General features: G+C 34.5%; 1 pseudogene; it reads left to right on the top strand.

The window, feature by feature from the left end:
• Positions 1 to 57,058: 57,058 nt before the first annotated feature.
• LOC129077644 (nucleolar and spindle-associated protein 1-like) lies at positions 57,059 to 132,364 on the top strand (annotated as a pseudogene).
• The last annotated feature ends 11,815 nt before the right edge of the window (positions 132,365 to 144,179 follow it).

Here is a 144,179-nt window from a genome sequence, read left to right as displayed (position 1 = left end):
GAATTTAACAATAATAAGGATTATGGAATTTATATAGGAAAAAAGCATTTTTTCAAAGGTGTAAATGAACACTTGTTAGAGAAATAAAACATACTGGATGGAAATGTAGAATACTATTAAGGTTTCAAATTATCTTGAATTAATTTATAAATAAAATAACTTTCCAGTCGCAAGCCACATGTGATTTTGTGGTGACTTAATAGAGTCATATTAAAGTCAACCTGAAAGTATAAATAGTTTCAGTAGTTGAAGGACAGTTATGTTACAATAAGTTAAAGAGTAAAGAGTAATAATTAATAAAATTAATATGTCAGACACATTTACACATATACACACATACACAAACTTTATACATATAGCCAAACATATATTTTCATTGAGTATATGATGAAAGGTGGCCAACAAATTAGTGAAAATAAAAGGATTAGTTGTTAATTAATAATTGAAGCCATGATAATTTTTTAAAAATCAAGTCATATTATACTTTACATAAGCTGGAAAAGGGTTAACATTTAATGTAAAATTTGGAGACATAAGTTCTAACTTAAAATGTTGATGACTCTTGTCATTTGGAACATGAAAGATTTTCCAGGTACAAAAACAATGAAAAAACCCCACAAATAACAAGAAAAATCACACAACAAAAGAGGTAGGTCTGACTTAAAACTAAAAATAAATTATCAATACACATAATATATAAGATAGAATGTCAAACACCAAAGCCAGGGAAAATATCTGCTTAAATAAAGTATATTAAGACTCCTGAGTGGTAGAGCCAAGACTCAAGTCTTATTCTTAGTTTGGTGTTTGATTCTTTAGACAATTTTAAGTAAAGGCTTTTAGGTAATAATCTTTTCACTCAATGCCAGCCTTGATAGCAAGAAACTTAGCAGGCCTGAACATTATAGAATTTCAAATGGGTTCAATTTTTCTCTCATTTCTTGAATGTGCTAACATACTAATGACAACATTGTCATTGTCAGTATTGTCAACAGCACTCAGCAGCCTTTATACAGACATTTATTTCTACATTTTTTCATAACTAAGATGTTCTTACAGTTCTATAAGAAAAACAAAATCTCCAGTAGAAAAATTGCCAAAAAACACAGAATATGCATAAAAAGAATAATGCTAATTTTTGTTTACTAAAAAATAAGATATGTACAACTTTTAAATATAAATTTCTGTATATTCTTCAATATCTATGAAAAAATCAAAATTATCATACAAATATGAAATATAAAATGAATGTTAATTTTCAATTATTCCAATTTGATTTGTCAAAATATATTGCTTTATTTTCCCTAATATAAGATAGTCACATTATTTTCTTTCAAAGCTAATAAACCAATAAAATACAATCAACATGCTTTTTCAGTAAGCAGTATGTTTCACTTCAGAAAACAAGTGCATTTTTGTAGCAGTAGAAACTTTAAATATTTGTAAAATGGCACTAGTAAGATCTTTGACAGAAACTTCTTTCTCAATCAGCCCCAGATTACTTTAACATTAATTGACTTGATTAAGGCAGTGTATCTGAATCATGTTTGTGTATTTATTTATTATGCTGGGAAACTTTAAATATATGTAAAATTTATACTGCTATTTAGTGATAAACACTTGTTGGAGAAGCAGGTATTAACTTGGATCTGGCTTCCTTGTAGGACACCACATTAACATTCTTAACTACTTTTCAGGATGAAAACGAGAGTATGAATTTACAAGAAGCAGAAATATAAAAACATTTTTATATTTTTATATACATATTTACACTGAGTGCAACATATATGTCTGTGTGTACCTTTGAAACTACAAGTAAGTCAGAAGTACATATAATTTCATTGTAGTTTTATATTCATTAGACATCAAGCCAGTCATGATAATAATTCTTGACCTTTGTACAATATTTAGCATGATTGACCTAAACAGTGCTTGATCTCAAGAAAAACAGGTTTTGGGGAAGATTTCTCCAATTTGCTGATGAAAATCTTAAGGTCAGCAGAAGTTATGTGATTAAGACTCCTGAGTGGTAGAGCCAAGACTCAAGTCTTATTCTTAGTTTGGTGTTTGATTCTTTAGACAATTTTAAGTAAAGGCCTTTAGGTAATAATCTTTTCACTCAATGCCAGCTTTGATAGCAAGAAACTTAGCAGGCCTGAACATTATAGAATTTCAAATGGGTTCAATTTTTCTCTCATTATATCTTGAATGTGCTAACATGCTAATGACAACATTGTCATTGTCAATATTGTCAACAGCACTCAGCAGCCTTTCTACAGACATTTATTTCTACATGAAAGTAAATATTTCTGACATCATTTTTTTTCTCTTGAGGAGTTTTTTTGCATACCTACTAATTTGCTTGGCACAATTTAGATACAGAAGATAGTGATAAATCTGTATACTCACAGAAATTAAATGTCACTGAAGTCACAGTTTAAACAAAGAGTTACATACAAAACATTAACCAAAATTATTGCAAGTGGTATGAAGAAATAAAGGATGCTATTAGAATGTGTAATAAAAGGACAAAATTAATTTTATGTAAAAACCTCAATTTTGATAAGATATTAGCCAGGTGAATGGAGTTTGGAACTAGGGTTGGTGGATGAGAGAAGGGAAGAATATTCTAGGCTAAGGAAACACATGTGCTGGCCCAGATGTAGGAAGGAGAACAGTGATTTCAAGAAACTGAGAGACCAGCATGGCTTAAGTATAATGACCACAGGGAATTTATGACAAAATAGTGTGAGACACATAATCAAGGACAATGTCATATCACTAAATTTGCCCTTGTACATGAGCAGGACAAAAAAAGTTTTGAATAAAATGTAAACGCTAATTCAATATAAGGTTTGGACTGAGTTATTCCATGTCTGGCAGGGCACAAGCTTGACAGCTACCACAGAAGGATTCCATGTGCGTGTCAGATTCTTTGGGGCCATCTGCTACTGGATCAGCCAGTGGTCAGGAGGCCTTTAAGAAACAAGGAATACATTGGATGTTTCATTCTTGCTTTAGCATAGAAGAAAATAATCTTGCTCTTTGACAGTATCCAAATACTTTATATACCACCAGTTTCAATCTCACGTTACCTGCATGTTTTAAAAATGTGTCTGCTTTACTTATTTCAGGTACTAGCCCCGCCTTCCAATACATCTCTCGACAGACTGGCTGCTACCTCGCTGGTTAGGGTATGAATTTTTCCCCCCACACTCCAAGTTAAGATTTAAAAAAAAAAAAATCAGAATCCTACCGCAGCTCTTAATTTGAAGGGTTCTGTTCAATACTTCTGAATTAATTGGGAATGTACTAAAATGTCACCCTGTCATATAGATGTTTTCTTCTGGACATCTAATTCCCCAAATACTCATCATGGTTCACAAGGTGAACATTCACTATTTGAAAGGAGAATGGCAGTGAGAAGTGTTTGTCAGCTCTTTTAAAGCTGTGAGAAAGAACAGCTACTATTTCCTCCACTAGGCTCTTTTTGTCGCAAGGGGAGGGTGAGGTTACAAACCTTAAAGAGATGCTATCTTGTGGCTTTTTGTCTTCACTTCCTTACTCTGCTCCCTTGGCTCTTCCTCTTGTAACATACAAAACCAATGGTTTCCAAGTCATTTAATATTTTAAAGGACTTAATATTTTAGGTAGTAAGGATCCAGCTCCTAAACTGAATCTTGGCTTGTAGGCTGATGAATTGAATTCAGTCCAGATGAACAGTGGCCAGACTTGTTGTTCTCCTGAAAAGAAAAAAAAAAAAGAGTGGATAAAAGTTACAATTGCACCCTCGGTAAAGTACATAGTCAGCATTTTACTGGCACTTTCTAACAATAGTTTTTAATTTTAAAAGGACCACTTACAAAATTTCTTTCCTAATCATGTTTAAAGAGGAACATGTATATGACTGTGTTATTTCTGTTCCTAAGATGAATGTTATTTGTGGACACATATTCTCAACATATCTTATATTTAGTTACTTCTTCATTTCCATGTACTTTAGGCTGCAAGAGTCTGTAAAGCTAGAGTGAATAACAATAAAAAAATTAATAATACCTCTCTGTTGTCTGTGTCTATGGGTCATGCATTTATGAGTTCCGTCCAGAAGGTAACCAGCCATGTAATATGAAAAATAGAGACATTTATTGAAGAAGGTACAAGATACAAGAAACATTATACACAGGACAATGACACCTCAGTCCCCTTCAAAGTAGGTACCTTGGGACCTCACACAGTTCTCCCAGTTGCCATCAGCTGGCCTGCCATAATTTCCTGAATCTCATGGGTGGTCTGAAATCTCTCCCCTTTCAAAGGTGATTTTAGTTTTGAGATAAGCCAGAAGTCACAGGGCATCAAATCTGGGCTGTAAGGGGGCAGAGTCATCAGGGTCATTTGGTGCTTTACGAAAAACCCTGCATGAGAGGTGATGTGTGAACAGGCATGTTGTCTTAATGAAACTGCCAGTCACCAGTTGCCCATAGCTGTGGCCTTCTGAATCATCCAAAGAGTTTCTGTGGAGGACTGTTTAAGCTTAACACAAAATTTGATGCAGATTTGTTGCTCCGCTTGCTCAGACATTTTGAATGCGACAGCCACACATACACATGCTCACTCAACAGTGTCTACAGCCCCCAGTGACTACCACAGTGAGGTCATCATTGTTCACACATGTGCATCCCAGTCCGCTCTCCTTGGCTGCCAGGTTCCACTGATGTCACAAAAACTGTTCTTATGTTAATGATGGCTGCAATTTTTCCAGACAGATCTTGTTCTTTGGCTAATCCTGTCACCTTCTTTCATTCAGCTAGAAAGAGGGCAGGGGCTGGCAAAGAGGAGGGGAAAATGGGGATATTTGTAATAGTGTCAACATTAAAAATAGAGTTAAAAAATCCCAGGATTTAGACTGTTATAATGACTTGCAGAGAAATGCCTGATTCTGTGCTAAATGGGCTTATGGGTACTGGTTTTTCATTACAGTTGTTATTTTCAATGATTTAATAACACATTCTTAAGTTTTCAATAGTCTCATATCTAGAATTGGATATTTTGCTAATTTTGATCATCTGAGACAAAAGAATTTGAAAGATAAATTGGGGAAAGCTAAAATAGCAGTGCTGGATGAGAATTTAAAAATCATCAAATACATCCTTTATTTATAAAAAAGTGAGAATCTTGATCTCTCTCCTGTTTTATATAATAAAAAATAACCTGAATATTTTGGTATTAGAATACTAATAATAATAATTAGGGTTCATATTAATTGTTTTTCAGAAAATCAATTCTGGGCATATTCCCATTTGTTTCCTCAATAACTAAATGAAATTGCTTTTTAAAAAGGAGTCAATTCCAATGGCTTCATTTAATCATGAATTTGTCCTTTTTATGGATTTGCATAACTGCGTTTACCTGTTGCCATTTTTTGTTTTTTTTCTCCCTTTTGTTCCACAACCATGCTCTTTTTTATTTCCTGTCACTTTGTTTTTAGACTAGTCACTGATGATTTTTATGTTTAAATTTATAGAGGTACTCTTAATCTTTAATTATCCTAATTCTGATGATTTCCAAAAATCTCTGTTTGTTCCACTCAATATGTTCCACTGTATTCACAACTGCTTTCTAGATAGGGAGAATATGTGTATCCATTTGCCTGGAATCAGGCCTGATTTTAACTGTTTCACTCAAAAAGCACCCTACATTGGATGATTAGGAATTTCACTGAATATTTGAAAGGGCTACGATATTCAGATTTGGCTATTGGGACTAGAGTCTATAAAGTGTATTATCAACTGTGACAATGTGGTGAAGAGTCCACTGCCTCCATTGCTGGGAAAATCCACCATTCCTGGTTTACCGACATGAGAATTAGATGGTTATTCTGGAACCGCTCTTGCCATTGAAAGTTAGATCTTGTTAAGCTCACTTTCCGTAATGGATTCCCTGCAACAACCTTTTCATCACGCTTCCAAAACCAAGATTCATGTGCTTGCTTCTGAATGATAAATGGGGCAAGTGAGTTTTAAGTTCTAACTGTGGACAAGTAATGAATATATGACATGAAGATATAAGAAACATGTGAAAAGTGTTCAAAAGCTAGGGATTCAACAATCACAGCAGTTTACCATTAGAATTATTCCATATTGATGTTTGTGTATATAAATAGGAAGGAAGAAATCACAAAAGAATTCCTCACCTGGCAGTAAAAGTTAATATTATAAAAAATTTTCTGAACACAACATAAAAACAAAAAGCCACGAGAAAACAATAAATAAATAAATAAAATGAAGGCAATAGAGGATCTGAATATAAATAAAGCCCTACTTCCTAACAAAGAATCCAGATTTAGTTTAAAGATATGATTAAAATTTTTATTTTAATGTCTTAATGATAAAACGTTACCCTTTTTATAAAAATTCAGAGAAAACCGCCATCTATTTCAGAGTTCCTTTAAGAAATTGATTTGTCATGTACATAGGATTCTAAAACTGCTCTTACAAGTTTTTTGGATCCTGGAAAAGAAGCAGCCCTTAGGGACTGCTGCTCTGAGAATCTTAAGGTAGACTCACTCTCTCTTATGTCTTGCTGATAAGTCTCTTTAGCTTTTCAAGAATTTTTCCAAGTTGAAGGATAGGTGACATTTTTTTTTTTTCCTGTGGAACTTTTGTTGGGAAACAAGATAACATCAAATATGAATAATGTTAGATAAGGATCATTGAGACCGACTCTGTTAGATGCCCTACTCAATATTCATTTGCTCTTTTTACTGACAAATATGTGCACAGCTTAAAAAAACAAAACTATTTTCGTATCTTCCTCCCCATTAGGGCTGGTCACATGACTTTCCTCACCCGATGAGAAATGAGTAGAAGAGGGCTTTTATTCTTCATGCCCTCCAGGTGGTAAAGTGGAGGAGGTATAACAGAAAAACTGGCTTTCTGTTTCATAGTTAAATCACTTTTGAACTGTAAGACTTGGAAATTTGAAAGAAATTGATGGGTAAGTGAAGCAGCAAATTGACAGCAAACTCTGTACAGTCCTGTACTATCTATGTGGATAGGAACTAATGTTAATGAGTAACATTTCAGAATCATAAGAGTTTGCTATATTCTTTTTGATTAATTAAATCTTAGCTAAATCTCAAGCTCTAGGCTAATGTACTCTTCTCAGTTAAGAACAATTAATCCCATTTTCTAAACATTTGTTCAATGAACAGACATCAAAAAATGAAGCTAACACTACACTATATATCTTTGCATCTCCCTTACAACAAATATTGGCAACAACCCTTCAAGATGTGCAAACAGTAATGGCTTGGGGAATTTGCCAGCAGTTCTCAATATCAATCATTGCTTTAATCTGGCTTAAACCATGAATTATTTTCAGGTTACAGCATCCTCTAAATTATTGCTCCATTAAGGTTGTGAAGTTAATCCCATGAACATACTTTTACTACCAATAAATATGCTGTTCTGTGCATCAGTTAGGGCAATACTAGAAGCATTTTCTATTGATACAGTCGCAAAAATATTTCATTAATATACAGGAGTATCTCCGTAACATTTTTGAAAACTGTTTAAAAACAAATGAAGCATAATGTCTCTTGCTGGAATGCATGGCCTTACAATGCTTTATAAATTGTTTTCTATCCAAACATACTCAATATTACTATAGAATAAATTTGTGCCTTCCTTAACTAAATTGGAATAACTCTAGTGCTATGGTATATACTCTGTTCCAACTTTGGTTTTACATGCTGCTGTTGAGCGCCATTAAAGTTTTATTTGATTTCTAGGAACATATATTTTGATGATAACAACTTCATCAAAATCTAGATGAACTGTGAAGTTTTAATATCTGGGTACTTTTTCTCTACATCAATGTTCCATTTATACTTATAAATATGCTGTTAAATTTACATACAGTTCTTAGCAGTGGTGTTTTTATTGCTTCATAAGAAGTAGAAAACATAAAATAGTAACTGCTGATAAGCTACATATTATGATGAAGGTACAGTAGAACTACATTTCATAATTTCAGGATCTGAATATAAAAGTAAGTCTTTGGAGAATATATATAAATTATGCTGAAACTCATTTTCTGTTATATTTTTGGGAACAGGTTTTCTATATATTTCTTAGGTTAAGCTTATTAACTTTGTTGTTCACATTCTTTCTACTTGTTTATTTAATTGATGGATCAGCTTCAGAAAGAAACGTGCCAAAAATCTACAATGATAAATGTGTTAATTTCTCCTTGCAGTTCTTAGAATATTTGCTTTATATATTTTGATGTTTTATTAGTTTCATAAACTTTTTCAATTGTTATATTTTCCTAGTGAATTAAACCTCTTGAGCTCTATTCATATTTTCTTCTTTTATTCTTTCTTACCATTTAATACTAACAGTCATACCAGGTTTTTTAAAAAAATATTTTGCCTGAAATACTGTTTTAAATTACATTAATTTCAATGTTTCTGTGAGTGTACTTTTTTCTGAGATTTTTTGGTAGCAGTATCCATCTATATTAAAGCTGATTCAAGAGAAATAGAAAATATGAATATGTAATATCTCTATCTAAAAGTCTATATCTAATTGAAATGGTTAGAACATTTTTTTTTCTTACAAATAAAAACCCCTAGGCCAAGATGATTCCACAGATGAATGATATCAAAAGTTTACAAAATGAGTATTATAAAAAGTTTTTTTGAAAACTTAGGAAAATAAACTTTTTCTAATTTATTTTCTAAAATCCATATGCTACCTAAACCTGACATTACAAAACTAGATATTTCTTGAAATTACAAGAAAATTACAAATCAGTATTCTTCAAATCATATAGATCATATAGATGCAAAATACTCAATAAAATATATAAAGTAATAAATATTTCATGAGCAAAGTGGATTTATCCCAGAAATGTAAACATTTCAATACTCATAAATCAAGCACATGAGTTATGATCTCTATATAATTTGTATATCAATAAATGCATAAAAATATTTGACAAAATTCAACATCCTTTCATGACCAAATATCCCAGCTAAACAGACCTTGATGGGTACTTTCTAAAAACATTAAAGGGGCACTTGTTACGGGCTTAATTGTGCCCTCCCAATGCATATGTTGAAGCCTCAAACCCCAGTAGGACTATATTTGGAGATAGACCATTAGGAGGTAATTAAGGTTAAACAAGGTCGTAAGAATGAAGCCCTCATCAGTCAGGACTGGTGTCCTTATAAGAAGAGAAAGGGACACCTGCTAAGAAGAGAAAGAGATCCCTGTCTGCACATGCATAGACAAAATGCCATGTGAAGACAGCGTGAGAAGGTGACCTTCTACAACAAAAGAAAGAGGCTTTATCAGGAGCCAACCCTACAAGCACCATGATCTTGGACCTCCAGCCTATGGAAGCCAAAGTTAACTAATGTCAGACAACCCAAGTGAACCGAAGTAGCATCTGTAAAAATCTGCAGAACCTCATACTAAATGGTGATGTATTGAATATGTCCTCTCTAAAATCAGAAAAAAGAGACTGAGACAGTAGTTCTTAACATTTTTGTTTAACATCAGATTAGAGGGCCCAGCCAGTACAATAAGAAAAGAAATGCTTATTAAAAATCAACTTAGTAATCAACAAAATTACTATGGTAATTAAAGATGATAGTATAGACTCTTCAACAAACAGTGCTACAAAGACCGCATATACACATGACATAAGATTAACTTCATGCATAGCTCACACAAAACACAAAATTAATTTTCAGTGGGTCATAGACCTACATATAAAAGCTAAAAACCTGTAAAACTTATGGATTAAACATTAGAGAAAAATTTTTTCTAACAGTGATAAACTAACATTTCTTAGTACAAAAAGAAAAATAGCATTAACCTAACCATTAAAATAAAAGTGTATAGATAGGCTTCCAGTTCGTAGAAACCTAGTCCGTGTCAACTACTCTTCTATAATAAGCACAGTTGAAATGTTTATCTCCTAAATGGAGTAATTTGGGGGAAACAAATTCCTGTCTGCCTCCACTTGATTCTGGGTTCAGATCAGCAGTTCTACACCTTCATTCCAGCTCACATCTCTCTCTGTGCTCCTCTTTATATCCCTGGAGATGCTATTTTGTTTTTGTTTATTGCTACTTCTTTCTTTTTTAGGTTGCTGGGTTGTTTGAAGACAGCCAGGTCAAGGGGGATATAAGGAGGAAGCAAAACACATTTATAGTTTCATAATTTGGTCCAAGGCTGTCTTTGCTCTTTTGGTCATTCAAGGCACTTTGTATACAAGTCAGCGGGTTGAACCACATTTCCATCAGCTGCCATGACTTTGAATTCAGAATGCCAGCAATGATGATAAAATTAGAGAAAACAACCACCAAAATCTAGCACTTTATACAAAACCTTTTCTGTCACTCACAAATTAATACTCTTAAATGTATAATGTTTCATTTCAAAACCAAAGGTAGAATCATTCAAAGGTTGAATGATTATTGAGAAAAACATATACAAAATATACACTTTCTTTCACTTCAACAAGTTGGCATGCTGTCTTTGCATGCTGGCAGCTCAAAGCCAGTGGGAAGAAAAAATCTCTAAGCTTTCCATGATGATAGGCTTTGGAGAAAAAATGCTTCTAAACAACCACATTGCTGAAGTAGACTAAAACTATTTCCAATTACTTACAATTTAATTTACATATTTTGGTGGAGACAAATGTTACTGAATCACAAACTTACCTGCTTTGTGTCTTTAAAAAAGCAAGTAATGAATCCCATTTAATACTTGGCAAGTCTGGGAGTAAATCACACTCATTCATTTCCCTTATCATTTTATTCAAACTTAAAATAATGATCATAATGAGCTAGTAAGGCAACTTTGAAGGGGAAGGTTTGGAACAACTTTGCTGATGTGATGAATGCTGTTCTGGAGTGTTGATATATGTTGGAATATTGTAAGATTTTGTTTTTTGCAATTGGAGTCTTTCAATACTTTTTCCAGAATATCTTTGTGTAAATCTCTGACTGTTGGAACCAGGAGAAATAGACTCACAAATTTTTGTTTGAACATCAAAGATGTTTTAATACTCTTTATGCATCTCTATGAAAATTGTTATAGTGCTAAACATCCTCATATTTTGGTTTAATTTTTATATGGCAGAACATACTAGTTTTTTTATTGCTGCACTAACAAATTATCACAAATTTAATGGCTTAAAAAAACACAAGTGCATTATCTTACAGTTCTGAAGATCAGAAGTCTAAAATGGGTAAATCTCTGTGTTCCTTCTGGAAGCTATAGGAGAGATTCCATTTCCCTGCCATTTCCAGCTTCTGGGAATTTCCTATATCCTTTGGCTTGTGGCCCAGCCTCTGTCCAATCTCTCCTCTTGTCATCACATCTCTTGGTTCTGACCCTCCTGCCTCCCTCTGATAAGGACCCTTGTTATTACATTGTGCCGACCCAGATAATCCAGAATAATCTCTCATCTCAGGATCTGTAGCCTCCTCACATCAGCAATGTCCTTTTCCCCATGTTCAAAAATCCAGGGGATTAGGCCAGGGACATAGCAGGGTGGAGGGGGATTATTCTGTTCACACCCAGAGGATGAAATATGAGAATTTTTATGACTAGATTAAAAAAAAAACATATAAAACATTTTACTTTTTAGAAAACCAGTGAAGAACATCTATATGTCAATAATATGAAAAAAATAAAACATAATCTCTAATTCTTTTGAAATGAGATGCTACCTCACAACCGTCAGAATGTCTACCTTCAATGAATCAACAAACAACAAGTGCTGGTGAGGATGTGGAGAAAGGGGAACCCTTTTGCACTGTTGGTGGGCATGTAGACTAGGGCAGCTGCTATGGAAAGCAGTGTGGAGATACTTCAAGGAATTAAAATTGAATCTGCCTTTTGACCCAGGGATCCCACTTCTGTGAATATATCCAAAGGAACCAAAAACACTAATTCTAAAGAACATAACCACCCCTATGTTCATTGCAGCATTATTTATAGTCACAAAGATGTGGAGGCAGCCCAAGTGTTCATCAGTAGATGAGTGGATAAAACAACTATGGGACATTTATACAATGGAATACTACTCAGCCATAAAAAAAAGAAAATTTTACCTTTTGACACAGGACCTGGAAAACATTATGCTAAGTGAAATAAGCCATTCAGAGAGAGAAAAATGCTATGTGAGTTCACTTATATGTGGAATCTAATGAATAAACTGAACTAATAAGCAAAATATAGACAGACTCACAGAGAGCAGGATGACAACAATGGGGTGATGGAGGGATCGAGCAAAAAGGAAAAAGGACTCATGGACATGGACAACAGTGTGGTGATTTCAGGGTGTAGGAAGTATAAGGGACTTAAATGGTAATGAAAAATACAATAACTTTTTTTTTAATTCAAAAAATAAAATGAAAAAATTCAAAAATAACCTCTAATTCTTCAATTTGGAGATACCACCATTAATGTACTTTATAAATTTTTTCAGATTATTTGTTGGGTGTACATATACCCACAGTGTATATTTAATAAAAATTGAAAGAAATATTACATACTTTATTATATATAATATTTTGGCTTACCAATATTAGGAATACTTACTTTTCATCTTGATAAGTTTTTTTTTTTTTTTTAGTTTTACCAGCCAAACATTGTCCCTTTATTTCAATACTCACTAGTCCAGAAGTTTAGTGTTGAACTTTTGCATTTAACATAAGCTTAAATCACTTTTTTTAGGCAAAATATCTATTCATTGAATTGCTGAGTCAAAGGAAGGACATTTTATTTAAATCCAAAGTAGTATTCACTTACTTGCTTAAAGTACTTATTTTCTTAAACCTTCCTCCATATCGGTAGTGTTCTTTCATCTCATCTTTTCCAATTCTTGGGAGAAAATTATATCTGACTGCTGTAACCTGGTCAAATCGTGACATAAGCTTTTTGAAAGTAAAGAATATCAAAAAGTCCTTAGCAGTGACTGGGATGTAAATTGTGTAATTTCCTCTAGTAGAAGATAAGAGATGGATAAGTTCCATCCACTGATTCTTTCATTTATGTCTTTATCCATTCATTTAGTTTTTCAGTCTTTACAGAGTCCTTGTTACTGTTAAAAGGCCATAGATACAGCAATGAAGATGACTGTCAAGATCACCATTCTCATGCATCTAGTCTTGTCTTGTGCGTGTGTGTTGGAGGGTCACAGATAATAAACAAGCAAACATGACATGAATGAGATAATGTCATATAGTGAAATATAGTAGGAAGACAAAAAAGCAGATGGTGTGGAGAGCATTATTTTTTTAAAATATAAGATGCAAGGAAAATAAGACCAGCAACACTGAAAGGAAAAGAAATCAACAGAGACAAGAGGGAAGGGGGGGGGGCGGGGAAAAGGAAGGGAAGGGGAAAGTCAAGGAACATATAGCAAGAACTCATGGACAAAACCAAAGGGGAAGAGCTGAGGGAGGGAAGAAGGGAGGGGGCAAGGGAAAGTGGTGGGGGGGAGGCAGAGAAAAATGTATTTGAAAAAATAAATTAAAATAAAATTAAAAAAATATATATATTTTTAAATTTAAAAAGAGAAGAAAGGAGAGAGAGAGAGAGAAAGAGAAACATCAATTGTTGCTTCTCTTAAGTGCCCTGTAAGATAAGTGGAGGCAGTCTGGCATCCTCACTCAGATGCGTGGGTAATTGGAGGGAGCAGCTCCTCACCACTTTGAAAGAGTCTGACAAAGCCGTGTTCCCACAGCCGTGAGCCTGGGTCTCACGGCCTTGAGCCCAGGTGCGTTAAACTGCCCCTTAGCCTTGATGAGGCTCGAATGTGCAGCTCATGCTAGGTTACTTCACTTTCTGACCTGCAACCTGCTTTGTTTGGGCTAGTAGTTAAGGGGTAGGAACTTTGGATGAAGGAGGGAATCGGGCACCAGCATAGACATGGGCTCGTAGCCTGTGTGACTCTCGTGAATAAAGGCATGTCAAGCATCCTCACGGCTCCATGCATCTTCTTCCATCTACCTGAGTGGACCTTCCCAGCCTAGGGAGGCTGCAACACATGCCCTAACCAGGGACAGACCATGAAACCTTCTGGTGCAGGGGACAATGCTCTGACCAACTGAGCCACCCGGTCAGGCTGAGTACATTCCAATAAAATGAGAATAGATTGACTATGATGAAGCCAGGTGTATGGAGAACTGAGGGTTGAACGTTGGGCAGGAAATTGCTCTGAAACAAGAATTAGGGGAATGAAATGAGGTCAGTATGGCTGGAATGTATTGCCTTGAACTGGTTAGCAGTGGAGGTCAGTAGCGCTTGGTATGAAAGCTTGCAGACTACTGTTTTCAAATTGATATTTTTTTCTAACTGCAGTAAGAAGCCACTGGGATTTTAAGCAGGGAAGTGTGTGATTGATGATTAGAACAGCTTACCTTGTCTAATATGTAGAAAATACCATGCTATTTTTCAAAAGAGGAAATAAAAAGACGAGTTAGGAGGCTGTTTCAAAGCAAGTGCTAAGTTAATTTAGAGTGGGTTAGACTAGGAGAACAATACTGAGGAACTGAAATAAGATTCCATTGTTTCTTATGCACTCTCCATACCGTTCATTCCCAAGATGACATTGTCTTCAGTTTAGTTTGGGGTTCTTTCTGTTTATTTCTGATGGTGTCATGGGGGACAGAAGGACACACACATCCACTCATTCCATCTTCAGTGCTTCAGTACTCATAGACTATGCACTGGAAGCCTCTGGGCAATTAAAGTCAGTGTAATGATAATAACAACTCTGAAATACAGAGTTCGGGAAGGATTAGAAATTGCTCAATTATATATTGGTGCCCAACTTTTAACATATATTTACCACTGTCCCTTTTTCAATGCCTAATTGGTAAAGATTGGAATGTGCTCTAAACTCTGCCTTGTAACCCTTTCCCACACCAACAACAGAAAAACAAAACAAAACAAAAACTAAGAAAAGTTGGATTTATTCAGATACTCCTGTACCCCTACTAAGTGAATTAATATTTTTTGAACACATAATTTCATTATGCACTATGGTAGGTAATTTGCTAATTCAATGGAAATTTTAATCCTAGAGTAATCTTAGGCAAGAGATAACATATTGTGCAAAACGACCTCATTTGAATGTTAGGAAAGGTGAGTGCTAGCTTTGTCTCTGAGCTAATCAATTGTAGTGCAAAGTATGTTAAGAGGTGATATAATGTTCAGAAAGCTTAAAGTCACAATACTCATGTTTTCTAATTGGTAAGTAATGGCTCTTTGTTAAAAGGTATAACATTATTTCACTGGATCTGAGAATTCATGTTTATTTTTATAAATCTGCTTATTATGTTACCCCAGCCTAGCAAAACACAGAATTCATGATGGTATATAGTGCATGGCACATAGGATTAACCTTAACAAATATTTGTTGTGTAATGGAAAGAATGACCTTGTACAAGGGTGTCTGCAGATGCAACATAAAATATCTCTGCACATAAATATGATATAAATGTAAATTTTAATGAAAATTTACAATGTGATAGGCATCGTGAAAAATATTGGCAGTCTAATTGTGAAAGAGATAAATCATGTCATTAGTTTAAATAAATGCAGACAAATTTCAAATAGTAACTGTGGCAATTGCTAAGAAGGGATCCATCTCCCAATTAATACTTTCTCAATACTATGTATTTGTCTATTTGTTTATTATTTTTCCCTATTGTCTCACCCAATTATGCAGAAAGAGGCTTGGTCTATTTTATTTATTGCTACATATATTCCAACATGTAGACCAGTTTCCAGCACATAGTAGGTTCTCAGTGATATTTGTTCAATGAATAAGTGAGAGTAAGTTAAAGATGGATTTGAGGTATCCAAGGCAATTAATAAAGGCAACTCTGAAATATGGCAATGCTGTCCAAGCCAATGGAACCAGTTTCCGCGCTGTTGCGTGGACACTTACAACTACGCAGACTCGAATGGAATGGAGCCTGGCCCCTGTTAACCGAGTCACCCCAGCACTGCCAGATGATGAGTAAGCATCACAGTTGCTGTAATACAGAATGGTTTCAAAATCTCTTGCATTGAAGCGTTCTGCTGCTCATTTAAAGACAGAATAAAAAAATTAAAAAAACATTTGAAAGGAAAGAAAAAGAAAAGGAGGGAGGGAGGAAGGAAGGAAGGAAGGCAGGAAGGAAGGCAGGAAGGAAGGCAGGCAGGCAGGCGGCTCTGAGCTGATTGCCGAGTTCTGACCCCACCTGTTAGAGCAGCAACTACGGCGACTGGGAAGAGTAAAGGGGCAGTGCAGACTCGGAGGAAGCGAGTGGGCAGGCGCGGAGCTGGACACACAGTTAAGTGAGAAGAGTTCTCCTTCAAGCCCTTTGTAGGTAAGGTTAATAAAAGAGTCTTTCTTCCCAGGTTATTGAAATAAAAGCAGTGGAGTGAAGTAATCAGATTTGTAGTTTAAAACGATATCTTTGTTGCTAATTATTTATAATGAAAGTGGCAGGCACACTCATAGAAAAAGTACAGTTAAAGAAGTGAGGATCTAGGAAGGAGTTTAATTTCATCATTTAGTGTCTGTAGATAAGAGTATGAGATATGGAAGGAGTCAGAAAGAAGAGGCAGCAAGGTAGGAGAAAAACAGGAGTATGGTGGTATAGTGGAAGGCAAGAGAGAAAAACCTGGTAAGAAAAGGAACCCACAGTGTTCAATGCAACTGAAAGGTAAGTGGAATTGTAGAAGAATTAATCAGATATCCACCAGGTATGAAAACGTGAGGATTATTGTTGATTTTAGCCAGAGAAAATTAAATAACTATGTATTAACAACACACGCACACACTAAAATAAATTCTTAAGCTATTGGATAAAGAACAACAATATGTAACCGAGTCCAGAAGAAAGTAAGACTGTCACTGGAAAGCTTTCCTGAATGTTAAACCTGAGCTAATTATGGCAGTTTGTGAGAAAATTTGTTTTCTTTGAACTTAAACTTTGGGTTTTGAGTATAGGAGATAAAGCTTTGGGTCTAAGCAAACTGGGGAGTTGGAACTGAGATCTTTCAATAAAGGCTCCACCCTCAAGTGACTATAACTGCAGAGAAAGAATAAACAGAAACAAAAATTCAGCTCTCCAGAAAAAAAAGACTATAAGGTATATTGCCTTTGTCACACTCTGATCTTGCTAGGGAACAGAAACTCAAGGCTGAGACGCAATGACCAGAGTTCTCTCATTCCTATAAGGAGTTTGAATATTCTCTTCTTTGGAGCTTAGAAAACACACAACCAGGAAGTCTTGTTTAATACAATCACAAGCACCCTGGGAAAACAGACAGATTCAATGCATATTCTTTTTTGAGAAAAGTACACTCAAACAAGACTCTCAGAGTTCTCACAAATTATGCTTACTCAAATATTAGCTCATAATTTCAAATTACACCACACATGAACAATGAAGCCACCATGAAATAGAACAAAAAGAACAAATGGTGATACCAAACCTAAGGGCAAAAGACTGGAATGATTAGATACAGACTCTGAAATAATTATGTAAGATGTTTAACATATTAAGAGAGGAAATTAAAAATATGAGAAAGTAACAGTAGAAAACAAAATTAAACAGCAACTTTAGAAAAGAACCAAATAAAACTTTTAGAAATTCAAAGTAGAAATATTTCAACTAAAAATTCAATGAATGTGTTAAAAATTATATTATAAAATAGCCTAGAAGAGAATGGCCTAATAGTGTATATGTATACATATGTACATATGTATAATGAAATTTGCAAAGAAAAATGAAAGGAGGGTAGTTATTGTTATGGTAGATAAAGCAGGAAAGCCCGATTCATTTAATTGAAATTCAAGAATGAGAAATCCAGATAGTTTTGAATACACAATATTGAAAGAGATAATTTATTAGAAATTTCTAAGTTAAATAAAAGAGTGCTCAGATTTAGGAAGTACAATAAAATACAAACACAATCCACATTAGGTGAATTTTGGTAAAGTTCTACCATTTCAAAGATAAAGAGATATTAAAAGCATTTAAAGTAAAACAAAATGACCTGTAAAGAAAAAGTAATGATGCCTTCCACAGACTTATATGAGCACTGAATGTGGGAAATGGTACTAAAAGTAAGAAAGGAGATAGTCTGAAAAACAAGCTGCGTATGATTTTTTTAATGTGAGAAAATCATCATTCAAGAACAAGGAAGAATCATTTTTTAGAGAAATTGCAGTATGTTTACCAGAAATGCATTCATACTAGCATAATTTATCAATGTTGCATTTCAGGAACAAATAAAATGAATAAAGGGAAAAGCCTTCAATTTAGAAATAAATGGTAAGAAAATAAAACAGTAAACATGCAAAAACATAAAAAACAAAACAAAAATATTGAAATATAAAACAATAGCCTCATACGATTATTTTGGGTATTAGAAATATAATAGTTTTTAAGTGATTAAAATAGTATTTTGTACATGCTCAACATTTTATAATGTTTGTTAAGTAAAACAAATAAGTTAAAAGACTAACATAGAATTGAAATATTTGATAAAACATGAATGTTTACCAGTCCTGTGTTCTTTGTGTTAATAGTTAAAATACACTATTTTTTTTTTTGTTTGGAGGAGGTATACAAATATTGTATTATTTTAGAATTTAAAAGCATGTTTAAATGTAAACCATTAAAATATACAAATAAATCACTAGCTATAAAATAGATAGAGAGGCATGGATGCACGGAGCAGACTGACAGCTGTCAGAAGGGAGAGGAGGGGGCACTGGATGAAAGAACGGGAAGGGATGAAACAAAGGACCTCTGTGAGTAGCCCATAGATACTGGCAACAGTTTAGCCAGAGGGAAGGTGGGGTGGGGCGGGAGGTGGGCAAAAGAGGGTGGGAAATGGGGACATCTGAAATAATGTAAACAATAAAAATAAAAGAAAGAAAGAATATGAGGTAAGTGGAAAAATATCAATCAATTTAAAAAGAGACATTTTTTACAAATGGGAAAACCCCCCAGAAATCAATAGTAACAGAAAGCACAGAATTAGTTGAAAGAAACAGTTGTGATAATTATCAGATTGTATTTTAAAAATCCCTGTACTGTATATATAATTCACAAGAGATTGATACAAAGCATGAGAACCTAAAGAAATTGAGAGAAAATGCATAGAATTACCGGCTAAAATAAAGTTGTTGAAAGTTATTTCAGCCTTGGCAGGGAAGGTCAATTGGTTGGAGGGTCGTCAAATAGGCCAAGGTTGCAGTTTCATCCCCAGTCAGGCTACGTACAGGAAGCAACCAATGAATGCATAAATGGGTGGAACGACAAATTGATGTTCTGTCTCTCTCTCTCTGTCTCTGCCTCTGTCTCTGTCTGTCTCCCTTCTTCCCTCTCTCTAAAATCAATTTAAAAAAAAAGTTATTTTAATATCAGACAAAGTAGGCCTTAGGGCAAAAAAAACCCCACTTTTTTTCTAATAGAATCTTTCGATTCATATTAGGAATATAAGGCAATTTACTTTTTTGGCATATACTAACATAGCCAAAGATAGATAAAGAAAAACATTAACAGATGGTAGGCAGAATGTAATAAATTACCATCATACAGGGAGATGTCATTCAACTCACTGTTATGAGATCCAAAACTCAAACTTTGTAAAGATACGGAAGATTTGAACAACACAGTTAATAAGCTTGCTCTAATGAACATGCATTGAACCTTCAATCTCCAAAATAAAAAGCGTATTATTTTTTCAAACACACATAAGGTATGTGTGTGTGTGTGTATTTGACTTAAAATAAACTGTAGCACAAATCTAATCAAACTTCAAATAATTGATAAATCAGTAAATTATACAAAATTACTACAATGTCATTGAGTTAGAATGTCATATGGTATTTTAAAATGTCTAATTTTAAAATACCATATATTTTCAGAAATTACATGTTACACTTCCAGATAACTAATAGGTCAAAGAAGAAAATATAAAAATTTAAATAGGAACAAAACAATTAATAGGCTTTGGCTGGGTGCTCAGTTGGTTGGAGCATCCTTCTCTGCACCTGAAGGTTGTGAATTCTGTCCCTGGGCAGGGCACATGACTACATTACAAGTTCAATCCCCAGTCAGAGTGCATACTGGAGGTGACCGATTGATGTTTCTCTAACACATTGCTATTACTCTCTTTCTCAAAAAAAAAAAGAAAAAAAAGAAAAAGAAAAGAAAATACTTCATATTAAAACTGAGTCAAAAGCTTAGAAAATGCTAAAAATTAATGAGATAAGCATTCATCTTAAAAACTTAGAAAATGAACTCAAAGAGAACAAAGGGTACAAAAAATAAAAGTATATAGCTTATCAAAACTCATTCAAGAAGAGAGAAAAAAATTAATAGTCCAATAAGCAGTTTAAAGTTTTTAGTCTTCTTAGTAAATAACACCAAGTCCATATGATTTTAGGAGAAAGTTATACAAAGTATATAAAACATAGATAATTCTAATTCTATATGAAGTGTTTATGGAAAAATGAATATAGAAAAAAATTTAGCAAGATTATAATTTAAATGACAGCCAAGAAGCCATCCATCCACCCATCCATCCATCCATCCATCCAATGTATCATCTCCTGCTGGAATTTATAATTCCAAGAAATATTATATTTCACGTATCTTTATTTTCCCAGTATCTTGTAGATTAGGAAACACAAATATTTGACTTAAATATTTGTCAATGCCTGATAATCCCACAAAGTCAGCAGAATAACAATTTATGGGATCCCAACTTCTTTTACCCTGAAAGAAATCAACTTCAGTCCCTGATCTGATGGAAACCTCCACAGTGGCCGTGGAACCTCAGCTTGGTTTACATATTTTAAGTTCCTTGTTCCTTGGGCTAATTAGCCCTGTGCAGCATAATGCCTTCCTGACAGCTAGGAATCAATTCACACTCCTACTACATTTTTTCACCCCATCCAGGTGTATGACAGCACAGTAAACGCTGGAAACCAAGGTGCTACCCGACTTCAAATTCTTTACTTCTTGATGCCAACTTCCTTTATACTGCAAGCCTTGTTTTATTTAATGTCTTCAGGTCTATTTTGTGGCACAAACATAATCTTGCTTCAAGGGTCTTGGGATTGTACATGCTATTCTCCTCTTCAATACTTGTTTTAAAGGATGATCTACTTTCAATAACTCCCATATAGTCTGTGAGATATACTATGTTCAATCCAATCTGCTATGATCAAGTCTTTCTCAGAATTGCCTTTGTTCACTTACACTTCCATTTAAAAAATTATATTATTTATCATACTATGCTAACTTTATTAACTTATATCATTAGTTAATTTTTACTTATAATGGTGCCCTGTGTTTCCAACATTATGAGAATTTGCCTTAAGGCATAATAATTAGCATAATATCTTGAATAAACTAATCAGTTTTGCTTGACAGAATTTAGTAGGTGTTGAGAATAAGGTACTTCTTATATTAATAATTTATCATTTTTATTCAAAATATATTTTCTAATGGAAAATATCAGTGATAAGATTACATCAACGTGTGTTAATTTTATTTAAAATTAAAGGAATCATTTCTCTTCTGTATATAGTTATACGCTGCACTTAACAAAGTTTGCAATTTCATTAAATTGTTACCTTCCCAAGGAAATATACAATCATTTTGTGTCTAATCAAACACTTAGGGAAAAGGTTGTGAAAAATTTTAATGGTGATAATGAAATTGTAATGAACTACTAAACATGTATAGTTAGCTCTGTGAATGATAGTATCAACTGAATAATAAATGGTCTGCATGTATTATGTCTTTTATATGGATTTCTTATATATGACTATTACAAACCCAAATGTGCACGGCAAGGGTGTTCTGCCTTGAATGATTCAACAATAAGCCAACTAACCTCAGACTCAACAACCTGTGATAGGGAGAGTATATATCTTTGGCTGGGAGAAAGAGAATTCTTAGTCATTATGCTTTTTCTTTAGTATGAAATGTGCACTAATAGGATGCATTGAGCTACTGACTGTTTCTGTGAAGTCTGTATCCTTTCAAATGCAAATACTTCAGAATCAGTCAGGTTTCCAGCACATGGATTTTAAAACCAAGGCATTCTTCACTGTGGGCTCACATAATTGCACACTTGGGACATTATATATTTATACAGATAATGGGTACAATTCAAGCAGCTGCCTGCTGAAGTTAATAGAAGTTCTGTCTATTGAGAAGGGAATATGAAAAAATCCAATCCCTGAATAGCCTTATCCTATGGTTTTCACTGTAGCTTGAATTCACTGAGTGTGAACTTTACACTGTCACTATTTTGAGTTACACTTTTTACATTGTTATTTTTAGGGGGTTTGGGAGAGATGGGCAATTATACGCATGTATCTGAAATTGTAAATCCTACTTTTTGAACTAGGGTGAAACCTTTTTAGTTATAAAAGTTGTATATGCACCATTACAGAGAACAGATTTTGGAATCAAAATGTTTATGTTTTAATCCTTATTTCACTGGTTATTCGATATTCATCTTAGCACAGGTTATTCAACTGTTTGTTTTTTTTTTGGGGGGGGGGCTCAGTTTCTTTATCTCTCAAATGACACCTTTCTTGCTAAGGACTTTTCACATACTTGGTACTCAGAAAATCCGATTCCTTTCATTTCGTTTTCTTGTGGCATGTTGTCTGAGAGCATGAAAGTTCATTGCCTGTTAAAAATGGATGATGAGTTTTCCTCCTGGTTCGCTGTGGCATTATCCACAGCGCATCAACTGCTAGCCCAGCTTCTCTTACAAGTGGACAAAGATACCTTCAGTCTTTTTGAAAGACGCAGCTTTGACTCTAAGGATTCTAAACTCTACCCCCCAGGTCAGAGTAGATTTGGTTAAGGCGATTGAATCTTCAAGCAAACCACAAACCCTTTCAGCCCTCTCTTGAAGTGATAGGCTCCTGAGCTCTACCCGCCTCCACCCCTACCCAATAAATGACATCCTTCTTCTCTACCACAGTTCTGAGCAATGTAAGAAATAAAAGGAAAGTCATAGAGTCCTAAGCACCACCTTTACTACTTGTACAGCGGAGGTAAGAGGATACAGCTTAGCACAAGAGATAGATGGGCCTACTCCCTGAGTCCCAGATTTGGGGAGATGTGCTTATTTAAGTCTTGGTGATGCTGAGCTGGGACCTTACTGTGGGGGTAGTGGGAGTGGAGGTGGGGCATGTGGGTTCCCTGCAGCAAGCAAGAGGGAGAAAGGCAGAGAGGTATTAAGTAGCTGGAGAAAGACTTAGGAAACAATTGTCTCCTTACAGAAAGCAGAAATCCAATAAAAGTCATTGTTGTCTAACAGTAAGTTGATTATTTTAATCCAGTCTAAAGTCCTGATTCATACCTGGAGAGTTCAAGTTGTCTTAAGGTGTGGAAAAGGCAAGCGATATGAATAATTTAACTTTGCAAAACTTTAGATTCTGTACCGCAATGTATATTGTAAAATAAATTTTCAGAATTCAGTTTAGGGTGAATTCCTTGAGATTATTCTAATGATTGAAGGGTCACATGCAAAGAAAAATAATCAAAAGGAGTTGAATATCACTATTTGGTTAACATTATTGAACCTTGTTTACCAAAGTCTCTGTTACTTGCTAATCCAACATTAATTCCATCCCTTTGTCAAATCTGCAGGCTAAGTGTATAAATTCAATTTTATTAATAAGGAGAATAGAGTACAGAGAAATAAGTAATTTGATATTACCATAGGTAGAAAACAAGGGAAGAAAATCATCATGTCTGCCTGACTTTAATGTTGATCTTGTTCCACTGTACTCTGATATCTAATTAATACGCTATTGTTTAGAAATTGTGATTGTAAACAACAGAAACTGACTACTGTTAAATAGAATGCAGGGTCCAGCACAAATAATGCCCCTTTTAAGTACAAAATATTTTATTACTAAGTCATAAACATGTAATTCTGTAAAGTAACAATATCACACTCAAGCACGCCATATGACATTTCAGGTGAAATGTTCAAATTAAAACTATAAATTATTACACCCATATTATTACCCTACCAGCCACACTCAAGCAGGTGTCCCTTCTGCCATACCCTGCAGAGTGTAAGAGAATCAGGGGGCTATCACTGCCTGGAGACTGGGACTTGGGAATCAGAAGAAACAAAGCAGGTCTGTAGGACCAAGCGCAAGAAATATAATGAGCATCTTTTAGCACAAGTAGTATGGCCAGGTGGAATAAGTCACCGCTGCTAGACACCACTGGATGTCACTGTAGTTGTCACTAGCTGTCCTATCATTTCACCAAGACAGCAGTCTGAGTACGGCTAAGTCTTGGGAGAAACTGCCTTTTCCAGACTGAAAAAGATTCTTTCACCTGGGTGAGAGGGTAGCTACTTCATGCAATTTTTCTTTACACCTATTTAATTACTGTCATTTAATTTCTTTACACACATCTAATTTACTAAGCCCAGTGAAGCAGTTCCCCCATTTTACAGTAAATGAAACTGAGGCATAAGGTGGTTAAGTAACTTGCTCACATTTGTATCACTTGGATGCAGACAGTCTGTTCCACAGTCCATGCTCTTTAGTCCCACCCTGAGTTCTCTCTCAGGGGTGGGGAGGGCAGGGTGCTCACCATGTCATAAATTTATAAGCAATGGATACATGACAGATAATAGGTAGATTCACTGAGACTATATTTATTAGATATTTTAAGAACGTATAATTGTCACCATGGATAGTATCTTATTGGATGAAGCAAACTTAGGAGATGGATTGGCAAAATTATGACTGTGTAAAATAAAGAAAAAGTCTATACACTTGTTTCAGCTCATTCTGTTATTAATGGTCTGAACTGTAGTAGAAGTCACATGATTTAAGCTTGGAGCTTTGTGCCTGGTGCCTACGAGAAGCCACCTCTTTCTGTTATGTGCATTCACGTGACATTTCATGTGATTAAAACGTATTTTTAACTCCTGTTGTTTTAGCTAAGTATGTAAAGATGTAAGAAATATTTTGGGAAGTTAAAAGATTATAGAGCATACAAAAAGTCTTAGCTGTACATAATCAGGATTGATATCAAGGACTAATTGTTTGCTGGTGTCACAGAAAGAGAGGTCTTATGAAAGTGTGTCTAGGAAGTCTCCAAATAATGTTTACCTTCACTTTGAACAATTTCTTATTAAGCAAAAGGACTTCTATCTTGTAATTCCATCACTTTCTGTTTGATTTTGGCCCTCCTAATTTCATCTGGGTGAAATTTCCCTCTTCATCTGACCTGGTTTAGAGGGCTAAAAAGAAGAAAAAGAGCTCTACTGAGGATGGTGGTTGTTATTCTAACCTTCCCTTTCTCCTGATGAAATATCAGGGAGTGATCTGCATTGTGGTTTGTAACAGGGATGGCAGGTCCAGATGGAACCTGAGAGAAGAGCCACCGTCTTTGAAAAGGATGAATAAAGCCGCTGGCTGCTAGTTGTTTTTATATCTTCAAAGCTGTGGGCGACCTCTCTTTGGACATTTTTCCGTGACTGGGGCAAGTTTAAACTGAGAGTTCTGAAGCTCGGCATTAACAGGACTTTTATTAGCTGTATGTCCTTGGGAAAGAGCATGCTGAGAAAATATCTCCCTTGAGAACTTATAGAAATCAGATGCAATGTAAGCCAATCACCTTGCACATAATAGACATTCAGCAAACGGAGTCAGTATTTACTAGACACTGTGTTCCACTTCCCAGAACCTCCTCAGTGACAGAAGGGTTCCTTTCCCAGCCTGGGCGTGCTGCCAAATGACAGGGTTGAGTTGTCAGCCCCCTTCAGAAACTGCCCCTGGCTGAAGAGAATCACCGTATCTAAGGTCATACTCCTACCTAGGGGCACACTGCACCGCAGGGCTGAGCCCTGGGAGGCTTGCCCTGGCTCAGCCCCTGCTCCCCAGCAAGGGGCCCTCTCGGCCTCTCCTGCGCGGAGAGAGCCGAGGCCTTGCTGTGCCCGCACTGCAGCTGATTGCTCGGGGCTGCTTCCTTCTCCTCTCCCCAGTTACTGGCCTGACAGCAGCTCTGTATAATACTAACCCTGTATAATGCAGCAGCCCTGCTAGTACTAATTATTCTCTTTCAGAATCTGTGAATGATGCAACCCATAAGCTTCGGTTAATGTTGAGTATGCTTACCTGTATTGATTGTTTTCAAAATTAAAATCTTCCCCTACCTTGTTTTTAAATCAACTATGTATGAGTATTTTGAATGAAATTTATGAAACAGTGGTCTAAAATTTTAAAATATTGATTCTTCTAAATTTTTATTTATTTGACAGAGAGAGGAAGAGAGAGACAGACAGACAGACATCAATTTGTTGTTCCACTTAATGCATACCTTGATTGCTCCTTGTTTATGCCCTTACTGAGGATTAAACCCACAACCTTGGCATATGGGAACAATGCTCTACCCAAGTGAGCTATCCATCCAGCACAGAAAATGTGGGTTACGATAAAATGCCATTTGTCAAACTAAGAATAAAGATATAATTCGGTCTCCTTGGTACCCTTGGGTGCTTCCCAGTGGCCACCAAGGCACGTGTGCAACATCGTTCCTTCAAACCTGTGGAATCGGGTACTCTTCTCTGCCTGTATGACTTTGCTAGTTGCCTGATTGCACAAATACCAGTCTTATTTCTTGTTGATTATTGGCTAATTTGAGTTTTAAGGACTTTTTCTTTTATTTTTACACTTTTGGTTTGTTATTATTCTCTGGATTTGGATATGCACAAAGATGTTAGTGGTAAAGTAAGAGAGACCTAAAACTGGAAGTCAGAACTTATAAAATGAAATGTTTCAGTTACTAGTTATTTGGTTTGAGAGAACCACAATGCTGAAGGCTGTTAATATGACAGAAAATTATGTAAAATGTGTGGCTATGGGAAATAAGATGTGCAGATTTTCATTAAGCAGTAGTGTAGAAATATAGAAGTTATGGTGAGAAGAAGGATGAAGGAATATTATTAGTCTCTGAATTTTTAGGTCCTTTTTTGAAGTTTTTTAAAACAGGTTTATTGAGGTATAATTGATATCCAAAGAACTGCACATATTAAATGCACAGACTTTGGTGAGTTTAGACATATGCAAACACCTGTGGTATCATCAACAGAATCAAACTAAGAGACATAGCCAGCAATCCTCAAAGTTTCCTTGTGTCTCTTTGTTTTTTGTGTGTTGCTGTGGTTTTTCTGTGTGTGAGTGTATGTAAGACTGCTTAACAGGAAATTCTGAATACGTTTTCAAGTGCACAAAACTGTATTGTTAATTGTAAGTACTATGTAGTATAGCAGCTCTTTCTAACTTACTCCTTTTGTGTAACTGAAACTTTATGCCTATTGCACCACCCCCACCATTTCCTCACTCCTCAGCCCCTGGCAATTACTTTGGATTCTGTGCTTCTTTGAATTGGATTATTTTAGATTTATCATGTAAGTTGAATCAGGCATTTTTTTCCCTTTTGTCACTGACTTGACTTAACATATTGCGCTCCACGTTTATCCGTGTTGTAAATGGCATGATTTCCTTTTTCAAGACCAAGTAGGATTCCATTGTTTGTGTATACTGCATTTCTTTACCCATTTATCTGCGGATGAATACTTGGGAGGTTTCCATATCTTGGCTATTGTGAATAAATACTGCGATGAACATGGGAGTGAAGATATCTCTTCAGGATCCTGATTTTAATTCTTTGGAGTATATACCCATAAATGGGATTGCTGGAATATATGATAGTTTTAAACTTTGAAAAGCCTCTGTACTAGTTTCCATAGTGGCTGAATCAATTTACATTCCCACCAACAGTGCACAAGGGTTCCCTTGTCTCCCCACCCTTGACAGCACTTACCTTTTTTCTTTTTTTGTAATAGACTTCCTAACAGGTGTGATGTAAAGTCTCAGTGTAGTTCTGACTTGTATTTTCCAAATACTCAGTGATATCGAACACACTTTCTTCTGCCCATTAGCCATTTATGTGTCCTCTTTGGAGAAATGTCAAAGTCCTTTGCATGTTTTTTAAATTAAAAAAAATTACTATTGAGTTGTAGGAGTTCCTTGTTTATTTTGGAAATCAAGTCCTCCTCAGGTACGTGGGTTGCAAATAGCAAGAATGTTAAGTAATGATAATATCTATGAAGAAAGAATGGGTCAATTCAATGTCAGCCACTTACACAGCCAAGAAACCCAGTGCTACAGGGAGCCATGGTCAAAACAATGGACAGGGGCAAACAATGTCAGGTAGCACGACATGTAGAAGAGACATCTCTGGTGGGTGAGAGGTAAGCTGCTCTTACTGGTGTGCAATTCTACTAGGAAAACTTGGGGGACTAACTTATACAGATATATTCATTTTGCAACAAATGTTTACTGAGATTCTACTGTGTGCAGGTGGTCTACTAGGTGGAGGTTAAACAGTGATGAGCAGAAACACACATGAACTTGCTTCATGAGATTTTCCCCATGTGGAATTCTGCTGTTCTTCCCTTCCTTGTATTGGATGAAGCAATGTATCCTGAAGGTAATGATGGGCATATGGGTGTGGGGAGAGATTCTTGCAGAGATCTGCAGCAGGGACTTTTTTTTTTTAATGACAACCTTTACTTTTGTCATCCTTAAACTGCTCTTTCTCCAGAGCTAACAGTGTTAAGGGCAAAATGATCCTATGTAGTAAATACGAACTGCAACTCTCATTCAAATTAGCTTCATCTCATAGAGATTCTAACTTGTACCATTTTTTTTGTTTTTTCTTTCATATCTTTCTAAGGGTCAGTTTAACTTACATAGAACATCAATTTATGCATGTTTTAATCAGCTTATTTGGGAAATAACACAGCAATCAACATATCTTTATGATCCTGGATTTGATTCATCTGCTTTCTCTCCAGAACTATAATTTTTGGGTTAGATATTCTTGAAAAGAGAGGAGAGAATCATTTCACCTCATTCTGCAACTCTCACTTGTCTTTGCTACTTTCTTTCTAATTATTTGAATTTTTTTCTCTTTAATTTTTGCCATCTGGAAAATGAGGGATATCTTGTCTGTGCAATTACCTGTCTAGTTTACTCTTGACCCAAGAACACATTCCCCTAAAATTCTTTTAGTAGCAGTTTAGGAAGAGACTATTAATATTATTATTATTCTTTTGTGCTAGCTAAGAGTCCTGTTTCTTTTCTTTTCCTTTTTCATTATCTTACCTTCTGAGGAAAATAAATTTAATTTAAAAAATAGATTTAAAAACCTTCCACTGCCCACTGGGTATTCTAGAAACCTTTAAAAGAGAGGATTTAGTTTCTGTATTATATCACTCTATTACAGGATTCACATTTATGCTGAAAGCTCAATTGCTATAAACAGCTCCAGGGAGAAGTTATTTAAAAATGTTCCTAAAAAACAAAATAAATGAGAAAACAAAATAGAAACATACAGATACAGAGAACAAATTGATGGTTCCAGATGGGAAGTGGGTTAGGGGAATGAATGAAAAAGATGAAGGGATTAAGAAGTACAAAATACCCATTGTAAAAACAGCCATAGGCATGCAAAGTATAGAATAAGCAGTATAGTAAATAATATTGTAATAATTATGCATGGTGTTAAATTAGGTTGTAAGGTATAGTTCTATGTATATATTTGTCTAACTATATGATAATTAAAAAATGTTTAACTACATATGTAAATATAACTATATCAGTAGAATTCTATATAATAAATAACTATGTAAACATACATCATATAGCTACACACACACACACTAAATGTTCATGCCCTCCACAATTCATATGCTGAAGTTCTAAACTCTGGTGTGGCTGTATTTGGAGATGAGGCTCCTAAAGAGTAATTAAAATAAAATAAGATCATAAGAATGAGGGCCTGATCTGACAGGATCAGTGTCCTTACAAGAGGAGACATCAGAAAGCTTGCTCTGTTTCTCTCTTTCTCTCTTCCCACTTACACTCAAAGGAAAGGGCAGGTAAGCACACAGCATGACGGCAACTGCCTGGAAGGCAAAGAAGGGGCTTCAAAATGAAACCTACCTTGCTGAGTCCTTGATCTTGGACTGCCCTGACTCCAGAAATGTAAAAAATAAACGCCTGTTGTTTATGCCATGCCATCTATCAGTCTGTGGTATTTTGCTATGCTAGCCAGGGTGAACTAATAGAGAGTAAACACACACGCACAGTTTTCAAATACTCAAAATGTTATTTATCAAGAAGTATCATCATTCGTTCCCCACACCCTCACTCTGTCTCCTTACCGAGAGGTGATAACAAACTATATAAGCCTTTCATATTTTTTTAGTTATTTCTGAGGTGCAGTGTTGTACAATGTTTTTGTCTTCACTACAAAATTAAGTGACATGAATCAGTATTTCCAGGGCAATACCAGTTTCCAAGGGAAGAGATTCAATAGACTCAGATAACAATGATAATAGTGGTAAATTTATTCTCACAGTGAAATAAAGGTTACAGAAGTCATTGGGTTATACTCACAGAGGAATTGTAAATCCATTATTCAATTCAGTTCAATATGATATATATGTGAAATCAGGTTGGAAGAAATGACAGTGAAGTTAATCAATGCCAATTAATTTGTAGTGAATCTCCTGAATGCCTTTTCTCAAATCCAAAGGAAGAAAAATCAACTCTTGATTATCTCTAAGGGATGAGTGGAATGTATATTATATCATCAGAAACAAAACAAAACAATAAAATCATCTATGTTTAGTTTTAGCATGTAATCAGTGACCAAAGCAGAATGGTCAAGTTTTTATACACTAAGTATTCCATCGTACTCTGGTCTAGATATCTATTTTTATCAGAAAACATATGGCCAGGCTAACATAGTTAGTTGAGAAATAACCTATGTTTCTCTGAATAAACCTCTAATAGCATAGTTTAATTAAACTACCCCATTTATAAACCCTCTACCATGAAACATAAACCATGTTAGTTAGGGTTGGAAAGAGGTAAAATGAAAGAGCATAAGAACAGAAAGTGGTGATTTAAGGAAATTCTGGTCATCTTCAGCTAATATATTCAGTTTATTTAATGCCAAGTATTGTGCCAGTTGCATACTTAGCTCCTGTCAGGCCATTATTAGTAGAGGGTGCGGATTTTAAACAAATTCCAGCATAGTAATTATAATTACAAGGGCCGAGGTAGAGCAGGAAGAGGAACAGGGGGCAGTGGTACATTTTGAACTGTAATTGACCTAGGTTCTCAGCCAGGATTAGGAAGATGCCCCTGTCTGGCTCTGAAACACTCTACTCACCTGGAAGTTGGTAGGAGGCAGGAAGAGGAAGGCAGGAACTCCAAGACTAGTGATATGGTCAGAGCAATGGAATAGAGATTTATGTATAAATGGGAAAATCATTCTTATTTTTACCTAAATAGATAAATTTACCTGATAGCATAAATTTAGTTTCTTATAACTACAAAGATGAATATAGGTAGAGTTCTTGGTTTTTATAAAACTTGGATTTTAATTTGAAATTGCACGTGAGTATGGTATAGTGTAGATAGCACCCTACTAATAAGAAACCAAAAATATGAATATAAAGCACCTAAATAAAAAGCAGTGAACAAACCCTGGGATTAGATCCCATTCACATTGGGTTCCAGTCATGGCTGCAGTAACGTGAACAGCTGTGGATTCCTAAACAAGTTCTTTAATCCTTCTGGGTCTGAATTTTTCCATCTGTGAGAGTGACGTACTCACACCTGTCTGTATCTAATTTGGTAATCTTAAGTGGCTCCTGCAGTCTGATGGAATCAATTTACTCGCCCTAGGATGTGGTGCATAGTCATTTGGTCTGGTATTTTAAGGTTTAACAGTTTGAATATTTTAACACTTTAATTATAAGTTTTAAAAATAGATCATTCTTGTTTTTACTTTTTTATAGAGTATTAAAAATTCAGTCAATCACTAAATTCATCAATCTGAGACGATCTATTTTTCATTTGTACTCACCCTCTCACCTTTTAGAGCAAGATATATAAACTCATTATGTATTTTTAGAGATAACTGGATACTTCAAGAAGCCAAACTATTGACAAAAAAGACAATTATGTTTAAAAAAATTAAACATCAATTATATTGAAGAATGTCTATGCATGTATTTTATTTTTGATAAATATGTCTATATGTATATTTGTATAAATTTATACATGTATTCCTTTTGATGAATACTTATATGCATATGTGTATATATATATATGCAAAGATAACCACATATTTTCAATTACATAAAATTTTATACATAAAGAATACTTCCAGATTAATTTAAGATATATTTGCATTCTCATATCTGTTGTCTAGCTGCTTGCTAAAACAAACAAAAAAATCCCATCTTACCCTTACCTCCAAATCAAAGACCTGCCATACTTAAGAGATAAATAACTATGTGGTGACTGTTGTCTAGAAAATATATGAAAATGATGCTTGTGCAACAGATGTTAATGAATTAGAATTTTCTTTTATACTAAACATACAAATGCCACATTTTTGGATATTTATAATTTTCAAGAGATACAAAGTCTTAAAAGTAATGTATGGATTATTTTTTCTTACAATAAGGACAGAACAAAGAAGTAAAGTTAGGTCATGAATTGCTTTGATTTTCATGATTTATTGGTAAAAATTTTAGAATCTAAGATCATCATTATTAGGTTTGATGTTGTAGACATTAAGGGTTTTGCCCTTAGGAAAGTTTTTTTTTTTACAAAAATATATATAGCTCTCTCTCCATATAGTCTTCATATATATTTTCTATCCTTGGTAATTCTTACATATTTATCAATGACAGATTTTGAATTGTTGACTAAATTTTTCCTTAACCTAACATTTGCATACTAGATGAAAAATCTTTTGAAAAGTTATGCAAAGTTGTTATTTGTCCTAAGAAAAGCACATTTAAATGTGTTAATATTTGTAGAAGAGATGGAGTCATTTATCTTTGCTACACTAAAAAAAAAAAAAAAAAGAGTAAAGAAGAGGATTCCCAAATAGTACATTATGGACTCTGCTCAGTGATCTTAAAAATGAAAAAAATATATGGCAGATAAAAGTAAAATCACTGATTCTATTTCTTTAGGGATGAGAGAAAACAATTGATTTAAACAAAAATTTTCAAGATCATGATATACATATATTTTTTCTTGTAATGAAATTTTAGGTAAGTTCTTCAAAGACTTTTCCATTTATTCAACATATATGCTAGGATCTGGGAATAATATGTTTATCAAAAAAATGAAGTGCCTCCTAAATTCTCCTTGGAATTTTAGAATTGTCTGCCTACTAATATATAAAGACCAAATGGTGAAGATAAAAAGAGGACAGATCTCTAAGAATGGCTAGAATCCAAAGCCCTGGCAACACTGGCCAGTGATAGGAACTCTCACTCACTGCTCTGGGAATGTGAGCTGTTCCAGCCAGTTTGGAAGACAGTTGGGTGATTTCTTACAAAACCAAACATACTCTCACTTTATGACCCAGCATTTGTACACCATGGTATTTAACCAGAATCAACTAAAATCTTAGTTCACATAAAAACCTGCATACGAATGTTTATAGCAGCTATATCTGTAATTGCCAGAAGTTGGATGCAACCAAGGTGTCCTTCAATACATAAATGGCTAAACAAACTGTAGCACAGCCATATAATGAAATATTATTCAGTCACAAATATGAGTTATAAAGTTTCCCCCCAAGCAACAAACAGACACGGAGGTGCTATAGATGCATATTGCTAAGGAAAGGAAGCCAATCTGAGAGGCTACCTTCTGTGTGATTCCAAATATATGACCTTCTGAAAAAAGCAAAATCATGAGGACAGAAGAAAGATCAGTGATTGCTAGAGTTTGGAAGGGAAGAGGAATGAATAGGTAGAAAGTAGAGGATCTTTAAAGTAGTGAAACCATTCTGTATTATTCACGTGTGTGTGTGTGTGTGTGTGTGTGTGTATTTGACAAAACCCATAGAATGTGCAAAACAAAGGGTAAACCCTAACATAAAACCATACATTTTAGTTAAAATGTATTAAAATTTGCTAATTAATTTTAGCAAATGTACCACAGTAATGCATGATAATATGAATAGGAGAAAGGTATGTTTTGCGGGGAGAGGTCATGTGTGGGAACTCTATTTTCTGCTGATTTTTTTCCATTAATTTAATTAAAAATATAACGATCTTATAGCATTATCTCCATTTTCATGTATGGCTGAATATTTCCACAATGAAAAGTTTTAAACATGCTATAAATGAGAAAACAATAACTGCTGGGAGACGAGGTTTGTTTTTCTCCCCTGAGCTGCTTGGGATAAATACACTAAAGTGGGACAACCCAGTCCCTGAAGGAGTGAGGACTCACTCTGGAGTCTTGCTTTCCTTGTGGCCTCTGCCGAAGCAGGTTGCCATGAATCCTATGACTACAGGCACATGGATTCAGCCAGCAGCCTGAGCTAGCTTAGCGGTGAACCTTTCCCTGTGGAGGCCCTGGAGGCATCCTGGCTGGCATTGACTGACACTCAGCCGAGGACCCAACTAAACCATGAGGGAACTCCTGATACATGAACACTATGAAATAATAAATGTACCTTGTTTTAAGTTGCTTAAAAAATGGTCATGTGGAATAACAGGGGATGAACAATCAAGGAATCCATTGGTGAAATTTATGCATCTTAAGATCTTGATGCAATTTTACCAAAGCCAGGAGTTCTAAACGTATCATTCTTAGATCTTCATATGTGGGTTTTCACTTGTGATTTTAGTTAGAACAGATTCATTTGGTTGCACTGTGGCTACATATCAATTTGTGAGTCAGTCCCTGAATCAATTTAACAATTTCTTTCATTCCAACCGCCCTCATAAGGATCCAACATTGCTGATACCTTGATCTCAGATTTCTAGTCTCCAGAACCGGGAGACAATAAACGTTTATTGTTTAGGCCACTCAGTTTGTGGTACTTTGTTGCAGCAATCCTAGGAAACTGAAACACTAAATTGTAAGACATTTTATCCTTCAATAACAACGGACATTCATCAAATATTTAACACACTCCAGAATCTGTGTGTGTGTGTGTGCGGGGGATAGCAGGGAGTAAGGGATGGATTTGGATAATGTCTTATTAATTATCTTTGCCCATAAAAAGAAGGCATAATTTTTCTCCTCATTTTAGAGAGAGGAGTCTGAGCAACTGCGGTTTCATGCCCAGGGCCTCACAGCTAGTATGTGTTCGTTTGGGTTCCAGAAGGTGCACCATTTTTTCAAAGCTTTACTGAGATATAATTCACATACAGTACAATATATCCTTTTAAAATGCACAATTTAATTCTTTTTACGATATCCACAGACTTATGCAACCATCTGTACATCAATCAAATTTAGAACATTTTTGTCTCTACAAAAGAAACTGTATATTTTAACAGTCACTTCCCATCACCCCCCCTCAACACCCCCCCCCACCCTCGCCAATCACCAACCCTTCTCTGGCCACCACTAGTTTGTTTTCTGTCTCTGTATATTTAAATGTTCTGAAAATTTCAAGTAAGTGGAATCTTATAGTATGTGTCATTTTACGTCTGGCTTCATTCACTTAACATAATGTTTTCAAGACTCATCCATGTTGTAGCATTAATCAGTACTTGATCCCTCTTTACTGATAATATTTCATGGTATAGATCTATACAGTTTTACTTATCCATCAGTTGATGTAAATTTAGGTTGTTTCACTTTTTAGTTATTATGGATAATTAGTGTATATTTACATTCTAGTGTCTGTGTGAATACGTTTCTGTATTTGTTATGAGTATATACCCAGGAATAGAATTGCTGGGTCATATGATAAATCTATGTCTAACTTTCTGAAGAACTGCCAAACTGGTTTCCAAACTATACTATGGTTTCTCAACACAGAACCACAGTTTCCAACTAGCCATGTATAAGGTTCCAGTTTCTCTACATCCTTACAAGTATTTGTTATTGTCTTTTAAAAAAATACTAGTTATCTAGCACCCTGGTTAAGATGGAGGCATCGGTAGATATGCTTTGCTTCCTCTCACAACCAAAGGAAGGATAACAACCAATTTAAAAACAAAAAACAATCAGAACTGCTAGAAAATTGAACTGTGTGGAAGTCTGACAACCAAGGAGTTAAAGAAGAAACATTCACCCAGACTGGTAGGAGGCCAGATACAGGCAGCCTGGGCTGCAAAGACCAGGCAAGAGGGGCGGAGGCTGGCAGACCAGGATATCCCACATTTGTGTGTGGATAAGCCTGGAGGAATAACTGAGGAGTAAACCAGACCATGAAAACCAGGGTTCCAGTGCAGGGAAATAAAGTTTCAAAACCTCTGGCTATAAAAATCTGTGGGGGTTGTGGTGGTGGGAGAAACTATCAGTTTCACAGGAGAGTTTGTTGGAGAGGCCCGTGGGATGCTAGAATGTACAAACCCACCCATCCAGGAATCAGCACCAGGACAGCACCTCAAAGATCTCAATTCGCTTGTGGGAAGTGGGAGAAGTGACTGAATGCAGGGCAAGAACTTAGCAAGTGGCATTGTTCCCTCTCTAACCCTTCCCCCACATGCAGAGCCACAATGCAGTGAAGTGGGTTTCCCCCGCTAACAAATACCTAAGGCTCTGCCCTTTCCAAAGTAAGAGGTGCGCTGAGACAAAGAAATATGGCCCGAATGAAAGAATAGAACAAAACTCCAGAAAAATAACTAAGCAACATGGAGATAGCCAACCTATCAGATGCAGAGTTCAAAACACTGGTAATCAGGAGGCTCAGAGAAATGATTGCATATGGCTGCAAAATAGAGGAAGAAGTAAAGGCTGTGCAAAGTGAAATAAAGAAAAATACACAGGGAACCAACAATGAAAGGAAGGAAACTGCACTCAAATCAATGATTTGGAACAGAAGGAAGAAGTAAACATTTAACAAGAACAGAATGAGGAAATAAGAATTCAAAAACACGAGGAGAGGCTTAGGAACCTCTGGGGTAACTTTAAATGTTCCAACACCCAAAGCACGGGGGTGCCAGAAGAAGAGGAAGAGCAAGACGTTGAAAACTTATTTGAAAAACTAATGATGGAAAACTTCCCCAATTTGCTGAAGGAAACAGACATAGAAGTCCAGGAATATCAGAGTCCCAAAGAAGTTGGACCCAAGGAGGAACACACCAAGACTCATCATAATTAAATCACCCAAGATTAAAGATAAGGAGAGAATCTTAAAAGTATCAAAAGAAAAGGAGAAATTTACTTACAAAGGAGTTCCCGTAAGACTATGAACTGATTTCTCAAAAGAAACATTACAGGCAAGAAGCAGCTGGAAAAAAGTATTTGAAGTCAAGAAAGGCAAGGACCTACATCCAAGATTACCCTATCCAGCAAAGCTCTCATTTAGAATGGAAGGGCATATAAAGGGCTTCCCAGATAAGGTCGCATTAAAGGGGTTCATCATCACCAAGCCCTTATTATACGAAATGTTAAAGGGACTTATCTAAGAAAAAGATCAAAACTATGAACAGTAAAATGAAACAAACTCACAACTATCAACAACTGAACCTAAAGAAGAAAACAAAAAAAAAACTAAGCAAACAAGTAGGACAGGAACAGAATCACAGAAATGGAGATTGAATGGAAGGTTATCACAGGGGAGGGGAACAGGGAAAAATGTGGGAAAACATATAGGGAACAAGAAGAATAATTGATAGGTACGAAATAGGCAGGGGAGGTTGAGAATAGTATAGGAAATGGAGAAGCCAAAAAACTTATATGTACAACCCATGGACATAAACTAAGGAGGGAGAATGCTGGGGGGAGAGGGGTGCAAGGGGGGGGAGCATAAAGGAGAGAAAAAAAGTGGAGCAACTGTAATAGCATAATCAACAAAATGTACTTAAAATATAAAATAAAATGCTAGTTATCCAGTTAAATGTAAAGTAGTATTTCATTGTAATGTAAATTTTTATTTTTTAATGACTAATGATGTTGAGAAACTTTTCATAGCTAATTGGCCATTTTTCTTTGCATTAATGTATATTTACATACTTTTCCCATTAAAAATTACTTATTATTTTATTAGTGAGTTATAAGAGTCCTCAATATTTTTTAGATATATGGTTTTCAAAAGTTTGGTCTCACTTACCTGTATTTTTTATATCATTGGCAGTAATTTTTTTTTTAATTTTAATGGATTCTAATACAATATATTTCTTTTTCTTTTTTTGTTGCATGTGCTTTTGGTGCTATATCTGGAAAAGCTTTCTTTAACACAAGGCCATAAAGATTTACTCTTATGTTTTCTATTAAGATTTTTATATATTTAGCTCTCAGTTTTAGGTCAGTCATTTATTTTGAGTTAATTTTTGTATATGATGCAAGGAAGGAATCCAACTCTAGCCTCTCAAAGATACCATGTTATGAGACAATCCCCTTTGATTACAAAATAAAGTTAATAAATTCCCAAGTCAAAAAGAAAACAAAATTAGTTAAGCACAATCAATTTATTCATTCTGATCAGGCCATGCTGTAGTGTAAAAAGTTTTATAGTCCCACAGGTAATTATATAAAGTCCTTAATTATCTTTGAATGGCCCAGCTTTCCTTTCTTTAATGTTATGACAAATTGTTGAGCAAAAAACCTAAGTATATAATCTCATTCAGTAATAAATTAACCTGTCCTGTCTGCGTAACTCAGTTGGTTGGAGCATTGTCCCATACACCAAAAGTCTGCGGGTTCAATTCCCAGTCAGGGCAGATGCCTAGATTGCAGGTTTGATCTCCAGTTGGGACACATGTGGGGGGCAACCAATCAATGTTTCTCTGTCACCTCAATGTCTCTCTTGCTGTCTCTCTAAAAATTAATTACTATATCTTTGAGTGAGGATTAAAAAATCAATTAACTAATAATTATATTCACTTTCCAGCACAGGGGGCTAAGTAGCTAATAATATAGTTTTAAATATAAAACATATATGTCATCTTCACAATCATCAAATACTTACTGAATGTTCACTGTTTGTAGGGTCCTCTGCAAGGAGCTTCGTATTTGAGGAGGCTTAATTTTTTTGTAGAGATGAATTTTATAAGCCATTGATAACAATTCAAAATAAGAAATAAATAGTACCTTTTATAAGTTTTTTTATTAATATGGGCTTTATTTTATTAGCATTATCTTCCACTAAATGCAAAGATTTTACTGATTTTACCTTTAGTACCATTGTGCTTTATGTGTGTTTGATTCATAATTCTTCAATAAATAAATGTTTATTATAGTTACTGGTGTTCTGTTATGTCCCTCCTCTTTGGCCGGTTGCAGTTGTGTTTATAAACAGTCTTTGCAGTAGTGAGCAATTACAGCAAACCCAGGGGAGTGTTTATGGGGCCTTGATCAGAGAGAGCTACTCATCTCTATTGATTTTTCAGGCTCACAAACATATATGGAATGTGACCACTTTTTAAAAAGTAATTATAGCCAGCATTCTTTCAGAAATTTTGGTACTAAGTGCTCCGATATGTACGATATTGTATTTTAAAGGATTTATATTTTCTTTCTTCAAAAAAAATAGCATGAAAGCACTATGTCCCATTGTGGGAAGATGAAGTTATCTTTGGACAATATTTGCTTATGTAGGATTCCAACCTGTCCTGGAATCCATCCCATGCTGCCCCCACTTGTATTGATCTAAGGAGACTTTTTAAGGCACAGTGGTAGTTTAATATGGTCTTTTTTCCTAATTGTAGCTTGTATTGTATCCTTAAAAATAACTGCTGGTGTGATGAGCCCAGCAATGAAGTTTTTGACACACAAAACTCAGTGCTCTCATACCCCTTTCAAAGTCCTAGAGAGAGTCGGTACAATGTACTCAGAGAGTCATATATTTTTGTACAATTTGGAATTAATAATAATTTGGAAAATTTCAACTTGCAACTCATTGCTAATGCAAGGAATTTTCAGGAAAAGTCTCTTAACTCTTACGTAACAGCTATAATGTTTGATAAAAGGAATTATGTTTTTCTCCTGAGTATTTGCATTGTTTGTGGGAGTTTTCAGCTCTTAATAACTTATTTATTTTTTAGTTTAAATTAATATTATTTTAGATAATTGAAAGTTACATTATTTTTCTTAAAGAGGAAATCCAAATCAAAAAAAACTTCAGAGCTCACAAAACCAGGATTTGTCTCTGGTAAGCCTATTGTCATTTTGGAACAGGAGAGTAATTTTTTTGTAAAAAGGAAAAAAATAACATAGATTAAAATACATTGTTTCTGTAACATATGTTCTAGAGAAATTGTTTGACATATCATTGAAATCTGTTTTGTTTATGGGGTAAAGATAGCCTGGCCTCTAGTACCAAAGACTGTATCAATCAACTGTCTGGCTCCACTGTTTTTGTCCCTCTATAATCTTGACTTCAAAGTTTTGATCACCTCTTGACACGACAACATTCCATTTTCTGCTGAGATAAATGAAAGGCATTCAGTTTTCCTTTTACATGGTTGGTGGAAACATTTTGGTTATTATTAATAATAGTTTATATAGTTTCAACTAACAACTCAGGCAGAGCGAGAGAGATCCCATTTGAGTGTTCTGGTCTTTTTCCCTTTACTTTTAATGACCCTATCTCAGTAACACATGCCATTCTATGGCATCATCTAAGCCTATGTATCCCTCAGACCCCTACTTCCAAACACCTTAGCATCAAAGGTTAAGGCGTCACCATGAGACTTTTTGGGGGACACAAACATTCAGAGCACAATATCTCATAACTACGCTCTCTTCACTCACTCTTTTTCCCTTCAGTCCATTCTCTACACAATGGCCAAGTCATTTTAATACAGGTTGATTTTATCTTGTTACTCTTTTGCTTAATATTGAAGATAAAGATGAAATTCTTAACATAGTTTGCAAGACACTGCAAGATATGGCCTTTGAATGACTGCAGCTTTATCAACTGCTTTCTCCCAACCTCTCTCTTCTTATTAGTTTATTAAACTGCTCTCAAAAATAATTTAAAATACATAAAACACATATATGATGAAAACATACAGGGTAGGAGAAGAAAAGATTTATAATTGTGGTACATGAAACACAGTTTATTCTTAAATTATTATTTAACAATTATTGTATTATTTTCCATATGAACATCTATAAATCTACTTTTGCCCCACCCTGTATATGAGAACTTACTCTGCACTAGAGTGGGCAAAGAAATAAATCAGATTCATATAATATGGTAAATCCTATAACAAATGTATTCATATACAATAACAGACTAAAGGGAGCATAACATAATTTGAGATGGAGAGAAATTATCTAATTTTAATTACAACAAACTTGGCTATGTTAGCTTTGAAAAGGAAATTCTTATAGTGAGGAACACAGGGAAAATATTGGTGGGTTGAATACTGTAGCTCTTTAGAATTTTATTAATACAGTGAGACCCTGATTTAAATTTATTCACTTTATAAAAATGTTGTTTTTATGGGGGTAAAAGTAACACTTTTGAGTCTAAAAGGAGAAAAAAAGTTTAAAAAACTCAAGCAACCACTTGAAAGTAGGAATTGAATGTTTTATTCTTAATTTGTTCTTATCTCCAGTATTTCTGTCCTTTTTTTGTTGCTCTTTTAATAAGCATTGAATGATATAGTGTTATTTTGTGAAAATAATCTCAAAATACCACATAGTTTAATGCTTGAAAGTCAAAGTGATGAATTTGAACAAGTGGTAGAATTTACTAATAACATTGACTGTTCACTTTGCAAACAAAACAAAATTTGTGCACAGAAATTAGTGCAAAACTGTTGATTGTTTGATGCCTACGTAGGTAAAACTGTTGACTGATTATAAAAACTGTTGATTGTTACCTTGTGAACAATCCCTGAGGTTAGAAATGTCTGAGGTTTGATCAATTTGAAGTGTGAAATGAAAATTTTCAGGAGCTTTAATAGTGCTTGTAGATCTTTTCTCACTTAGAAAAGCCTATTTAATATCCTGTTTTGGTGGCATGTCTCAGAAATTTACGTTCTATTCATTAATGATTGTACTGTATTATTAAAATATATTATTGCCTTTCTAAAATCTAAAATTTCTGTAATAAAAATCCCCATGAATTTGGAATAAGTAAATACATATATGGCCCCTAGGAGTTTGGAATAAATTATTATAGACTGCAATAATGAAATTAATGATCCTACATTAATATGATGAAAAGGCTGAAAGATACTAACTCCAACATTCACAAAGCACTTACTCTAGGGCAGGCCCTTCTGATGGCAATCTAGCCCGTGGGGTCACAGCTGCCACGCATACTCTGAACTGATACGAGGGGAAAGGCTCAGGGAGTGTCTCTTCAGATGACACAGGGAGAGAAGAATCCAACATTATTTCCACCTAAATTGGAAAGCTTTTTAAACAAGATATCATTAAGGGAACATGGAATCTTACATTTTTAGGAATTCAAATGTATAAAGCTTTGCACTGGTGAAATGAAAACACTCAGAAAAATGTGATATATTTCATTTTAATTTTAATTTGAAAATGTATGAATACTTGTTTATCCTCTTTCCCCATCCCCTTGCACCCTAAATGCATTATTTCTTTGGCTCAAATATAATGGTGAGTATTGTATAGAAAAATCTCTTTCCCTCAAAACAATTCTACTAATCATCACTAGCCTCCAGGAACAGAAAGGGAGTGCACTAAAAATTTGGAGATATTTATTAATATTTTCAAGAAGCTAAAGTATGTCACTGTCTCTATTAGCCTTATTTAGCTGCAGCTGTAAATTGTAACACCCCTCTGAGTAACTCCTTGCTGTAATAAGCAGATGCACAACAATTACCTCAATGATTTCATGATTAGCTTAAGCCACCATTGTCTTTAGTACACTTGTCATTTCACATTATGGTATTTTGTAGAAGTGGATAAAGGAGAGATAAGTGGTGATGGAAAGAGACTTAACTTGGGTGGTGAACACACAGTACAATATAGAGATGGTGGTATACTATAGAATTGTACACTTAAAACCTACATAATTTTATTAACAAATAGCACCTCAGTTAATTCAATAAAATTTTAAAAAATATTATATCTTGAAATTTAAATATCATTTAAGTAAAGAGGAATTGAAATACATTTTTATGATTTGGACCAAACTTGGTGGAATGTGGAAGACACAGAAGTGTACTTTACCAAGATACTGTATTTGTAAATATTTCAAGCTACATGACAGATGCTTTAGTTGTAACTAATAGCTTATCCCTTTGGTGGAGCCTATTCCTTCTGCAGAGAAAGTTGCCTTTCTGGTAGGTGGTAAAAATTAGTTATCTTTCACTGAAGGATACAGATTTTAAGCTGTTTGTAGGTGACGCATTAATTTTTCACTCCTGCTGATGAGCACATTGACTGCTGTGTAATTCTTTAAATTGACTCAATCAAACTCACACTGCTTATGTTTTTAATTGATTGAATTAAAGCAGCTTTTAAAACTCTTAATCATTCCATTGGACAGGAGCCCCTTTACTTGTTCACATTTAAGCCAATCTATATGTGCTGTAGCTTTTTAATTTTTGAAGTCCCACCAAAGTGCCAGGTAGTATTTTAATGTATTTGGCAGCAGGGATAGCCAGTAAGATCATCACAAATGAAAAGAACATTTCTGTTTTCAGGTATGTATTACCATTTTCCAGGTGGAGGTCAACGGGAATTTCTACTTTCCCTGCCTCTTCCTAACTGTGCAGATCACCTGATGTCACATTTCCCTGAAGCAGGGAGATTCTGCCAACTGGAGTCACAGGTAGAAATTATTGCTGATCATAAACTTCCACAATAGACCCGCAGTGATACTTGGGGATCATACAAGATGCATAAGATGCTGTGGCCTGGAACTGGAGCCTCAGATTCTGAACACAAAGCACTGCTGTGCCAAGGCAAAGCAGGCAGGAAGTATCGTCCCCAAGTGCTGACAACTCATGGGTACTTTGTCTGCAAAGAATTCAGAAACTATAATCAAACTTTCTAAGCATTGTCCTCCTTTATTTTATCACCTCGTATCAATGACCACAAAAATACATTAGTGGTCCAAAGTCTCCTAAAAAACATTTTCTTAGGCTGGGTTCTAAACAATTGCTGTAGTTATTTTGAATTTTAATAATATGTTTGCAAATGTCAAATCAGTCTGTCTTATGATTTACTCTTTAATTAACATTGCATAATTCATGGGCGTTAATTCAGAGAACCTCCCGTTATACAGTTGGCTTATGACACACTTGGACTCAGTTATACACATTTATTTAAAGACTCAGTAACAGTTTAGAATTGTTTCCACTTGCTTTGGGCACCGTCCTTTCCTCTTGTCCCTGTGAAACTCCATGTTTCTGTGTTTAAACAGAAGTTTCAAAATAGTGATAGCACAGTGGGTATGATAACAAAGAAATGGAACTTCACTTCGATCTTGTCATTCTGTGTGACCGCGCTTACACCAGCAAATATATGCAGATATTTTGAATTAATATTCTTGTTCTTTTCTCATTTCTCTGTCAGTGATAAGTCTTCCAGGCAGCTGAAGGAATCTGTGTTATTTCTTGAAGAATGAGGATACTTTATGGGTTCCACAATAGACTGTTGAATTAATTCTTTTCCAAAGAAATTCTGAAAACAACATATTTACTTTTCAGTACTCAGACTTGGAGACAAGAAAAGGATAAAACCAAAAACAGACAAAAACCCAAAAGAATAAAAGTAAAGCCCTAAATGAAATACAGGTACAGAATGAGATTAATGTTATAAGGAGCTACTAAGGTCATGTAGATAAAGATCAGACTACCCCAAACCCCAAAGAAAGTTAGATCCAGTGATATTACCTGGAACAACAGAAGAAAAGAGTATGATAAGATAGTCTGCGGAATCCAAAATGCGGTCATTGGCTGCACGCACCCTGAGGGATTCAGACCCAGGCCACCACAGTGGGAAGTGGGAGACGGCACCACACTGTGTGCTAAGGATGCTGCCACAGTGCATTTTGCTACCTGGGAAACACTTAGGAACAGAGCTAAGCCAAAAAGGTTCAGGACATCATTATTCAGGGGACTTCTAACGAAAGTGACGCCCAATCTATGTCCTAAGACTTTGCCAAGACCCATTGAAAATGTTTAGTCTTACAATTCTTTTTTCAAATCTTAAATTGCATTCTTCTGCAAGAAAAAAAGGGGCCAATGGGAAAAAAAGGAATAAGCACGTGGGTGAAGGTCCACCCTGTTACCTACTTTGTGGCCCAAACAACTGAGTGTAGAGATATAAATCTTGGAAAAGAGAATCATGGGAAAAGGCCTTCTTCTGAAAACCTGTGGTAGTTACTCTGATATATCTACTTCCTTCTTTCTTCTAAAATTTTCGTTGTCCTATCAGAGATGAGGGAGACCCAAGATTTTTTATTCTTGTCTCATCAGGGATTAGGGATACCCACAATTTTAAGGAATAGGGTCCTAGGAGATAAAACCAATGGAACGGCAATATAAGGAAGATACTAAACGTCAAGGAGTAGAGAGACTTAACATTGTTTCACTTATCCCAAGACAATTCTCACTTTAGAGCATTGAAAAATTATCTTTAAACTTTGACTTCATTTGTCAAGGGCTTTAATGGGTCAGGGATATTGAATGGGATTGAGCTTCCCCTAGACAGAGTACAAAATGTAGCAAACATATAACTATTGTTTTAGGATTAAGAATAAAACCCCCACAAGAGACTTAAAAATATTTGACTACAGGAAAACTAGGGGAAAAAAGAAGAAAAAAATAAAAGAAAAGAGATCTCAGAAAAGTAAATGCTGAAATTGTTATTTTTAGAGATAATTCTGGCTTTACAAACCACAACAGAATCTAACTGCTAAAAATCTCAAGTTTCTCAAAAATATTTTACTATTTATACTGTTGTTGTTGATGTTTCCAAAGTGCCTTTCAGTTTCAAATAGATATTAAACATAATTGTTGCAAATCTGTAAAGAAATATACAGTCAACACTATTCTCATGTTTGCTGATACCTATCTTCTGTCAGAAAAACTACCAGAGACAGCTTGGCACATTTGAAATTTATATTTTTATGATATAAGCAAAACTTGTGAAAAGAGGGCAATGATATTTTACAAATCTTAAGTTAGGAGGAGGGGAAAAAACAGTGAGCACCAACACTTGGCTTTAACATAGTAGTTGCTATGACTAGTTAAATCATCTCCTCAGGTCATGTCCTTTTCTTTCATGATTTTTTCTTAGAAATTCAGTTGCCCTAAAAGCAGTGCTCATACTGAAGCAGTAAATTTAATGAATTTGTGTTTTGTTTTCAAGAGCCATCTCTTTCTTTCTTTCTACTTGTTCTTGCAGCCATGAATAAAATGACAAAAAGTATACAGACTGAAAAGGATTTGAAATAGAGTTTATGTTTTAGAATAAATAATAAATATATTATAGATACACTGGACTCTATTTTCCTTTTAAATATAAATATATATAAATAAATATATATATAAATATATAAATATATATGGACTATTTTCCTTTTAAATAAAAATTTAAATATGTATATATATTTAAATTGGAGCTTCTAAAAGACATCATAAAGTTATTAAATGTTTGATATAAAAAAGGAGATTCTTGGTTTAAAGTTCACTATATTTTTTTAAAATTTCTGATCAATATTGTAGTAGGAACTTCTGAAAATAATACATACTTTGTCATTATAACTTCATGTACATGATACATTTTATTCCACTGTCTAATGTAGACTTTATATTAATCACCCTTACCCAATTACTATTGTGCTGGAGGGTTTTACAGTTCACAAACAAGTATTTTCATGTAAACAGTCACTGAAAATATATATATATATGTATGTGTGTATATAATATACTTATTAATCAGTCACACACAAAAAGATCAAATACCTGCATTTGGAGTTATGAATTGGTACAACTTTATGAGTGCAATTTAGCAACATGCATAATAATAGTTTTAAAGCAATTTTAATGCTAGAAAGTTACTTAAGAAAGTGTTAATCATAATACTATTTATACATAGAGAAATGGAAAATAAAGTAATTCCCTATTAATGAGGACTGATTAAATAAATCACATGCATCCATTGAATGGAATACTATACAGCAAAGCCTTTATTTTGGCATTATGATTGATATTTTATTATGAATAAAACATTATTTACCTACTTAATATGAAGTGTTTAGAATGTGTCACACATAAAAAGGGAGTATATGGGTATATTCATGAACATTTTTTGAATTAGAAAGCCAAATATCAACATTTTAGTTTGTATAGGTTTAAATTTATACTACCTTTTGGGTAGTAATTTCTGTATTGTTTTTAAAGAGAAAATCTTTTAACCACAATAAAAGTAAAATTGTTTCTTTTTGGTAACATGCTCAGATATTTTAATTCATAAAAATTTTGTTTGACAAATTTATATATTATCAAAATGCTTTTTTAATCACATTCGTAGTTAAGAAACAAAACAATTATTCTTATCATATATTACCAGGTTATCAAAGTTTATGTCATGAACCATGTATCATAAACATGACAAATAATGAAAAATGAATATTTTATTTGGTTAACTAGAATCTATTAAAAGAGTAAATTGTTAAAGAAAAGCTATAAAATTTACTTTAATAAGACAACAGATATGCGATCAACAGAATAGCCATAGTATTACAAACTACCCAACAGAAAAGGGTTGGAAAGAATTAATGGATTCAATCTGAACTTCTTTGAAAGTATTTTTTTTTTCTTGTTGGTGTTTGTTTATCCCTCACTTTATTTAGCATTGGATATTTACATTTAGAAAACAGATAATATTCAACCCCTAGAGGGATTAAAGATGGGAAGCATGTTGGTTTATATGTCATCAAACAAAACATAGCCTTTTCTTATCTTTTTCTTCTAGTTCTAAGCCCCTCAAGGTCTAGAAATATTTCAGTTCCTTCTTTGATCCCAGATCCCAGACAGTGCTAGATACACAGTAAATATCCTCTATCTGCTCTGAGCAATATGTAAGTGAATAAATACATAGATGAGTGAAGAGTCTTTGAGTGTTAAAATTATGAGGCAGGAAACAGTATGGTGGAAATGGAAGAAGAAACCGAGGATGTTTCTAGTTTAGAGAAGCCTTTTTCTTTTATAATTCAATCAAGTTTGCTTCTTGAAATCATCCCCTGATTCTACATCAGAGGTACTCTTCCCCATTGTTCATTGTCTAGTCAGGGACACAACCTGTGACGATACTGGAAAAGATTTGGAAAGGAATCAAAAGGATGGCATGCAATTAATTAAATTCACTTATAATGGAAATTGAAAAAAAAGGAGAGGAGAAGAATTAAAACCTGATATATTATTGTATGTCAATGGTAATTGAATTAAAAATAATATAAATAAAAAAAAGAGAAGGCTGTATGGTAGCTAATTAATGGCCTTCATGGGTTCAAACACTAGAATTAAGAAAATGGTTCTTTGTACTGAGTAGAAAATATGTGAGTAATGTTAATTAAAATGGCATTTTGAGAGCTATGAAAATGTTATTGTTCTATAAATAAAAGATGGTAGTGAACTTGAAGGATTTAAAAAAACAAAAGTATTCAAAGATATTATAAATATTTACTTGGTTTTGTATTTTTCCTTCTCCCTCATGTCCTGTTGCACAATTTCACAAATAACTGCCAAGTCATGGTTTCTGTGTCAAGAAAAACAAAAATAACTCTTTATTAGGCAATTATATATACCTAGGATTGTGCCATTTGACAAATTAGAAATTACCTTTTAATACTGTAACTCTGTGATTAATTTATAAGAAGTTTTTTGTTTTTTGTTTTGTTTTTTTTTTAACAAAGGCAAAGAGAATTGCTACTAACCATAGATCTCCTAAGAAGGGAGGCAGTTTAGCATGAAGTTGGATCTGGTTCTTCCATGTTTTAGCTATGTAACCTTGGTCAAAGTACTTAACCTTTCTGTTCCTCAGGTTCCTCATCTGTAAAATGAATAATTACATCTACTCCAGAGGTAATATAGGTAAAGTCCTTAGAATATTTCCTGGGACAAGTCAATCATCTATACTCGTTAATAATTTGTATTACTATATTTCAAGTTTTCCTCCAATGTACTATATATTTAATCTCACATACTTTATCCATATATTACAGATGAGGAAATCAAAGCTGATGCTGGTTAAATGATATGGGTAGAATACTGGGAGTCTGAATTCAAATCTTAGTCTGATTTCAAATGTAATGTGGTTTGCATGTTGTCAATTACTTTTTTAAAGTCATAAACCTTCATCCTGTACTTTTATACTCAACATTTTTCTAATCAATAAAATAAAGGTTTATTTAATAGCATATTAAGATTAAATAATATCTTGACTGCTATGTGATGATCTGAATCACTCAAAGAGATGTATGGAGTTAATACTGGATAGAACTCCTAAACTCCCCAATAATTATCAAATTCAACTTGGTAAGTTTTTACTTCTTTTAGAACTTGTAGAAAAATGAATTTTAAAAAGAATGTTGCTCTCTGAAATGATTCCATCTATTTTCCTGTGAAACACACTAATCCACCTATCTTAAAAAAATAAATTTGCCACTTGATCATGATAACGTCAATATCTAGGTCCTTGATTAATTGACCATGTTAAAAGTGTTTGTCATGTCTGTGGCTGCAGTGTTACCAATGGAGTGGAGCAGATCAAAGTTATATCACCAAGCATGGCATATGAATTTAATTTTACTAGGCAGTTTTGACTTGATAACTGAGAAAAGTACTTCCTTATCTGCTGATATTTTAAAATGGAAAAGAGATAAAGAGCATATATTTGGTTAGGCATTTCCATTTAAGTCTCTTGTCTCCTGTGAAGTGTACATCATTTGTGTTTGGTTTGAGGAAATAAAACCCATAAAGCGAAATTTCCTTGAGATCAACTAAATGTGACTTAATCAAAGACACATTTTTACCTGAAGTGATATTGGAATTATTTCTGGAATCAAACGTTTAGGACTCCAATCCAGGCGTATGAATAAAAGTTCTACATCTTGATCCTTTGTCAGGAGTCACCTTCTTTGTCATCGTTGTTAATCTGTTAAGCACATAGCTCTACAGTGGGCAGGGCTCTTCAATGTGATTAGACCACACACTTAGGTTCTGTGGACCATTTGTCATGTGATTTATATAAGTAATGTATGGACACCATACAATCAAGTGTAAAATAAAATTCACCATGTTCCAAAAGAATAGGGTTGGGAAGCTATTTTTGTATATTTTTTCTTCATTTTATAGTCTAAATTGTTAACTGACAACAATGTATGCATTTTAAACAGAGGTGCCAGGCACTCAGAAACTAATATTGATTGATTGATTGACAAAATGACTGAGTAACTGACAGAATGATTTCTCCTCCACTTTTTGCCCACCATTATTAAAACTGTGGCCATACAAAATTTGATCATACCATACATTTTATGTCATGTTTTTCCCCAATGAATGTCTTTCATAAGCATTATTTTTTGCTAATACTTTATAGAATTCTATGTAATTATTTTAAATTTCAAACAATATTCTCTATTTTAGACATAACACTTTTTATTCAAATAGTCCTTTATTAATAAACACTTATTTCTTCCTTCTTCCCTCCTACTGTCCCTCCCTCCACTCCCTCCCTTCCTCCCTCCTTCCCTTCCTCCCTCCCTCCCTTCTTCCCTTCCTCCCTTCTTTTCATTTGTCATTGCAAATAATGTGGCAAGTAAGTGCTGGAACATATGTAATTATCAAGCAATTTGCTCAGACTCATTTGGACCAATTTTTGACAAGATTTTTAACCTGTACAATTTTGTTATTCAAATGAATTGATTTGTGTCTCGCTCCCTTCTCTCCAGCAGAGTCAAGGAAGGCAAATGCTGCAGTCAAACATGGGAAGTGCCAATAGGACTATAGACACAGAATTTAAAGAAAGTTGCATGTACTACATGGTTACTAAGGAGAAAGGTGATCGCACTATTATTTTACTTAGGTCTCTTTAATGATAATACTTTTGTCTTTGATTGCAAAATATGGTACATATAGAAATGCTCAAAAAAAGATTTTAAAAGAATAGAACCATAAAATGTATAATTGCGTGAACTACATGAGCTATAGAAATCTCATTAATATACTGAGAAACAATTTTAGCCCTCAAGTGACTACAACATGGCACAATAAAACACATAAAATGTGTATTTTGAATCAGAACATTAAATTCTCTTGTTTTCTGTTTTCAAATGGAAATGAAATGAAGTAATAATGCTAGTGCCAAGGACTGTACCTGGAATAGAGTAGTCACTGGGTAAATATTTATTAGTGAATGTCTAGAGTACTATCAGATTATATTGAAAAAGTTAGGAGTCCAAAAACTGGCTACTTATAAACAATTAGCTTTTACTATAATAGCTAGTAGTAGTAGTAGTACCTCAGGAAATTAATGCATGTCTACTATTTATCTATAATAATACTATCAATGGGATTCAGAATTCACAGTAATCATGCTCTTTATCTAAATAAATTTTCTTACTAATTCATTGAAATAAAACATAAAAATAATATTTTAAATTATTGGCACTATGCCTCAAACAATAAATGTACAAAGCAACACATATGGTTTTGACCTCAAACTTTTATTCATACTTCTCTGATGCTATAGTACTACCACCCTTACAATTCTTTGTAGTGGAATCATGCTCTGCCTAGAAAATATGTGTCTCCACTCACCTCACTTAGAAATTTGTACTCCTCATCTTCTTCTCACAGGGAGTTTTGCTCTCATATATTGACAAATCAAAGGACACAAATTAGATTTTTTTACCCTCCCATCATCAAATCTATGGTCTAGTATTCATCTGTATTCACAGTTTTCTTCTTTCTTCATCTCACAATATCCCTTATCTTGTGAAATGTCAAGGCTTTCATTTAAACTTTAAAGTATTGTTCCTTCTTGAAGTGTGGTCCAAGAGCAAACAGCAATGGCATCACCTGAGTAACCATTCCATTTGGATTGGAAAGCTTATTCATATCATTCTTCCATCAACATACTTAGTATATTTTAAGCTGCCATGGACTGTCGTGAAGATTTTGAAGGATAAAGCTATAAGACCATTGCCCTTGGGGTTGTCAGACTTTTAGAATAAATAACGATTAAAAGCAAATAGAAAAAAATGAAATATGGAACTAGTGCTTCATAATCTAGTTTTCTTGTATTTTAAATTAGAAGTTTATAGTAGACTGTTTCTAATTTCAAGGCCTTTAGGTGTTTCCGATCTGAAGCCTTAGAATTCTGAAAGACAAAACAGTGACATACAAATGATTGACTTAAGATGTATATTCCAAAAGACAGGTACTTTTCTGTTTAATTTTCTGCTGTATATGCATCACATAGAACAGTGCTTTATACATAATGAGCATTATGTAGTTTCAAATGAAACTCCGTCAGAGACCATTCAATTAAAGAAAAAACAAACAAGAAACTCTCAAAACTTGTAGTTATACCTTTATATTTAGGAAGAAAATAGATGGTGAGGGCGAACCTTCCTATGTCTCACTGATTTCTCTCTCTTAGTGAGGGGAGAATGAACATTTTCCCAACACAAGATCCATCTATATTTTCCTAGGACACCAAGGGAGAACTGACTTTTCCTTATTATTGAAAAACTGACGTAATCTTGGCCCTATTTCTCTACTCATTTGGGTTTATGAGTGAAAGAACAATACTCATGCATTGACAAGATGTATTGACTTTAGTTTCCTATGACTTTAGTTGTTATTTTCCACTGAGCCTGTCTTAGCCCAGGAAAGCACTGTGAATGCTTGCAATTCCCATTTTCCTGTGAAAGGCACACTAGTGGAATTCTCTTTTCAGCAGCTTAACCTTTTTCTGCTTCATATGAGTAGGGAAAATGAGGCCAGCCCTTGGAACTCTGTATGTAATCAGTGCAGGCTGAGAGACAGAAGGCTAAGCAGTCTTCTTCCAGCCAGAATTTTTTAGGGAGCCCTCTGTATTGACTGTTAACATGATGCTATTACTTACAAGATATTTTGATTATCGTTTGGCTCTGTGTCTGAATTTTTAGAACAGGTAGAATCTGGAGGAAGAAGGGTAAGTGGATTGCTAATACTTCCAAGTTTTATGTCATTTGGAACCATAACCATGAGTCATACTCACTATATATTAGGAGTCCTCAAGTTACTATATAAATTCTCTTTTTAACTTGAAATTGTAGAGATTTTTTTCTCTTTTGACGAGAGAAGAAGGCTGTCACAGGGCATTGCATTAAAAGATGTTTTCCTCTCACAAACATTCTTCTAGTATATGCATATTACCCTCTTCTCTGAAAACATATAGCAAGCAAAGTTCTGTAATCATTTATGGCATAATCAACTTCTATTATCAAGCTACATCTCTGTACTCTCATTTCACTGGCTTCACTGATAGTAGTCATTGTTGGTTTTTAACATTAAATAGGCTTCTAAAATGGAGCAGAAAAGAATTAAGTGTTAGGAATGAAATGTGTGAAAGAAGCACAGACCATATCCAAGACTAAGGTCTTATTACTCCACATCATGAGTTCTAATGACCTGGTAAGAATATGTAAAATGACAAATAAATTCAAGGAAATATCTATAGACAGATGCATAATATCCAGTTTTAGACGGGATTAAGAAAGTGACCCCATCTTCCATATGTTAATATTACAACAAAGAAATCTCTCTTTAAGGAAAGAATAATTATTGCCAGTATGCTTTGTAATAGGTGTATTAAAAAAACTAATACTCCTGTGTATGTAATTTTAGAGTAACATTTATAGGCACTTAGCCAAGTCTGAATGACAAGACGCAGCCCAGCATTTTCACATATAGTTAGGTCATCAACTAAAAATGACTTATTAGCCATTAATTTCATGCAGCAGAGAGAAACAGAATGCTTCAATCAGAGTGCAAGTCAATAAAGTAAATCAGAGTAATGTATTCTTATTTTTTTAAGTTGCTGTTCAGATACAGTTGTCTCCATTTCTGCCCCCCACCCTCAATCTTACCCCCCTTTGGCTTTGTCCATGGGTCCTTTATACATGTTCCTTGATGACCTTTCCCCTTTTTTTCCCATATTATTCCCGTCTCCCCTCCCCTCTGATTACTGTCAATTTGTTCTTTATTTCTAAATCTATCACTGTGTTTAGGACAATCTCAGAAACTTATACTTAAAAGTGTATATATACAAAGATCTCCAACAGAATGAATAATTTAGCCAGAAATAGGATCAATAATTAGCAACAACCCAGTGACTTTAATGAACAAACCATCTAATATCAAGTTTGTAACAATTGGTGAAGGTCTGGTAGTCCAATAAGCAACCGAGCTGTACAGGATGACAGGGTTTGAGACAGGCAAAGGAATAGTTATCATGAAGCCTCATCATTTGGCATACAGTAAAAGTAAACATAAATTTCCTTGAACATTCCACACTCCCAATTTGTACACAGCGGACAGCAAGCACCTGATCTAGGAATAGACAACTTGTTCTTACTATAGATCAAAATGGGAGCCTTAAACAAATACTAGTGAAAACACCAACAGCAATAGCAGAGAAAATAATACAATGAGTGGCATAAAAATAAGCATAATAAAAATCCACATATGTTTTGTAAGGCAACAGCAGAAGAAAAATCACGTGAATGTCAGCAGAATTATGTGGTTTGTCTTGCTATTGCATATAGAGTTTCAAATAAAAATAGATTTCATATATACATGCTATTTTGTATGTAGGTCTGTGATCATTTTCAAGAAAATCCTTTTGAATTTTGGATATTGAAGAGTTTGACAAGAAACAGAGGTTCAATATAGGACCTAAAATTTTTAAGAAATGAACACCAAGAAATATAGATTAAAGCTGGCAAACACCAACCACCCACCCATAAATTTGTGCTCCCAGTTTGCAGATATTGTTCCTTGGCTTGACTTTGTGGCATGACAGTGGAGACAGGCTTTGTCACATTGAGCAGCTTGGTATTATGGTGTAGATTTTCTCAATGATTGTAGTATAAGCAGAGGCTTTCAGTTTGAAAGGGTAACTGCTAGCAAGTGAGGAAAATGAAATTTCAGGGAGAAATACCTCAGTTCACCAAGGCATTACTCTGCTGAAGAAACTCATTCTCTAAGTAAAAATAATACCAGGTATTTTGTACAGAACATTTATTCTTATGTCCTCTCCCTTTTGTTTTTTCACCTTGGTTATAATTCCCAAATTTATTAAGGCAATTAATTCTCTGTCGATGTATGTCATGTTGGTGGGAGTCATAATATTTACCATATACCTCAATCAGGGTCTGGGAACCTGATGAAGGCTTGTTAGATATAAAAAGCTTAGGCTTCACTCTATTTCTACTGAGTCAAAATGTACAATGTAACAAGATTCCCAGATGGTTCATATGCTCATTAGAATTGAGAAGCACAGTTCTGCATGAGGCCAATACATCGTATTTCCTAAATTTTATAACAAAAGCTATGAAGTTTTGGGCGAGATAACCCTTTATATTTAGAGAGGTGTAGGTTTGCTTCAACTCTAGTCTCTCTGTGTTATCTCTCTCTCTATCATCTCTCTATCTACCTATCTATCCATCTCTCCACCTACCTACCTGTTTATCTGTTGTAACCATGCTTCAGAAGTAGGATGAAATGCCATTCAAGACTTGAATCAGATTTTGACATTGAGAATGCCACACTCAACAGGAAGGTATAAATGATTCATTATTAGTTACCTAATGAAACTTGCTGAGAAGAGCAGGTTAGCTCCAAACCAGGTCTAAAAATGGCTTGAGATTTTAAGGAAGAAAGACTGGCTTGGGGATTTGAATGCAGTCAGGGCGTGGGGCACCGGTGGATTCCCATTCAAGGGATGGGGCTTTTGTGACTTGAACTTTATAGGAGAGCTGAAGGATAGACCTTTGGTGCCTCTTACCAACTTTTCTAGATGTGGAGTGGAAAAGAATTAAGGTTTAAAAACAACCAGAAACATACGACAAAATAGTCAAGTCAGGCTTTTTATTTCATTTCACCTCTGATGTTTGCCTCTGATGTTCAAATTCAATGTCAATTAGTTGAATTTAAAGCTGTTTAATGAAAGTATTATGTGCTTTATGAGGGCAGCAGCCCAAGGCTGGTAAGGGAGGTGAACTTTCTGTCAACTACCCTGTTCAAGAGCCCAACTATGTTTTCTCATCTTGAGAAATGAAATTACTGCCTTGGTCACTGCCAGTGATGTCTGAGATTCTACCCTGAAATGGGTAGAGAGTGTCTTGATGTGGCCGGGCATTATGTCTTTTGCAGGTATGAGACACACATGACCTTAATTTTATATTTTGGAAACCAATGAGGTCAGAAATTCCCAGAGTTCTTTATCCCCAAGGGACGATCTTGGGTATTAATGGTTGTTGCTGTCATTAGCTGGATCAAACAGCCAGACATGTGCACTGGCTCAAGAGTTTGCAAAATTGCTCAGATGGGGAATATCGCAATCCTGACATCCAGTTCTAAGATGGCTGCCTGAAGTTCAGCCAATTCTGTCAAACAGTAATCCCCATCCTTCATCAGGGCATCTTGGATAAGTGATGAAAACAAGCAGCATTAACCTGATCTCCAACACATGTGATTGTGGTGATTATGTAAAGTACAGGCTCTCATTGTTGTTCTCTCTGTTGATCTCAAGATTCCCAGGAGCCAAGAAGTTGGGGAGAAGGATGGTTTCCTCTAGTATTGTGACATCCAGCAAGGGATAGTGGCCATCCTCCTGCAGGTGGGACATATCAGACAGCCTATATTTGACTGTATCCTATGTGAAAGAGACCGAGCTTGAAGGGAACTGTTTCCATGATCCAAGGCATGATGAGCAACGGGGCATGGAGAGTCCCAGGCCCAGGGCCTGTGACAACCCTGTTTTCAGGAGAGCCCAGTATGCAGCTGCAACTCTCACTCTAATGGTGCATGCTGTGGAGCTTAGGAGAACAGCTTTATGTGTCAGGAACGTAAGGAACACTTACAGAAATCACGATGGTCCAGAAACTTTGAGAGGTAAGAAAGTAAGTTGCTAAAGCCTCTACAGTGAAGGGGGCCCTTGGGGGCAGCAATGTGAATGTTTATTATAGTATTATTTGAACAAACGCTTCACTGTTTTGTTGGACCCATTCATAATTTGTCAGCTCAGAAACACATCATAGGTGGTCTTAAGTAAAATTTGTAAATGAGGAATATATTGCACCTGGAAATTGAAATAAGTTGTGGTTGTTGAGAAAGTCAACAGACATTTCCCAAGTGTCAGGAATGAAGTGGCCCTCGGTGCACCAGATACTTTCAGGAAGTTAACCGAGGTGGCACAGCCTTGCATTATGGGTGGACACTGGCAGAGCCCTCTTTTTACTTCCTTTGTTAATATTTCTTCTGTATCCTGAATAAGTGTGTTAGAAATGAATCTCACTGGATGAGGTTATTCATGTGCTGTAATACCTGCGCAACGCCTGGCTGCTGAGTTACCTGATGGGCAGACTGGAAAAGTTGTATTATGTCCTTTCAGAGATAAAGGCAAATTACAATCATGAGACTGTCTGTCAGTTGCTGATTGGGAGGAACCAGCAATTTCAATAATATTGGCTATTGGGCCTTAATGGGTGGGGGGAGCGCAGCGCTAAGGCAGCAGTCACCCAGCAGGAGACATGAGTCATTCTTTCCAAGTTTAAGGTCAATCCACACTGGGCTGTTAAATGAGTAAGCAGTGGGAGCAACTGCCCATTCTCTAAACAGGCATTGTATAATGGGTTTCAATTTTTAAAGGTTCTATTTTAATTTACACTGGCCCATATTAACTATTTTAAACCACTGAGGTGAGGAGGAGAGTCTATAGAGTTCTATTTTGTCAAATAAATTTGTAAGTATCGAGGGCTTAGTTTAGTTTTAATTTATTATTTGATGGGTCAACTGTCTGTGACCACTATGGGACATTTTAGGGCACTAAGTCCATGACTATTGGAAATATAGGCAAGGTGTCCTTCTGCTGGTTGAAGTGAGACATACCCGTTTCCTATGTTCAGTAACTTCCTAAAGACTACAGGGAAGCCTTATTTAAGTTCAGCGGGGTTACCAGGTATAACTAATTTGAGCTCCAGTGTTGATTTACTCCACTAAGGTTTGATAATTGTATTTTTGAAGAAGTAGAGATGCAGAACTTATGTTGTAGAGTCACAAAAGCCATTTGGAGGAGCCATTTTATTTGATTTTACACATTATTTTAGTAAATTTTTGGTTTCTAATTACTGCAATTGTCAAGATTTGTTTCAGTTTTTTTGTGCTCTCCTCATTGTGTCTTAGTCTGTTTGGATTACTGTTATACAATATGATAGATTGGATGGCTTAAACAAAAGAAATTTATTTTCTCATGGTTTGGAGACTGGAAATCCAAGGTCAAGGTGTCCATGTGGGCAGGTCCAGGGGAGAGCCTTTTTCCAGCTTGTAGATGACTGCCTTCTGTAGAAAGACTGCATGCTCATGCCGGCTTTCCTTGGAGTATGCTTCAAGGAAACCCCGGATCTTTTTATGACCTCATTTAACTTTAATTATCTTCACACAGCCTTCTCACCAAACATTACTATATTGAACATTAAAGTTGCTACATATGAATTTTCAGGGGATATAATTCAGTCCATAATACCTTGTATCCAGGATTCATTTTCCCTCCTTCCCTCCTTCCTCTTTTCCTTGGATGAAGGATATGTTCAGATGACTTTGTTGGGAGAAGTAGGAACATGCACAGGAGACTGAGGGAGAGATATATTAGACTTTTGCCACTTTGAACATGTAAGAATTTGTAAGTAAGATATTTAATGGTATATTTATATTCCAAATTTGAGGTACAGATGATAAAGTACATAAGTGTGTGTCTTATTCTCCCTTCTATATAGTATAAATTCTACAAAGAAGAATCTTACCAGTATTTTACGGTGCTTCCATATTAGGCAATTAAAAATATTTATTGAAAATTGAAGCCATAAATGCTAAATGAAATAGCTTTATGAAGTCAGTTTTGTTTGCTTTTTACCATTATAATATAGATCATGAAAATTTTATAAAAAGTTTATGTGCTATTACCATTTAAAATGATCCTAGTTGATCATCTTCTTCACTTAAATAAGAAGGAAAAAATGCTTAGGAAATAAAAGATATCTAGCATGTAAAATAAAATCAATAATAAAAAAAGACTATGTCACTTTTGCAGCTGTATTATAAAATTTTGAATAAGCCCCATTCTCATGATTGATGGTGGAGAATCAGTCAGAAATTATTCTGCTCACATGCAAACTTTGTTCTCTCTTTTGTCTGCCATCTTCTCTTTTCCTGTCTTTAGTTTATGTTACAGTTGTATCTTTCTTAGCAAGACAGAAAGGAAGTGAAAAACCTTTTGTAAATATAGTCTGTTGCTTACATGTCTGCTTTGGCTAAATCCAGTCTGTATGTATTTTTATCTTCTGAGTTTTAGCTTTGAGAAGAAACACCTGCTTGCACTAAAAAATAGAAGCTATTTCAGGTAAAATTTTCTCCTATTGTATATATTTGGATTAATTTAAACTGCAGAAGATGTTTTGGATATACTATATGTTCTCCCTTATCTTTGCATTGACTTAAACTTCCCTGAAAAATTTTGGTTCTCACGTATGATTTTCCTCACCTTCAGATTCATCTTTATCTATTTTTTCTCCCTTTTTCTAAGAAGAAAAAAAAAGTACATTTCCTTTTTTAAGGAAAATGACATCACATCTATGCAAAACCTATCTTCTTTAGTGTTGGGAACTGTCCTGCCTGGTTTCAGGAGCTGTAGCTTTGCCAACAGGTGAGAGGGCCCCAAGGTTGGAGGTGAGCAAGGAGGCCTTGGGAAAATAGGCCACTGAGGAGACAAAACCTGTTCTCCTGGCAGGGGTACAGCCCCTGTCTCCCTCACATCACCCTGCTTGGCCCCGGAGGATGGCTGGTTAGTTAATGATGGGTAATACTCCTCGATGGCAGGGGCAACCTACGTCAGGCACCGTAGCATGGGGGCCATCAGGGAAGGACTTGAGGGACACAGAGAAGGGGCAAAAGACCCTCACCCTTTGGCTTTGTCACGGCTGGAGTTCTCATTCTATCTGAAAGAAGTCTCCTTACCTCTTGGCTGCTCTGCTCCCCCGGCCTGGCTCAGGCTTGAAACAATTCTAGAGGCAGGTACAGCCCTAAACTGGACTGGGCAACTCCCAGGGGAAACCAGGCCTAGAAGTAAATTACACTCCATGAAGCATGCTTTGTTCTTCCCTAAAGCTATGATAACTGGCTCAGAAGGACATTTACATTATTCATGGACCCTGACCCTAAACCATTTGGTGCTCTTATGTTTCCTCATCTCGGACTCATGCAAATTGGTGTGCCCCTGCCCTTTGTCTTCTTCCAACATCACTGACATTCTGTAAACTTAAGATACTGATATATTTAGATTACCTATTCATTCCTATTACCTAGGCCCCACTGATAACCCTTTCAATAAAAGCCACTGAGCACAGAGGATCAGGGCACTCTCCACTAGAAGGAACCGCCAACCCCTTCTCCTGACAGACACATTGTTTCTGGTTGAGTTTACTTCCCCAGCCATGGCGACCGGAGCAGCTCTGTGGGACAGGGTCGCCCCCGTCACTTTAGCATTCTCAGTAACAATGCTCCAACAATTACCACCATTTTTGTGTATGTTTATAAATCCTCACACTTTTGGATATTTCTCTTCAACAAATAAATATATTCAATCTTTTTTACTTAAAAATAAAACTATAAAGAATACTTTAATTTCACTTATCACTCTAGATATTGCCTATGCTCGTCTACAGGGCAGTTCACCTACATTAAGATTCTCCCTCCAGGCATGTGGTAGGATTGCTAATGAAATACAGTGGTGCCTTGGTATTTGTTGTTAATTTGTCCCGGAACTCATGTCTAGTGCCAAACTTGACGAGTTTCTAATGATGAGGCATTTTCTCTTGTGGGGCTGCATCATGACTCATACAAGCTCTAGTAATGGCGATGAGTTCTGAGCAAACACCAAGTGTGGAAACACTTTTTTCTCATCAAAACACAGCAAGTACAGGGTTTGATGGGTTCTGAAGCTGACGAGTACCGAGGTATGACTGTATGATGGACTTTACTGTCAGCAGAATCCTGTATGAACCAATTGAAAAGTCTCCACTTTCCCATACTCCTGCCACGCAACAAGTGATGGAGTCCAGAGGCAGATGTTTGTCAGCTGAGATCCCTGATTGATCATAATGTTGAGTAGATATCACTGCTTACTTGAGATAAAAATATTGTGGTATGAATAGGAAGCCTTTTTAAAATACTCACCCAAGGATATTTTTTCTTTACTTCTAGAGAGAGAAGAAGGGGGAGAGAGAAATGGGGATGTAAGAGAGAAGCATCAGTTGGTTGTTTCCTATACACAGACAGGGGATCCTGCATGACTGGACCTGGTACTGAACCCACAGCCTCGGTATGTACCCTAACAGGGAATCAGACTCACAACTCTTCGGTTACCAGATGACGGCACTCCAAACAACGGAGCCACAGCAACCTGGGCTAAACTTTTGTTTTTAAGCTCTGAGATTTGGAGTTTGCCCTTTACTTAAGCATAACATTTTTTATCCTGCTTAATATAGAAATTCATTCCAGGAATTTGGGTGCTAACATAGTAAAAACCTAAACTATCAGATAGTGTCTCACTGCCCATATGGTTAGCAAAAAAAACCCAGTTATTAATGGCTAAAAAGATAGTGATATACATTATACAGTAGCAAATCTTTTGGTTAAATAATTTCGGTTATAACTTACAAGGCAGACCATGCATCTAGTAGATGTAAAGTGTTAAAGAAAAAGATTAAAAAACAGAAGGTGTTCGGTAGCAGAGTATACTCAGTATATTTAGCAAGGTATTAAAAGAAAAATAAGGTCTCAAAATAAATTGGCCAGTATTCATAGAAGTGAATAAAAATCCAAACTCAAATTATGATATCAGTACATTTTTTTCAAATGGTCAGAATGCCTCAGGAAACAGTCTCAGGGTGGGTTCCTGACAAGCCTGAGAATTTCTAGGTGTTTGATACACCAAGGTATGGAGAGAGAGTAAGAACAAGAGAGAACAAGAATCAGAAATATAGCATATATGAAATGCATGTCTTGAAAGTAAATATATTTGCGAAGGCTGGTATATAAAAATTAAGCTGACTGGAATCAAACTGATAAGAATCCAACTATGTTTTTATCAAGAATGTCCTGTAAAAAAACCCAGCTTGGACCATAAGAGACTGTTGCTGTTTACAGCTTAAATTGACACTTGGCTCCAACTATCTATGGACAGAAAATAATCTGAAAACTATTTGCAGCCTCAAAGGAGATCATATTCCCTGATGTCCATTTCAATTGTGGCAAAGGAAGATAGTGGAAAAATATAATTGGTTTTTGATTTCTGTTGCATTCTTATGCTTTCCAAAAAATAAAAAAAAGAGTGTTTATTGTCATTTCCAGGCAATGTTTATTGGATTGTGCTTGTAGGGGTAGATAACATGTCTTCATTCATAGACCTCTGAAACAAGAATAGCTCACAGCCCCGGTTTATCTGAAATCTTTTATCCATCATTTTAAGAGAAATGTTTTTTTCATGGAGAAAACTGGCACTTTTAGTTTGATGCCATGATGACATGAAATTGTCAGCTGAGGTAAGCAAACTCTGTTCAGGAGGGAGAGTGAACAGAATATTTGGTGACCAGAATAGAGGCAGTAGTTTTTATAGTTCTTATACATTTTCCATTCTTTTTAATTCTGGAGAAAAAGTAGATTGTACTTCCATCCACTTGAATGCAGGCATGAACATGTGACTTGTTTTAGTCATGATATATGAGTAGAGGTAGGAATTGGCAAGACTCAGTGCACGACTTTCTCTTTTCCCCTCCTGCCATAATAGCTCTGGATTTTAAGGGCCCCATCAGCTGGGGTTCTGAATGAGGGCAATGTGGATTGGAATCCTCTGCTGGCCCAAGATGGGCATGAAGCCTACGCAAGAAATAGAGTTTGGGCCTTTTAAGAAGTGTGATATAGACTCTTTGTTTTTGTAAAACAATGCAAAATATTATGGGTTTTACATTACTTATATTGTGTTTTACTCTGACAGGTTTTGAAAAATGTATTTTATATGTGTTACTTCTAAATATTTACTTTTTTTTTATTGTCCTACAGCAATTTGGCTTCTGTGAGTTTCACAGCAGTAAAATTGGCCCATTAAGTTCACCCAAACTGATTATGGCTGAATTCAATGGAGGCATTTTGGTTCATATCTTATTAACATAGCTGAGGCAGCATGACTTTATTGATTTTTTTTTTTTGACCTGAAGCACTTTCCTGGATTCTGGTCACCACTGTGTTTTGATTTTGTGTTTTCCCTTAGAGCTTTTACAAATTTTCTTTTCCATTTCACATTTCTTAAAATTTAGTGTTCGGTAAGCTTCTAAAACTCTTTCATTTCCACCTGCTATCTCAGGGAAAAGCACTTAACTCCAATGATCTCACCAATTGCAAATGTCTGGGGGACCCCTCAATTAGTACCTCTAGTCCAGATTGTTTTGTGGAGTTCTGGAATCTATGTCCACTGTTTCCGGAACATCACCATGTGTATCTGCATCTCAGCATGTCCTTCCAATATGTTCTTCACTGTAATTTTTCTTTCCTGGTGAACATTATCAGTTGATCTCCATTTGTTTGTTAAACCTCTCAACTTGTAGATTCCCAAGACTTTTGTGTATCTCCGTCACATATACCTAAATGATGTCTAAGAGCTGCTTATTTTAACTCTTTGATATGAACAATCATCATATTTCTCTCTATTCCCATTGCCACTATTTTCGTTTTATTTCCTTAATGGATGTGTAGTGGGAAGTAACCTCACAAACCCTTTAACAAGTTTTTTCTCTTTTTGTCACACAATTCTGAATTGAAGATTTCTCACCATTCTCTGTAAGTCTGTTCTAGTTTATTAAATTTCTCTCTGTTCAGTCGAGAGACATAAATTTAACCCATAAATTTGATGAAGCATCTCATCAAATTTATTAATATATTTCTCTTTATACTTTTGAGAAACTTTTTGAGGAGGAATGATGTTGATTTCACTAATTCTGTTTTCCTTATCCATCGTCCAGAAAGCAAAACTAACTCACCTGATAATATTTAAGGTCATGAATAAGTCTCTTTTTTTATTGTTGTTCAGGTACAGGTGTCTCCATTTTCCCCTGACCATTCCCCCCTGTCCCACTCATCCTTGCCTCTTGCTCTTGAACCTATCCCCTTTGGCTTTGTCCATGTGCCCTGTATACATGTTCCTTGATAACCCGTCCCCTATTTTCCTCCATTATCACCGTCTTGCCTCCCTTCTGGTTACTGCCAGTTTGTTCTTTATTTCAATGTCTCTGGTTATATTTTGCTTGCTTTTTGTTTTGTTGATTAGGTTCTACTTATAGGTGGGATCATATGATATTTGCTTTTCACCACCTGGTTTATTTCACTTAGCATAATATTCTCCAGTTCCATCTATGCTGTTGCGAAGATTAGGACCCCCTTCTTTCTTTCTGCTGCGTAGCATTCCATTGCATAAATGTGCCATAGTTTTTTGATCCACTCATTTACTGATGAGCACTTACATTGCTTCCAGTGCTTGGCTATTGTAAATTGTGCTGTTATGAACACTGGGGTGGATAGGCTCTTTTGAATTGGTGTTCAGAATTTTTAGGGTATAATCCCAGCAGTGGAATTGCTGGATCAAAGGGCAGTTCCATTTTTAGTTTTTTGAGGAAATTCCATAGTTTTCCACAGTGGCTGCACCAGTCTGCATTCCCACCAACAATGTACTAGGGTTCCCTTTTCTCCAAAACCTTGCCAGCAATTTTTTGTTGATTTAGTTATGATGGCCGTTCTGACTGGTATGAAGTGGTATCTCATTGTGGTTTTAATTTGCATTTCTCTGATGGCTATTGGTGCTGAACATCCTTTCATATGTTTTCGGGCCCTCTGTATGTCCTCTTCGAAGTGTCTGTTCAGGTCCTTTGCCCATTTTTTAATTGGGTTGTTTGTCTTCCTAGAATGGAATTGCGCGAGTTCTTTACAAACTTTGGAGATCAAACCCTTGCCCGAGGTATCATTTGCAAATACGTTTTCCCATATGGTTGGCTCCCTTTTCTTTTTACTGATGTTTTCTTTAGCGATGCAGAAGCTTCTTATTTTGATGAGGTCCCATTAAGTTTATGACTAAGTTTCTTTCAGTATAACTAATAGTTGGGTTATTATTATTAGCTATACATAATTTAGGTAAACTTTAAGTTATTGTATGTAACCATAGTAAATAGTTCTTGGTAAACAGAAATGGCTATTCAAATTTCGTTACTGTCTCTTTGCCAAATTGTGCTGTGAATGAATTATAATGTTTATAGTACCTATAGAATACAATGAAATGAAAGTGATTTGTTCATAAGATTCTATGATATAAAATATTTATACTTATAAAATACTACCTTCAAATCCCAACACATAATTAAAATAGAGTGAAATCAAGTGGGCTTTGGAAGAGATAATTATTTCTTGAGATTTTAAAAAATTAAATTTTTGTCTTAACATTTAAAAAATATTTTTGTTTTAACATTATTGTCTTAATATTTAAAAAAATTAAAACACCACAAGCATTAAATTCATATAAAATTTCATAGATTAAACAAAAAATAAATAAAATGAAATTTATTAAGAATGGGAACATGTGAATCTTAACATATTCCACCCAATTTAAGACTAAATAGCTTTTTGACTGATGGTGAGGTTGGCTTTGATAAAAAAAATAAATAATTCCAAATAAACCAATTTTTGAAGGTCAGTTTTCATCATTAACAAGAGTGAGCTATGAAGAAACAAGAGTTAATGCTTTCTTTTTTCTTTTTTTGGCATAAGCTGGAAAAATAATTAGAACAGATTCTAAGTACAACTATTGATAATACAGAACTTGTATAGTACATGCAAGAAGTTCTTTCAGAAGCATGTTTTATTATTTTTCCGAAAGTCGCAGATGTTAGCTGTTTTTACATCAAAATAATGATGTTAGTCATGAGTTTCTTGGAAAAAGCATTTTTAAAAAGCTTTTGAGCAGATGAGATGGTAGATGTGTTCTTTGGAGAAAATAAAAAGAGTCATGTTTTCAGTAGAATATCATGAGCAGAAATTCTTTGGCAGCAGCCTTTGAACAGATATTTTAAGTACATGCCGAAAAGTTGGTAGAGAGAGACTCAAACTACAAACTAACATATGAGAAGTGGGATATCAAAAGGCCAAAACAGAACCTGAAAATGACAAACTTCTTAGGAACCAAGAATCCAGAGGAAAACATGAGTTTTTATTCATATATTTTACACTTTTCTGTTAAACTGTATCTCACATACAAAAAATGAATACAATATAAAATGTAAAGTTCTATAATTTCACTTAGTGTGAACACCTGATTGTTAAAACTACTCACATAAAAATATAAAACAATGCCAGCAGGCAGAGGCCCACCCCCTCTGCTTTTACTCCCTACAGAGTGACTATCCTGAATTCTGTGCAGAGACTATACCTGTTTTACAACTTAACCACACAAACAAATGGAACTATATTATTTGTGCGTGTTTTTCTCTCTCAACATTGTTTGTGTTGCAAACATGTTTTTGTGGTTGCAATAGAATATTTTCTTTCATGAATAGAATTCTATTTTATGACTATATTAAGGTCAACTTATTTTACTGTTGCCAGGCATTTTGGTTGTTTTTAGTCTGCATCTAATAGAAATAATATTGCTATAAACACTATTGTTTATCATGTGTGCAGTTAAGGGGATTTCTGATTCATAGGAAATGCTTGCTTTCAGTTTTAGTAGATGCTACCACTTCTCCAAAATGATTAAACAATTGATGTTTCCACAGATATATATATATGGACATTCTAGTTGCTTGCATCCTCACTATTTGTAGGTGATGCCAGTCATTTTAATTTTAGCCATTTTGGTGAAGTTGTGTATTTGAATCACATTGATTTTAGTTTGGTTTCCTTATTGCTAATAAGGTTGTACACCATTTCATATGCTTGTTAATTGTTTGAACATTCTTCTTTACTTGTGGAAGGTTTTTCTCCACTTTTTTTTTTTTTTACTGAGGTCTATCTTTTCATATACAAATATAGATGGAATTCTTTTCATGTTATGGCTGTGAGTCTGTTACTTCTTGTTGGTATTGCAATACCATCAACCTGTGGACTGTTTTTTCACTCAATGGTGTCTTTTAACATACAGGAATCTTGGTTAAGACATGGTCTTATGCCAAATCCAGTATGATACTCTTCTGTTTCTTCATATTATTGTTCATAATTGTAGCTTTTTTCAATAAGAAGTTTGTTTTCATGTATGTCATAAGGATGGTTCAAGTATTATTTTTATATAGACATCTTCAATTTTTTTGTATTTTTTCTCAAATTTTGTTATTAAATTTTTACTGATTTTATAAAATGAGTCATAGATGATTTATCCAATTTCTTCTACTATCTGAAAATATAAAGATTGCTGCAAATTATTCTGCAATATTAAGAGTATATAATAGGAGAAATGGTTTGAGCCAGGAAGGATTTTTCTCACTAGATTTTTAGTTACAGATTTAATTTATGTAATACATATAGGAGAATTCAGGTTTTATACTTATTTATATATCACTATTACAAAATTGTGCTTTTCAAAATCTTTGTCCACTTTGTCTAAAATTTCCAATTAATTTTTAATGTTGATAATATTACTTTAATATTCTTCTGATATCTATAGGACCTGGAGTTATATCTATTTTTCAGTAATATTAGTAATTTATAATTATTTTCTTAATCAGTAGGTTGTTTTTTCTAATTAATTTGGCTCTATTGATTGAACTCTTGTATCATTAAGTAATATTTATTTAAATGGATATAAATAAATCTTATCTTTAAATCTAGTTTTCTAATAAAAGTGTAACCATACCAGCATAATTTTGATTACCATTTATATGTTATATATTATTGTATATGTTTATTTTCAAATTTTTTGTGTCTTCATATTTCAGGTGTATGAATTGCAAGGAGCATATTCATACTTTTATATATAGTCTGACAATTTATGCATTTCACCCATTCTGTTACAAACAATAATGTTAAGTTTATTGCTCTAGTTGATTGTAAGTCCCTTCTCTAATTGTTTTTAGCTATATTTTTGTTCTTATTTTTTATTTTTTAAAAGATTTGATTTATTTATTGTCAGAGAGAGGGTAAGGGAGGGAGAAAGAAAGGGAGAGAAACATGAGCGTATGGTTGCCTCTCACACAGCCCCTACTGGGGACCTGGCCTGAAACCCTGTTATGTGCCCTGACTGGGAATGGTACCAGCAACCCTTTGGTTTGCAGGTTGGCACTCAATCCATCGAGCCACACCAGCCAGGGCTGTTTTTTTGTTTTTAAATTCCTTTTATCTTTATCTCTCTATTAGTTTTCTAGTTATGCATTATGTTATTATTCTTTCAGTGATTGCTGTGGATATTACAAAATGCTTCATTGAATAATTACTTCTTTTCTGACAGACACAGCCCATACATCATTAATGACTCCACTTATTATTCTTTTACCATTTATATTGTTTCATAATGTATCTAAATTTTAAATATTAAACCCCATAATACATTATTATAAATTTAAACAATGTTAATTTACATTTACTCAAATAATTTAGTATTCCATTTCACTCTGTTGCTTAGTGCATTATCTTAGATTTCTCTTGATCACTTTCCTTTCACCTGAAGAAAACTCCTCAATGCCTTGATTTTTGTTTGTTTAGCAATAACCTCTGTATTCATTTAACCTTACTTTTGAAGAATATTTTTGTTGGATGTAGAATTCTAGACTGCTGGTTATTTTTCTTAACCATTAAAAAATATAACCCCAATGTCATCTAACTTTCATGATTTCTCTTGAGAAGTCAATTGCCAGCCTTATTATTCATTTGAAAACAATGTGTTTTTAAAAAAATATTTACACATGTCTTTTATTGTATGTATTCGGTAGAGAATTTCTGAGATGTATAAGAAATATAATTCACCTACTTATTTATGCTTCTCCACAATTCATGACTATAGTCAATGGTGATAAAACCTGTGCTATGTGCCAGGTACTGAGTTAGGCATGTTATTTCAGTTTTCTTTTATGATATGCAAGGGAGCTCTATTGCTACTCTTAGAAATTCCATTATATAGAAAAAGAAAGTGAAAGCTTAAATAATTAGGCCAAGGTCAACATCTAGGTAACAGAACAAGGACTTTTGTCTTATACCAAAGCCTGGTGATTTAACAATAAGAATTCCCAAATGTATTTTGAAAAACTTAATAATGTGGTGCTTTTAATTCAGTAAAATGACACTAGCTAGAGAGACTTGAAGAATGGGACAAGTTGCAATAAGCTTTTTATTATCATGAATGTGGGTTTTAATGCTGGCTCTGACACTTAGAGGCTCCAGGGACTTGTTTAAAATGACAATCGTTGGCCCAAAGTCTCATGTTTAAATGAGTGTATTGTAATCTTATTTTAAGAAAAATTTTTCAGTTTATTTTATCAAAATCTGTGTGCTTATGTAGAATCCATGAAGAGTATACAACAGGTCATGATCTGGAGCTGGGAGAAAATGACTGCTGTGAACATGGTCCCCAAATGCCCGCTCCATCCCTGCGCGTTAATGCTGGCCTTTTCAGAAATATGGGCCCCTTTTTATATTTTGTAAGAAATGAGGTGCCTAAAGTTGAATGCAGTTTTCACAATGAAATACAGCTAAATTTGCTGGCAAGTGTCTATTACCTTGCAGCTTAATGATATGTTGCTTCTGGATATACAATCCAAAATCACAAAAGTCCTTCATAGTACCTAAGAAATTTGTTCATAATTTTATCCACTTTAATATTAAACATTCTTTAAGATTTCATTTTATGCAAATTATTTTATTTCTATCACCAAATGAATTATATAGCAACATCTACTTTTAAATACATTTTTGGGTTTTGGTGGTATCTCTTTTGTCATTGAAACTTCTTATGGAAATAAATATATTTTTCCTGCATTTTAATAACAATTATATTAGCATTATTTAGGTTTTTGCACTTTGTATTTTCTCTTTTAAAATAAACAAATCAAGGTGTCTTGACATGGAGCTGAGCAGTCTTATTTTAGTTGAATGTTGCTTTTAGATTAGAAATACAGTAGTATTGTTTATATCCTAAGATGCTATAGTGGTCAGATTGCCTTAGCATGACCGTGCAGCCCTAAGCACGCCAGGCTGCTTGGGCTGACGAGCTTTGTGAAGTTAAGTCCTGCTGCAAGGTGCTACATGAAAACAATAAGCAGATTGAAATGATGTACGCATGATTGTGTGTGAAAGCAAACTACATTATTTTCACTTAGAAAAAGTGCAGAAATAGTATGTTTCAATTTGATGTTGTAGTTGGTGAAGTTTAAGAGCTCCAAGACAGTTTTGACTGTTCATATTTTGGAAATGAATTTATTAAAGTTGGATTTGGAACTCATACCACAAAATCACTTTGAATATTTTAGTTTATCCCATAATAAGTAGTTTGAGTAATAATATTTTATTACATAAGACTTTAAACACTTTGTTTCAGAGAGTATTTTTTAGTAAGAGATAACTAATTTATAATTATTCTATTTTCTCAAATGGAAATAATAAAGAAGTTATATATCAACTATTAAATGTTAGGGGTATAGAAATGTATTATGTGGCAATATTAAAATATATTCCCCAATTTACTGAAGCATTAAGTTTCCAAGGGAATATACTACATGGCAATTGAGAGATTAGTTAATTGCTAGAGCAAATGGTCATCCACCTTATTATTCTTATTATTTTTCAAATGATATATGTGCTTTCTAGTGTCTCATTTGGTTCCAAAACCAAACTTTAAGCACTGTTTGTCTTGGAGGCTACCTGCCTAATTACAGAGCATGGGGAATTTGACCATTAAAATCTAATCCCGGGGAAAATTGGAAGCGTAATTTCAAAATAAAATAAAATAAAATTGTGTGTGGTCTGGCTCTAGAATGTGACATTTTCTAATTAGGATGCAGAATGGAATTATCCTGTCATAAAAATGTTAATTAAACAACACTCTGTTAAATGGACACTAAAGCAATGGAGCTGTGATTTTACAAGTTCAAATATATGGCAGGGTTTTTCTCCGCCATAGATGTACAATCACAGTCAATTTTAGGTGTGGTCAGCTAGAAATCCTAGTTTGAGTATTCTGTTAGCCAGCTAGATTCTGACTTGTGAGGGAATGATTCTAAGTAAAGTTCCATTGCCTGATACCACTGGTCTTGAACATAACTTGCATTCTTTTAGTAATAATTAGGTAAGAGACAGTTATAATAATTTTAGAAAAATGAGCAGCAGTTACTATTCATATGTTTAGTTGAAATAAAATGACTATAATACAATGCATTATTTTAAACCATGTTTGTATAAGACTAAGAGTACTATTATAAAAACTTAGATTTAATGATACTCTGTGTTTCATAAAATATTTTCGTATTTTCTACACTTAATCTTTTCAATCTCCTCTGATGTACTCATTACCCATATTTGAGAAATAAAAAAATCATTAATGTTTCTGGAGAAATTATCCTTCCTTTCTTATTTTAAAATAATCCTGATGCACTGGAAAATTAAATTAAAATACATTCATAAAATATGCAAAATTAATTTTTTGCTCCCACATTTTTAACATAAGCACACAGTTTGTTTTAACTTTAAGAACTGACAACCATTTAACAGGTTTACATATAAAATAAGTAAAAACATACTTTACTTTCATATACTGAACCCCTAAGACAAAGTGAGAAGGTGGGTCTGGAATGAGGAACTGACAAAGAGGAATTGAAAGAATAATTAAGTTCCCTGTTCTATTTCTCCATTTTAGGTACTGGAACATAGCACTAAATAGAATATATGTGATCAGGTGCTTCAGGGAACTTAAAGACTACTTATGGAGATGTGTATTAAATTATCTGAAAATAATTTATTAAGTGATAACAAATAAGAAACTGTGAAGAGAATATCTGAAATTTTGCTGCCAATGTTTTCCTCTAGGACGTTTATGGGGGAGAATCATTGAGAACCTTTGGAGACTTATCCTGGTCTGGCATGACAAGGAAGTTCACTTCTACGAAGTGATAAATCAGCTGATACCTCATGTATAAGAAAGTTAAATGCTAAATTTAAACAGAAGTTTAGGTTTAAGTTATCTTTTGAGACTGTGACCTTTGGACCTTAGGACCTTAGGAGAGATTACCATGACTGAATTAGAGAGAGCAAGGGGGAATGTGTAGCAAAGTGAGAGAGGCAGGTGAACATGTGGTATCACCCTTAGCAGGGCTATGTTAGCCGCGTGCAGATCTCGTTCACGTTTTTAGAGTGAAATTAGGAGTTACTATAGAGAGGAATGGCCGAATTTGTTTTGTGATTTTTCAAAGTCCTTTGAGAGCAGAGGTGTTTAATGAGCAGTTAAAGAGAAGTTAAATAAAAGGCTATTGCAATAATTCAAGTGAGAAATGCCAGCGGAACCGGGATGGTGTTGGTGAATGATTGTTAGGAAAGTTGATAGGAACTATTAATTCATTAACCAAGTGGTAGCAGTGGTCAGGGATGACTCCTCAGATTTCATTAACTGAATTTAAGTACATGATAATGAATTTCCAGAGAGAAACTCCAAAAGAAAAAATTTGGGACAAAGTTTGTGAGTTCAGTTTGAAGAGCTTTAGACACAATCAAATGTATGGAGTGGAAGAGGGCTGAGCATGATAGCACTTAGATTTAGAAGATACTAGATATTTTATCCACTCATCTACTAATGGGACGTAGGCTATTGAAGTGTAGCTTAAGTAAATCTTGGCTATTGAAAATAGCGCTCCAATAAACATAGCGGTGCATATATAGTTTTGTATTGGTGTTTCAGTATCCTTGGAGTGTATTCCCAGAAGTGGAATTGCTGGGTCATAAGGAAGTTCTATTTTTCATTTTTTAAGGTTATTCCATATTATTTTCCACAGTGGCTGCACCAGTCTGCATTTCCGCCAGCAGTGCACTCAGGTTCCCTTTTCTCCTCATCCTGGCCAACACTTGTTGATTTGTTATATTGATGGTAGCCATTCTGACTGGTGTAAGGTAATATCTCATTGAAGTTTTAATTTACATTTCTCTGGTGATTAGTGAAGATGAACATTTTTTCCATATGTCTATGGGTGCTCCGTATGTCCTTTTTGAAGAAGTGTCTATTCAGGTCTTTTGCCCATTTCTTAGTCAGGTTGTTTGTCTTTCTGGCATTGAGTTGTTTCAGTTCTTTCTACATTTTGGAGATTAAAAACTTGTCAGAAGTATCACTGTGAAAAATATTCTCCCATACAGGGGGTTCTTTATTTGTCTTGCAGATGGTTTCTTTATCTTTGATACATTTACACAGTGAAATACTATGAAACAGTAAAAAAGAAGAAACTCTTACATTTTTGAACAGCATAGACTGACCTGGAGAAAATTATGCAAAGTGAATTAAGCCAGTCAGTAAATGACGAATACCACATGATCACACTTATTAGGGAAATCTAATGAATACAATGAACCCACGAACTAAAGAGTAGCAGAAGCTTAGATACATAAAAAAAGACTGACAGCTTCTGGAAAAGAGGAGGGGATGGGATGAAAGATGGTGAAGTGATTAAACAAGGAACATTTATGCACAACCCATGGACGTGGATAACAATGTTGGCATGGGCTTAGGGTGGCGAGTGGGTGGGGCTTGGTGGAGGTGGGGAAAGGGAGAAAAACTGGGGACGACTGTAACAAAATACACAATAAAAATAAAACAGAAAGAAGATACTACATTTAAACGGAGAAGATTGTTTAGGAAACAAATACAGAGCTTTAGGAAAAAAATGGTCCCAAATAGAGCCATAATGAGAGACTGAAGGAAGTAAAGGTTTAAAAAGGGAGAATTATCACTCACAGAGAATACTACTTACTATCAATTAAAAAGAGGACTCATAAGCACCCTCTGAGTTTCTGGGCATGAAAATTATTGGAGAATTGTCAAGAGAAGACCTCATAGAGTGGTGATGGTACAAACCCCAGTGGAGAAGTTTAATGAGTAAATGTGAATGGAGAAAATGATTAGAGGTAATTAACAACAATAAAACAAGAGAGCAATTTTAAGAACTTTGACTTTGAGAAAATAGACTAATAGGGCCACACAGAAGGCTGAGACAAATGATATAAAAAAGTTATCTGATGTGAAAATTTGTGAAGAGGAAAAAGACAATCTGTACATAGCATATGTATTCGAGTCTAAAGGCATTAAGGACAAATAAAGCCTTGCATTCTGTGGGAGTCCCCTGGTGTAAGCCAGGTGGGATTATTACCTTTTTGTGCAAACTCTAATGAAGTCTAATGGTGGAGCCCCAAATGACAGCCATTAAGTGTTCTCAAGGCTACCTGAATTTGGTCTTAGGATATAATGGGAGGCTCCTGTATTGGGGGACTCTCTCCAGGTGCCACATCAGGCACTACCTTGCAACATTCTTGCTTCTACAACACTAACCCAAAGGTGAAGACAAGATTTCATGTTCTAGAACTGACAACATCAATGATATACCATCACTAAGGCATAAATCCAATGAGCTGACAAAGAAAAATAGCATACTCTTTAAGAGGGTTCAAGAACTAGCACTTAGAAATTAGTTAAAACCCACAGATAATATGTTTAGTGAAACAGAGATGATAGAAAATAAGTATCTTGGTAAGGACAACTTTTTCTAGTGCTTAAAAATGTGGTTTCCCAATTAAGAGTTTTGTTTTTTTAATGGTGAAAATATGATGTTTGCTGTTGAGAAAAAACTTAACCTTAAATAGCAAATAGAAGACATATCTAAGAATACATAGTAAAAATATAAAGAGGGCACATCTGTTAGCTTTCCTGATGTTATTATTGCTGAAACATTGTCCGTTACTTGGGAGTCACTGACTGAGGTGGGCAGGGCTCTTCTGAACTTGGCTTAAAACTACAGAATGGTCCAGATTTGATCCAGATGTGGTTCATTTTCCTTTTGACCAGTGTGATAGCTTTAATATATTCTCATGATGATTGCAGAAGAACAAGAGGCTAAGCCTCATCATACACACACAATTCATGTTTTGATTTTAATCACATCTGCAAGTACCCCATTAGCTAAAATAATTCACATGACTTAGCCCCAAGTCAAGAGATGGGAATTTTACTCCAACTTTTCTGAGGTAACTGCAGTCACATGGAAAAGGGTGTATACAGAGGGAGGGGTGATATTTTGGAGCCAACAGCTTAATCAACTGCATATGAGTGGTATGAGAAGAGGCAAGGTTTTTAGAGAATAATTCTAGGAGTTTAACATGTGAATAGGAAGATTTATAAATAAGCTGACCCTATAATTTATTATCAAAACTGGACACTTTGTGAGTGAAAAGGGAGAAATATTAATAAATTTGCTGGAATCACTGACGTTAGCTAGGGCTGTGCTTGGCAAATAGAAATTCATGGTTATGCTTGTCACAGGAAGAATAAAAAGATACAGATTGCAGGGAGCAACTGTTTGTAAAAGATATTGGAAGAAAATTCTCCTGATATAAAGAACAATTGTAGTATTTGAAGTTTCAGTGATGCAGAAGACAATAAATAGTAACATAGTATAAAAATGTGATTAATAAAACCAATTTAATTTGGAACTGTTAGAATTATGGCTATCTCATACAGAATGCACGTGCTTTATTAAGTCTGTGGAAAACTTACAAAATATCTCATGTACTACAATTCATAAATAAATTCACAAAATTAATCTTCACAAAGTCCTTGAAAATGACCATTTTTAGACCCCATACTTGTCATCACCCACAAAAGTAGAACTAAGTAATTTAATGACTGAAAAACCATAACTACTTTTGAATTTAGAAACATTTCTATGATATGGGGAACTACAAGATAATCCAAAGGGAAATTAAAAACCACGTAGAAAGCAATAAATATGAAAACACTTCATATCAAAACCTATGGGATGATGCTAAGGTACTGACAAAAAAGGGTAGTCTTAAAATACCATCATTATAAAATAATGAATACCCAAATTTAAGAGGCTTGCTTTTTATAAAATCAAGAGCAAACAACATAATTGAACAATAAAACACACCAAAATAAAATTGGAAGATGAATTTAATAATGATAAAATAAAAGTTAATAAAAAAGAAAATAGTAGTCAAAACACCTACATTCAGTAACTCATATCTTTATAAGTTTTATAAAATTAATTAAAAGGGGAGAAAATAAACATATGAATTGGGAATAAAAAAGGAGAATTAATAAAATATATAGGAGAAATCTAAGCTTTGTACAATATCCCATATTAAAATCTATAAAACACATTTAAAAAAACTTCAAGAAGTAAATTTCTATCAAATACAAATTACTAAAATTAATCTAAGAAGTAGACACCTTGAAATGATAAAATTTCACAGAAGGAATTGAAAATGTATTTAAAAGCTACATTATTTAAAAAAGGATCTGGATTAACTAAATTTTAACTAACCAATTTTATTTAAATTATTCGAAGCTGTAAAAAGAGACAAATGATTCTCAAGTTTATTTTATGAATCCAGCTTGATATAAATATCCAATCTCAAAAAAGAAATTAGGGACACAAAGAAATGATAGAGAGGAATTATTTATGAAAACAAAAGCAAATATACTAATTAAAATATTAACAAATAGAAGCAAGTAATGCATAAAATATAACATATAATTACTAAGCAGGGTTTATTCAGTTAATCAAAATATGATTCAATGTCTGACATTTTGTCACATATATATATAACCTTCACACATTTTAGGAGAAAAAAGTGAAAAAATTCTATTGGTAGATTCCAATAAATTATTTGGTAACATAAAAATTCATTCCTTCTGAAAACCATAGGTGTACAGAAATAGAAGTAAACATTTTAAAAACCATTTACCGAAATCCTGAAGCAAACATTACCTTACATGACACAATTCTATTTAAAGTAAATTATTTAAAATAAAGTCAACTGGAGCCCAACTCACTACATTATATAACATTTTCTTGAGTTTTCACTCAAGTTTGGAACACAGGAAATGGATAATCATAAAAATTTTAGAAAAAATAGATAAAATCATGTTTCCTTGTGATGGTATGATTTATACCTACAATCCCCATCTTCTCTCCCAAACTACTGAGATGAGCAAAATAATTTGAAAAAAGTGGCTTGATATAAAAACAATGATTACAAAAAGTAGGTTGTTTTGAATTTAGAAGTAAACAACTAGAAAAATTAATGGGAAAATTAATCTATTCAAAATAACAAATCCAACAGAATAAAATGAAGAAATGTTATGAAATATTTGTGTATAAATTTAACAAAAAAAAGAAAACATAGGTGGAAAAAGTGGGAGCATGTTATTAAAAGATAAAATAAAATCTGCAGAAAAGAAAAGTCATCCTGTGTTCCTGGATGGGTAGAAATAATATTACAAAATATAACTTATCTCAAAATCAATCTATACCTTCAGTACAATTCACTTAGTCTCTAGTGCTTTTTAAATCTACTTATTGAAAACTTTTTTAGAAGTTCTTGATGAGGTAAGAAGATAAACTAGAAAGTATCAGGACTAAACCTAAATAGAGAGTTTTATTTACTTTCTATTTATTATTATGCTAACTGCAAAGACACCTAGACATTCAAATTTCTGCTGAGTTCTTGAACTTTTTGGTGACTTTGACGAGAGTACTCCCAAAATGTATCATACGTTATTTGCTCCAGCAAATATTTTTTCTGTATTCTTTTTTGAGAAAAATAATAAAATTAGAGAAGAAAAATGATTTGAGTTTCCACATTGCTGAAAATATTTTTACTTGCCACATAATCTATTGTACTAACTGGTAAAATATAGGTATGATTTCCCCAGCTATTTCATCAAATATATATGAAATTTTAACCTAATATTTTAATTTCACATTCAAAACAGTGATATAAAATGAAGCCACAACAGTAATATGAGGTAAAAAATCTATAGTAGAATCTATGAGCCATCTGTCTGCATTTAGAGAAGAGCATTTGTATAATTGCTAAATATCGCATGTGTTTCAATTAATTCCTTCATAATTTCTAACAGAAGTACAGACAGCTTATCTAATGGAACAACATTTAAAATTAAATATATTTACTTTTTTACCTCCCCTCTCCCAAATAGCCCAAACTACTTAAATGACAAGATAATTAATAGGATAAGATATTTAATAAGTATGCATTTTCCACAGTTAGCATTAAAACTCCTTGAGTTAAATAGCATACCTGACACATTTTAGTATCTAATTCATTCCTAATCAGATGGCACAATGTCTTCAGAATATATTTGTTGATTAATGCACATTTATCTCACCCCCCACATAAATGCATTTAATTGAACTTTATCCCTTCCCACATAGAAAAGATAATTATTGTTATCTAAATGGTTGTATACTTCCCATATTTTCCATCTCCTGGGCATTCAGGAAAGGTGATGTGGTTTTTTTTGGCCAATGAGTTTCAAGCAGAAAGCATTCAAGCCCGAGGTATAAAATAGCAAGTGCACTAAGCCCTCTTTCACTTACGGAAGTGAAAAAGGCGGTCACAAGGCTCAGATGGAATTAGCAGATGCCAGAGGCCCCATCAGCCCATCCGTCGGTGACTGTGCACAGAGAGCCTTCCTCCCCTCAGGACCAGCAATGCCGTTGTGCCCTGAGCTAGGTTTAAAAGTGTTTTTCTGTTAAATGACTAAAATTCTGTGATTAATTTGTAACTGCAGTTTAACACAGGCTTCTTAACCAATACTTATCAAGTATTTGTTAATTATTTGGATGAAGCTTTCACAGGAATGACACAAACTACATTAAAAACAAACAGGCAAACAAACAATGTTTGCCCTTAAAGAATTGACAATATTGTAGACAATTTTTTTAAAAAACATGCCCATCATTAGGACACAAATTGGAATTTAATTAGTAAAAGATGCCCGGGGCACCGAAGTTTTGAATAGCACAGGGGAGGCTAGAGGACAACCTGCACGGCTGCCTGGGTTGCAGATGTGGTGACCGTCCCCTCCCTGGAGGAGATGGACACCTCCAAGGACAGCCATCTGAGGAACCTGGCCAAGAGCCAGGCCAAGTTTCAGCAACCTGAGAGCAGATAGGTTTCTGAAAGCAGGAACAAGCTGAGGGAGCCAGCTGGCCATGCCACCAAAACGAGGAAAATGGGCAGGACTGTGCACAGGAATCCTGGCTCCCAGTAGGATCCTTCAGAGATAGAAACAGGTGATCCTGCAGAGTTCCAGAATCAAGAAAAGCAGGAAAGCCAGGCTCTCAGGGGTGTCCAGAAGTTCCTTTTCTACCAATGAGAGCCAAGGAGATAAGAATGCGGTATCCTCAGGAAAAAGTGGAATAAATGGTAATGAAGACTCTAAGGTATCTTCAGAAACAAAGAGGTCCATATACAATGATGGGTTTTCCTAATCTGGGGGGGAAAATTAAATACTTGCAAGTTCTACTCCAGACTTTAAGAAGCCTCGTGAAGCTCGTTTTATGGAAAGGAATCCATTGCCCCATATGTTAAGGGAAAAAAGAAACAGTTTGAACAACATAATTTATTCACCAAACTGAATCAGTCCAGCACTAAGGAAGTGGTGGCAACTTCAGGTGGTCACCAAGGTAGCCTCTCTGTGGCTTGTACTCCCACAAGCCAGTGGTGCTCCGAAGGCGGGGCCCAGGGCGCTGCAAGTCAGCATGTGGCAAGCCAGCGTGCCTTGTGCATGAAGGGCTCTGTCAAGCACTGCACTCTTGGCAACTAAAATGAATATCAGGTTTTCAGCTGTTACAAAAGACAGTGAGTACAAGCATTCACTGACCAAGACTCTTGCCAGAAAGACTCCACATGTGACCATATCTGGGGATACCCCAAACGACCAGTCTGTGCTTGGGATGAAAGAAGTTACAGATCACAAAGCGGGATTTGGGGGCAATTATTACCCCCTTCAATTTGCCAGCTGCAGGAGCACAGACTTCAGTCTCCAAAAGGAAACCATCTCCAAGCAAATTGGTACCGTTCCCCCAACTATGAACCACACAAAGGAAAGCTGAAACCATGGGGACAATGTAAAGAAAAGAAATCTCTGAACAAGCATGTAAATAGCATTAGCGTCCAGAAGAATACTTGCAACAACCTTGTCTCCAGACCAGGGAGGAGAGGAAGAAGCATGAGCAAGAATGGAAGGGGAAGAAAGCAAAGCTTTTGTAAACTTGAAGGGGCCTCATGTGGTGGCAGATTAATAGTTTAATATCTTGTAAATTGTCCTTTTTTCTTAACCTTTTCTTTTAAATATTCTTTTATTTTGTTCTTCCCATTTTAGTCAAAAGATCTTTTTTTTGGTTCTTTGTTCATAATACGTACTGTGGGTGGGTTCCTCGCATGCTACAATCTCTGAAAAGATGTTTTATTACCTTAAAGCTCACAAATTCTTCGAAATAGTTTTAACCTAAGCCTCTGTACAACTCAGTTTTCTAATGAGACCCACCCTATAGATCCTTTTTTTTCCCTTCCTATTGATTCTTGACCTAAGTTTTTAATGTCAGGTTCCCCTGCTGACCCTAATATTAACAGAATTGCAATCCTCTTCTAGTAGCTAGTTATACCACACATTTTAGTAGAAATTGAACAATAATAACTTATAAATAGGGTAAGCTGAGAAAAGCTACTTCTAGCAGAGGTGTCCAACCTTTCGGTGTTTCTGGGCCACACTGTAAGAAGAGTTGTCTTGGGCCACACATTAAATACACAAACACTAATGAAAACTGATGAGCAAAAAAAAAAAAAAAGAGTTTTAAGTAAATTTACAATTTTGTTTTGGGACATATCCGTAGCCATCCTGGGCTGCATGTGGCCCATGGGCTGCAAGTTGAACACCCCTGCTAGAAAATCTCGTCATCTTCAGGAAACTGTGGGCCGTATGAACTGGCTATAACGTCCGCGTTTTATCCACGTGAAGTGGTATTTTTCAAGCTCATATACCTTTGTTCGAATCATTTTATGTAATTCTATGCCACTCAATATAATCTTAAAAATAAAAAGTCTGTAGCCCATTCTAGCCTTGCTTATTGAACAATGTACAGTGCCATACTGAAATTTGAGGATTGTTGCTTTAAAGATCATTATGCTCTCAAACTTAAATCTTATTAGTTATGGACTAGATTTTCTTAGCATTATATCTATGTTTGTTGCACCTAACTGGAGCTTCTGACTTTCATACTGCTTCAGATGTTCATACATGAAGGTTTTTTCTCACAAAAAATAATAAATACAAAATAAAACATGCTCTGTTATAGATCAATCACTGGGATAGTTTTTAAAGTGATATGGAGTTAGAGAGTTGCTAAGGATCACATTATTTATAGATTTCAAACAACTTTCATCAAGTTCCTTAGTAATGTCCAGATATTCCCTGCCCTGCGGTTACTCTCTATTTAATTTATTTCCCTGTCCAAAAGGCAGTGCGGATCAGAACTCCAGTGATGGAAGTATTTCCTATGCCATATCTCAGCAAGTACACTCAGGAAAACATGCACAGAAAATAGATGCTCTGACTTGAATCACTTCTTTTGAGGCAGAACTCACGGATCAGGTATGATTTTCAAATATAGGTGTTTTAGCTCTTTGAAGAAAATGAAGGATTGCTTTACCCCACTCAAACCTTCATTCAAATTTAATAGAGCCATCAGAAGTGAATATATAAATTCTAAACCAAGAAGGACTTACAACAGGAAATTTAAAGATTTTCATGATCTTTTTTTCTTTAGATATTCAGACTGTATTTCAGAGAATGGTACATAGATTTTGTTTTAAAATGGCAGTTAATTGCCGTAATCTAATTTACATGGTGAAGTGAAGTGTCCGCCCTAAATTTAATGCAATTATTTCTGGGGGTCTTCCATACCTCTTCAAAACCTGAACAAAAAATAAATTTCTCCTAAAACTAAATATTGTAGTCCTAAAAAAGATAGGTAGTTGACAGTACATTTTTGGAATGACCTAGCTAAGATTTTGCAGAATGGCCTGGGAAATGGAGTTAAATGAAAATTCATATTGACAAACTTTACAAATCTTCTTTGGAAATATGAATTTGAAAATTCATATTGACAAACTTTACAAATTTTGCAAGTCTCTGCTGAGGAAGATGGTCAGATACAAGGCAGCTAGATGAAGGGTAAGAGACCAAGAAAACAAATTATCAACATAGAGAGCCTGAGATGTAAAGGACTATGCTGTGTTTCACAAATTTTAAACAACAAAAATGCAGAAACATTATTCCCTGAACAAAACAATTACGTTGGCAAAGGATGTTTGCTACCACATACCAAAATTCAAGCCAAGAGCTGCCTTATCTCACTTCACTCTCTCATTTCCATACTCATTGTCCAAAAACACACGCATGATAAATAGAAAAGATATAATGTGTCTATTGGGAAAGGAAAGCACACAAAGCAAAAGCAAAAGAAGACACTACATCAGAAAGGAATTTAACTAAGAAAACAAATTAATACTTGTGGTAAACATGGCTTCAAATGGTCTTGATAAAGGAGGTAAAAAACTAAAAAAGATAATTGAAGCAGAATTACAGAAATGTGAGAGCTCAAAGGAAGGTAGAAGAAAAATAACGGATAAGAAAAGCGTAACAGAAAAGAACACCATATTGGAATCAAGGTTTATAAAAACCAGTGCAACTCAAATTCTCAGAAGGAAATGATTATCTCCTAACAGCTAATATAATTCTGAAATATATAAAACTGTCATGATAAATAGCTGATTTTTGAGAAGTTAAGTATTGAAACATGGAAGACTATATAAACGAACAACATCAGCAAAATTGTGGTTTCTGAAAAGGTAAGTACAGATTGGGACAAGAGTATTTAGGCATAATAGAAAGGAAAAAAAATCCTTAAAGATTTTTAAAATGTACAGTGAGATAATTTCTAATAGTTCTCAAAAATCATAAAACATCCGTTAACTGTATACAAGGCTAATTTCCTTTCCATTATAAAGGCAACAGGTAACAATTCTTAGTTATGCAGGAACCTGAAGAATAAGACATATTTGAGGTTCTTAATAAAATATAGCCAAATATTTAGTGAAATAATTGCATAAACCACAGGTGGATAAGCTGGATGTAGACATTATAACTTTTTAAAAAACAAAAAAGGAAATTGACTAAGCTATGCAAAAATATTTATAAAATATAAAATTGTAAAATATCATTGTAAAACTAACTTTTAAAAATTATTATATTTTATTGTTTACGCTATTACAGCTGTCCCAATTTTTCCCCTTTCTCCCCCTCTACTCAGCCCCACCCTCCCACTCCCTCAGACAATCCCCACAATATTGTCCTTGACCACAGGTCATTAATATATGTTCTTGGGCCAGTCTATTCCCTAGGTTGTACTTTACATCCCCATGACTATTCTGTAACTACCAATTTGTACTTCTTATTCCCTTCACCTTTTTGGCCCATCCTCCAACCCCCTCCCGTTCCACAACCATCAAACATTCTCTATGATTTTATTTCTGTTCTGCTTTTTTGTTTATTTTGTTTTTTAGAATTAAGTGTTGATAGATATGTATTTATTGCCATTTGATTGTTCATATTCTTTATCTTATTTTTCTTAAAGATCCTGTAACATTTCATATAATACTGGTTTGGTACTATCCTTATTTTGTTTTGGATTTTTTCTTCTTCTTGCTTTTCTGATTGATTATTTTTTGTTTCCTTATGTTCTCATTTGCTGATTTGATTCTTGGCTTCATCCTCTCTATTGTTGATTCCCTGTATATTGTTCTTTATTTAGTGTATCCTTTATTTCTGACTGGATTTTTTTAATATTGTTGAAGCCTTCACTAAGTTCATCGAGCATCTTTATAACCAGTATTTTGAATTCTTCATCTATTAGATTTGTTGTCTCCATTTTGTTTAGTTCTTTTTCTGGAGTTTTGCTCTGTTCTTTCTTTTCAGCCATGTTTCTTTGGCTCCTCATTTTGGCAGCCTCCCTGTGTTTGTTTCTATGTATTATGTAGAGCTGCTATATCTCCCAGGCTTAGTGAATGTAGTGGGTGTCCTGTAAAGTTCAGCAGCACAGCCTCCCCTATTACCCAAGCTGGATACTCAAGGTGCATCCACCGTGTGGGCTTTGGACATCCTCCTATAGTAGTTTAGCTTCTATTGCTGTCAGCATGTCCAAGGTCCACTACTCAAACTCCTACTCTATTTCCTATACTGTACTTTACAACCCTGTGGCTATTCTGTAACTACCTATTTGTATTTCTTAATCCCCTCATCTCTTCACCCATTCCCCCACACCACTATCCATGTGGCAACCATCAAAAGGCTCTCTGTATGCATGATTTTATCTCTGTTTCCTTGTTTGCTTAATTTGGTTTTTAGATTCAATTGTTCATAGATATATATTGCTATTTTATTGTTCATAGTTTTGATCCTTTTTTACTTAAATAAGTTCCTTTAACACTTGATATAATAATGGCTGGGTGATGATAAACTCTCTTAGTTATTTTTCTTATTTGGGAAAGTTCTTTACGTGCCCTTAGATTCTAAATAATATCTTTTCTCCATCAATCTGGCTAACACTGTTTGCCCTATCACCTGAGACTCCATCCCACCCAACATACAGCCCCACTCAAACTGTTAACAGTGACTTTTCTATATGAATGGCTGGTCATGGCCCATGCTTCACAGCTTTCTAAATTTCTCAAACAAGCAACAGCTGGCCTCAGTGAGCCCTCAGCCCTCACACCATTTGCTAAGTGATCCCAGGCCCATTACTAGCAACAGCCAACCTAGATTCACAGCTTTGCTTTGAATGGGAGCCTCCAAGTTCAGCACCAGTTGCAGACACCTCAGATTGCTTTATAGCTCATGCAGGGTGGCCACAGGCAGAACACAGGTTGCAACTGACCTTGCCTTGCACCACCTGGGAAACTCCAGAGCCCATACACCTAGTAGACAGCTACAGACCTTGTCAGAGCACCACCACCCTGTCCCTGCACAGCTGATCCTCCATGGAGGAGAGAGGTTGGTGGTCAGTGGACACAGCCAGGGTTTGTAGCTCACTGGCCTCGGTAAATCCCTCCCACTGAGCTGCCAACATCAATCAAGGCTCAACTACAAGAAGAAAATATATTCAGCCCACACAAAGTAGGCACTTCCTCCCTTTATTTGTAAAAAAAAAAATAACAAAATAATGGGAGATGAGGAATTGGATTTGGTAGGAATTCATGTTTCATAGAGAAGGGGCAGTAGATTATATAAGAAATTAACAAAACTTTGATATTATAATTCTAATTTTGTCTGAAAGTCTATTCTTTAATGTAAGTTAAGACATATTTGAGCTGAAAAATAACAGGACTTGACTTATATAGTTAAAAATACATAAACAATGTGCTTATTTTTTTCACTTAATAAAAAGATGGGAGTAGACCACCACAGAACTAATGGCTAATGTCATGACTAAAGTCTATGCATAATTTTTCTCCTTATTCTCATGTGTATTTCTAAAAAAAGAAGAGGGAAGAAGACATGGGGTATGGCCTTTGGGCTTGTGCCTACATTTCACAGGGCACCCCTTGCTTCAAGAGATGCTGGGCAAGAGACATATAGACTTTTTATGAAATTTAAAGTAAGGACAAAGGAGTTTGAGTTTTCTGTGTTATGTTTCTACTACATGTTTTCTCTTTATTTATTTATAGATGAGTTTCAGAAATAAAATCCAACAAATTTTTACTACAAATAATATATAGTGAACTTTTTAAACCTGAAATTTCACAATTTAAAAGTTAAAAAAAGATATTATCGAAGTTACAGCTATCTCTATCTGTCCATGTAGTTGAAACCAATAAAAAATCATTAAATATATAACATCACTTTTCATAGATTAAAAACACATGGGTAACCCAAGTAATGAAAGTCATAGTGCATAATATACAAAATATTTAATGATGAGGATGGGTATACCAAACATATTAAAACATGTAATAATTTTTAAAATGTATACTTACTTAACAGAAGTCTTCTAATTTTCAGAAGCCATGTTCAAAAATCTTTTTCTTGAGGATTTGCAGTAACTGCAGTAGTAGCATTCTCATCATGTATGAGGAAATGACACAGTATCTTTTCTGAAGTTCCAGTAACATAGTCTGTTACACCATTGCTTTTCAGTCTTCTTTCAGCATGTCCTTCTATGACACCTCTTGCTAGTCGTAAATTGTTTTAGTTCGATGACATTTATAATGTTTTCACAACAGCAATAGCTTTTGATGGAGTCATTTTTCAGTCATTCTCTTAAAATCACCACTGCTATCCACGTTGTGTGAATCAAACCATCACTGACGGGCCATTTACAGCCTGGCAGGTCGCACACTGCCACAATGCACTCCATGTAACAGGTCCTCCTTCAGTTATTACACTGGTATTGTTTTAGAAATGCGCGAGGGAAGTGTTTTTCTTTAAAGTATGTCTACTCTCCTTCTTTCTGTTAGACTTTGGGTTGAATTATATCTACTATGATTAAGACCATAGATAAATTAATTGGATTTTTGCAACTATATATTTAAAAATAAAGTAAAATAAAATAGGCACAATTATAGTCCTTAAGCATTAAAAGGCGTTTGCTTAACGTATCAAAGTATAATTTTATTACTTGAGATGATTGGGAGCATAGACACAGCTGAAGAGCAAGCCAGGAGAAAATTGAGATAAGAAACACGGTGCAAGTGATCCAAGCAATTCAAAATATGAGAATTTTTTTGTTATTCGTTTTTAATAATATAGTTTCTCTTTTCATTAGCATTCATCTCTCGTATAACCCTCTTGCACCTCTACCCATGCCCTCTTAAATCCAGATGCTCTGAAATAATGTGTTGATGGAAATGACAAGGCAAAATGGGGAGGAAAATGGTAAGAGAAAGAAATTATCATGGAAGTTAAATAAATATAATTAATTCCAGAGAGAAATTCCTACTCTAGGGGTGGGAGTTGATACATATATTTAAAAGATCCCGTACAGAATATAATATGATAAAATCAAGACATTTATTGAAGAAGTTACAAAATACAAGAAACATTGTGTATAGGACAATGATGTCTCAATGAGGCACCTTGGCACCTCACACAATTCTCCCAGTCACCATCAGCTGCCCTGTCATATTTTCTTGAATCCCATCAATGGTCTGAAATCTCTTCTCTTTCAAAGATGATTTCTAGTTTTGGGAAAAGCCAGAAGTCACAGGGCACCAAATCTGGGTTGAGTCACCAGAGTGATTTGATGTTTTGCTAAAAAACTGTGCATGAGATGTGATGCACAAAGAGCATGTAGTTGTGATGAAGCTGCCAGTCACCAGTTGCCCATAGCTGTGACCTTCTGCATTATCCAAATAGTTTCTGTGAAAGAATGTTCAAGCTTAGTGCAAAATTTGATGCAGATTTGTTACTCTACTCACTCAGTCACTTTGAGTGCAACAGCCACACAGTACACATGCTCACCGAATGGTGACTTCCATCCCCTCAGACTATCCACTTTCCTTGGCTGCCAGGTTACAATGATGTTGTACAAACCATTCTCTTTATATTAACAATGGCTGGACTTTTTCCAGACACACACACACAAACGCATATATACACACGTATGTACATGTGTATGTATATATATGGATCTTTTAAAATATATACACACATATATGCATATATATATATACATACAGATATTAAGGAAATATAAGAACTCACCAATAAAGAAGGATTTATAAAATTTGAAAGTGAAAGAGTCAAGTTGTCAACAGTATAAGGAGATTTATATAGAGCTCAGGCTTTTTTCTTATCAAAAGACTAAATCAGTGTTTTGTAAAAGTCAGAGGAAATTATTATTTACATATAGTTGTATACTTTACCAAAATATCAAGTAAATATGAGGATAAAGTAAGACGATGATAATGAATGGACTCAGAAATGTTATAATCAGAAGGCCTGTTAAAAAATAATATTTCTTAAGAGGATGCTGCTATTTGCACCTTTCTATAGTTTGTACATTTTTGCCACATAATTTATTTTGGTATAAGTTCTAAACCCCTCAGTGATTATTAATTTTGTTATTTTAAACAATCAATGTTCTTTTACATTTACCTGTATATTTATTCTTTTTAATGCTCTTTATTCCAGCTTAGTCACATTTCCTGCATCTTCACATAGCTCAGTTATTTTAAAATTTGTATTCAGGTTATTAAGAATAAAACAACTGTGGAGATCCAAGTAAATTTTTTTAAGTAAGGAAAATTCTGCTTTCTAATTTTAGCCAGATTACAATGTTTAATGTCAAGAATTCAATCAAGGACTGAGCTAGATTAGGATGTGTTGCCCCTTTTTAAGATGAACTGATTTCATTTCCTAATTGAGCTATGAGTGTGTCTTTTTCACTGTTTTGAATGAGAATTGGGTAGTTCTATACTTTCTTTACCCCAGAAGCCTGTGGGAAATTTATTTCTCCCCTTGAAATGGTTTTATCTTCCCTGCATCCCATATTTTTTAGTACCTAGCAAATGTTTTGAGGGGAAACTGGCCAAATTTTTGAGACAGACTCCTACACTTCATCAGAACTTTGTCTCGTAAATATTGTGAGACTGTGGTGTATTTTACTTTGTCATGTCTAAGTCTTTATATCTGAGCCCAAGCCTTCACTGCAGCTTTAGAACTCAGCAAAGATTCCATGAGTAAACAACTCTCCCAGGCTTCTCTAGTTTCTATCCCATCAATCAAGAATTCACCTCCATTCAACTGCCAAAGTCTCTGCTGGTTTTATTCCCCCATAGAATATTCCTGGATCAGGCCAGATACCCAGACTCCCTCCAAAATGAGGAACTAGATTAAAGAAGGAAATAGCTGATTATTTTTTACTTATAATAACAAGGCTTTCTCTTCTTTGGAATTTTCTGTTACCATCTTCTTGTTGCTTGCATAACTATAACATGCCTTTAAAATGACTTCTTTAGATGCCATAGAAGGAGCATGGGTCAACTGTGTTTGTATTGCACAGATTCAGAACTCTTCAGTAGCTATTAATACAAATGTTGATAGTTTATTTTATTGTAATGAAAACTGTCATTTTTACTTTATCCATGAGCTTCCAGTTTGCAATTCTGTCTGTCCTTTTGATTGTTTTAATCAATATATTTACTCTGTAAAAGAGTTGGTAATATTTATTACTTCATAGTAATGAGTAAAATATAATTCCAATATTGACACAGTTTACCATTTTAAATGAACATAAACTGTTCCTTTAAAAACATTTAACTAAAAATAATTTTACTCTCAAAGTAAAAATTTTAACAACACTTGGGAAAGTTATAACATTTTTTCAAAATTACAGGAAGATTCTGTCTTTATATAAAGATAAATGTAAACCAAATTCTATGATACTTTGATAGGAAGATATATGAAATTAACTAAAACTTAATAAGTTGCAAAATATAAATATTTGTTAAAGTTGTGTGATTAATGAGATATGACTAGGTGAGCTCTTGGTTAAATTGTATCAACATGTTTTCCTCATTCAATATTCTTTACAAAATCACAGATTGCAGTATTTATAATTCTAATTAAGACTGCTCAAAAGGAGAAAGGGCTTAACATTTTATGTTTTCTGAAGAGAATAACCATGTTCTGAGTTTTTCAGGATTGAGGAGGTTACTGAAACTTGGGACATTTAATTTTAAAAGAAGAAAAATCCCTGGCAAACTTGAAGAAGTTGGTTACCATACCAAGGACAGAGCAAATAATATGTGAAACATAGAAAGTAAGTTGTGTTCATGGCATTTAGGGTTTACATAACACTTAAAATAATTATAGTTCAGTTACATTAATTATTAATAAATGTGAATACAAAGTACTCAGGAGAGCAACATACATAGTTTTTATAAAATTATTATTTTACAACAATAGAATTATACAGAGATGAACAAAAGTAGGTTTTACAGTTGTCTGTATGGAAAATGATGCAATAATTAATAAATAATAATATAAGAATAAGCTATTTTATGTACTTAAAATTGTAAACCTACTTTTGCCTCCCTCTGTATAGTAAACAAAACATTAAATTTGAAATAAAAAGCTTGCACTTACTTCCCAATTTTACCACTCATTAAACCTTTGGCACATCCATGAATCTTTCTGAACTACACACATTTCTATTTTATAAAAGAGGGAAAATGTATTTATCATATCCACCTTACTAGATTGTTTTAAAGATCAAGTAAGATAGTATACAGAAGTAAATTAAAAACACTAAAGTGCTATACTAGTGTTATTTATAGACTGATATATATTCAAATTATAGACAATCAACCAACACTACTTGGTCACTAATTCATGTTGTCATGGCAGCATATGACAACATCTAGAAGATTACTTTTTCACATTTCCACTATTATCTGTTCTACAGCAGCTGAAGTTTAATAAGTTATCCAGACAAACGCATTTTCTTTTTATTAAGATTAAACTTCTAACACAGGATTTTATACATGGCCTGGCGACTATAAGAAAGAATTGACTTAACTTTCAAATGTTTAACAGAGTATGTCACATATCACTTAAACATTTGCAAGCAAGTTTTGTCAATTCTTTCCTGTGACTACAAACTGAATAAAGTCTGAGTTCCCTTAACTATTACCTACTTGTTCATAATAATGTAAGCTTCTATGAATGTTATAGTATAATGTAACACAAAAGAATGACATTTTATTGGGCATTTAAGAGAAAGAATATGAAAATGCTTGACACAGCAGAAGATGGTTGAATAGACTTCTGGGTCTGGCAGAAGCTCAGCAGATGTGTCGGAAAGACAGTTCCTTGCAAGTCAAAGTTACAGCAGCTGCAAATGTGCAGGGAAAGTACACGGGCAGCTCAAGAAATTAGTTGTTCAGTTCGAATGGATTACAGAGTAAATATAGAGGCCTGTCAGGAAAAGAGACAGAATAGTTGAAATAGGCTGGATTATGTAGAAGACTCTAAGCAGGAGCAATGCAATAATTTGTAATGACCAGCACATTGTTTTTTCGTACCTATTAGGTACTGTTAGATGCCAATTCAATGTGTATTTGGTTATTTTTCCTTAAAGATAAAACCTTAATTTTTGGCTCCCAGAGTGTCTAACTAAAAGTCTCTTTCCCACCTCCTGCCCTCAATACTAGAGGTGGCTAATGAAATAATCCTACCTCTGCTAGGTAGTCTGTTTATATTATTTTCCTAATATAGGTACAGCTTTTCTTTCCTGTCCCTTTTCTCCTCCCCTGTCCCCCCCCCCCCCCCGTTTTACTACTATTAACCCCTAAGCCTTCATAAGAACAGTCTTCTTGTGACAATAAAGTGATAAGCCTGGGAACAGAAGACTATATACATTGTGAACAATAGAGCTGAAAGATGGAAAAAACCTGAGATCATGCCTGATAATGTCATTGAACCATTGCTTCAGCCCAGCAGTCTAGTCCTCAGTTTCTTATGTGAAATAAATATTTGAGCCTTAAACTATGACAATTAACACAGTAGGTATCAATAGGTGTTTGCTGACTAATACGAGGGTCACATAAACAATGTTAAAAGTCTTGTATTACATTTTATGATCGATAAGGGCATTAAGTATTTTAAGTTGAGGGTTCACATAATCACATTTATGCTTTAGTGAGATCACCCCCATTGCACCAAATGTCCAGAGAACTAAATTTGTACTGTAGAAATTACACAGATAATATATTAACTTACATTTAAGAAAACACACAATTTTCAAAATAGATGGAGGAATAATTGGAACATTTCCAGATAACCTAGCTTATTGACCAAATTCTCAGAATTTCAACAGATTCAGCAAATTTGTATTTAAGATTTATGGTACCACTGAGTAGGTTATACTTGACTGGAATAATTCTCTCTGCCATTCCAGACTTATAGAAACTTGTTCATATATCTGTCTTCTCTGCTTATGGAAGAATATGAGGGGAATGGATTAAACATGGGTACAGACATAGGAAGTATCTTTTAACTGGTGTGTTCCTGAGAAGGTAAAATAAATTAGTATGGAATCTCTACAAATTTAGTTTAATTGAGGTAATCAGAAAAATACTTTTAAATCTCAGTTGTTCCATGCTAGAGCTGCCCCACTGTGGTCTGGCATCATATACAGAAAAACAAGTAAACAATAAGAAAAAAAACAGCAATGAGCTATCGACTGAACTTGGATTTCAGCACCACTTGTTACTGTATGATCACTGAAAGTATGCTTTCTGGACTCATGGAGCCCCACATATGAACCTTAGCTTTGTCATAGACTAAACATATTACCCTGGAAATATATCATAATATACATAGGAATAAATTTCTTTCATCTTAAATAGGGGGTTATAAAACATACATGTAGGAATACTATGAGAATTAAATAAGATGATGTATGTAACATGGGTAGCTAAGTACCTGGGACATAATAATCATTCAATTCAATGGTAGTCGCCATTAATAGTATGATTATTACCATTATCATTACTGTCATCATCATTATTATCTCCTTCCATTAAGAAAGAAAACAACTCATTTAAATGGAAATGGCTTCTTATATTGATTTCCTTTATAGTGCTTGACATCTTGTCCATTCTTAATTATCCATAGAGAATTTGGCTGCAATGATCTTTTTTAGTCTGGTCTTAATTCTGGGAAAACTTCTCCATGAATTTCTGGGCCCTCTGCCTGCCTGCACCACTTATTGTATATTTAGGAAAGGCAAACTGATTTTAATAGGAAATGGAGGTAAATAGTATGGAGGTAACTATATGCTGAAACTTATATGATGCATTTTAAAGCCATCATCAATGGTATTTTGAGAGGCACATTAAAAACAATTTTAGTATTTGTAATCAAGATAATGCTATATTGAAAAAAATATATATTTATTTTACAGTTTTGCTTAAACACTAATGAAATAAATATTTTTCTATAGAAAATGGTTCTATAGAACCATTTAATTGACATGATGCTGTGCTTCCTAGAATGTAGTTCAGACTTCCACTTTAAGACAATACCTAAAATTCACGAACAAACATTGTTATTTCTATATTTTTAATTTTAGCATATGACAAAATCAGCTTTGTGAATATATTCTCATAAAATACAAAGTATGCATGCTAATTTCCTTAAATCTGTGTTGAAAATAATTGCTGTATTTAACTAAAGTTGCTATTTTTGCAAGATGTGCTCATGCAGGTTTTAACCTGAAACCAAAAACTTGGTAACAAAATATTCATTAGATACCAGTGAAAGAAGGTTGAAAAGGTCTGTTTTAAAAGTGTGTTTGGACCAAACAGAGCTTTTTGGGCAAAGGAGGCTACATACTAATCATCTAGAGAAAAGTCACATTGTATTAACATTTTTGGACATTACTTAACTGAACCTTTATAACTGATATTTTTGCAGTTGTTTTGTGTTATTGAGATTTAAAAAATGCTTATCTTTTTTAAGTGTGAGCAAGAGGTTTCTTCATTAGAAATAGAATGATAGTCAAGTGTTTCACGTTGTAAAAGTTCTTTTCTCTCTCATTCTAAAACCTGCATCACTATCAGGAATTCTAAGAACTGTAGAGATGGGAAGGGAGAAAAGAACTGAGAAGGAAAAAACAGTTTTCTCTTCCATGAGCAGGAGAAAGCAGAAGGCTAGGTTACTCATATATTAACAGTGGTGGTTCACCAATGATACTACCTAAAAAAAACTCAACACCAATGTTAAGAGATACCCACATGAATTTCAACACTTTGAGCTAACATTAAAGAGAATCAGAAATGGTTTGGCAAACCATGCATTAAGAATTATTACTAAGCATGTCTGAGCTATAAGGTAAATAAAATTATGTGCATCTTTTGTGTTGTATATGGTATAAATATTTTAATATTTTTGAAATACGAATTGTGATCTTTGAAGGCCAGAGACCACCTCTTATGTTGTCTTTGTACCAACCACTGAACTGAGCAAAATATCCACTGCTCATTGATGAGACTATGAATAATGATGAATTATAAGAGGTTGGGGTTATTTTTGAACTAGGAAAGAACTCATGTAGAGGGAGGATGGTCACTGATAGCCTCTTTTTTAGATATTGATTTGTTTAGTACTAGGTGGTTGAGCTGTAGCTATTCTGTTATTGCTAATTAATCATATCTAACTGCCAAATGCATGAGATTTTCCAAATAATAAGGTTATAATAAATGATTCCAGGCACAGCATACTAAGACTGTATCACATAATGAATGTGCATATTATTAAACAAACTAGATAATTTTTTTCCTTACTTGTAATTTCTGCACATTTTACTATTTATTACTCTGGGATATATCCACAAAGAAATTTAAATATCCATTAATTAAATAAAATATATCTTATTTTAATTTTGAATAGAAATGTGAAAATGAGTCTTTTCTTTATGCATGAGAGAATGCTGTGGAAACTGAGGTTATCCATAGGAGGAAAAAAATTTTACTCCAAAGTGTGCACTTTGTTTATTTATCAGTTAATTTCTCCATTAAAGAATATTTAAGAAACATTTATTGGTCATCTACTAGTTGTTATAGAAGTTGGTATTTGAATAGGAAACAAACAAAGCTCCTTTCTGTACAAAACTTAGATTCTGGAGAAAGATATAGTAATTAACCCAAAAAATAAATAAAGCATACAATGTCAAAGAGTAGTGAGTACTATGAATAAAAATAAAACAAAATGGGGACAAAAGTGTGAAAGAGAAATGTGAATTTTAGTTACTAGGAATCAAGGAACATCTCAAGATGTAAAATATGGTTATGTGTGTTCTTATACATTTATATCTCAAAAGAATTAGCTTGAAATTTCCCTTGCCCCATAAAAGGGAAGTGTTTTAGAATTTGGGAATAAAGAGAAATGTTTTTATAAGAAGCAAAATATTATACTTTTACACACTTCTCATTTTACCAACTCATCTGAACTAATACTGCTGATAAAGACTCCTGGTGAATCAAAATGTATTCAAAGGCACTTCCAATGTGAGGTTTACACTTGGGGTGTTAGGAAGCGAAATAGTCAGGAGCAGTGGAGAGGAGGACCTCTGTCATTTGGAGCAGTGGAGAGGAGGACCTCTGTCATTTTTCTCCTGACCTTTACGATGTAGGCTTGTGCAGCTCTTCGTTTAGTGGAGAGATACCAGATGGAAAGGAGCGAAGTGTGGGTGGAAGGCTGAAACAGGGTATTCTCCTCAATGCTAAGAAGTGTTGTAATCACAAGGAGGATACATCTGAATGTACTGTTATATGTTTTTAACATTTTCTCAGATACTTTTTTTGAATCTGCATCTAGCAATAGGAATTTTTTATTCTGAAAAAATCAAAGTAGAATATTCCATAGTTGAAACCATAGGCATAACGATGTTCACCATATCTCTTCCTGACCAATCTTCTAAATTCCAAAATAGTATTTAAAATACAATACAATCAACGTTGGGACTAGTTAATGTTCTCCAGACAAACAGCCAGTAGGATGTGTATAGGCAGAGGAATTATTGGCTTACCTGATCATAGATGAAGAATGGAGACCCAGGAGAACTACTATGGTGTTTGAACGCAGTCTTACCAGATAATTCTCTTTTTTTTTCTTTTATTTTCTTTTTAACTGTGAAAGGAAGATCTTTTTGTTCCATTAAGCCTTCAATTGATTGGATGAATCCTATCCACATTATAGAGGGCAATCTGCTTTACCCAGAATTCACTAATTTAAATGTTAATGTCATCTCAAACAACCTCCAAGTTGACATAAATGTAACCATGCCAATGTTCAAGAAATATTTATGGACCGATGTAGATGTAAAAATGTGGCATATTCCTGTTACATTTTCATGCACTAATTTATTGAAAATTCCACACTATTTTATTCAATGTTTTTAAATTGCTTCTGTTAATTGTATTTAAATCTACATGCAAAGCTACATGCAAAAAATTGAAATTTGGTTACTCAAATTTCAGCTGACACCATCCATACACAAAAATAAACTCAAGATGGATAAAAGACTTAAATATAAGTCGCAATACCATAAAAGTCCTAGAGGAGAACATTGGCAGGAAACTCTCAGATATCCCACGCAGCAATGTTTTCACTGATATGTCTCCTAAAGCAAGGGACATAAAGGAAAGAATAAACAAGTGGGACCTCATCAAAATAAGAAGCTTCTGCACGGCTAAAGAAAACATCAGCAAAATGAAAAGGGAGCCAACCCTATGGGAAAATATATTCGCTAATGATACATCAGATAGAGGTTAGATCTCCAAGATATATAAAGAACTTACTCGACTCCACTCCTAGAAGACAAACAATCCAATCAAAAAATGGGCAAAGGACCTGGGCAGACGCTTTTCCCAGGAGGAGATACAGAGGGCCCAGAGGCATTTGAAAGGATGCTCAGCATCACTAGCCATCAGAGAAAAGGATGCTCAGCATCACTAGCATCACCATGAGGTACCACCTCACACCGGTCAGAATGGCCATCATAAACAGATCCACAAACAACAGGTGCTGGCGAGGCTGTGGAGAAAAGGGAACCCTAAGGACACTGTTGGTGGGAATGCAGACTGGTGCAGCCACTGTGGAAAGCAGTGTGGAATTTCCTCAAAAAGCTAAAAATGGAACTGCCTTTTGATCCAGTGATTCCCCTGCTGGGACTATACCCTAAGAATCCCAAAATGCCAATTCAAGAGAACCTATGCACCCCAATGTTCATAGCAGCACAATTTACAATAGCCAAGTGTTGGAAGCAACCTAAATGCCCATCAGTAGGTGATTGGATCAAAAAACTATGGTACGTTTACACAATGGAATACTATGCAGCAGAAAGAAAAAAGAACTACTACACTTTGCGACATCATGGATGGAATTAGAGAGCATTATGCTAAGAGAAATAAGCCAGGGGGAGAAAGACAAATACCATACGATCTCACCTATAAGTGGAACCTGACCAACAAAACAAAGATGCAAGGAAAATATGACCAGCAACACTGAAAGGAAAAGAAACCAACAGAGTCAAGAGGGAAGGAGGGAGGGGGTGTGGGGGAAAAGGAAGGGAAGGGGAAAGTCAAGGAACATATAGCAAGGACTCATGGACAAAACCAAAGGGGAAGAACTGAGGGAGGGAAGGAGGGAGGGGGCAAGGGAAAGTGGTGGAGGGGAGGCAGAGACAAATGTATTTGAAAAAATAAATTAAAATAAAATTTAAAAAAGCTTACTGTACGTTAGGTATTGTTTAAGCACTTTGTTTCTCAGCTTATTTAATCAATAAAACAGCTAATTAGGTAGTATTTATAACTAACTTTGATGGTTTTCTTTTATAAAAGGTCATATATAAAACCAACACACTGAATATTTATGAAGGTAAAGTGAAAGGTAAAAGGGATAGAATATGCAAATACTTATTACATGGATATGGTACAGAATAAAATACCTAAAATTATATTAGTTACATTATTAAAATCATTTAACATACTTTTAGATTGTGAAATGAGTAGAGAGAAAGCATGGCAATGGCACAGTAATAGAATATATTTAAAACTACTACAATTAAATCAGGTAGAGATCAGATTATTTACCATGAGGCATTCCTAATTTTACATATGGCAGAAGCCATATTATATAATATTTTATTGTGTTTTTAAATATACTATGAAGGGGGCAAGGGAAAGAGGTGGGGGGGGCAAAGACAAATGTATTTAAAAAGTAAATAAATTAAAAAATAAATAAATAAATATATTATGGTATTAATAATTTGAATAACAATTTTGTGACCAGAGTATATATAAAACTACATATGTGAGCTTTTGTTATTATTAATTCATAAAGACTATAATGCTTAAAAAGAAAAAATAAATTAATTAAAGAATTTTTTTGTTAACATGATAATGGAATAGTTGCTGATGATGGTTTTACTGTGAAACCTGACAAAAAGAATGATAGAGGGTAGAGAGAGAGAGAGAAAGAACAAAAGAAAGGAAGGAAGGAAGGAAGGAAGGAAGGAAGGAAGGAAGGAAGGAAGGAAGGAAAGAAGGAAGGAAGGAAAGAAGGAAGGGTGGGAGGGATGAAGAGAAGGAAAGAAGAGGGAGGGAAGGAGGGAGGAAGAGAGGATGAAGCACTAACTTCAGTTTCGAATAGGGAAGGCATCCTTGTGAATGCTTATGGTTAGAATATGATTCTGATTTTATTCTTGGTTTTGCTGCTGACTTACACTCTGCCCTTGGCTTTCTCTAACTCCAACAGACCTTCTGATGTCTTTAATGGACTTTGATCTCATCTGAAAAAAGATGATCAAGGAGGCATCATTTTCCCAGGTTCTAGTAGACACTTGACAGCAAGAGCTATCAATTTCTTATATGAGGTATTGGAGTATCCTTTTCTGGGAATCAGAGCAATTGACTCGTCAATTTATAAAAAAAATAGTGTAAGATAAATGAAAAGAAACAGCTTTTACCTTTGGGAAATAGATTGATGGCAATGGCAGACCTTTGAGGTTTATTCTATTCTTTGTCTTATTAGTGCTACAATTTTAAGGGTTTTTTCTTTTTTAAAAGGGTATCCCATTTTAAAATAATCTGAAAGAAACCTCATCTGATACTTTCCTCGGAAACCTATCTTTCCAAATTTACAGCTCACACTGTGATATTTTTTGTTCATGAATAACCACTTCCCTCAGATTCTTGTAAGCTTTTATAAGCACCACCAATTCAATTTCCTTGGGTTTTTTATGTAAATTTTCTCTCCTGTGTGTTGTATTCGATATTACAACCTCAGCTTCTACAACATGTGTATATGTACATTATCACATGTATCACATCACAATTTCTATATATTTTATGATGCCAAATACCTATGAAATCAAGCTGAATGTCTTCCATTTTAACATTAATTCAAAATTAATAATTTTAAAAGGAAGATTATACAATGTTATAGGACACATAATGTTTCTTGAATAAATATGAATGTTAGATAATGGTCCAGGACACACTCAGGGTATTTCTTGAATAAACAAATTGGTATGCCTTCTTTGGGAAAATTAAACCTTACTTCAAATTATTTGTGACTATATAAAAAGAGAAAAATTCTCAAAATGTACTTCATTTTATTACAACAAAAATGTCAGTGTTTTCATGAATAGTTTCTCCTAAATGAAATTTCAACATTATTATTTATGAACCCTGAGAGTTTTTTTTAAAAAAAAGACAAATTTATTTGGCAATAAATAAGGTTATAAGGATCCTAGTGTGAAAACTGTTGAAGATGCTTAATGTCAGTTAATCTTTTGAATTTACATTACTTTTAAATATTGTGCTGAACAGTTGTTTTTAAATGAAAAGCCTTTCTGATTTAAAAAATGATTACTTTCAGAGCTTCTAAAATGAACTAATTATATCTTTTTTAAGAAAGAATTATAAAGTCTTCTGAGATTTATATTCAAACATTAGCATTTGAATGCTGTGCCATTTTTGTTGCCTAAAAAAGAAAAACATCTGTTTTTAATAAGAAAAATATATTTCTACATTATTATTTATTTAATCTTAAAATATTATTTCCAATCAAAGCATAAATTCACATGTGGATTTAAATACGATTAACAAAAACAATGTATTTTTTATTTTTATTTTTTTTTGTTTTCTAATTTTTATTTTGTTCAAATACATTTGTCTCTGCCTTCCCACCACCACTTTCCCCTGCCCCCCTTCTCCCTCTCCCTCCCTCAATTCTTCCCCACTTTGGTTTTGTCCATGAGTCCTTGCTATATGTTCCTTGACTTTCCCCTTCCCTTCCTTTTCCCCCACACCCCCTCCCTCCTTCCCTCTTGACTCTGTTGGTTTCTTTTCCTTTCAGTGTTGCTGGTCATATTTTCCTTGCATCTTTGTTTTGTTGGTCAGGTTCCACTTATAGGTGAGATCGTATGGTATTTGTCTTTCTCCCCCTGGCTTATTTCTCTTAGCATAATGCTCTCTAATTCCATCCATGATGTCGCAAAGTGTAGTAGTTCTTTTTTCTTTCTGCTGCATAGTATTCCATTGTGTAAACGTACCATAGTTTTTTGATCCAATCACCTGCTGATGGGCATTTAGGTTGCTTCCAACACTTGGCTATTGTAAATTGTGCTGCTATGAACATTGGGGTGCATAGGTTCTCTTGAATTGGCATTTTGGGATTCTTAGGGTATAGTCCCAGCAGGGGAATCACTGGATCAAAAGGCAGTTCCATTTTTAGCTTTTTGAGGAAATTCCACACTGCTTTCCACAGTGGCTGCACCAGTCTGCATTCCCACCAACAGTGTCCTTAGGGTTCCCTTTTCTCCACAGCCTCGCCAGCACCTGTTGTTTGTGGATCTGTTTATGATGGCCATTCTGACCGGTGTGAGGTGGTACCTCATGGTGATGCTAGTGATGCTGAGCATCCTTTTCTCTGATGGCTAGTGATGCTGAGCATCCTTTCAAATGCCTCTGGGCCCTCTGTATCTCCTCCTTGGAAAAGCGTCTGCCCAGGTCCTTTGCCCATTTTTTGATTGGATTGTTTGTCTTCTAGGAGTGGAGTCGAGTAAGTTCTTTATATATCTTGGAGATCTAACCTCTATCTGATGTATCATTAGCGAATATATTTTCCCATAGGGTTGGCTCCCTTTTCATTTTGCTGATGTTTTCTTTAGCCGTGCAGAAGCTTCTTATTTTGATGAGGTCCCACTTGTTTATTCTTTCCTTTATGTCCCTTGCTTTAGGAGACATATCAGTGAAAACATTGCTGCGTGGGATATCTGAGAGTTTCCTGCCAATGTTCTCCTCTAGGACTTTTATGGTATTGCGACTTATATTTAAGTCTTTTATCCATCTTGAGTTTATTTTTGTGTGTGGTGTCAGCTGACGATCCAATTTCAATTTTTTTGTATGTAGCCGTCCAGCTCTCCCAACACCATTTGTTGAAGAGGCTATTATTGCTCCATTTTATGCTTCTTCCCCCTTTGTCAAATATTAGATGCCCATAGAGATCTGGGCTTATTTCTGGGCTTTCTATTCTGTTCCACTGGTCTATGGATCTGTTCTTGTGCCAGTACCAGATTGTTTTGAGTACAGTGGCTTTGTAGTAGAGTTTGATGTCCGGTATTGTGATCCCTCCTACTTTGTGTTTCTTTTTCGAAATTGCTGCAGCTATTTGAGGTTGTTTATGGTTCCATATAAATTTTTGAAATGTCTGTTCTATTTCTGTGAAATACGTCATTGGTATCTTAATAGGGATTGCGTTGAATCTATAAATTGCTTTGGGTAGTATGGACATTTTGATGATATTAATTTTTCCAATCCATGAGCACGGTATATGCTTCCATTTATTTGTGTCTTCCTTAATTTCTTTTTCAATGTTGCATTGTTTTCTGCGTATAGGTCTTTTACCTCTTTGGTTAAATTTATTCCTAGGTACTTTATTTTTCTCCTTGCTATATCTATTTTTTCTGATTTCTTCTTCTTCTATTTCATTGCTGGTGTACAAAAATACCTTTGATTTCTGAATGTTGACTTTGTATCCTGCTGTTTTGGCAAATTCACTTATTATTACTGATTTCACCTATTCCTTTGTCCATAACTTCTTTTAAACCATTGAGCAGTTTTAAACTGTTAATCTAAAGTATTTATTTAATAAGTCCTATGTCTTGGCTTCTACATGGATTGTTCCTATCAATTTCTTTTTATCCTGTGATTGGGCCTTCCATTCATATTGTTTGCGTGCTCTGTATTTTTTGCTGTTGCTGTTGAGAACTGGGTATTTTGAATATTATAACAGGGCGCCTATGGCATCATCTCTGCCCTCTCCCCTGGGATGGCACTTGCTCCCTCGGGAAGGCTGCAGTCATCCATTCGTTCAGTGACTTTCCCCAGATGTTCTGGCAAAGACTATATTCCCTGTTTTGTTGGTCACAGCAGTCTCCTTTCCATTTTATCCCTAGTAAGCCGTTAACCTAATAGAAATTTCCTTAAATACCTGGTTTTAACAAAAAGGAAAAAAATAAGTTTATCTGCTTAAATTTTCTCCCATCCATGGTACCTTCAACCCATGTGGGTTAAATAAATGGCCTGTCTATGCGCCAGATCCTCAGCGATCAGTAGCAACAATCAAAATGTAAAAGCCATATTTTGGGAAGAGGAGATCCTAATTTCCCATATGGCACCTGGAAGTCATTCCAGGCTTGTGGCCAGATGTACCCAAAGGACTAAGGAGCTGGGAGATAGTAGCTGCAGAAGGAAACTCAGAATTCACTAAAATATACGAGTCTTTGTTTTCGTTAAACGCTCCCTTGCGTTCTGTATACAACCGGATTCTAGAGTTCCAAGTGGAGTTTCTTTAAACAGTCTTGATAGCCGGACTGTTATCTTTAAACAGTCCTGATAGCTTAATCGTTATCTCAGTGCTGGGACTGACCCTTGGAGCTTCCTAATATGCCGTCTTCTGCTATGTCCACGTGCGAGGTAATGTTGATATTGAACTACTTCCTTTTAAATATAATTCAGGAAATATTTTTAAATGTCACTTTGTTTTTAATTAACTTTAAATTAAAACCAGAGTTCTTGAATATTGGTTTTGAAACGCAGGGTAAATGTTATCTCAGTTATTTGACAATAGATTGACAACAGGATCAAAATAGAACGCTCTTCTTTTCTTTCTAGGTATTTTTAGGCAGCTGATTTAGTGGAATAAATATTATTTTATTAAGAGCAAGATTACTGGGTAGTGAAGAGGAAACCTGTGAGGCATGGAGCAGAACGAGTCACATCAACTTCTTAATTTACTGTAAAAGAGAAAGGTATTAATCGTAAGACATTTAAAATTTCAAAATATCTGGGTGATTAAATTTAAAATGAGATATAGCAATCTGGGCAGTCAGGAAGCTCCACTCTTTTTATTTAATATGTAAAATAATAGAAAAATCCAGGCTTGATAGGATGAAAGAATGCAGCTAATGCAGGATCTCTCTTACATCATGGTTGTGCATGCATTCATCATTTCTGACAAGAAATCTATAATTAGTGTCTTCACTTCTTTAGTAGAATTCTCATATGTTTCTGTCAACAAAGTTACAAAAGTCTCATAAACTTTTTTTTTTCAATTATTGTTTGATTTGGGACACTGTGGTTTAGCTATTTGTTGTTAAGGGGAAATAGAATGAACTGTTTTGTAAATATTTGATATGCTGACATATTCTCTGAAAGAAACAAGATTATTCAGAAAAAAAACTATTTATGTTGGTTAACTTTGGTATTATTCCTCTTCTGTATCACATGTGTATGCATGTGCTTGCACACACAGCTTCATATACTCTGGGTTACCTTATAAATAATGTCAACATTTACTATTTCAAGTGCAGGAAAAAAAGGAGTCTGAGCAGGGCTGGGTTACAGTAAGATGAGTAATGTGGGTGAGGAACTTACCTCAGAAACACAATATAAGAATTCAGTCCCAAAATTCAGTAATGAAGAAAAATATTTAATTCACATTTTAAAATCAGAATTAGTGCAAAATAAGACATGATGAACAAAATGTCACGAACTTATATTCAGGCAGAATCAGTAACTGTAATTTGATAAACCCTATTTGAGCCTGAGGCAAATAGAACATTCAGTGATATTCCATTAAATTATTTACCTCAATTACTGAGTATTTTTGTTTCTACCTTAAATTTTGTGCCTAAGGCAAGTGCCTCTCTCTTCTCATAGTAGTCTTGCTGGATATAAATTTCTATTCTCCTGAAAATCTTGGATGCACATGCCATGAAGTAGTAAAATTATTCTTTTGTTTCCTCAACCAGAATTTTCCATTCAAGATTTTTTTTTGCCTCTAGGCATTAAAATTTAGTTTCAGAAGAACTATATGTTATTAATGTCAGTAGGAAATTTAATATGAATATGTGGGCCAGGAACCTAGTAACATTCAGCATTCTCAGAGTATGATACCAAATGAAAGGCAAAATAAAATGGTAAAAAATATTAACTGCTCTAGATAAGCAGGCAGTAAGGAGAATCTGGAGACATTAGAACAGAGGATGCAATAAATGAGAAAAACATCAGAATCTGAAGTATTTCCTTTCCCACCATATTTTGTGGCCTTGATCTCTATCTCTGTCTCTGTCTTTCTGTTTCTCTTTCTCTCACATACAACATGATTAACGCAGATATTCACACATAACCACAGAATCCTGAAGAAGTTACATTAAACGCCAAATGATGTTTTACGACTATTACAAAATGCATCTATTAACCACCACAAATAAGTGTATGGTAGGAGAGACCAGACAGAGAAACTTTTCTGGAAAAATGTGTGTTACAAGTAATCCATCCATTCATTCACCTTCCATTTCTTCTACAAACATAATTTAGCATGGGTCAGGCCACTCTATAGGCACGAAAAAAATCAAGTAACATGTGAAAGGACACTAAAATGTAGTCTATAAAACCACTTGGATTCCATATGAATGATATACCATACTGAAAGATGTAGGGAAGTACATAGATCTAACATAAGTTACTATGGAAGATATTATTTTGACTGGAGACCAAAAGGCTAAGGACAAAAATACTATACACAAATATTATACTCTAGTTACTAAATTTGTTTCTCACAGGGCTTTGGGTCATCAATTTTGAAACAATTTTATGTGTGTACTAGTGTTGTATAAATAAGTAAATACATTGTCAACAGCAAGAGCCAAGACTTTCACTTTCTTAGAATGAAACCTGTGGTGTTTATAATGCAACCTAGCATATGAACTTATGGTATATATAGATATAGACATAAACTTATCTATATATCTATCTAACCAGCCATCCAGATACAAAAATAAATGTGTATATATTCTAAGCTTTCACCATTAGAAAGCCTAGAAGTAAGGACATTTTGGTACTTATGTATTTAAATGCTAGATAATGGTTTAAAACTACCAATATTGAATAAAAGGAACAAGGCCTTATTGAAGAAACAATTGATTTAAGTGCTATAGCATAGGAAATACAAGATGAGTCTGGAACATTGTGTCTTGCCAGAGAGTAAAGAAATGCTAAAAGCAAGAATGAGCCCTTCTAAACCTTTTAGGAGCCACCCTGAAACTGGTCTTAATGGTCATAACAAGCACACTTGAAAGACTACTGTAAATGAAGATAGTTTTGGATTAGAAACTATAGAAAGAAATAGTTATTCCTGAGCACCTAATAATATGAAGTGATAACTGAACGCATAAATGAATGAGGTAGAAGGGATAACTCTTCCTTGCAGAATAACTGAAATGTATAAGAAATAGATATAGGTAGGGAAAAATTACCACTATAACACTACAGGAAATATTGTAGACACATCAATAGATTCTAAAATTGGTGGAACAAATTTTGGAGAAGATCAAGATATTTCATTTTAATCTCAAAGTAATTCATTTTAATATATTTAATAATTAATGGAAAATAATAACTTTACAATGTAGAAACTCAGCAGATACCACCTTAACCAAATGATTAAGGTTAACATCATCAGCAATAGCAAATATTGACATCATGTAACTTTTCTTATGATAACACAAGAGGGACACAGTATCATTTCTGTGGTATCCTTGACAAAAATAATATATATATATCCTGAATATAATAAGAAGAAAATGTTAGAAATCTAAAATTGAGCTGCACTCTACAAAATAACTAACCAGTACTCTTCTAAATCATGAAGGTTATGAGAGACAAAAAAAAAAAAAATTGAATAACTGTAATGTAAAGGGGAGATCAGAAAACACAATATTTTAAATTCAGTATGAGGTCTTGAATTGACACCTGGAACAGAAAAAGGGAATTAGTGAAAAAATATTTTGAAATTAAAAAAAAAAAGTTTGTATTTAAGTCAATTATATTTATGTGTCATATTTATTTTTTGTTTTGCCAAATGCAATATAGTTATGTGACAGATTTACATTAGCAGAAGCTGAATGCAAGTTATATTAACAATTTATATACTATTTCTGAAATATTTTATGTTTAAAATTATTTCAAAATAAAAAGGTAAATAGATTAGTTGGTTTGTCAATGGCCTCCTCTTAACTCCAACTCTTGTGTCTTTCTCGCTCCATAAAACACTTAGTGCTCCCCTCCTCCCTTAAACACATGTACTTAAAACTGACATCTCTGAAATCGTGCCTTAATTCAATGGTGAGGTGGATAACAGCTGGGGAAGCTGTTGAATTGTCCAAAAATATTCTGTTGCATTATAGAATTCTGAATATTCATTTTGGGCTCACTCGTGCCCGTCCATACTCCACTTCCCTGGGTAGACACTTAGCTCCTGAGTCACTTGAGTCAAAGCGAACACTTTTTGTTAGGTCTCTCATTGAAACAATAAGCGCTGATGCTGTCGTTCCTTTTGACAAATGCCCATCTTTGTTTCCCTGACCCGTGGGTAGAGAAAACCTGGGACTACATCTTTGTCCCCCAGGGCTGATTAGCAATTGTGGGACACTTTTGTACCAGTATTATCAAATCTCACTACGGAGTGGTAGACTTACGTCACTGCTATTTAAGTGGTGATTCTTCAGTCAAGTACTGTCATTTCCCCATGGGTACCAATGTTTTATTTGTGTTTTTAAAAATTAGAGTCACTTCTGGTAAGCAAATACACACACACATACACACACATGTTTGAATTGTAATCTATATGTTTCCCATTTAGAAAGTTATTGTTTAGAACAAAGAATAAGCACATAAGTAGTTTGAGACCACACCTAAACTCATATTTTATTCATTCTTGACTGCATATTTCTCAGTTGGAATATATATTAAGACTTAGACACAATTTTTCAGGCTCCTTGTTTCCTATCAATTTATCAGAAGTGAGCAATTTTTCTGACTATGGTTAACTGCTACCTTGATGAACTACTTAGGCTATTGAAGATTTGGCAAATAGTCTTGAAAACAGGCTCAAATTTGTCTGTTTGATTCTTTAATTAACTAATTGTTCACTTTATATTAGCAAAATACTTTGGTTGTAGAAAAATATTTAATAGAACAGAACGAAATCTTACACCTTGGAAATATTACTCTTGTAAAATATTGAGTGGCTTCTTAAATCATAAATGCTATACCTGAAAGTCTTATAAGAAACAATGTCTCTGGTAGGTCAAAATGGTGAATAGATTTTTTTTATGATTAGTAGCTACGAAAAAAATCTATATTGAGTGTTACTGCATGTCTTTAACTTTTACAATATATATGGAGATGTGACTCGAAGTAGAGAAATAAAGGCAATGGGGTGGGGTTAACGAATATCAATACTCTGTGTGAGGAGTTCAAATTAAGAGATATTAACAACTACTTTTTAGGCAAGAAATCTATTTATTGAAGTGAACAGAGTAGGGATTAATGACAATATTGCATACAATCAATACTAACTAGTGCCCCTCACCAATTGCCATGTATATCCCATACCTCAGGCAGGACTCCAAAACTGAGAGATTTTTCCTTAAAGTAAGTGAGTTGTATATTTTTAGTAGTTTAACATAGTTCTTGTGGAGGGATTGATATATTTTATTTCTATCTGCCTATCTAATCTACCTAGATTAGGAGAAAATAAGAATCAGGATGCTTCTGAAAGCAATTTGTTCATTTGAACAAAATTGTTACTAGATATCATCTTCTTGTATTTTTTCCTTGTTGATTGATAATGAATTGATCTTGCTTTGGATAGATTATTACACCTAAAGTTGATACATCTGAAGTGAATCAGCTGTTTCCACATTGGAAGAGCAAAAATATAGTAAAAGTAGAATCTAATGTATTTGTTGTATTTATCAGTCATTGCTTGGAATACGGCTTCTTTGGTATGTAAAAATACTTAAGGCTACTTTGATATATAAACATATTTTTAAAATCTTGATTTCTTTTTATTTTCTAAGCCTCAGATACCTGAATGATATTTTAACAAAATTTTATTTTATACTATCTTGTATGAATCTAGGGGAAATAATAAACAATTTTAATTTGTAACTTTCCAAATGGAAAATAGAATTTCATTACTGGATGATGTATAAGAAGTATTCCTTAACTTATCTCTAGACATTATGCATATTTTGTTTCTTTTAAGTTCAACTATATAGTGTATTAAAGTTTTTCAATTTTATTTTAAACAAAAATATTACTTCTCCCAAAATGGCCACACACGTATAAATCAATTTTTTTTGACTGATCTAATACAGGAGTGTGCAGATCTTTGTGTACTAAGATCATTCAGGTAAACACAAAAGGGTGCTACATTGAAACTCTCAGTCAGAGCCCTGGTCAGTCTCCCCCATTGGCCAAGATGGTGGCAAAGGGAGATTTGTACACTAAGCGTGCAAAAATCTAGCAAGATAATTAGGTAGAGGAAAAAAACCCACCCCCAGTAGCAGATTGGGGGTGGGACCAGGGAAAGACAGGCACATGCACCATAGGGGTAAAAAAAGAGAAAACAGCACAGAGGAGATACTGGACCAAAGAAGCTTGTCACTCCAGCCTGGGAGGAAGGAATTGGTTAGGACGTGAACTCACCTAAAGTGTGTAAAAGTTTGGGAAGTTAATTGGTCATTTTGAGAAAGCACTTGGTGTGTCCCAAGCCCAATCTAATACAATACCAGGAAAAATTGAAGCTCCCTCTTGCTTGTTACCTATCTTCTCATGGTGCATTCTCCTGTTCTCTCATGGTCATATGGTCTTAGCAGCCATGCTGCCCATGGCCTCCAGGAGGGAGCCTCTCTCTCACTCTCTTGCCCACCAGGTGATACACTCACTTGTGTGTTCATTGCTGTCTCGCCCAGGAGCATGCAACCATGAGGCCGAAGGAACTGCATGGCCCAGGGCCATGTGGGCTCCACCCACAGCCTCAAGGAGGGAGCATGGAAGGCACAGCAGCCAGGAATAAGCTAAACTACTTGGATAGAAACTAAGACTGCTCAACAGCCCCCTGTGGGCTCCAAAGGACTGTACTTTAAAACAGAGCAGAAACTCTAGCTGAGCATGAGTAGACTTTGTCCAGTGCAGAAAGAGAGGATAGCCTTCAAGATGGGAGCCCACCATTCTCCCAGGCTGTGCAGCACCTGAATAAAGCCTCTTTCCTTTTGTACCAGCATCTGCCCCATGAGTTTGACTTTTGTGGCAACAGGTAACCAGGCCTTTGTTTTTGTTCAGTTACAAGGGCTGTAGTTAATTTTTTTCCAAAATTCCAAACGTTATTTGAAGCTTGGAAAATGTGCAACTTTTCAATTCATTGGATGAATTTCATATTTACATAAATCTGTTAAGTTTACTATTTGCTTCATGGGAGAATTTTTTTTTTTTTTTGGTCAATCATGATGTGCATACCAAAGATCTTAAGTTTTATTTTACTTTAGATGCAGACATGCAGGTTCATTTTACATGATTGTGAAGTTTATGTATTATACAATGGACCCTAAATAATGGCGTTTCTTGGAGCTAAAATCCAGCTGGAGTTATTTTAGGTAAACCTGGCAGCCTGGTGCAGGAACTGAACCTTCCTAGAGGGTTTGCAGGGCTACTGCTTCTACTTCACGCAAAGATGGCTATGATATTAGCCTTTTAAAAACAGTAATTTCTCATTTTGTGTTTTCTGAATTTTGGTTTGTATCCTGGTCTTCTCTGTCCTCTATTTAGTGAATGAGGTTGAATGATATCTAGTTTTTTAGGCCAAAACTTAGAATCATATATAACTCCACACTCTCTTCATGCCCTTCATCCAACCTTTGAACAAATATATATTGGTTTGCATTTTAAGAACCCTTGAATTTGACTTTGTTTAACTCCCCTAGTTTTGCTTCCTTAGGTCATGCCAACATCCTTTCTTGCCTCGAGAATTCCATACCTTTCTAACAGGCTCCCTTCTTAAAAACTCTTCTTTTTTACTTTTAATTTCTTTTCTTTTTATTGTATTTTTTCTATTATTGTTTTGTCCCCTTGCACAGCTCCGCCCACCACAGTCACTGCACGGTCATCAATGTCCATGAGCTTCTTTTCCTTTTTGCTCAATCTCCCCACCACTTAACCTGCCCCACCTTAGTTGTCGTCCTATCTATGTGACTGTCTCTAGTTTTACTTTTTAGTTAAGTTTGTTCATTAGAGTCCACATATGAGTGAAATCATTTGGTATTTGACTTTCTCAGTTTGGCTTATTTCACTTAGCCCAATGTTCTCCAGGTCCATCCACCCTGTCACAAGGAGTAAAATTTTCTTCTTTTTCATGGCCAAGGAATATTTCACTGTGTAAATGTTCCAAACTTGTTTTATCCACTCATCTAGTGAAAGATACTTGGGTTGGAAGTCAATAAATGTTATTCACCACATAATCAAAATGAAGGCTAAAGACCACATGATCATATTAAAAGATGCAGAGAAAACATTTGATAAAATCTGGCACCTATTTATGATAAAAACTCTCAGCAAAGTGGGAATAGAGGGAAAATACATAAACATAATAAAGCATGTATATAACATACCCACTGCCAGCATCATACTCAATGGGCAAAAACTACAAACATTCCCCTTAAGATCGGGAACAAAATGGGGATGTCTGCTTTCACCTTTCTTATTTGATATAGCTCTGGAAGTCTTAGCCACAGCAGTGAGGCAAGAAGAAGAAATAGAAGGCATCCAAGTTGGAAAGGAAGAAGTAAAACTGTCTTCATTGGCAGATGACATGATACTGTATGTACAGAATTCTGAAGGTCCCACCAATAAACTACTAGAACTGATAAATGAGTTCAGCAATGTTTCAGGATACAAAATGAATATCCAGAAATTAGTTGCATTTTTATATGCCAATATGAACTAATGGAAAGTGAAATTAAGAAAACAATCCCATTCACAATTGCTTCAAAAAGAATAAAATACTTAGGAATAAACCCAGCTCATGATGTAAAAGACCTGCACTTGGAAAGTTATGAGATACTGAAGAAAGAAATTGAAGAAGATAAAATAAGTGGAAGCATATACCATGTTCATGGATAGGATGAATTAAAATAATTAAAATGTCCATAATACCCAAAGCAATCTATAGATTCAATGAGATTCCTATCAAGTGTCCAAAGACCACTTCTTGTTTCAACCTTGGCCTCTTTTACTTTGTCCACCACAGGGACAAAGATGCCAAACATGCAGCCTTAGAAACCAAAATCCACCAGTCCATAACAGGTGGTTATCATCTTTTTCTTGCATCTTTATTCTTGTCTTCTTTGTTCACTTCCCTGTAGCCCCAGTGGTCTTCTACAAGATTTTTTCATACTTACCCTCATCAGGACCTTGACAATATTGATGATCTCTCAGCCTTAGACTATCTTTTCTGAAATATTTACAATTTTTTATCCTCTCATTTCAATCTAGTTTTTGTTTATATCGGCTTTTCAGAGAGATTTTTCTAATGTTTCCAAGTTATAAGAGCTCTCTAATACTCTCCCTCTCTTGACTGCTGTACTTCTCATTGCAACACTCATTACCCCTTGAGAATATAGTACATATTTATTTATTTGCAATCTCCTTCATCAAAATATAAGATCCTCAAAGGCAGGGACTTAGTTTTATATTATATATATATATATATGTGTGTGTGTGTGTGTGTGTGTGTGTGTGTATATATATACACATATATATATATATTTTTTTTTGTCCAGCGCAAACTTCACACCTGTTCAGCTCAATATTTTTTTCTTGAATGAATGTTTAAACAAAAGTTGATTTTCACATTTAAAGTAGGGCTAGAGATAAAAATTTTGAGCTACCTCATTTTTGTCTGGGCTTTTTCCATTGTTTTCTGGTAATTTCTATTACAGAAGTCATTCTTACCTTTATTGGTGTAATTATCGCATTAGCCCTTTTGTGATAGTCACTCTGATTAGTGTTCCATTCACTGTACTGTACATGTTGACCCCTGGACAGATACATCCTTCCTCTTCTTTTTCCTAGAATAAATCGTTCTTCTCCTTCTTGTCTCAGTATAAAAATCACACCAAGAATCATTAACCTACAATCTGTTTTTTCTGTTTCTTCAGAAATTCCCCAGTTCTCAGTGTAAAAAGTTGCAGGAAAAGCTAGACACATCAGCTCTAATTCAGATTTGTGTGTGTGTTTCTGCTAACAATGAAGTTGTGTATTCTATCCTTCCATGATCATGATTAATTGTCTATTTAGTTCAATGTGCTATCTCACATGGCAGATAGTATCAGAGACTACTCAGGGCATGAAAATAAATAATGAAACTAATGAATTACATGACAGACTGCACATATTACACATTAAATGGGCATTAGTATTTGGTTAGTACAGCCATGATTTAGTTATATTTGATACCCAGATTGACTAGGATGCTAGGCAAGTGGCCAAACTAATTGTTCAGTATCAATGATGTTTAAAAACTATTTTCTCTCAAATTCTAGACATTTACAGATATATCTGAAATGATAAATTTTTTTCGTGAAGAATTTGCATATCACTTAGTCTACAGGAAATTACATAATATCCCATTCATAATGAATAAACCTTATACTGCATGGTTCTGTCCACTTGAGACATCCAATTTACACTATTGAATGGATTTCGAGTAACTAAACAAATCAATTTGTTAATTTTATAATTAAATCTGAGCTTTAAAATTTCTCTCACAAACCTTTGTTTTGCTTTTTCATGTGTGCAATAAACTAAAGGATAATACAGGCATTAAGGTAGATTGATGATAGCTTCCAAAATGTTGTTGGCACTGCTGTCTCATCCTAACATTTGATAGTACAAAGATATTAAGAAAGTGAAGCCACAGGTCTTCATCAAAATTAATGTCCTAAGAAAAATGGTGCTATTGCTGACATCATATCTGTGAACAGCTCTAATTTTTGCCCTTTTGTGCTTCTGTAAATTTTGACAAATATATTTTTAATTTTTTCTTTTAACAGAAAAAAACCAAACACACATGCCTTTGTACATAAGTATATATATTTTTTAATTTTATTTACTTGTTTTTAGAGAGGAAGGGAAGGGAAGGAGAAAGACAAGGGAGAGAAACATCAATGTGTGATTGCCTCTCATGTGCCCCCTACTGGGGAACTTGTCTGCAACCCAGGTATGTGCCCTGACTAAGAATAGAACTGGCGACCCTTTGGTTTGCGGGTTAGCATCTCAGTCCACCGAGCCACACCAGCCAGAGCACACAAGTATATTTTTAAAGTTTAAGATTATATGTGCTAACATTTCTCCCAGAGGACTCTACTAGGACATATGTAAGCAACTTTCATAATATTTATTGATAGCTTGTGGTATTACATTAATAAAAAATCTGCATTTAATTAGCAGTTCTCTATTGGGAAATGCTATATTTTCTTTCATATTCCTCTGCATATTCAATGAATAAGCTCTAATTTAGCATTTTCTTTCCATAATCTAATAATCCATTTTAAATTCCAGTAAAGTATAGCCAGAAGAGAAGCCTGGTATCTCAGATGGAGAGGAGGTTGTAGAGATTGTTTAGCTCTCCCCTGATTTTTTATTATAGTTTAACCTATGTCCCAGAAAGATCTAATGAGGTGTTCTTCATTATTTAATTACCTCAAAGCTGTAATAACAACGCTTTCTTCACCCCTGTCATATATTCTTTTCAATAAATAATAATTTTCAAAAAATGTTTAAAAGTTTTCTTCAGGTAAAACACAGCTAAATACTCTTAGGGCAAAGGAAGGACAAGTTTGTATTGATACTTCAAGGTAACTGTAATCTCTGAGATAGGAAGAAAAGTAATTGAATCAAATAAAAGACTGAAAGAATAATATAACTTTTTTTCTTTCATAAACTTTGTCACTAGGTCTGGGAAGATAAGGTTTAATACCTTCTTTCTGTGTGATGGCACAATTTTGTGGCTAACTGATAATGAAAGCAAGGCTATCCTTTTGTTTACAATGCAGTTGTTTTCTAAATAGATAAACTGTTAGTCATTATAAACAATTCAGTAAATAAACAATTCAGTAAGATTGTATATATTTAACTTTCTGCTTTTGCCGTAGAGAAAAGCACCATATTAGGGGTAGGGTAGAGTGAGAAAGCATCTGTGGATTAAGGAGAATAGAAACTGTAAGTATGGACTTAAGAGTCATTTTCATGTTTAAGGATATGTTGTATTTATCAACTCTTGTATATTTGGAGATATTTACGAGTTAGAATACATTTACTATTAAATCTAATTTAGCATGTGGATAACACACTACTTTCCCAAATACCAATAGAATTAATTGTATGCAGACATTTTTAACATAAAATTGAACATTTCTTAGTTTCTCTAACAGTCAGAATTTCAATAAATACTATGAGCAGAATGGGATTTACCCCAGAAAATGATTAGAAGAGTTGCATTTTAACTATACTTCAGAATGTCCCATATTGAATTGATCAAGGGAGCTACAACCTCTGACACAATCAAAAAAGCAGAAAGTCATGATGCTGCAACTAAACCACTGAGTTTGACATACTGTCTTGAAGAAATCAGGAAATGGCTGCAACACCAAAAATCTAGTTAGACCGGTGAAGCTGGAAACTGGACTCTGAAACAAAGCCACAAAACAAAATCACATCCTCACAACTTCCTTGCTATAAGAAAAAAAAAAAAACAAACCATAAAACTAAATGAGCAAAAATCAGAAGAAAGATGGCTTCCTCTGAATTTTCCCCTTTGAAACACTTATATAAATGGATCTAATTAAAATAAACAATTTGCATCCAGTACATTCAAGGGAACCTAGGAAAAAATAAATCTTCAGGTCTCTGCTCTTTCAGTACAGAAAAGCACCCTAAATCGTGATGGGGATTGATCCTGGTAATTGACTGTATCTACCACAGCTCACTGCAAAGTACACCAGTACTGTACTCCAAAAGGCTGATGTCTGGTTCTGATTTGTTCATCTAAATTACTGGTATCCTGTCTGGCTGCTTATGTTCTTCAAAGGCTACATCTACTTCTTATATACAACCACCCAGAGTTCTAACAGGAGTGGACACATATCAAGGCTACATGTGATTTTAAGTTTTCCTGAGTTCTATTTTCAAACCTGACATTGACTTTACTTATAATACTGTATTTTTGTCCTTGATTTTCCATACCTCAGCCTGCAGTCTGTTTGGAGAATGAACAAAAACATCTGGCTTTCCCATCTCAGGCAATCAGGTAAATATATTTACACTTTGTAAAAAGAAGTTCAAAATTATAGATTTCTGTATATATTTTCTTTGTCCAAAGCTTATTTAGGAAAATTACAAACTTGGCCTTAGAATTTTGCTTTGGTTTTCTAGGACTGCAATAAAATAAACCACAGGTTAGGTGGATTGAACAATGACAACTTATTTACTCAAGTTTCTGAAAGTCCAAGATAAAGGTGCTGAAGAGTAGGTTTCTCCTGCAGCCCCGTCCTGATAGTGCAGATGGCCCTTCTCACTATGTCCTCACGAGATCTTTCCTCTGTCAGACATATCCCTTGTATTTCTTCCTCTTTGTAGAAGCACAGCAGTCATATGAGATTAGGGCCCCATTCTTTTGACCTCATTTAACCTTGCTTACCTCTTTAAAGGCTCTGTCTCCAAATATTCTCACTCTGGAGATTAAAGCTTCAGCATATGAACTGGGGGAAAATTATATAATTCAGTCCTTAATAAATTTATGTATTTGTAAATAAAGTATTAGGTTAGCCAAAAAGACCATCTGTTTGGTTTTTTTCCATGAAATAAAAGACACATTTTTCATTTTCACCAATAATTTTATTAATTTGGATATTTTGAGTGTGTTGGCTATCTCCCACATGGTATAATGTTGATTGTTCTCAATTAATGTTTCAATTCGTTCTCTATCAACTTCAACTGGTCTCCCCAACTATGGAGCATTGTCCTGAGAGAAATCTCCTGCACAAAATTTCACAAACCCCTTTTGACATGTTCAATCAGTCATGGCATCTTCCCCATACACTACACAAATCTTTTTTTGTGTTTTAGTTGCAAGTTCACTTTTCTTGAAATAATAAAGCACAATATGCTGGAAATGTTGAGCATGTTCTTCCATCTTCAATGTTAAAATGAAACACAGAACACTTTTTAAAATTTTAGTATTACAATTTTTTTCAGAGAGAAAAGCACTTTTAGGCAATTTATATGTCCAATGACCATATTATGAGAAAAGAAAAACAATAACTTCTTGAACTAATGATTCTGAAAATCATGTAAATTAATTCAATAGTGAATTTATTATTTCTTGATACTTTCCTTGCAGTCCATAGGATTGCAATTTTTACTTCAAAAATTAAATAATAAAAAATAAGCATAGATTTAGATACCTTTAGTTTTTGTTATATGTAGTTTAAAACAACAGTTGAACAAATATAAGGGCATTAGGAAAGTATTTCAATAGACCTATATGGAGACTGTAATAATAAAAGAGGGTCATATACTAATGATTTTTATAATATTGTGTTGACAAGAGGTTAGAAAAATTTTAAATACAGATTTTCTTATAACAGTTATTTGTGCACACTAATGTCAAATTATATTTTAAAATGACTTGCTTTCTGAAATGTATAATGGTGTAAAATAATCTAGTCCAACATGGCCAGGTTTCTATTTTGGAAAATGATTAGTTGAGGGGAATGTAGACATTTTCAATTGAAGACTACTTCTAGATGATTTTAAATATTTGTTTAAAGAGAAGTAAATAAGGGGTGATGAGGATAGACAACTATAAATAAAAAGAAAATGATAATTTCCTGGCAGAGAATTTTACTGAGAACTTTGTCTAAAGAAGGGTTGTTGCTGACACATTTTGTAATTAACAACTGATTCTAAGAATTAAAAGTCAGCTTTCTAGGTTTTGGTTATTGATATGGCCCTGAATCTTATTCACTGCCTTTTTGACTTTATTTCTCCATGAATCATTTTCTTGAAAGCTGGTCAGGAAATGTTGGAAGAAAATACAATGAGCATATCAGCACAGACAATATTCCGGCAGAGACCTAATTAACAATGTGTTTTGACTAAAAGGCCATGGAGACTTCTAATCTTGATATTTTAAAAAAATATATTTCTTTGGAACATATTAATTCTGTTATTTACTTCTGTACATGACGTTCATTTTTTTATAAGCCAGGCACATAATAATTTTAAACCTTCTGCACTTAATATGTGCTTACTTGTTTCCATTTTACTTTGTTTATTGGAAACACTTTTGGATATTTTTGAAATTCTAACATTAACAGTATTAATATTTCAAAGGATACCAATGGTTCTGAAACACAAAATGAATTAGGAGCTAAAACTCACATTATGCATTAACAGAAAAAACAAACAAACAAACAAACAAAAACTATATACAGGTAACATGACAAGCAAAAAACAACCGAATTCTCGGGAAGAACCTTAAATTTAGTTTTACACCATTTTCTTTATATTCATTAAATACTTTACTTTCATGTTAATAAATATGATATATGATAATCATATCACATATGAAATAAATATGGAAAATAAATATTTTTGAATGGAAAATAAATATTAAGATCCATTTTAACAGCCTAACCATGTCCAAAAACAATGAGTATGCAAACAAGCTCTAGGGAGAAAAAAGTAAAGATGTAAAATAAACATCTGGAGAAAACTTTATATATACAAAAACAAGACAAAGTGAATACCAAGTACAGAAATTGGTATTTCTCAGAACATAAAGGAAATGAGTAATGGAAAAGAACATATCTTTAGAGATATAATTTAATACAATTTTTAAGAAACAAAGGAAGCCTTTAAATTACCTTTTGAAGAACACTGCAGTGTGTCAAGTGAAAGTGTTCCCAAATGGAATTAGATCTTCATTCTAATTTAGGAAAAGTTCCTAGAGTATTGCTCAGTTTGTTTATTCTTCTCTTCTATATGACAGCAGAGTCAAGATGTGTTGTGTACCCAAAGCTTCCTTCAAAGGACTGATTGACAGTTTATACCTGCAGGGTGAAGTTGTTAAAGAGAATTAATTTAGAGCCAGATTGCCTGGAATCAAATGTTAACCCCATGTGATGTTGGGCAAGTACATCACGTTTTATTCCTCAGTTTCCTCATCCTGAGATTGTGCAAAATAATGATTTCTATGTCATCAGTTTGCCTGTGTAGCACACATTAGTTAAATAAATAAAAATTAATACAAGTAGAACACATGTGTACTTGTGAATATCAATAAATGAGATATATATGTGGAACAGCTTTGATTATTAAGCTAGGCAAAGTTAAATTGGAAATACTCTTCCTAAGAAGAATAAGTGAAAGTATTGAGCAAAAATAAAAGATTTCATCTTTATTATAAAATATGGGAAGATTCCATACTTTCTTGGAAACTAATAAAAGAGAAAATATTAGTTTTGATTTTAAATGTCTAATTTAGTCACTTATTACTAGCAGAATCTTAAAAAAAACAGCTTGGAAGCTTTGAGTCTATTCTTATTCATAAAATGTCAAGAATAAAATAATATTGAATTACAACATTTGTTTTTGCATATATCGTATGGCCAACATATATCACCTACTTATAGTATGTTATAAAAACTTTAAATTTTTTATTAATTTAGAAGTGTGTGCTTCAAAGTATTTTAATCACAATCATGGAAATCTTTCATCTAACCATCCCTTAAAATGATACAGAAAAAATTGTTATAAATTAAGACTAATTCTTATTTTATTCTTACATTAAGTTGGGTTTTTATATATTGAGATTATTTTGAATATGTAAACAAATTAAAAATTAAGTATTAAATTAAAAATTAAATATTTATTAAAATTTAAATATTTTAACATATTGAATATGTAAATAAAATATTAGAAGTAGAAAATCATAAATATTTAAAAATTTTAAATAGATAATTCAGCTAATTTCCACTGCAACTTACTTTTATCTTAAATTTGTCTGTCAAAAATTAACCTATAAACTTTAAATTGAGCAGTTTAGATTAAGCTATTTAAACCCATCTAAAAGTATGAGAAATTTGCAATACTTTTGAAATAGCATTATTTTATGAATGACCATAGTCAAAAAGGTTAATGAATAGCTACTTTACCCTTTCATCTATTTTCTTAGTGAAAAGAGACTATTTCAGTATTTAAAATAATTAAAAGCATGCCTTTATATGTATGTGATTTGTTAAGATTATAACAAGTACATCAAATCATTATCACTCAATACTTTCATGTGAAAAATTCTCTTGGTTAACACTGTAGAAGCTGCAGATACATAGAGCATATAAGACTTTGCCTTACAAATTTATTATCTACTATTATGGGTTGAATTGTGTCACCACAAAATCCATATGTTGAAGTCTTAACCTGGAGTAAGATTTGACTATATTCAGAGATCATGGAGATAAGGTCTTTCTATAGGTAATTAAGTTCAAAAGACCATTACGGTACATTATATGCACACACACAGACACACACACACACACACACATAACTGATATTCTTATAAAAACAGGTGATTAGGACACAGGCATGTACAGAAGGTGGACCATGTGATGACACAGGGAAAAGACAGCCATCTTCAAGTCAAGAAGAGAAGCTTCAGAAGAAACCAATGGCTGCAAAACATTGATTTCAGAATCTAGCCTCCAGAACTATGAATAAATACATTTCGATTACTTAGGCCATCCAGTCTGTGGCACTTTTTATGGTCACCTTAATGTCTTATTACATTTAGGCTTCTATAATAACAATACCATGGACTAAGTGGTTTATAAACAATAGATAACTATTTCTCAAAGTTCTAGAGGCCAGGAAGGCCAAGATCAAGGAAACTCAGGAAGGAATGGGTGAGCAAACTCCCTGGAACCTCTTTCATAACAGCACTAATCCTGTTCATTGAGACTCCGCCCTCATGACCTAATCACCTCCCGGAGCTTCACCTTTAGGTATCCTCACAGGGAGAGAGTTAGAATGGGTATGCGTCTGGATTCATTTAATATTTTTCTCATTTTAACATTTATATAAATTATATTTACTTGCTAAAAAAGTGACAAATAGTATTATGGGTTTTATGTGAATGCGTAGAAGCAAAATGATTGGCAATAACAGCACATGTTGTGTTGGGGAGGGTGTTGTAAGTGGTGTATTAAATTAAAAATACACAGAGTATGACCTGCTGAATGAAGAGGCATACGTCGCCCATTAAGAGTTGGCAGGTAACTGATTCAGTATTTGAGCTGACACTTTGGGGTTGTGAAAATCCCAATGTTGTTTGACTGAAGGTGCAGTTTCAATACACTCACAAAGGAAGTAAAATCACGTTAATTCTTAGTTACAAATCCCAGAGCTGGGGATGTCATGAGTCCAGAGAGCAGTGGTGCTCCGTTGCAAGTCACCGAGGAGCAGGGCAGTGAGAGCAGCGGGCGCAGGCACCTACTAGTCGCAGGGTGGTTGGGGTAGAGGTCACTTTTCACGATGTCTGCTCTAAATAATTATTTTTAAAGGTGGCTCAGGAAAAGTAAAGTGGGAATTTGTGGTAGGAATCCTAAGCTAGGGTCCTTATCTAAATGTCAAGGTTCTAGGTCTCATACTGCAAAATGCCTGGGCAGCAACTCAGAGGAGCTGTTTTCTCACCATACCTGGGAATGGAAGGACACCATTGTAAGGATTTTATGCTTATACTATATATGAAATGGTATCACATTAAACATGTTTTGAAACACTTTAATTCATTCAATGCTTTCTGTGTTCCTGCATCTTTTTATTGAAAGATTTTCCTGTCAAGATTCCTTTCACCTGATTTGTGTGTTTTCAAAATGCTCCTCAGTCATTTGTGACGTTGATGGGGAGCCAATACAGAATTTTTAAAATTTGGACTATTGGCATATTTTAATGTCTGTGCTTTGGAAAGATTTATTTACTTCTGGTGCTTATGATGAGTTTGAACAGCAATCTTCAATTTTCATGTCCTCCCTGCTCTCACCAAAGAAAGACAAAAAGGAAAAAAAGCCCACTTCTATAATCTATCAGAGACCTTATATTTTATCATAAATATTTATTTTTTCTTATTATCATTAAGTAAGCTTCTTGAGGTTAGGCATTTAACTGTGCCTCTATTTGGGAGCCTAGCAAAAATAGGTCAGAACAGGTTTAAGAAATATTTATGGTTCAATTTTTTGCTTAACTTTGCAGTATGTACAAAATAAAAAAAAATGCTTCTATTCTCATTAAAGCAATTTTGGTATATCAGATAAACCAAATAGCATTTGGACAGGAAAAGTATCTACATCTCAATTGCCTTAATTAGACATTTATATTGATCCAGTTGAATATCTAATGGCTCTATTTCATAGGTAGAGAGGATAAATTTAATGACTTAATCCCAAGAGAGGATTTTATTTAATACAATTAATAAGGAAGAAAACCACTTTCATTTTATTAGAAGGAGCTTTTATCATTCAATTTAATCTACTTACTGATATTCAGGCATTGTTAGTGAGTTGATATCTTTATGTATATTCACAACACAAGGGAATATCAACACAGATTTTTACAATCAAGGAAAAGAAAGAGAAGGTTGATATAAGTATTGAAGTATCTGCAATAAAGGAGAAAAATCTGTATATTCATGAAGTAATTAGGAGTTCTTCCCCCAGTAGTAAAGTTTCCAAGTAATTATTTCCTTTGACTAATGAATACAATTTCCTATTTATGCAACGCTTCTATGCTTTACAAAGTGCTTTGTATTATCAAACATTTATTGGACCCTTTATTTGTACAGGAAGACTATTTTATTTGTTTCTTTCCAAGTAAATTTGTTGACTATACCATGATCCTTTCATGTAATGCAAGGCTTCAGAAATTGAAGCAACCACTTAAAAAAATAAATGGATACAATAAAAAACAACAACAACACTTTTTTACAAGCCATTTTGGATCAACAATCTACTATAGTCAGTTATTAGCTCATCATATTTACCTTTATTCACATCTTTAAATACGATAAATGTCTTACATGAGTTACTTTTTGATCTTTCAGTGGTCATCCTTCTGCGAAGCCCTCTTATAACTACACAGTGTCTTCATAGTCATTTATTATACCACTTAGCATATTACATTCTATCTCCTACAATAAAAGTAATTTATTTTTATTTTTTGTTATTTTCCTAATCTTCACTGGAGGATATATTTTTATTAATTTGAGAGAGAGAGAGAGAGAGGGAGAGAACCACTGATGTGAGAGAGAAACATAGATCAGCTGCCTATTGTATGTGCCCCAGCCAGGGATTGAATTTGCAACCCAGGTACGTGCCCTTACTGGGAAACGAAACTGAAACCTTTTTGGTGTATGTGACAATGCTCCAACCAACTGAACAGCCCAGCCAGGACAAGTGATTAATTTTTAATTATCACTTTTCTTTTTTTTTTAACCAACAAAGATTTATTGTGTGAACTGTATGTTAAGAAATATGCTGGAAAGTTCTTTTTTTTTATTAATTTATTTACTTTTTAAATACATTTGTCTCTGCCTTCCCCCCACCTCTTTCCCTTGCCCCCTCCCACCGTCCCTCCCTCAGCTCTTCCCCTTTGGTTTTGTCCATGAGTCCTTGCTATATGTTCCTTGACTTTCCCCTTCCCTGAAAGTTCTTGAGGTAACAAAAAAATGTTTGTCTTCTCTGACTTGTGAATTATTAATATTTTCAAATGAATGGATGGAGAAATGGATAAATAAATTAATCAATTTCAACTTTCTAGTGTCTTTTTGCATGGATATGGAATTTTTTTTAGAGTTACTAACAAGAGGAATTTTTTTTTGTTTGTTTAATAAAATATGGTATGTGTAAAGTTATAAAGTGGTAATGGCAGGAAAACTCAAAATTCAAACATGATACAATTAACCATAACTAATACTTTATTTCTCACAAAATTAAGGGGTAGACATTTTGGGAAATTTCTTGTAGTCCCAGATGTATTCACAATTTTATTATGTAATTTGTAATAATCATTATAAAATAGTTGATTTGTCTTTATCCTCACTTCGCAATTTCTGTACATTTGACAGACAGCTTAGTTCAGTGACTATGAAATTACCCAACTGTATTGTGCATCAAGTTGTTATTACATTTTGCAACTGAGCCATGAAAACAATGAACACTGGAATTAGAGATCAAAAGTAAGAAAAATATGAGTAATAGTAAAAAGATCATTTACATTAAGATATGTGATTGATAAAATATTGACATGTAAATATTTTATTCAAAAACATATTTCTGGTGTTAATTAAAAAAAAACATTTCTTAAAATATCAGGTGTGTACACCTGTCAAAAGAAGAATGAAACAAAAAGAGCACAAGTTAAAAAGACAAAATAGTTCCTTAACTGAGATATTACTTTTGACTTAAAAATTATATATAGGCATTTAATAAAATCTGTAAGTTCTTCGATAACTAACACCATATCTCTGTTGGTGTTAGTTGGACCTCTGTATTCAATCTCTCTTAAATAGCTTATCCCATGCCCAGTGATTTCAAACAGCACATTTTTTAAATGACTTTCAAATATTTCCTTTTTAATACATCTCTGCTAGACCATAAGAAAAACAATTTTATAACCACCTTTTGATTCTTTAATTCATTTTCTTCATTTCAATGGTTCTCCATGTATTTGTTTATATCCTAAAATTTATCTTTCCATGACATTTTTACCTTGATTAATAGTCTTTTTTCTTATACGAGCATCCAAATCAGAAACTTGTGAGTTACTAAATCTCCTTTTTTAAGACTTTAATACATGATGAAACAGACATCAAAGGAGACACACTGATTTTATAGGCAGACATTAGAAATACAGTCAGAAACAAAATTCATTGCTTCTATGTCTAACCCAACTCTCCTTTTAGCAAGCAATTGCACAGATATAAATTACATTTATCCCTTAGTAGTTCTCAAAAATTTTTGATTAAGAGTTTGGAAACATGATAGTAGCACAAAGCAGGTGGTGCCTACAAACACAATATATTTCCTTACTACCAACCCCCTCACCTTTCTCCTTAGTAGAGCACCTTACTTGTTTTTGACTACTAAGTAGTTTTATGTTTTGGGGGAAGCTGTGCCTCTTCCTTAGCCCAATGTAATAAATCAAGATTAGTAAAGCCAGCAACATGATTTCATCTCTATCTCCATAGTTCTGAAATGAGAATGCATTACAATTTTGACTATGTATTGAATTCTAATGAGAGGCTTGAGAGAAAAAAGACTTGCACTTAGACAAGTTTGGTTTGCATCAAAGCAAAGGGCTGTAAGAAAAAAAATGCAAAAATTTTCTTGAAACAGTGTAAAAGCTATATATACACATACGCACATATACATACATACACATATACATGTTCAATTTGTTGAACATATATAAACACATATGTATATATACACATGTGTGTGTGTGTGTGTATTCAACAAAGATGGAATAGTGGAGAAAAGAGAAGTTGGGACAATAATAAACATGATGAATCCAGTCTAGATATTTAAAAATGCAGATTTCAAAAAATTTAATGATGGAAACTATTTTGGTATTATCTCCAACTTTTCAAGTGGATGTCAATGGAATTTAGATTTTTAAGTGACATTAATAAGGTCACAAAAATAGTAAGTGATAGACCTGAAACTTGGAATCAAATCTTCGTACTACCTTGCATAGTAATACAGACTGAGTAAGACGAGAGATAATGGAGAGAAAGCAAAGTTGACAGCTCTCTCAACAGGCCACCTTATATAACAATGCCTAACTTAGGGTCTTGATTATATAGTAGTGATAGGGATAGAATGTGAAAGATGACTTCTTGACATGCGAATGATGAAAATGCAGCAATTGTTAAGAGAGTAAACACATGGGGATGGATTAGTTGGAAGACTCCAAGATGGTAGAGACTGTGTGCTATTGCAAGGAAAATGATTTAATGACTAGATTCAGTTTTAATGATTTTTGTCACGTATGTAACAGACACTCATTTTAAAAATAAGAGGTGTGTATAAAGGTTATTAAAAAATGGTACTTCTTTATGACCCAATGTCTCCACTTCTGGGAATTTTTCTGAAGAAACCTGAAACACTAATTCACTGATTTGAAAGAACATAAGCGTCTCTATGTTGATTGCAACATTATTTACAATAGCCAAGATTTGGAAGTAGCCCAAATGTCCATCAGTAGAAGAGTGGATAAAACAACTATAAGACATTTACAAAATGGAACACTATTTTTTATGGAACAGCCATAAAAAAGAAGAAAATTAAAAAATTTACCCTTTGCAACAACATGGAGACATGGAGAACCCTGTGCTAAGTGAAATAAGTCAGTCAGAGAAAGACAAATACCACAAGATTTCACTCATATGTGGAATGAAATGAACAAAATGAACTGACAAGCAAAATAGAAACAGACTCATAGATAAAGAGCAAGGTAACAGCTCTTGGCTTTGGTACTGAGGGGGCGTGATTAGTAGGTAGAAGCTTTGAGCAAAAAGGACTCATGGACATGGATGACAGTGTGGGATTGTATGGGGGAGGGGATATAAGGAGGATAAATGATAATGGAGAAAATGAAATAATTTTAAAAAATAAAAAAGATTAAAAGTTTTTAGTATCTCCATTTTAGTCCCACTTATCCCCTTAAAATCAGATATAGTAAGAACAGTGCCTGACAAATACATATTGGTTGCATAAAGGAATTGCATCATTGGTAGCATTATTATAACAGCAATTAAGTAGCAGAGCAGAGATTTAAATTTCTGCTTTCCCAGAGGACATTTTCTTAGTAAACATGATCTAGTTGAGTGAAACAAAAATCCACAGAATAATGAGTAGTGATTTTCTAGGTCCTTGCTTATTTTATGTATGAAGGATTTTTTAATGTGGACCATTTATATATGACACATAATTGTAAAACTGATTTGGCCATTCCAAAACAGTGTGTAACTTTAATTATAATCAAAATTATAAGAGATTTAATGAACAATTTTAATTCCTTAATCAGTTTTGAATTACTGGAATGGTTAACTGTTAATTATTTTATGGGGTGACCTAAACTTTTACTCTAATATCTGGAAGTGAAAAGTGAGGGACCAATGACTAATGAGAAAAACATTCGAAGATTATCTGCTTCTCTTAGGAACTCTTCGTTGTGACCCACATCATGGCAATGCGGCCTTTGTCACACTGCCATGGTGGTCTGACCTTGCCAGTTGCTCTTCACAGGGGCTTTTTTTCATAAATGTTCTCAGAAACCCCTTCAATTAGAGCTCAATCTAAAGTGACTTCCAAAAATGAGAACAGATATTCACAAATGGAAAAATGAAAATACCCTGAACTCAGATGCAATAAGATATTAAATCCAGACTTTCTTAAAGCTCTCTACAAACACTAGCATCTGTAATTAATCCTCCCAATTTCCCCATAAATCATATTTAATTATCTTTGATTTACAAGCATAAAACTAAAATATCAAGGAAATGAATGGTCTACATTGTCATACAAATCTTTTTAATCACAACTTTCAGCATGTATTCTCCTCAGGAGTCTTCATGGATTCTCCCGCATTATTTTTAAATCCTAATATTTCTGCCTTTATTATCTAGTAGTACTGAACACATGGCTATGAGTCTATGAATTCAGGCCTCTTGATTGTTCATTCCCTTTATAAGAACATTTATTATAAGCACAATCTTTATCATACATTTACATTGTGGCATCAACCTCATTTAGTCTGTCTTCTCTGTTGTTGTACAGAGAATTTCTTATATAAGATAATCTGATGATAACTTTTCCCTCTTGATATCTTCCATTTATTAGTAAATAGACTTGCTAGGTAGGAAAGTGTTTTTTTCAAATTAATTCTGTATAAGGTTGATTATTGATTACGTGGTTATTAATCTCCTAGGGGTTTTCTCAAATACCTTGTTTTATTCACTATTATCCCATATTGTTATTGTCTTACGAAAGAGGATAAATCTCCTTTGTATCAAATAAGGGAACAGGACAGTTCTTCTGACATGAATGTGCAATATAAGTATTGTGTTTTCAGTATACAAGACTGAATAGATAATCTTATTAATGTCTTCTTTATTCTGAGAGAGTCCTTAGCCTGTCTGTACAACTAACTGAACTTAAAGGTATACTTAAATTTCATAGTTTAGGAGTAAACACAGAAAACAGAGCTAATTGTGTTGAAAACAGCTATCAGTAAGGCTCAAACTATCAAACTTACTTTATTATAGATACATTAGTTTTCTAAGTACAACAGACCGAGTGGCTTTAACTGCAGAAATGTATTTGCTCACTATTTTGGAGACTAGAAGTCCAAAACCATAGTATGTGTAGAATTGGTCCTGAGGTCTCTATTTAGCTTGTAGATGGCCTTCTCCTTGTGCCTTTACCTGGTCTTCCTTTGTACATGTCTATATCCTCATCTGCTGTTCTTATAGGAATATCATGATTGGATAATCCCTAAAGATACCATTTTAGCTTAATTACCTCTTTAACTCTGTCTCCAAATATAGTCACATTCTGAGGTGCTGGTATTAGGACTTCAATATATGAATTTTGGAGGACTCAATTCAGCTCATACCAAGAGAATAAATACTTAATTTAGTAGTGGAGTATAGATTTAACTTCATTCCATGGAATAATTTATACACTGAGAAAATCTGGTTGTGTCCACCCTTAACAAGTTTTTAATATAATCATGCTATGAAATGGAGATATTTCAGAGAAGTAAATTCAGAGATAAATTGATGTAGGAAGAGATAAATTCATGCCAGGAGTTTTCATAAGTGGAAGAATGAAAATACCCTGATCTCAGATGCAGTAAGATGTAGTTTTCTACAGAAATATAATCCCATTTGGCAGAAGACCAAATACAGAGAAAACTTAGAATGTTATTTGCTTTTGTTCATTTATCCATCTGTCTACATAAACCCCATGACATTGTTTTCCAAATAGAAGCCTACTAAGGCCAGAAGTCTGGTGCTTGGCTTGATCATTGCTTAGCCAGTTTCAGTTTAAGAGAAGATAATAGACTGGAAACTTCCATTTCTTAAATATGGTTAAACATGCCCCAAACTACAAGTTTAAATAATCTTGCTCAGTATATGCTTTTTAACCTTTGATTCTATCTTCTATTGTGTTCCATAGAAGTACAGATAGGCTCTTTTTGTTTCATTCACATATTCTCAGAGTTATTGCAACTATTACATACCTTTATGAAATATGTACAACCTGTTACCTACAGAAAAAAAATAAAGATTTGTTAGCTGTGATGTATTTTTTCTTATATTTTCTCTCTTCTTTCCCTTTCTTTTGTCTCTCTTTCTTCCTCTCTTTCTCACTCTGTCCTTCCCTGTTCTTTCTTTTTTCATTGAAGTGTTGATTAAATTTTTTTGACATTTTTAATTAAATTATAGTTGGCATAAAATAGCATATTGATTTCAGGTGTACAACAGTGATTTAACATTTATATAACTTAAGATCATCACTGATAGGAGAAAAACTTTGTATTTATAAAATAAATATAAACTATATATGTATAGTATATTTTATAAAGTATGAGATCACCTTATTTTTATTCCACAGATATATAAGAAATTTTAATATTCTATAATATTTAAAAACTTAGTTAAGAACAAATTATGCCACTGTCCGTATAGTTGACAAATGATTACTTGTCCTTAGCCATAAGGACATATGTCCTTAGCCATATGTAAAACTATACATATATAGTTTTAATGTAGTTGAAATCATTTTGTGTGCATTCTTTCCCTCTAATTAGTATTATCTCTGTGTCCTAATAAACAATTAAGTTGATGACCACTGGTATCATGTGACCAGAATGTCACAGTGCATCATTTTTCTGTCTTTCAACCTCATGTTTATAATTTGATTAAATTCTTGAAACGCTCTAAAACGATAACACTTTGAAAATAGTGCATAACTTCGAGAAGTTAAAAGCTTAACATATATTTAATAATATGATGTTTTTTTAAATAAGGTTACTATGTATCTCTTACAATGATTATCACATCCTTCTTCTGTGATCTGGAGTTACATTTTCCTTTAAAAGTTTTTCATCCAAATAACTTAGAAACAAATTTTAAAATTAAGAAATAGGTGTTTATTAATTTTAAAAACAATTTATTTTTATTGTATTTTTTCCATTACCACTTATCCCTCTTATACCATCTTCCACCTCCACACAGCCCCCTCCACCGAATGCAATCACCACATTGTTGTTTGTGTCCATGAGTTATTTCTCTTTTTCGCTTTAACCTTCCATCCCCAACCCTCACTCCCCCTCAGAGCTGTCAGCCTACTTTGTGGGTATTTTGATACTGAAAGCATGTATTTTTCTTAGAAGAAATGAATCCTTTAATGGATTTTCCATCAAAGATCACCAAAAGTATGGTAGTCGCTCCATTTTATTTAATCTTTTAATTCTAAAATTAAGTTTATAATTTTTTGGTACATGCTCTCCAACTATCTTATTAATATTTTTTCAGTGAAATTATGTTTTTTAAAGACTTTATTTATTTAGTTTTAGAGAGATGGGAAGGGAAGGGGAAAGAGAGAGAGAAACATCAGTGTGTGGTTCTCTCTCACACACACCCGTCCCCCCACTGGGGACCCAGCCTGCAACCCAGGCACGTGCCCTGACTGGGAATCTAACGGACAACTCTTTCATGCACAGGCCAGCATTCAATGCACTGAGCCACACCAGCCAGGGCAAAATTATGTGTTGTATTCTTTTTGCTGTTTAATAAGTGTTTCGTTTATTCATGTATTTATTATTGAATATTTTATTGTTGATCAGTCACAGTGGTCCACATTTTTCCCTGTTACTCTCCATTGCCTGGCCCAACCCCTACTCTCACAGTCAATCTCTACCATGTTGTCCATGTCCATGGGTTATTCATGCATGTTCTTTAACTAGTCCCTTCCTCTTCTTTCTACTCTTGTCCTCCTCCCTGCCTCCCTTCTGGCCGCTGTCAGTCTGTTCCTTGTTTCCATACCTCTGGTTGTATTTTTCTTATTTATCTGTTTTGTTCAAAAGGTTCCTCTTGTAGGTGAAGCCATAGGGTATTTGTCTTTCACTGTCTGGCTTATGTCCTTTAACATAATCACGAAGAAGACCACAGTGGAATTTGTCTCAGTAGAATCAAGTTTTACCACTGCCTTCTTTTTCTGGATCAGCCCCCGGTATTGTCAGATGGTGTTCTAGTCTGGCTCTAGGCAGGCTTTTTGAGACTACAAGCAATCCACAGTCTGTGGCTGTCTCCTTCAGATTTGGCTGGACCCCACTCTTCTGACCTGCTGGTTTTCCATCAGCCGTGGGCCCAGGAGTAGTTCATTTAATGACCTGAGAGGACTGCCAGTACCTTCTCCACCTGCCTCCAGAGGGGACCTCTGGTGAGATTGGGAGGTGGGGAATGTTGGGTCACCTCCATGGAGCACTATTCAGTCTTCACAGGAAGACGGTGGGAGTGTTTTCCATCCCCTTGCTGCTTATCTTCGTCTGTCCTAGATTCTTTCCCAAAAATGTATGATTTCTGGTGAATTAGTGTCCATTTCGTATGAGGAGCCAATCTATGTAACAGGGGCAGCTCTTTCCTGCTTGGCAGAGACAGCAGCTCTGTCTAGACGCTGCATCTGGGTGGAGCCTGAATCGCCCTTGTTGCACCTGTCTAATCTCCTTTCTCTGCTGGGTGTAGTGAATCAGGGCCCAGGGAACAGAGTAGCTCTTAGTGTCTGGTAGAGCCCTTTCAGAGCTTTTTCTTCTTTTCCCTGAGGAAATGTGCCCAGCACGGGATTCCTGAGCCTGACCTCACTGATCTGCAGAGCCTATAATCCTGCAGGTGGGTTTTGAGTTCAGGTGTCTGTGAAGGGATGTCTGGCTACAGCAAATCTCAGGTGTTCAGCTCCTCTCGCTGTCTGTTCTTCAGCCTGCTGCTCTTTTACTGGAGACTTGGGCCTGAACTCTCCACTCTGTACAGTTCCCTGCTCACCAGTCATGCTGGGTTGGGTCACACAGTCCTTTCAGTGCGACTCTGTCCCTCTGACTTCTTTGTTAGCAGAGTGGCTGCATACTTGTGCACGTGCAGGGGGAGCACTGGGTCCCTGGTGAGTCTGGAGTCTCACCTCAGCTCCTCTTTTAGAGAGTGTCGCCCTTCTGCTGCGGCACTGAGACCTGGGGAACCTGTTCTCCTCGTACTCCTCCCCCGCCAAAATTGTAGTCTTTCTCAGTCAAGGCTGGCCACTGGTGAAAACCTCTGACAGTTTTAGGTAAAATTTCTCTGGGTGTCTCTCCCAGATGGCACTGGGAAGAGTCCTGCAGCAATAATGCAACATGGAGAGGTGGTGGGGTGCTGCCCCCACTCCCTCCAGAGTTTCCGTCTTGGGTCGGTGTGCACTTGCCACACTGTTTCTGGAGCCAGCACCTCTGTGGCCATCTCTCTCTGCACCGGAAGCTTGTGGCTCCTGAACCGATCTGCAGCAACCCCGTATCTGCACAGCCAGAAGTGCCGGGCTGGGCAGCAGTGGTGGCATTTGCTTGGCTTGGAGAGTCCGGGGCACAGCACTCATGCACATTCCCTGCACTCTCGCCTGTGTATGCACTCTCACACGCTCACACTCTACGCTGAATTTTCAAGCAGATTGCTCTGTGGTTTAGCTGCAAGACTGATCTGGGTTTGGGAGCAAGTGGACGGAGCATCCAGCTACTCTGCAACAATCTCGGGTCTATAACAAGTGTTTTAAAATTATGTTGCCTAATGAATCATTTCTGATATACAGCAAATCATTGATCCTTAACTATTTTAGTTTTGTTGTACACACTCATTAAAAACTTACATTGGATAGTTTTAGGTTCCTACTAAATAATCACTTTTTTTCTGCTTTCTTTAAGCGCTGAGATATTATTTCATATATTGATCATGAATGCATGGGATGGCACATCCATCCACACACTCACTTAATTCATTTGTTTTGACTGCAACTCTTATGCATAAGATGGCCTCTTATGCATAGTCATTTTAAAAATTATATTTTTCTACCCTGGCTGGTGTGGCTCAGTGGACTGAGTGCCAGACTGCAAGGCAAAGGGCCGCCAGATCGATTCCCAGTCATGGTGCGTGCCTGTGTTGCTGACCAGGTCCCCAGTAAGGAGCGATTGACAGGCAACCACACATTGATATTTCATCCCCTCTTTCTCTCCCTCCTTTTCCCTCTCTAAAAATAAATAAAGTCTTTTAAAAATAACATAAAAATTATATTCTTTTAAAAATACTTTGGTCCATGGACAAACTGAAACTAATGGTGCATTCTAGTACCCTGATAGAAAATGCCCACTACAGAAGTCACCTAAAGATGCTGTAGTCATTTTGTCACCTTAAAGAGAATCAGCCTCTGGATGAAGCTGATATAAATAATAAAGTCTAGCAAGAGGTACCCACTGAGTCTGTAATGACATTAGAGTGCCTTTGAATTAAAATAAACTTTTAAGCACACCATTTCCTAAACTTTTAGAAGTTACTGTTTGAGAGTTTGAAGTCAGTTTTTGTGTTAAAACTTCCTCATGATTACAACTAATCTCATTAAATCTGAACATTTTTTATTGATTTTTTTGTTATACAGTTATATATTTATATATACACATATGTATATTTATGAATACATATAAGTCAATAATATTGTTTTGCCTCATTTCAAATAGTTATGTCTCAAATACTTTAAATAAATGATTGCATCCTAAAATAGTAATGGTAGAGATCAGTTTCTTTAGTTTTTCCTTTATTTTAAAGATTTTATTTATTTATTTTTAGAGAGAAGGGAAGGGAGGAAAAGAGGGAGGGAAACATCAATGTGTTGTTGTCTTTCATAGACCCTCCTACTAGGGACCTGGCCCACACCCAGGCATGTGCCTTGACTGGGAATTGAACCAACGGCCTTTTGTTTTGTAGGCCCAGCACTCAATCCACTGAGCCACACCAGCCAGGGCTCTTACTGTTTTTCTTAACAGTGTTGGACAAATCTTCAGAGATTTACCCTATGAGTGTGGTAATGGTCATTAGTCTAAAGCAAATATTTGCTTCATGATAGTAAAGATTCTTGTAGTAGCCTTTTGAGGTTATATAAATGAATATATTTCAATACATGCATCCATCTTCAAAATAGTGGAATAAAAACAAAAACAAATGTGATTATGGTGAAGAACTATCTTAAAATAGCTTGCTATTCTTTTGTTTAGGTATTTTGCTTTTAAACTCATAATGAGAGTGGACAGTAGCTCATATTTCTAGCTATCCTGTTTAGGTTTGCTATTTTAGGTTTGCTTTAAAAATTCATTTACTTGTGAATATATTACACAATCCAAATAATATATGAAATATGCACATATGTGCATACTATGAATGCAGTAACATATACAGATAAAATAATAATCCGGTTAAACACTAATAGTGGTAAATCTATATATGAGCATATCCCCTGTCATTTCATATTGTCAACTTGCACAGATAATTATTTTCCTGACTATTGTGCTTATCACTCTTTTGTAATTTTTGTTTAGTTTTAAATTGTTTTTTTCTTTGACAGGTAGACAATATCTGTATACATATTATTTAGTTTGTTTAGGACAGAACTTTATAAAAATGTTGTTGCATAGTTATGTAATCTTCTACAACATGTTTTTTAAACTGAAAAATGTTTCTAAGCTTGATATTAATGCAGGTAGCAATTTGTTTTCACCTTGAAATTTATTCTAAAAGTGTTACATTTTCTCTTTCATATTAAGATCATTAACTCATATTGAATTGATATTTATGTGTGATATATAGCCAGGAGGATCCAATTTTTTTTGTTTTTGTGATATGGATAACCAATTGTTTCAACATTACTCAGAGAATGATTTTTTCTTTTTCCGGCTACTTATAATGTCAATCCATTATATATAGGGTTCCCTTTACTCTTTTGAGCCTTTATACATAAGTCTGTTTCTAATTTGTATATTTTATTTTATTGGTCAATTTAACTATCTCTGGGCTAATTTCTTTCTTTTTCTTTTTTTAGATTTATTTATTTTTAGAGAAAGGGGAAGGGTGGGCGAAAGAGAGGGAAACATCAACATGCGGTTGCCTCTCATGTACCCCCTACTGGGGACCTGGCCCATACCCAGGCATGTGCCCCAAATGGGAATCGACCTGGCAATCCTCTGTTTTGCAGGCTGGCACTCAATCTACTAAGCCACAGCAGCCAGGGCTTTGTGCTAATTTCTTCAATGGTGTAATGACCGTTAGTATATATTAAGATTTGATATATGATGTATGTTTGATGTATACATGTGGCTTCAATCTTCCATATACATTTCGGAATAATTCAAAATTTCCATGGAAGCCCTTCTAAGAGTGAGAAACAGGCAATGACGAGTAACTCTCTTAGCGATGGGAATGACGGAGAATGCCCTGGAGTCGCGTGAGACTGGGGTGAAAACGGCTGTGGGCAAAGGTGCTTGGATTACTTAACATGCGATGGTGAGTGAGACACCACCCACCGGAGAACACAGAAAAGGGTTAGCGATTAAAGATAAGATCCATATCCGTGCGGAATTACAAAAGCTCAGAACAGAAATGAGACGATTTCAAGGAGAATAAAATGATCAAATTCTCCTGTAAGCATAGAGAACGGACCTTGAGACAATGGCACCTTGAGAATCTATATTTGAAATCAGGAGTTGTTTTTTTGTTTGTTTGTTTTGTTTTGTTTTTTACATGTAAGATCTTGAGTCGCTGAGATCGCAATACTGTGGATCTGTTGGACTTTGAGATTGTGATATTTTGAAAGTGTGAGATGGTTAGATTACAAAAGATCTGTCTCCTGTCCTGTCTGCCCAGCTCCTTCTTAATTATTTTACAAAAAGAATTATCATCCGGAACTCTTCTGTATTCAAAAGTGACTGGACAGTCCAACATTTTGTCAGATGTTCATCTAATTCTTCCTTGTTCAGCCAAGGATAATCCTTTCCTGGCCATCTCCTGTGCGTGCAGTCCCTGCCGAGCAGCTGGGATGTGCGGCCACAGTCCCTCACTCACCTAAGAAATGGTCATCACTTCAGTTTCACCTTTTTGATTTTTTTCATTCCTATAGTTATTGGTGGCTTAAAAGATAGCTATAAAATATATTTTGTGTGTGGGTATCTGGTGACTTCTTGCTTTCAGGTAAAGCCTCCCTTTCCATGTTATTCTATATCTTATTTGAAAACAAAACACTTCCACTTAAACATGTGATATTATTTTATACATTTGTTACATTGGGTTGAATTAGTTCACCAGTAACATATCTGATTTTATGAATTAATTGTAGACTTGTAGACATAAACTATTTTTGAAATTATTTCATGGATTATTTTTAAAGAAATTGTATAATTGTTTGTGGGACATGTTAAAACAAAAAATAAGTAAACCCAGAAGTTTGAATATATATAAGTAATAACATTATATCTCTAACTAAAATTTATACTGGATATACCGTAGTCTGAGTGTAGTATCCCTCAGTCTTCTCCCAATTCATTGTTTGGGCAAATATTCCTTGCACTCCAATCTTCTTTGTCCTTTTAACTTGGATGGTACCATGTGTTTTGACATATTGATCCAAATCTTTATAACATATATTTTATGCTATTATTTAATGTGAACTAGCATCTAACTATTGCCCTTTTTTGCCTTGTAGTTTAATTTGTCTGATGGTAATAGATTCATATAAGCCTTTTGTGTGTGTGTATTGGGGGGGTGCCTTTTATTCTATTATATAAACTTTCTTTTTCAATTTGCCAGAAGTATTTTTGTCATCAAAATATGTTTAAATATTTAATATGGTATATATATATATTTTTTCTTTGTAATTTTATTTTTTTCATTGTTTAAATACATTTGTCTCCACCTTTCTGCCACCGCTTTCCCCTGCCCCCCACTCCCTATCTACCTCTAATTGGTGTATTATGACTTTTTCTTTTCATAATTTCTAAAATATTAATATATATTTCATTAGTGATATATTTAAGATTTATGGTTCATATTTTTAAATTCTTGTTTAGTTTTTTGAACAGTTCTTAAGAATATGTATGTGGCTTTTATAATTGATTTTACTTTGCAGATGAAAGTGTGTTTACTTGAAGTCATATACTTTTAGGATCAAGAATATTTATCTTATTTTATTGAAATTATTAATTTTTTACTTAGGGTTTGCATTTCATTTTGCATCAATTTCATTATACTCTATATTATTTTGGTAGTTTCTTCTTTTTTTGCCTTGGCTTCCGTTGCCAGGTTCACAATGCTGCTTTTCATGTCATGTATTCAGTTTTCTGCATTTCCATTTTGTTCTGCAATTCCTCTACCTCAATGTCCCTCAGCAGGGACACTTTTGTTTCCCAGAGGGCATTTGGTGGTGTTTGGAGACATTTTTATTCATCACAGTTAAGGGCATGATACTGACACCAGTATGTAGGAGAAAAATACTGCTTAAACATGACCCAATGGACTAGATTAATAGGCCCACAAACTCCCAAATTGTCAATAGTGCTGGGGTTGGGAACCGCTACTCTAAATGGATGTTAAATTTATTTCTTTCTTTTAGGTATAAATATTTTATTGTTTATGCAATTTCATTGTCCCAATTTTGCCCTCTGTGCCCCTCTTGCCCCCGCTTATCCCAGCCCCAACCCAAACCCTATACCGTTGTCCATATCCATGGACCGTTCATGTATGTTCTTTGGCAAATCCCTTCACCTTCTTTCAAACAGCCCCATACTTCCCCCTCCACCTTTGCAGCTGTAAGTCTGTTCCATGTTTCTATGCTTCTGGTTCTATTTTGCTCGTTAGTTTATTTTCTTCATTAGATTCCTCTTATTAGATCATTTGGTATTTGTCTTTCACCAACTGGCTTATTTCACTTAGCATGATAGTCTCCAGTTCCATCCATGCTGTCACTAAAGGTAAGAATTCCTTCTTTTTTCTGCTGCATAGTATTACATTGTGTAAATGTACCAGTTTTTTTATCCACTCACCTACTGATGGGCACTTAGGCTGTTTCCAAATCTTGGCTATTGTAAATAGCACTGCTATGAACATAGGGGTGCATAATTTGTTTAGAATTGGTGTATCAGGATTCTTAGGATATATTCCCAGCAATGAAATCCAAGGGTCGAGAGGCAGTTCTATTTTTAATTTCTCTGAGGAAATTCCATACTGTTTTGCACAGTGGCTGCATCAGTCTGCATTCCCACCAACATTCCATGCTTCCCTTTTCTCCACATCCTTACCAGCGCTTGTTTATTTGTTGATGTATTAATGGCAGCTATATTGGCAAATCTGACTTGATATCTCATTGTGATTTTAGTTTGCATCTCTCTGATGGCTAGTGATGTTGGGCATCTTTTCATATGTCTATTGGCCATCCATATGCTCTCCTTGGAGAAGTTTCTATTCAGGTTCTTTGCCCATTTTTTTAATGGGATACTTTGTCTTCCTGATGTTGAGTCATATAAGTTCTTTATATGTTTTGGATATTAAGTCCTTGTCCTATATATCATTACCAAATATGTTCTCTGATACAGTTGGTTTCCTTTTACATTTTGATGATGGCTTCTTTAGCTGTGCAGAATCTTTTTAAATTTTTAATTGTATTTAATTATTTGCCCATTTTAGTCATTTTTTTATTCATAGCCTTCATTTTATTCTTTATTCTTTTCTTTTGATTCAGATTAAACATGTGATTTTATCTTCTTAAAAATACAAAGTAGATATATTCTCAATTGTTTCTGTTACTGTATATAAATCGTGTCCCTTTAAAAAGCATCTATAGCTCCTTTCCTAGTTTATTTTATTTACTTACCCTGGAATGAAGACATTTTAAAAAATATATAAAGAATAAAATACAGGTTCAGTATGTTCAAGGGAAAAATCACAAGTCTCATGCCTTGTGAAAGGAATTTCCATGATTCTTCTCGTCTGAGTTTTGGATTTGGGGGAAGTTACTATCACCAACCATCAACCAAAAGATAAAACTTTTATCTTAAAAAATCAAAAACTTTCTCTTATCTTGGATACTCAATATATAAGATAGAATATGATTAGGGTATGTTTTTGTTACTATACCTAAATACTTAGTGAAAGTTAAAAAATATATTTTTTCACTACCATTTGAAGTTTTACTATGCTTTTTTTTATCTTCTAGGATGGGAGACTCCATATCATGCTCTTTCAGATGTTTCTATATTAACAGTCTCCACATGTAATTATATCTTCTGGGAAAATAATAATATATTTACTTGTTAAGAAATACTACCAAATGCCAGGTTTTTTTCTGAGAACTATACATACATGATTTCTAGATCATTTTTATCAATTTTTCATAGTGGGTCTGATTATCCTCAGTTTACAAATTAGGATCATATCTCTTAATTAACTTACCCAAAAGCACCCACATAGTGTGAGACTTACTGGAATTATATGCATATCTAAGTGACTCTGGATCATGGCTATTGCACAGTAACAAATAACTTAAGCATTTATCCATGGGATCTTTTGCCAGTCCAGATGAAACTTCCAGCAGTGAATGGAAACTATATGTCAGCCTTCACCCAAGCCCTTTTGCATATTGAAACTATTTCTTTGTTCAACAGTACTATTTGTAAAATATGGCTCTGAGTATTTGATGTTGCAATACAAAAATAAGGCTTGAAATCGGTAAACATGGTTCTCTATTTTTTTTGTCTATTTCAGAAAAAAATGACCAACTCAGTATAAAACCCAGTATAAAATGACAAACTGAGTTTATGGCTTGATTTCATCTGTCTTTAAAAAAATTAAAATAGTTCTATAAAACACCTCCAGCAGTCAAAGGAATGTGACCCTTCATTCAAATCCTTTCTATTCCAGATTAAAAGTGATGCTTATTTCAAGGGCATGGAAACAAAAATGTTACTGTCAGCATAAAATATTACTTCCTTGAGGGGAAAACGTTCTGGATATTCCTTATTGAAGATAGTAAAATGGAACTTTCCTGTCAGGAAAGTATTCCAGTGATATTGTCAGGACAATACCTATGAGAGGAGACGTTAGGCTTAAAACAATGTTCCTGCCAGAATATTGTTTTACTGGCTTAACATTTTCTTCTGAGGACAATATAATAAAGATTTGTAACAAATTGATTTTTATTTTGTTACAACTATCATGTTTATAAAATAATTAATAAGGAATAATGTACTGATTTACACTTACAGAAGATTTAAGAACAAAACTTACTGAGTCTCTATCTTCTCAGCGAGGCCAAGGGAATTATGTCAGTTGAACAACCCTGCTGCCGTCCATCGCTTCAGTGATGCTTCGGTCCCTTAGTCTAGAGGCCATTTCATCAGGTCTGTTGGTGTTGATAATCTGGACCTCGGTATCCTCAGCAGTGATAGATGGACTTTTATTATTTTTATATTTATTTAACAAGTATACAAAAACCTAAAACCAAACCTTAAAAATAAACAATTAACTTCACATTAATGTCTGTCCCAGTTCATTTGGGCTCCTACAACAAAACTGCATAGACTAGGCACCTTATGAACAAGCAACTTTATTTCTTACAGCTCTGGAGGCTGAGAAGTCCAAAATAAAGGTGCTGACATGTCATGTTCTCATGAAGGCTTTATCCTGGTTCACAGCTGGTACATTTTTGCTCTGTCTTCACATAGTGGAAGGGACTAGGGATTTCTCTGGAGTCTCCTTATAAGGGCACTAATCTTATTCATGAGGACTCCACTCTCATTACCGAAGTACCCCTAAAGGCCCCACCTCCTGATAGCATCATCTTTGGGGGTTAGGATTTTTATATATAAATTTTGGGATGGGTCACAAAATTCAGCCCATAACAACATCCTAAAGTATATTTTCAATGGCTTGAAATTAATTGATTCACATTTGTTGTTTATTTGATAATGAGATAAACAAAAACATAAGAGTTCATTTCACTTGGTGTCTGTGCTAGCATCACGGTGACAGTTCTAGTATACTGTTTATTATCTAGAAAACTTTAATTCACTCTTGAAATGGGTTCCAAGTAGGATATTAACATCACTTATTTTAAAATCTTAAACATCCTTCGGAGTTCTGTTATTAACTAGAAATCAATTTAAAAATCTCTTCAAATTGCTAACATTGTTAAGGACTAAATCTCATTCAAACTATTTTATATATAAAAAGTTCTTAAAACAACTACTTTTATTATAAGGAAAAATATCAAAGATAGGTCAATTAAAAGGATACAATAAGAATTTTAAGGCTGTTATTTCTTCTAATATTCCTAACACCAAGATCTGGCTATACTTAGTAGGACTTCTATACCATCTGAATTCTGTTTCTTTCTTTTCTTTTCTGGCCTCCATCCCCTTCCTCTCTCCCTTCCTCCCTCTTTCCCTCCTTTCCTTTCACCTACTCTTTCTTTCTTTCTTTTTCTTCCTTCTTTCTTTCTTTTCTTTCTTTCCTTTCTTTCTTTCTTTTCTTTCTTTCTCTTTCTTTCTTTCTTTCTCTCTTTCTTTCTTTCTTTCATTCTTTCTGTCTTTCCTTTTTTTCTTTCTCTCTTTCTTTCTTTCCTTTCTTTCTTTCTTTCTTTCTTCTTTTCTCTCTGTCTTTTTCTCTTATTCATTCACTCCTTATAGTTTGTTTTATGGCCTCTAGATACTTTTTTTTTTTTTTTTGGCTTAGCCTGTTAAAAAATGGAGTAGTTGTCATTAATAAGCACTGAAGTTGTGCAAAATATGCTCTGGTCCTTAAAATGTTTGGCATCTTCAATTGCTTTTAGGTTATCTCAAATATTTTGATGTCATATATATTTCTTAACCTACACCTCCAATAAACATGTAGTTAATATTCTTCTGTGCTCCTGAAGAGCTTGCCTTATTATTATCTTTTACTCCATTATATTACTTGGGAATTGAGATTATTAAGATTCTTTATTTTTTGCTCAATAAATAATTATCATTCTCATATTTATTCATCGCTCCACACATTGTCTGGTTCACAGTTTTATATAAGCAAAAGAAACTGGTATAATAGGAAGAGCATTGTATTTTGAGATAGATATACTTGACTTCAAATATAAGCTACAATGAATTCTAATTATCCCCTCAGATAGATTATTTGAATTCCTTGGACATCAGTTTTCTTATTTGTAAAATAGTGGTAACATATTCTTTAGCACCGTTATAATTGAGAGGATAAAATAAGATAGATGCTCAAATAGCAGCTTTGTCACTTATTAGCTCAGTGAACAATGAAAATATAACAAGTACCTCTGGCCTCATTTTCTCCTTTGTTCCTGTTCTCCTTTATTCCTTCCTCAAATAATTGTTATAAAGATTAATTGAGTTAATATCTGTGATGCACTTAGTAGTACAGTGTCTGGCATATATAAGTGCTATATATGATATAACTAGGGATATTTTATGGTTATGCATAATTTGGTATAAATACTACTGAGCATGTATGTTTCATCTATTAAGCATTTAATAGTTGTGTCTTTACTTAGTTTTGTGTCTCTCACTCCTTATTTGGTTCCATATTGTCTCCCTCTTTTATATTGTTGTTCAATTATAGTTGTTCTCAACTTCCCGCCAATTATTCTCCCCCACCCCACCCCCGAATTCCCACATTCAATCCGCCCCCCAGTGCCTTTGTCCATGAATCCAGCTTGTCTTTTGTCTATTAATGCTTTTGCTTGGCCAACTGTTCACTGAAATTTGGGTTCTGACTACTCTGAAGTACTGATTAGCCACTGCAGAGCCTGATTACCATATAATAGGTTTGTTCTTGTTTTGGTTTTCTCACCCTTCTTTCTTTCTACGACGCTACATGTCATAACTGTCAGAGTACTATCATTGTACCATGTCACCTGCCACTTTTTACATATCTAAAGAACAGGCCTTGAAATGATTTTTAATGTCTCAGTGGAAACTGCGCTGCTCAGTGATAAGAGTTGTTATTGGTTCATATCGATTTTGATATTCTATTGGGCAACTTTTGCCAGTTCCACCTATTATTTGTGCACGAAATGTTCCTTGAGAGACTTCTGGTTCTGCTTTGAGGGTTTCTGCCACATTGTTTGTTCAGATGATAGTTCCACACTCCACTACTTCTCATTTTTCTATCGATTACCCTGGTTAGTTCAGAAAAGGACATTGGGGAATACGTCCTTTTTAGTAGCTGATCAAATCTCATTCTTCCATTGAAAAGTTGGACAAGGAAAAAAGCAAGACTTTATAACTTTAAGGCTCAGCATGTTCCATGAACAACAAGAGGCCAGCATGATACATAGTTGAAAGAGTGGGCGGAGTGGTACGGGAGAAGACGGAGGAAAACGCGGTAAGGGCAATGGAACCCCGCAGACTTTGTAGGGCTGCTTGAGAACTCTTGTTCCCAGTCCTACACTTTAGTTGTTTTATCAAATGTTGTGAGTGTATGTGTATAACAATTAAATGAAAGAGCTAAAAATTATTACTCTGAGCTAATTTTGTTTACCAACAGGAAAATTTTGTCGCCAGTGCTTAATATCTTAGAAGTGATTCTAGAGGAGGTAACTCCAGCTGCTAGGAAAGTAGAAGAGTGTGTCTGGGGAGTAAGCAGGGTGGTCAGGAAAAAAAGCATGTCCCTCAAAGAAGATTCACCAAATAGACATAACTAACTGAAGAAGGGAAAAGCTATCAAAATCCAAAATTGTTTGCTGACAGTTTTTTTCCCCTAAATTTAATTTTTGCATTCACCCATTTTTTTTTCACAATTTCTTCGGTAAAAATGATCTCACTAGCTATATTTGGTAAGCTGGCCATATGCTACCAACTGATGATCTAGACTCTGAGAAATTTTGTGTGTATAACTATTTTCAATGTTGAAAATGCTTTTTCACACATTTACCATGAAGTGAGATTCATAATGTTCAAAATACCTTCTAGGCAATAAGTCTGCATCTGCTAAGATGTCCCAGTATTTCCTTTACTTATCAAAACTCTGTTGACCTTCCTAACAGAAATATATGAAAATGAAAACTGTTATCTTATAAACATGCTGCGGCTTAAAACTATAAAACTATGTGACTTAATATTAAAATGATTTATATGAAATTATTTAATTATGTAAAAGTCCCCAGCTAGAGCCTGGTACATTATAGTTAATTAATAAAGAGCAGATATAATAATCTAATATTAAAATTATCAGTATAGGTTGAGTTTACTCATGGTACTTTCAGAGTCTTAAAATTGAAGATGAAATACATGTATAAACTGAATTACTTACACTACCCCACAGAGTCCTTGCTTATCTACCTGTTGATCTATCATCTATCTAACATTTCTTGGTAATAAATTGTTTTATGTTATAGTTTGGCCATAGCATTGTAAATTACATTTTCTGCCAATAATCAGTTGTTGGCTTATTTTGGACTTTTCAATTTATTTTTGGGACAACCACAAACTATTAACCATGTTAAACCTTAATTTTTTGAACCTATGGATAATTATAGTTCTACT

The sequence above is a fragment of the Pteronotus mesoamericanus genome, unplaced genomic scaffold (genome assembly GCF_021234165.1).
Source record: "Pteronotus mesoamericanus isolate MK-2021 breed Mesoamerican mustached bat unplaced genomic scaffold, CSHL_Meso_final contig_68, whole genome shotgun sequence".
NCBI lineage: Eukaryota > Metazoa > Chordata > Mammalia > Chiroptera > Mormoopidae > Pteronotus > Pteronotus mesoamericanus.
The sequence above is the reverse complement of the archived record's forward strand: the minus strand, read 5'-3'. Positions and strand labels throughout refer to the sequence as shown.